We start from the raw sequence: 144,179 nt of genomic DNA on the forward strand, positions 1-144,179 counted from the left end.
CAGCTGGTTCCAATCAATTATAGTTCTATTTAAAAAAGAGTATTTTTTCTTATTTGTTTCTTGAGTCCTTATTTTAATTTTGAGGCTATGGTCGTTTTTTCCCTTAAAGCTAGGCTTTTCTATCCCTTGCCATAAATCTTCCCACGCTTCGTCCTTTTTAACAATTCTATACATCGCGCCTAACCTACTCCTTTTTCTTCTATTTTTCAAACTCTCCCATTTCAGTATATCTAACATTTCTGTGACACTATCTGTTCTTTTGTACCTTCCGAGTACATATCTTGCTGCCTTTCTTTGAACTTTTTCTATCTTTTTAATATGTCCCACCTCATATGGATCCCATACTATGGAGGAGTATTCTAGGATAGGGATAACCAGTGCCTTATATGCTTTTTCTTTTGTGGCTACGCTACTTCCTTTTAAATTTCTCATCACCCAATGCAATACTTTAAATGCCTTCCGTGTCAAATTATCTACTTGGACTCCCCACCCAAGATCCCTAGTTAAATAAATGCCTAAATATTTGCATTGACTAGTACATGGGATTCTTTCTCCAAAGAGGGTGTAAATTTCCTTTTCTGCATTCTTTTTATTTGAAAAATTTATATGCTTACTTTTACTTATATTAATGCCCATATTATTATTTGTAACCCAGTCACCAAGGCGATCGATGTCATTTTGTAGTATTACGTGGTCATTTACATGCTCTATCCGTCTGTATATAATGCAGTCATCAGCAAAGAGTCTTATTTGGGAATGTAAATTGTTTGGTAGATCGTTTACGTAAATTAGGAAGAGTAATGGCCCTAGAGCACTACCTTGTGGAACTCATGCTAATACGCTCGCCTCATTTGAAAATGTATCCCCTAATTTTACTTTTTGAGTTCTGCCTCTGAGAAAATTTGTTATCCATTGTTTTACCCTCAAGTCCAATGGTAACGAATCCAACTTTAACAATAATTTATCGTGAGGCACTCGGTCAAAAGCTGCCGAAAAATCAATAATTACTGCATCCACTTCCTTTCCTTCGTCTATTGCGTCGCCGATGTATTGACTTAATCCCAAAAGCTGCGTTTCACACGAGTATCCCGTTCTAAACCCATGTTGGTGTTTGAATAGCCATCTATCTCTTGCCCACCATTCCCGAATGTAGTCAGCAATTCTTTTTTCCATTATTTTGCAAACAACTGAGGTTATGCTTACCGGTCTATAATTGTTGGCTATTGTTTTATCCCCTTTCTTGAAAATTGGTGTAATATTTGCTTTTTTCCAATCATTGGGCCAGGCATCATTATTTAAGGTTACTTTGAATAGATGACTCAGGTACAAAGCTATTGCGGTATCACCCAGTTTTAGAATGTCAATTGAGATATTATCCGGTCCCACTGACTTATTTTTCCTCATCCTCCTTATTTTTTCACAAAATATGAGTCCTCCAAGATAATACCGTTTGTCGAGGGCAGTAAACTATTTGGTGCCGCTATGTCTCTTACATCTCTATTTTATTATTTGGTGCTGTTATGTCTCTTACATCTCTCTTTGTTGTCGTATTCCCAACATGAATATTGTTCTAAACTACGAAAGGGTTCTTACCGCACGAGATTTGAAACGCCCTTAATCGCAATCTTGTTAATCAATTTTGAATTGATGTGAAATTTAGAAATTATCTTCCAATAATCAACGATGAACAACACTAATAAACACCTTCGTTTGGTTTTATGTTAAGGATGGAGAAAGATACTGATGATTGGGAACTTCCTAGGGGACTAGACAAATTATCTTAAGCAGAATTTAACATATGGTTTTTAGCATGGGGTGTTCGATGGTGTTCTGTCAAACAAAGTTGAAAATGCAGCGGTCTATGCTGGGCTGGACTCTTGGGCAACAGACGAAATCTGTGAAAATAGGTCTAAAGTGAAAATGCTTTATATGTTGGTGGTGTTGACTCCACTGCCAATTCTAATTTTTTCCTAGGACTTCATGGTAACAGACTTTATTGTCGCCCTCAAAAATGTTCTTCTGATGAGTTAGAATGTTGCCGACAAATTTGATTGTGTGCAGTAACTTTATTGAATTCCACGAGATATTTTATATGACCTTTCACCTGCACAGCATTGTTAAATAATGTCATGCTGATCACAATCAATATCATTCCTCACTGGTATTGGGTTAGCATTTCATAACAGATCATGAATACAAATAGAGAAGTTGTTTATCATGGTATTAGCTCAAGCAGAAACAGTTGAGCTTATTTATATGATTGTTATTTTTTGTATTAGCAATCACTTTTTCCATACTTGCCCTCTCCCACATCTACATTTTCTGAGAATCAAATGAATTACTTTGAGCATAGATTGCCCATATTCTTCATTCTTTTAATTCGGATATTGCCCGGCTTGTCATATGCTCAATCCCACCTTCCCCACCATTCCGGTGTTCGCCTTTTCTGTGCTTTAATCCCTTTCCCTTATATCATTTTACATGAATGCGTGTACGCCATTCGGTGGGTTTTCCTGCTTGAATGTGTGTTTAGCGAATGTGGCTCGTTTCCTTCTTCTGTCTACCCGTGCGACAAAAACACATTTCTCGTAAGAGCATCGGCGGAGCAAGTCGAAGATCCGTGGTTCAACTCTCGGTCAAGGAAACTTTTTTGCGCTTGTGATCTGCTCAATTCCGTCTTTCCCACCATTCCGGTGTTCGTCTTTTCCTTGTATCTATTTTATGTATATAAATATATGTATATAAATATATTAATATATATATATAATATATATTATATATATATATATATATATATATATATATATATTGTATATTGTCTCATTCCAACCCCTCTTCCCTATAATTTCATTCTCTTCTATCCCCACCATGTTCTTTCTCCTATATTGTGATACCTATCTTGTTATCTCATGCTATTCTGTATAACAACAGATTGGCTTTAATTTCTTAATCCCATAAGGTACCGTTCTAACTCCAGCTCTCACCATTCTTTTTAAAAGCATCCATATTACATAGAATAACACGTGGATCAACAGAAAATACTTTAAATGTCATCCGTCATAATTGTTGGAATAACTCAAAGTTACCATCAAATTCCCCGTCGCGTTTCATATAAAAATTAATTCATGTCCCACGTATATTTATGTGAATTTTTTTAAATTTCAGGCTAACTTTATGAAACTCAGACATTTGCACATGAGGAAAGATATACTTTGAGAAATCTAAAAAGCTCTTTAATCCCCGAATCTGGATCACACCTTGATATACGTATAATCAATAAGCTTTCAAAACTTCGGTGGTTAGAGAAAATTTTTAGATATTTTCCGTTGAGTACTTTTTGCTCTCGGCAATTATAATATTCATCACGACTTTACGTCCATATTCAATAATAAAATGAGCGAAATTGCTCCTTCAAATTACAAGGTCTCGGCAATGATTGAATTACTTTTGCTTGGGTTTAATATAATACATGCAATGAGCCAGGAGAAATATAGTATCTTCGATAACTTGGTCACAAATGATAAATTAATTCATTCGATCCTGGTGAAAATTGTCTGTTGCACACTTTACATGTTTTAGGTAAAAAATCACAAATGAGCTCCATAAAAGTATTTGATTTTTCTTCCAGTCCTCACTTTCTTTGCTCCTAATCTGTTTCAAATACTTCCATCGGACTCTCAAGAACACTAATACGTGTCCCAAGGAGACAATCCGTTATCCAACGACAAAGAAATTATTCATGCTCCGAAAGAGATAAGAAGGCCACATTGATGGGCTTTAATGCTTATTTATAAGTTACAAAGACCATCAATCACTCGAGGAAATAATACATTCACGGTCCGTAGACGATCATATTGGTGACCCAAATAGCCCTTCTGATGAAATTCTAAAAATACATATTCTTTACGATTTAATGTTTCTTGGGTTTATCAAATTTGATCCGCAGAAGATCAGAATGGTGACCAAGAAGCCTTGCTGACAACGTTAGCTTTTCATTTAATTGTAGTGAATACAATATTTGATAAATTCACAACAGGCACCCTTCATCAATAATTGCGTTCTGGTACTCTCCTTTAGCCACATTTATTCCCAAAAACGTATTAAAAAATCAATTAAATTACTTACGTAATTTTTCACGACCTTATCTCCAATTTTTTCTTTGATATTAGTTCATAATATTTTTCTTGATTCCTTACCTTCGTCATCCTCTGAATTCTGTTTATTATGAAAAACAATTCTAAAAAATAAATCAACAGGCATGTAAAAATTTCATTTTCTCAAAACGAGTAAACAGCAAAGAATAAGACCCAAGTTGAAATGTGAGTGATAACAACGTGGCCGATATAAGTCATAAATAAATATTTGTGATTGAGATAGCGATAAAAATGTATGCCATCGCTCATTCAATCAGTTAATGGAAAAGCATTTATTGGCGTTTGTGCATTCACTGAGATAAAAAAATAAATTAAGCAACTATGGGAAAGGTGGTTTAATATACGATGGCGAAGCTTCGGGTACGTTGCCCTGAACTAATAACAACTGATCAAACTCCTGAGATAAATGTCAGGCTTTCACTCTGAAGATTTAATATCTGCTGCTGTATACAAATAAGATAAGATTCAATTCGCAGACTTCTTGGAGGGTCTTCATATGATTCTCACCTTCGCAAGGAGTAAAGGAAAACGGTGCCCTAGCTGAATTTCTAATGTCAAAGCAAGAGACACTAAATAAGATGGAAAACCTGAAAGTGAACATATAACATAATATTACTTTATGATCTGTTCCTGTGGTGCAACCTGCTTTTCTATTCATTCTAGTGCTCTAATATTTTATGTAATTGTAACAAGGTAATTACAAAAGTTGAGTAACATATGCAGTTATTATCATATCTCTAGAAACAATTATGGAAATTTCACAAGATAACTATGGCTTCCAATGAGGAATATTACTCGTAAAAGAGATGAATATTTGAAATGTTTAAATCTCTTTCACATTTTCGTTTTTTGGGAAAACTTTGAAGTATGTTGCTGTATTTGAATAATATAGGGTTTTCTATTGATTTAATTAAAATTAAAAAATAATGGCTGATAAGATCTTGAAATTCATATCCCCCATGGACACCGTTTTCATAATCATTCGAAAACGAAGATACATCGGATTAATAAGACAGTGAATAAACAATTATATATAAAATGGCAAGATTAGATTATGATGTGCGAAGCAAAGGTCAAATGAAATAGTAACACAAGAATAAAATCGGGAATTAGTTATTTTTTTAACAAATTTACTAGATACTTTTGAACTTTGTTAAGCAGAGGATATCAATAGGCATCTGAAAACCTTGAAAATATGTAGTAGTAGTAGTAGTAGTTTTTAGGGGAGGCGAACGACAGCCAAGGTCATTTGCGCCATAGGGGATGGACAGGAAAGGATGAAGGTTGGAGAGAAACCTGGCGTTGGCATTAGCCTACTCTTTACGAAAGGCGCAAAGGGGTCCGCAGTTTAGCGTCCCATCCGATGGACGGCGTACTCACTCAAAGTGCCCTCCACAAAGCACCTCAAGTAGCGTTCGAGATACCTCTGAAAAATATTCAACACCGCCCTCAGGGTGAACCCGCGCCCTCAGGGTGGGAAGCCGTTGAAAATATGTCCTATGAATATGCCCCCATCTTGTGTACGTTTATTATATAAAATTCACATCCTGTACTGAAAATTCATTTTTCTATTTATTTCGTATGTTTTATTATATTATTTTAATTAATATAGTTATCGACGACATTAATTTCAATGGAAAAATCCCCTGTATTTGTTTGATATAACAGAATTCTAATGAAAGTTATAATTTATATATATATTTTTTTTTTTCTGATAGTAGTTACACAGGGAAAGGAACTGGCCCCCCTACCCTGGTGTGTGAATTTCACACGCTGTCGGGCTTGCTACTGGGTGAACTCTACCATCATCTACCAAACCGACCTTCGGGTTAATTACTGTGTCTATGGTTTATATATGTATCATTATTATTATTAGGTAATCTACCGGTTAAGGTAGGTTTTTGGATGGACAAAGCTACTAAATAAAACATTTTGTGACTTCTAACAAAACACAAAATCCAGCATCCTACTCTATATCAGGTCCCTCTTCATCTCTGAGCACTTTCTGCCTCCCTTCATCCCGTCCAACATCCCTATCCTGTTCCTTCCCTTTCCTCGTTTGGCTAACATTCTACCCTCAATTACAGTCTTCAACATCCCACTGCCGGCAAATACCCCCTTGATCCACTTTTCCCGCCTCCAAAGGATTTTTCCCAACAAACCCCTCTCTTCGCCCACCATACCAAGTACTTCCTCATTTGTTTTCTTCTCTGTCCATTTCACTTATATATGTATATATATATATACATATATATTGTGCTACTCAACGTAGGAGGAGGAAAAGTTTTTGCAGTTAAGTTGATCGATTATATTGCGGGATGTGTATGAGGGAGCAATGTGGGATGGGAGAAAATTGTAAAGTTGAGAGGGGAGGCAAGGAGTGGGACATGTTTTACATTTTGGTCTATTGCAGGTTACTGGTGTGGGATTGTGGATGGCAAAGCATTTGGATAAAGGCTCGGTGGATAACGTCCGATAAATTGGCGGGTAGTTTAAATCTAAGTGATGAACATTTGCGCTATACGTTTTTCGTTGTTTTTTGGTTTTATCAAAATGAGGAAGAGGTTTTTGAGAATGTCTGAGGGGCTGAATTCCTGTGAAGTTTGTGGTACATATGGAGAGGGTGTCCGAGTAAGTCTTGGAGAGGTTTGAGCTAGTGAAAGCATTAAAAGTTTTTTTGTTATTAAGGGACCTGGGGGAACCGCGGCGGAGGAGAGCGTTATACATACTATAGAGGAATGTATCCAGGAGTTTGGGTTATTGCAGCGTCTTTAGTGTGCGATGGATGGCAACTGGTGCAGTGGAGGTATTGTTGTTTTTGAGGGAGTTAAATATGGACAGATGAGTGTAATTTTTAATTAATAAGAGAAATGTTTAAGTCAAGGAAAGTGATTTCTTAGTTAGAGAAGATGGCGGTGAAGGAGAGAGAAGAGAAGGCTTTGGAGGAAATGAATGCTTCAAGGGAATCCATGATATGTGGCCAGAGAAGGAATATATCATCTATATATCTGGCCCATACTCGTAAAAGAGGTTTCAGGGGGTAACCGGAAAGGAAGTTCCTTTCAAGGAGGCTAAGATGGAGGTTTCCGTGTGAGTGACTGAATCTGCTGCCCATCGCACAACATTTTATCTGAAGGTAATGTTTGCTGAGGAAGAAGAAGGAGTTGTGGGTTAGGATGAGGTGAGACAGCTAACAGCAAAAAGGAGCCCCAGAAAAATGGACAATTCAGAAATTAGGAAATGACTCTCTTAACTAAACTGTGTATTCTCTGATTGCATGGATAATTGAGAAATAATAATATAGTTAATTGCGAGAAAGGCACGAGTAGGATGGATATGTACCCATCATCTCTATATCAACCGAAACTAAAGGCGACAACCGAGATGCCCTTTCCTTCCTGGAGTGACCACTGGCGACCGCCTCACGTCACATGAGTAGGGATCGGAATGCCGTTGAATAAACTCGAGTTTGCGGAGCGAGAAATCAGTAAAATACTTACCCCCACGAATCGAGTGTCAATTCCTTCGGTAGGCATTTTGATGACTAATTACCTGGAAAAAACTGCCCATGATGTGAGAAATTTAGTATACCTATTACCCCTTTCATGAAGGAAGAACTTGCGAGGGAACAGGCTATTCAGCACCTCGAATATAGTTCAAGTAGTTTTTTTCCTTCTTCAATTATGAAATCGTCCAGTCATTCTGAACCATATGTATCGTTGAGTCCTACAATGGCGAATGTCGAATCGGGGAATGTTGATTGCTCTTCGATGCATGGGTAATTACTCGTCGAACCACTGATATGACTCCACACCAACGAATAATCTTCCATTATTGCTTAGTTTCACTTCGGAACATTGAATGTGACGAGATATAAGAAATGCGATAAGAAATTACAATGATTAATTATTATAATTATTTAAAGTTCTATGCATTTTAATTTACAAATAAAAATATTTTTTGAAACCAAACAATCACCGATTAAAGCAATATTAAATTATAATAGACACAGCACCTCCTGGGTAAACCATTGGGAAGTTAAAAACACAGTATTCTACCCGAAGGTTGGTTGGTAACTTCACAGCTCACTTCGTACTAAGGCCTAAGGCATGCAAAATCCTCAAATCAGGGCACGGAGAGAGGAGGGCATTCTATTTTCCTTTGTCGCCTGCAGTTTCCCAGGAAGATCTTCATCCCGAAATACGGTTGTAGCTCGGGTGAAGTTGGGGGTGTCCAGAGTCCCCGGGAATTTAGCCTGGACTATCCGGGGGGTGGCCGAGCTCTCTGCCCGCTTGAACAATACGCGACGGTTTAGAAGATATGAACAGAAACCGCTACTTTCCATTCAGGGCTGATCTTGTGCAGCGATCCTACATCGCGCCTGCAATAGAACCATATAAATAGTAGGAACCCGGAGTGCTAGTTCTAATTGTAGGCACAGTTTCGACAACAGAATAGTGATTTATGAAGAAATAATAATTAAGTACTTAAGATTTCACAAAAAAAGTCAGAATCAAAAGCTGAAGCCAAAGCAACAGCTTCAACTTTACAAACAAAACAATAGTGATAAAACGTTTTGAAGAAGAGGAAGATTAAAAAAAAAAACAAGAATACATTCCTTACAAAAAGAACTTCCCTAAGATAATATACATGGTATATCAGACGCTTGAAAAACTCGTTTTTCTGTACCTGCAATACTCACTATTTATACTGACAGACATCAATTTGGTTCAATATCTTTTCTGCGAAAGTACTCGAAACGCAACTGTAAAACTCACTAAAATATGAAGGTTGTAATTGAAAATTATCCAAATTAATAAATATGACCGATAAAAAATGCAGTTGCTTACATGAATAGAAAAATTTAGTTTATCACCCGAATGTTTTAAAACAGCGGTGACCTGGTGTGACCGCATCAATTTTCAGCAATGCACCTCTGGAGTGGATGACGGTTTGCCAAAAAAAAAATCGAAAGAAAAAGATATGAACAATAACTATCGATTCTCGATACATTGGTCGCTTAAACTAATTCATATCGGCCAGATAGATATGAAAACAATATTTACATGGTGTTGATGCATCGTCATACCACGCAGTCATGAGTAGATTGAGTGGGCTTACAGTCTCATCACCAATAAATGTAGAGCGCTGAGCTAATCGACGCCGTGTTTAGTAGATTTACGAAGGCAACTCAACCAACAGCGGGGCACGAATGCTTTCGAGTGGGTTTATTTAGGTTTAAGCGGGAGGAGGCGTCTATTTGCCAACACTGCCTCATAGTGTCTGAGGAGACAGCATACATTTGCTCTATGCCCTCGTTTCGACAACGCCGGCGGGATATTCTCTAGTGTATCTTGGATAGACGCCGACCGCGGAGCGACTGGCGTCTACTGCGACAATAGGGCTACTAATATAAAATGGAGGTCACACTGAAGTTGGTGTTGGATGCTAATTTGAATTGCTCACCGATATGACATAACAGTACAAGAAAGCACGTTGAGGGAGAGGGGGATGATAATAGTTCCATAGCAAAATGTTTGTCATTACCTATTAACTGTTATTTAATTCAATCAAACGTTTTCTCCATTAGCATTCCTAATGCTAGAAAAGTATAAAATTGAACTCTTCTTCAATGAACATTTTCACGTTTCGTAAAACCAAAGAAAAAGAGAAACCATTTTGATTAAGAACTCGCTGAGCGTGGTGAATTAAATTAGGATATTTAAAAATATAAATATATAATGAGATGATTATTTCCATATTATCACCCTGATTTTTTAACAGAGAGATCGATTACGAACATCGGTAGATATTCAGGTGACCAGAGATTTAAACCTCACGTTGAGCCTTTTTTTGGAAATCCTCAGCAAAGTTCAGAGTGGGCAGATTTTTTGCCTTAGTATTTACCAGGCAAATCAGACCACCAGTAGAATTAGTCGAAGAGAACTGCCCTCCTGTTCTGAATGTGCGTTTAGACATGAACTCGGAGGACGAGAATCGAGTTTCACTCCGTTCAAATCAGCAATGCGTGTCAATTGTTCCAGTTTAGTTAGTTGGATTTGTCCCAACATGCTAATGATTATGTTAGGTAAACATTGGATATTTCGATGTTATCGATAGTTCGGGCATGTTTGACGAGAAAAATACACTAAAACAGTTTTGCAGGGATTACAAGCATGTAAAGTTGTGAGGGTTTCCGACTTAGCGACGTTGCTTAAGGGCGCTGCCGTGATATTGGTCCACAGTTTTTGAGGGGCACTTATCGATCTTCCATCACTCCTTTGTCTGGCCTTTGTTTGAAGCCGAGGGCCCATCTGCCTGCTCCTTGAAGAAACGAAAACAACGACAAACAAACCTTTCCCTCCTCTCTCCCACCACCCATAGATTGCAAAACTTGATGAAATCAGATCTATACAAATAAATATTGAAATCAATTGGATTCTTTCTCCCCTTATTTGCGTTTCGTGAAAGCGTTGCTCGCCGCAGGTCAAAGTTAATAACGCGCCGCCCGTCAGGAGTGGTATCTCCGATATAAGGTAGAGGGTGGAGGGCGGAGTCGTACAGGAGTCTCAGGGTGCGCCTCTCGAAGGGTCGTTGACTTTGCTCGGCGGAGACTCACGATCAGGGTGGCTATGCCATGAGTGGGGGGGGATCTAAAGTCCCCTTTAGTTCCTTGAATATTTACCCTGCCCGTCAAAGTGAACGACGAAGGAACGCGTTATTTGTTTTGAATTAGCGCGAGTCGCGTTCTGCAGCAGGCGTTGCATTCTCCCCGGCCCGACCTTGAACGGCTCAGTTGTACGTGCCCTCTCGCCCGACCCTCCCTCCCCCTTTTATCCCCGGGAGGTCCCATAACCACCGAGGCTGTATGTCCGTCGCTGACTACGGTCCACCTCTTCCGCTGGGTCGTGATCTTCCGCGTACCCATGATCCCTCTCGAAAGGCCGATCCTCCACTCCCTCCCCGTCGTTCAATTGCATCCCACGACAACATTTGCGGAGGAAGTCATGTTTTTGTTTTGTCTCGAGATTTTTTTCCCTCCCGCCCGACCCACTGGCTATCTCCCTTCTCCGAAGATGTGCAGCGGATGCAAATACCTTGCGCTTCTTCTCTCTTCAAAGCAAAAAAAATATCTGTTGCCAGGGGTTAGGGAAAGGAAAAAAAAATGTCACCAATCGTCAGACACGCGATTTGAATCGTGTTTTTTTATCCACGCCGAGGTAAGTGTGAAAGTACATTCCTTCGAGCGACCTCGTCGTCTACTTCCTGAAGGTGCGCAATGCCGTCGGTTATTTTTTTCCGGGAAGGTTGTTAATCATATTCAAAGGTTAATAGAATTTAATTTTAGGGGAAAACTTGTTTGTGGCACGTGCATTTATAAATTATTGAGGATCTAACTCGCCAAATGTCATTCAGTTTTTCTTCCGTTTGCTCTCACGTTTACCAGTTTTCTAGTTATGGGTAATACAGCCTTTGCTAACTTAAATAGAGAACCCATGCCCCTATGGATTGCACTGACATGCTTCAATTATTTCATTTGTAATAGCTCAAAGTGTATAGCTTAAAATTTGACAGACATCCAAAAAACGACCAGGTATATTTCAATGGAATACCATAGTACGCAACCGGAGTCCAAAGTACTCAAATTATTTCATTAATAATTCTCAATTAACCTTGCTACATAAAATACAACATGACGATAATATTTCACATACATGTTTGCTCCATGGAATTAGTTTCTAAACTTCGCCATAGAATTAGGTGCTTAGAGAAAAATTTTGAAACTGTTATCGTGGGAATGACAACACGGTGCAAATTTCATTATACTATTAAAGAATTCAACGGAAATGAAAACACTCAGAGTTACTTTTAAAATGTGTGAAAACCGAGGAGATACGTGCTTAATCTACTGATTACATTTTATGATCGAAATAAACTTTGGCCTTTCCAGTATATCTCGAGGAATTTCTCAAGGAAGTCTTCTTTTAAGTGAGCCTCAAGTATATCCGTGACCTGAAGAATGTTTTGACGAAATTTATGTCGTCAGCTGTTTGCGAAAAACCTCCGTGACGAAGTGTTTAGTCCAGGCAGAATGCCCTTGAAGAGGTCACTTTAAGTTCTTTCCGACATGAGATCAAGATGAAGGGAATTAACAACGTGACTTTCGTTTCGCCATACACATGTCTAGACTCGACTAATCAGAAAAAAATCCACATAACATTGATCCCATTTGTCAATATTAATAAATTTAAATATATATATATATATATAAATCTAATAATTTAGTCCCCATTTTATCAATGACTTTCTGAAACGAGGATCACTAAAGATCACGGTCCTAGTGAAAGACTAATCTTCCAAAGTTGTTCTAATCATTTATAGCATCACTTGCGATAAATACATCAAATAAATAAATATTATGGAGAAATTATGTGGTCAGACAATGCAATAAATAAATAATAAATAAATAATAAATAAATAAATAAATAAATAAATAAATAAATATATATATATATATATATATATATATATATATATATATATATATATATATGTATAATATAATGATCTACGAATGAACCACATGAAAAGGATAAGAAGGAAATATATGCGATTCATTTTAAAGCATGAACCACGCTTTAAAGCACTGGAATCCCTGTTATGATTTGTACATATTTAAATATTTGCATTGAAAATAATAATAAAAATTAAAAATTAGTTATGGACAGTGGAATGAAAAGGTTGCAGTATTTCAATGATACACATAAACCGTGAAGACTCCGGGGGCAATGAACAATAAATTATTCAAATTAATAGCTGATAAAAGAGCAGAGAGGGAACATGTTACAACTGAAGATGGCGAGATGCAACGTACGGCATTTTTAATCTACATCAATACCCTGCGAGCCACCAAAAAGGTGTGGGGTAGGGGGTGCAGCACCATGAGGAAAGGGTAAGGGATGAGGGGGTTGGGGTTTTTCAAATGGGTGAGGAAAGGTGGGGGGAACATACAAAAAATACATACATATAACCACGCGCAGTCCCTACCTTGTAGGTTAATACTTATTTCGTCCAACGTACTCCTGGGGGATTTCGACTACAAGCATTCTGGTTTCTTACCACTCTTGGAAAAAATGACATTTTAAACCTGTCAGTCTTACATCCTCTCTCTCTAATCTTATAGTATTCGTGATCCCTCCGACCGTAATACGTTGTGATTCGGGTTAGGGTTAATGTCTTCTTCCACTTTATTGAAGAGGCGCCCGTTTAGAAATAGCGGCGTACGCGATCGTAAGTACAATTTTATGTCGTATCTCTCACACCTTTAAAATCTGTTTTATTATCCGTCCATGCCTTAATAACCATTTCCTAGACCACATTTTCCTCGAAACGAAATGGAACTTAATGAAATGTAAGGTGGCACTTTCAACTCCCAACTCCATCCCTTCAAGGAAATCCGGCGACTTTCCTTGAGCGATTTAATTGATTAAATGAGCTCCAAAACTAACAGAAGTTGAAATTTTTAATGACTTCGAAAGTTATTCGGAGCATAGTGCCCGATTTTTGGATCTTGAATATTTGTTGCTAAACTTCATTTCCAGTAAAGACGAGATAGGGTTTTGGAACACTTGTCGCAGTGATATTAAGAAGCCCAAATTTACTGGAATTGAAGCACTGCAGGGGATGAATTAAGAATTAATCTTCAATCAAAGAAAACCACCAAATATTGCTTTATATACGGACGAATTGCTTATAAACACTCTTGGCACGCAAGTTTTTTGAGTTTTTTCATCACTGTCTCATGAACTCTCCACGAAAACTAACGTATTTCCATCAAAGATTATTCTTGGACAAAAATAACTGAATGCCGGAAGGTTGGTCTTAAATCTCGTATTCCATAAGATACAGGCATGATATAAAAATAATTAACAAGTTAAAAAACAAAATAGAGATTCTCAAAGGGTAAATAAATGTATGTGAATTGTACAACTCTCGTCTTAAAGCCACTAGAACACTTCTCCAGGACCCATTATCATAGATATGTAACAATTAGTTTTTTTGTAAAAACTAGTATTTCAGTGGTATGTGTTTTATACTAAATATAAACTAGTAGCTCCATGGTCTTCTTAGAGCTATTCATTACGGACACGGTATTTTTTTCCAAAATCTTGGAAGTCTTTAGGAATGCCAACATGAGACGTATTATAACGAATATTCTATACTCCGTTCATTGGAAGTCATAGCGATTTGACTTTTAAAGTAAGGGCTAATAATTAATTAGCATGACACATATAGTACTTATGGAAAAACTTATCTCATTTATTACACCGGTATTCCGGATAACATTCCAGGCAAAACACCCGCTCACAAAGTACAGGTCCTGCTCAGTCATCTAATCCCTCGTGGATAAGGGCTTAAGAAAACGAGAATGGAACTTGAAATTACACCTAAAAATGAAAAGGGGGAATACTATTCAGGTGTAGATTACTTTTAAGAAATTATAAGTGCTAAACATGACATATTAATATTTTCTTTCGACCCTTTGAGGCGACTCATCCTGGTTTTATAAAAAGTTTTGCAAAAGTAATGATTAATGAAATAGGAAGTTTGTGATCCAATTCAATCTGCTAAAGCAACACTATTTAATTTTAAATAAATGGTTCTGTGTCATTGTATTAGTATTATAACAAGAATCCTACAATATCAATCGTAGAAAATATTTTCATTGGATATTCATTGAATCTAGCCCATTTAAAGAAAATTACGAAAAGTAATTTGTCAACAAAAATTAATTTGTACAAGATGCCCTCCAATGTCTTTTGTGGAATAATATTTTAGCATTCCCTTTCTTGAAGTGATTTACTTTACCGGTTTGTTTCAGATTTCAATCCAATTTTCTCAGACTCCAATATAAATTACAGCAATGAATGAGGATACTATGTCATCATGTGAAAGATTATTTGATTCACAAACTTTAAAGTTTTTCTTTGCCTTGAATACAGTAAATGCTAGGCAAATATTGAAGAAATAATTTTGAAATGTCCATAAGTACCTATCACCTGCCGGAACATAAAGGTGACTATGACGAAAAACGGTTTAAAAGGCTTTAAGGAAATAGGCTTCAGCGAAGTGTAGCTGGTATTCAAATAAAATTCAATTTCGTGTTTAAATTTTAATCAGCAGTGGAATAGAAGCCGCGGTGCTAGTTTAAAACGTGTGACATGTATTGCCAAAGAAACAAAAAGGGCAAAACCAACAAATATCTCAGTATCATTCCCAGACGGGCACGGGGGTGGACGGAGCGTAGATAGTTAGAAACATTTAACAGAGGATAGTACAAATTTCCTTTTAAGATGTAGTGATATATTTTAGCATATAAACAGTAATCCCTCAACGCCATTAACACACAACTTCACTAGGCTAACCACGGAACCGTACTATGCTTTATAAGGTGTGTGTAAAAATACAAAGTGCTTCCTTATCCATGATTATCCACAAGTCTTGCGTGCGTCCGGTTCCGCGTCGTCCGTAAGGAAAGGAAAAGATGAGGTTCCGCCGCCTAGCAACTCGACTTCGAACCCGGAGCTCCAGTCATTTCAGGTCTCATGCTCTTAGGCCAGTTTCGGAAAATATAGCGGTCGTGGAGGTGAACAGCAGGAGGAGGCGTGGTGGTGGGAGTAGAAGGAGACCGTCCATGAATGGGACCGGAGACAGGATGGCCGAGCAATCAGTGTCTTCGGCGAGAGAGGGAAGGGAGCGCGGAGGGAAGGAAAGCAATAGCATCGGCTAAGGTGGATGCTCGACTCGCGGCATCACGATGCTGGATAATGCTTGGTCGTTAAATCGCGAGCCTGTTCATTAACTCGAGGGATTCTGACGGTGTCCGCACTGTGGTGAGACGGCAAGTAGCCAGGACTTTATTCTGAGGGAGTCCAATTAGTGACTAGAGAAAATTTCGTCCCTGCATACGCTCATATTATAGTTTATGTGGCCTTTTTAAAAATAATTTTATGGTCTCCCGAGTGTGTGGGAACCAAAGATATCGAGGTTATCCATAATGCTTTCACCACGAACATATGTTAGATGGATACTAGACAAAACGTCATAGGAGAAATTAAAGTGCTTTAAGGAAGAACGTTTTCTGATGGAAGATGTAACTTACTAAATCATAAAGGCATAGTTATCAAGCTGGCATATATAATAAAATCTGCGAATTATGTAATGAAACTTCAACTTTTTAGGGAACATGAAGGTTCCCTGGTTTTGTCACGGAATTGCTAATGATGACAACCGGAAAAAAGGACTCAAAATACAATTTGAGGAAATTAATGAAGAAAAATAAGCCAATGATGCGCTATGTATTGTCATTGGCAATTTTAAAAATTCAAGATATCAAAAACTAATTAGGTCAGGTTTTATAATGTCTCGTTAATCTGAAGTTAAACTCTAATCTCCGGTTAAGGCCTAAGCTCAGTTTTATGACCGTTATTTAAGTTCAAATCCAACAGTTAAACCGCTCAATCAATGGCAAGAGGTTACATACGGTCACATTCACTAATAAGAGTTCTTATTTGTTTATAAAATCATATTTATCAGTAATCTCCACGTTAAGTTGACGTTCACATAAAATAAAGATTATATTTAACAAGACGTTATAACCTTTATTTATTTGAGTTATATTTTTAAACTTTCTTTGAAGTTATACACTCTCTACTTGTAGATACGGCTGTAATCATTCTGGAAAAAATAAATTGTCCATCCTTTATACAAAAAGTTACTGTTACGAAATCAAGAAACAATTCAGTGCAACGACTGAAAATGTAAGTAGTAAATATTTGGGCCTACCCAGAGAACAGCGGAATGCCGAAGAAAATAGTAGAAGAAAAAGCAGGCTAAGCACAGTAACCGTGAGTGGAACATGAATAAACGTGGGAATCGGGATGGTGCGGAAGCTAACATGCTAGCTTCCCACCCAGAGGACCCGGGTTCGTATCCTGGATGGGGTAGATATGTTTCAGTGGTATCCTGATCCCTACTTGAGGTTTTGTCGGGGGCACTTTGAGTGGGTACGCCGTCCGTCGGATGGGACGCTAAGCTGCGGAACCCTTGCCGCCTTTCGTTAAGAGCAGGTTAATACCAACGCCGGGTTTCTCTCCACCCTTCATCCTTACCTGTCCATCTCTAATGGCGCAAATTACCTTAGCTGTCGGTCGCCTCCCCTTAAACTACTACTAAGAATATACGTGCAATTAATTTTTTCTCCTTCTACGACGCTTACCCAACATTTTTCGCCTTCATCATAATCGTTCAGCATAAATGACGCATGGAAAATAAAATTGGAGCCGTATACATTCGAGCCGATATTTGACACTCTGAAATACTCTGTTTCTATGAATTATGTAAGTTAAGGTAAATAGATGAATGATGCACCAAACATGACAAATAGCATTCGTGCAATACTGAACAAAAATTCTACGCGATAGGTATGAGCAAAAGTGATACAATATGGATTATTTTATATTTTATTGGGACATAATTTAGCAGTCTGAAGAAGCTCATATAATTGTGAAGTATTCCGTCCAAACCTTCAAGGTGAATGTGCCCGTGGAAGAATGTGAAATAACCATAACCAGGCTTGCACTTCACAATGAATTATTTAGCCATATTTGCAAATGGACCACTCAAGTTCACCCTCGCGTTTTGATCTTTAAGTAGTCCAGATAATATCGCTTAAGCATATTTCCATAAAAGTAAATATTTACCGCTAAAATGTACTATACAACTGCCTAGTTATAATGAGAGTTTGCGGAGATCAGTTGAAAAAGAATGGTTACGCTACTAAATTGTAATCATTTTTAAAAAGTAAAATTTCAAGATTGCATTATTTACTCCTTTACTTTTAATAAGATTTCAAGTTTGATAATCACCATTTGACTTCAATTTCCTATAGAGATACACCTTACTCGCTGGAATTTCACTTTTACAAATCATCTTCCTGGAAATAAAAATATTTCACATGGTGTGAGAAGATTTAATTATTTTTGGCACGCTGAACTCGAAGCTGTTGCCAAATTTTATAGCTTCTTCCTGAATTTTGTTGCGAGCTTTGTTGCGGTAGCCTGCCACTTTTATTTAGAGGATTGTTTGCTGTATCATCAATCTCGCTAATATTATTAGAGTTACTGATTCTGAAAGTGGTTCGGTGATAGGAAATATGGCGCTTTGTTTATTCCGCATCGTATTTCTCTATGACTTCCTCAGTGCTTAAGGTGGTTAAATGTAATGCCATTCGCCGACTACCAGGTTATAGAAGATACAAAATGTATATTGAATGTAATTGTACACAAACTATAAAATATGAGTATCTAACATGAAAAGAGTTTACAGACTTACATTCATAGTAAACCAGCCGATAAGAACGAAAATTTTCATCGAAGATTACACGCTAGAAGATAATTGCCATTAAAAAGATTTATGGAACAACATAATCTACGAATAAGACAAATACATAAACAATAAAATCAATCTTTTCCAGTGTATGTATGGGACGGTAATAAGGTAATTAAAAGGCAAAACAAGAAGAGAAACTCAAATCAAGTTTTTAAAATAATGGAAATCCTCACTATTCTATAAGGATCAGAATGCTCGACAACACGAAAATAGGACCTAAAACAAATAACAATAACGTTGGAAAAGAAATTCCCACCATTAGTAAAAGGCTATATCAAAGCAGAGAGTCTGAGGGCATACATAAGAGATGAGTTTTCAATCTAATGCTTACGAAATAGAAGAATACAAAACAAAATGGAAAGAGCATGCAATACTTAGGGAGAGAATTCCAAAGAAAGGTATAGAATATAAGCCATCAGGAAAGAGTTGGAGCCGGAAGACCAAGGACCAAATGGTGAGTGTGAAGCCGGAGTAGGCATAGAGCCTAATCCTGAAAGGATAAAGAAGATATTTCGATAACTTATAATTGAATTGTTAAAAACTGTGATAGCAAGAGAATGCTGAGTAAGCGAAGTAGTGAAAAATATCATGTATGTTAGTGGAAAGAAAGGAAGGTAGTAAAATTTGTCGAGTTAAAAATGTATTTATCATAGTATAAAGTGTTAGAGTTTTGTAGTGCCTTGCACGGGCTGAGACGTATAGGAGAGGTTAGTCACTGGGTCTATCAAAAAAGTTACATTTTTGCTCAAATATTCATCCAGACCAACAAATCTCCGACCTGACGAAGTGAGAACAGGGACCACGTGGATTGATAAATAATTTCTGCTAATTCTTCATCATGACCCTGCGAAAAAGAGTAATTTTAATACATTTTGACCGAAAACAAAAAAGTGAAGAAATAATCGAATGTGATTAATTAAATTTAAGTGCCGGTGAGTTTTTATTCTTCTAAAAAATAAAATTCCTTGGCTTCGTATTGGGGGCACGCGTCCACTTCACGAAGGGAATGGAATATTTTCTCTTCTAAAGGGAAAGGGAGGGAGGGTAAAGGAGTGGAAAAGAGGGGATGGAGACGGAAACGGAGAGGAAAATTTTCGGAATCTGCTCCGCGTTTCTTGAAGTGACATGGGGTGGAAATGGAGTGGGGGAGAGGTGTTGTTTTGGTAGGTGGTGTGGTCGGAAACCCGAGGAGCGGGAGGTGTGAAAGGGGGCACGGCGAGAGAAGAGGCTTGAGGAGAGGCCGTTGCTCCCTAGACTGTGAAGGAGAAGGGTGAACCCTTCTTAGAATTTGGGAAGGGGTCCAAGTGCGTCACGCTTAGTGTGGGGTGGGCGGTCCGGGGAGGGAGGCTCGTGGATGGGCGACGGCGGTCTGCGTACGAGAGGGTGCGGGGAAGGGAGGGACTTAAGGGCCGTACCGAATTTCGCACTCAAGCTAAATTGGGGAAAAAAAAACTATAATTGGAGCTCTCAGAAAATGCTTGCGAAACGAGCCAAGCGCATCCAAGCGCTCCTGTCATTCAGAGAGAAAAAATATCCCATTATCACCCGCCATGTTTCCATGACGAGGGTCGTTCGTAAACACACAACCCCGGATGGAGCTCCGGCACTCTTTAAGGGGTGGATTTCAGTAAACTAGGACAACCTCTGGCCCATTTAACACAAATTTAAATCAGAGACATAATAGTCGATATAGATTTGAGTATATTCATTCCTGGGGGGAATCAAAGTACTCACTGCCGGAGAGGTGAGACTCATCGATATCCACTTCGTTAACAGGCTTATTGTTATCATAAAGCCATAAACACAGTAATCAACCCGAATGTCGGTTTGTTAAGTGACGGTAGAGTTCACCCAGTACTAAGCCAGTACCGCGACCCACTAGTTTTTACCATAATACTTAATAATAAATTTATCTAAATACTGATAGGAGACAGATTTAATTTTGTAGACCTTTTGGTTTATTTAAAAATAAAATGGCCACTTTTGCCGTTTGGCTTCTTTCCCAAGCTGTCCCATCATGAATTTCTCCGTGTGCTATAATTTCCCAACACGAATAAGCACACGGGTACTTCTCATCTTCTCAACTGAAGACGAGAGAGTATATGAAACGTTACGTAACCAAAGAATGTACAAGATAAATCTCGAGAGAATGACCATGTATTTATACACATATGTAATACTATCGTCTGGTGACATTGTAATAATTCTCCAGAAAAAGGCATGCATCGCACGGAAGCTTGTATCATGTAAACACAAAGGGTTTCCGTGCCACTAATGCTTTCCACTTTTCAAATTCATTTTTACCTTGGTCATTGTAAGAGCCAATGAAAACGTCTACATAAAGGTGATTTTATCTCAAGAATTCTCACTCTCCTGCCCCTCGTCATACAATATGATACACTGCTTCCAGTTGTCCAAGAGGCAAGTAAATCACCGCACCATTCTGGCGTTGGAAATAATATGAAATATCATATATGAGATTTGACTCTTTTAAAAGCGAGACATATGTTTTGACTCAGGGACCTTAACTTCCTTAAATTAATGGTCTACCATGGCAAGTGCGGGCCACAAGACTTTGATTCACGCCTTAGTCGTGGCGAACGAACAATAAAATTCGCTATGTTGTAAGTAAATTTTCTTACTATGATACTGGGACGGTACTTACGAGCGTCGTGTACCTAAGGCGTCGAGAGTCTCCGGGATATTGGTCAATATTTTACGGTGATACTTTTTGTTCAGAAGATTTATCATCTTTTTTCTAGACAAATTTAGATACTTTTTATCACACGAATCACCCGTTAAGTAAATTTCTACCATGTTTTCTAATTTTTCTAATAATTGCTTTGCTTAACTGTTAATTAGGAAACTAATAGGGTTTTTTCCGTTTTTTATTTAGATTTTTCGAGAAAACAACATTAACATTTGAAATAGCATCACAGTTCTAAAATCAGGCATAAACTTTTACTAGTTCAATTATCCATTTTTAGGAATAAAATCCTCATCGATCCGTTGTCAGTATAAACGTCTAGCTCAATCGTTAAACAAAAAATAACAGAAAAAAGTAAAACATTTTCCTTCCACGAAATATGAAAAATCAACCATCTGATTTGGAAGCCGATTTTATGCAACGGTTTCACAAAAATTATTTAAATTTATTTTAAAAACTTCAGCAAAGGCGAACGTTGCCATGCAACAGAAATTAAAACAATAACCTTATGCTCATTCAAGTAGAGGCATTCGGGGGAAGCTATGAGAAATTCACAGTAGGACATGCAGATATGCATCCTGACAGGAAACAGTTAAGTTTGGCCATTACTAAAGGCGCTTCTTCCACAGACATTGAACACGATGATCCTGAGGCTAACAATGGGGAAATCTGTAATCGCAGAAGCAAGTGGTAGACATGCTGAGAATCAACCGATTGGAAAAACCCGTTAGTGTACGCTGAAAATTTGAGAGGAATAGGAGGCTCTCGTAGGGAGGTCGAAGGTGAATCTGGAGTTAATATTAGCTTGCCGTTAACGACGCGTCGCATCGTGACGGGACCAAGAAGTCTATTGTCTTACATTCCATCCCTTCGACGATACACGTAGATCGCAGATGCAAATGTTTCCACGCGAGACCACGTATAAGATGGGGTCACCCATAATTCCACTCGCATATCTTTTCCATGGCCGAAAGTCGAGCGTTAACCTTGATTGATCTGTCGCATCAACCACGATGGTTTATCACATAATTATAAACGATGTCCCGTTCTAGTTCAGTAAAATACTTGATTCATATTTTATTCTAATATCACAAAAATTTCGGGTAATGATGAAATAATTTTATTTTAACTTTATCTTATGAGAGCAATTGAAGATAGATGAGCTCGCGTCAAGGGTTCTCAACATGGTAGTGTATAATAATTATGAATTACATTGAACTAGTCCACAATATTTATCATGTGTAAGCATGATGACATTTTCAAACGAAATTAATACTTTTCGACCTAAAATTCGTTCATTCAGAGTGTTAATCAGAATATTTAAATCGCAACGGAATATAAAAAGAAATTAAAATTACTTTAAATTAGATCGAGGTGCAGTTTTTTCAATGAATCGCATGAGACAAAAATTTTGGAAGTCAATTTTTAAATGTCAACCTTTTTTAATCCACGTCGCAGAGGTGCGGCCCAAATACAAACCGCAACTGAGAAGTTTTTCTGCGATCAAAACAAGTGCCCATTTATGAACGTATTTTTAAAACAAACCCTTTGGAAAATTCCTCCGGTGGCCATTACTCCGTTTCTGATTTAATAGATCCTTCGCCCTGCCTGAACCAACTATCGAGGGTGAGAGCCAATCGTGGTGAGGTAGCTCGGGGACTGAGAGAGGATTCCGAAACCGAGAGAATTTATTGCGCGAGGGGCACGAAGCACGACCCCTATCGGGGGACGGGGGCGTGCGAATCAAAACCCTTCTTAATAGAGCTGCCAACCAGGAACGGATGAATCGCTTTCAAGTGGTCGCACTTTATGCCTGGGCGGGGTGCAACGCTTGACCCGTTCGCATAAAAGACGGGATCGGGAGTCGGGACGAGGCAAAGGGGGGCGAGAGAAAGGGGTGGTGGGGGTGTGCGTCGATTGTCTGCCTCCGCGGGGATTCCAACCCGGAACCTCGGGGACTGAGGGAGGTGGGAAAGTGAAGGGAGCGAGAGAAAGGGGCGAAGATGTGAATGGCTCATTTATCTCGAGCGGGAGAGCGTCGTCGGAGTCGCAGAAAGCCCGATCGCCGTCGGGGCGACGGGAAGGAAAGAAAAACAAGAGGAGTCGAAAGGCGAGCTAACCGGGGAACAGCGAACTGGAAATGGCATTTGCGAAGGGCACGGAGAACGAAGTCAGGTAGGTGGTCGATCGCCTTTGACTTCTGTGAGAACGAGATGCAGATTCAATGGGCGAGGGTCTCTTATATATCTCAGTGCATGATCATTTCGACGCGGCAACACCTCCGCATCAAGTTGCTGGCACTTTTAGTATGAAATGATGGAGCAATTTTGGGCGACAGTAAAAATAAAAAAATGATTTTATGAGCACATAATAGAACTCACGGAAGGGAAGAATACATATATATATATATATATATATATATATATATATATAATATGTATATATATATATATATATATATATATATATATATATATATGATATAGAAACACTCACACCAGCAGTATAATATTTGGAAGGCACAATAGGCCACAAATAAAATAGTAACATTTACTTAAAAGGACACTCATAATGTAGATTGTTTGAGCTTTCGACCTTCTCAGAGGCCTTCTTCAAGTAAGACTGGATATATATATATATATATATATATATATATATATATATATATATATATATCCAGTCTTACTTGAATATATATAATTTACTTAGATATAGTATATGTATAATGAGATCGATCGAAACGATCTATAACGACTTTATCCTTTTCGGTATAACAGGAGAGACCGAAACAAAAAGTAGACCCGCTTGATCCTTGACATAAAAATGCTGGGACCATAATATCTCATAGCCCTCAACCTTGCATTTTCTAGGTTCCTTTGATCTCGCAATAGATGAGATTAGTGGAAGCGACGGATAACTGATGTAATCAATGCCATTAGGGTAATTTCGTATGGGTTGGGATGTTCTTGGAGAGGGGGGAAGAAAAAAAGAGAAACCCGATGTCGGCATTAGCCTACTCTTAACGAATGATCCACAATTTAACGTCCCATCGGACGAACAGCGTACTCCGTTTGAAGTAATCTCCTCTCTGCAGTCCAAATAAGAATCGAAATCATTTCCTCTCCATTTTGATTCGAATTTTTCGTTCAGTATTCACGATACTTTCATCCCTCTTAAAGTAATAATTTTGCTGAACAGTCGATATCTATGCGGTTATTGACTAATTGAATATTCACTCATAGGCAAATAAGAGGAGAATTTCATTCATAAAGGAAGTAGGGTAAATAGCAAATTTAGGTTAGTCTGGGGGCTGAAAAGTGCTCAGGATAATCTTGCTTGATTACGTGTCATGCAGTGAAAATTTGAAGAGACAAAAATTAACTCATTAAGTATTCGTAAAAAAACAACATGAGAGGAGGTTACGAATGAGAGAGCAGAAGAAAAACGATCAGTATATACCAATTACAATTAAGGTAAAGAAACACAGCCTCGAATGAAAGGGGTTAGTTGGGATGGAGAGAAATCTCAGCACGTTGATGGAAACGAAGGAAGTATGGCGGGAATGAAAATGTTAGGGGAAATTTAAAACAAAACCATTGCGATTAATGGTTGCCAAGCAAATCCGCAAGACTTCAAAGGAAAAGGAAGTCTTTGGTGAAAGGGGAAAATCCACGAGAAGGGTTAGGACAATGAGGAATGTCGAAGGGAGAAAGAAGGGCTATGGAAGTAATGCGTTTAATCGGTGCCTCACCTTCGGAGGTGAAATGATTTTGTTTGAGGGTAGTGTAATTTTTCTTAACCTGGAGACAATCCATTTCCATCTGAATGAAAACTTTTCAAGTAAAATTCGCGTTTTAAAATATACATAGTATATACATACACACGCATTCAAACACGAAAACCCGCCGCATGGCGAACATATACTCATTCACATATAGAAATAGATATAAGGAAAAGGGATGGGAACACATATGAAATACGAACACAAGAGAGGGTGGGGCAGGTGGAATCGAGTAGATCACGAGTACAAAAATATTTCCTTGACCGGGACTTGAACGACGGACCTTTCGACTTGCTGGGCCTCTGCTCCGACCATTAAAGCTATCGAGGAAACATAATTTACACTGAAATCTGCGAGGGAATTTATGCAACCAAGTGCCCCGATTCTTTGGTCAGGAGATGGCGTTAGGAAGCTGTTTCACCCACCAAAGGAAAAATGGACGACATAAGAGGAAAGGATAGTATAAAATATAAATTAATTCTTTAATCACATTTTGTTCCATTTGATCTTAACCCAATCATGCCATTAATTGAAAGCATTACCATGACTTGGAAAAGGATTGAGCCGCTCCGGACCCTTTAGTAAGTTCACATAATATTCCGAATAACCGACGCAGGATAATTAGGAAATTTATTCTAAGGAATCTTGGGTGTTTGATCTTCTTTCCTTCTTAAAACGGGCTGCTTTCTTTAAAAAAAATACTACGTTCGAGATAATACTCTGCAGTGTACACTTACATTGATAACTGTCCTATGGTAATAGTGATTTTTAAATGGTATTTCGAAATGAAATTTCAAAGTTCCTCCCAATTCTGATTTAAATGTTATACGTACGTAGTATTATAACATGCATTGATGTATGTAACATTTAAATGGCAAAAGAAACGTGAACCCGCCCCATAAAACGTTTAAAAATAAAACGATTCGCTTCAAACATATGTTATAGTTATTTAAAACTTTTGAACTGCACGGAATAGATTTTTTTGAAATAAATACCATTGTAGCGGAACGAAGGAAACAAAAAAATTGTTTCACACCGGGGACAAATGAACGATTAAAAACCTGAGCATTGGAGGCATAAAAAGGGGCCAAGAATGTTTGGGTGGGAGGTGTACAGATAAGGAGCAAGGCGATGGTGATGAGGAATGGAACGGGAAAGTTTTGAGGGACGAAGGGGGTGAGAGAGAGAGGATAGGGGAATGGAGGAGAGTGAGGGGAGGAGGAGGAGGAGGGAGGAGAGGAATGAGGATTCCTTCACCTGATTTATGCCTCCCGCACTTCACCTGGTAACTCTCCTCAAACCCCACGCCTCAGTCCCCCCAACGGAAACCTCTTCCCTGATTGGTCCAAGGAGCGCATCACCTGATTCCAAGCGCCACACCATTTGGATAAGAGTTGACTGCAAACTCGCCTTCTTTTTCCGCCCGCATCCACCCCCTCTCCTCCCCCCAACGCAACCCCCTTTCCTCTCCCGATGCGACGACGCTTTCAACTCCTTTGCCGGTCAATTCGTTTCATACTCTCGCGGAGCGTCGGGCGACCGCGCTCTCCTCGTTTCAGTCACGGGTTTCCGTGAGGCGATTCCCATTCGGGGGAAACGGCACGATACGCCGTTTGCGAGACCGAATTCCCCATGATTTCAGAAAATTAAGGGTAACTCCCGCGGGACGACGAGGAGCAATCTTTGAAACGATCTTCACCACCTTTGCCACCAACGATTCGAAGACTTCCATCTCGATTGGGTGTGGTGGAAGTCATGTCATGATCACCCACAGGCTTTTGGAAACATTCGGATACCGAACTGATTTTCAACATACTCTCTACCTTGAGTTTTCAATTTGAATCGGTTTTAATCCAAATCTATTGGTTCTGAACTGAAGCAATCCACAGCTATTTGAAAGTCCGTGAGAAATAATATCGAAACCATGACATTAGTCATTTAGAATTAATTTCTTAATATTATATCCTTTTTTATGATTCATACACTCACAATTAGTTTCCCTCCTAAGGCATTAAAGTATGGCCAAAAAAATATGGCTAATATTTTTTTTGGTCACAACTGGATAACACGTTCCTTCTTACTCTGGAATGATGATTATATGGATTAACATTTCATTGCTCGTAAGCATTCATTAGGTCGTGTTTTTGCAGTTAATGTTTTAAAGATCAATCCCCTCTATAGGGTACCTAATACCTGTCTTCAGTTAATTAAATATTATTCCCCAAATGTTTACTATTATTTATATTTAAAGTTGCATGGAGACTTCAATTTTACGCTTCTTCAGCCCGCCGAGTGATTCTTGAGAACATTAAATGTCACTGTTCCATGCATAGAACCAGCTGAAGGTTTCCATGGAATTCAACAAGTGAAACTATCACTACTGTCAGAAATTAGGTATAAATACATTGGAAAATATTTGATAGGTATAGCTATTGATCGTTCTCAGAATTATGAACTGCTGTAACTAGCTCTGTGACAAAAATAGCAATCAATAGCAGAGTAATTACTTATTTTACCTCCACTGTTGTTCTTAGTTTGTCAAAATATTGCTAGCTAAATAAATTTGCACCATATAGTTTTAAAACGGGATCTTTTACGTAGATACGTTTTTGGAACGGTTACGTTGTGTTGCAGTAATTTTCAGAACATAGTTCTGCTTTTGTTTGAATGCCACCACAAAAGAGAGACCATTGAAATTGAACAAATGTATGGCATTATATGATTTAAGTTTCGAGCCATCTACTTAGTCAGTTTAATTCTCATGTACCTGATTGACTAAGTGCTCTCATTCAACGGGAGTCTTCCTTAAAAAACATTAAATGTGTCAAATGAGATGAAATATGCAATCGCATACTTAAAATATTAAATTGATTGGAACTACCGAAATTCAAGTAATACCAGTAAATGTACGAAATAATCAACAATAGTAATCTGCGATTTCAGAAATAATCCTCTCAGGTTTTAAATAATGAGAATTTTGAGAAACAAGAATGGTAAAACAACTAGCTCAACAAAAGAGCCTTCGCGATCAGCAGTGAAATGAAGACGATTAATTTTCATGTTAAGAAACAGCTAGGTGCCCATTTGAAATCGCCTTCACGGCCGAGGAAATTTTGTAGGGCTAGCCATCATTGCTGTGGATAGAGGACGTTGAGAATGTGGGCCGATTAAGATGGAGCTACATCCTAAGCTCTCTATCCCAAAATTTCCTTTTACGTTTTCAGGCGTTTTTTGGAGACGGCCGGAGGAAATTAATAGTCTTAGTGGTCGCCGTGACTGGAATCAGAACCTATTCATCGAACTTTCGAATCTCGCAGAGTTCAACGGGCCACCAACCGGCCGCTTTAACTGGTGACGACCGTTGCCACTGAAAACGGCCGACCTCTTCCTTGCTAGAGATTTTTCCATCGCCCAGGAAGTCACTCCAGAACTAGAAGGCTTTATTCCTCGCGAAGAGAAGTTGCCGTTTCAACGGAAAAACATTCCTACTTCTCCACATTAAAGGCTTCATTGAAACGTGTTCCGATGTATTGCACACACGCTCATGCTTGGCTCATTTCTATCTCTTACGAGAGTTAGACGAATACCTATGAATAGTAACTGAGGCAATTCGAAATTCAGTTTTGCATCAGAATACTTTAGAGCTAATTATGCTTGACAAAAAGTGTAGAGTGATGAATTTGTTTGATAGATTGTTACCCTCCCGAACGCCTATTTCATCAGAAATACTGAAATAGGAAGTAAAACTAGATTAAATACTTAGGCGTTGCCCTTACAATCTCTCCTGTGTAAAAAATACATGTGGAATATTTGGATAAACTAACAAAAATTAGGATTTATTAGAGGAGTATTGGCGAAATGTAGCGAGAAGGTTAAAGAGTAGAACTTTCTTTCACTATTTGGGCCTCATTTTGATAAGATTTCAAGTATTATGGCATTCTCATGAATTCGGATTGAATGCCGAAAGATCGCGTGCAGCGTAGAGGAGGTAGAATGTTAAAACGTTGTCATGGCAAATTTAGTGTCATATCAAGATTATTAGAGGAACTAGATTGAGAATCACTAACGGGGTGAAACTTTAATCAAAATTTAAATCTCTTGCACAATTTGGAGCACGTCTCTTCATAAATGAAGTCGAAAATCCATAATAAATATCATCGTTCTGCGAGATCATGACAATGAGATTAATGATATCAAATTCAAAACTGTCAGATTTAAGATGTCATTTCGCCCACGAGCAATAAGAGATTAACAGCAATGTAAGCAACAGCTTACACTGACAACTGTAAGTGACAGCGTGGTGGAGGAAAAGTATTTTTCATTCTATGTAGCCTAGTACGTGTATGCACTAATTAAGTCACCTAACCACTGCTTGTTGTCCTTATTGTTAGTTATCTCTCCTTATGCGTAGCAAAGTATGTATCACTTAGCTTCCTTAACGCATGCGCCTGTGATTATCATGATCTGCACTATTTGAATAATTTTACATATATATGAAAACTAATTATTAAGAATAACTCAGTTTTCAAGGTTTGCAAGATACCATGTGGAAGTAGATCAAAGCTGCGGGATTTGTGCATTATTTGTAAGAGGAAAAGACTATGATTTCGTGGAATCTTCCACTAACATTAAAACTATTTTTAAATTAATATAAATATTATTTTTCATAATTTTTAAAATATTTCGTCTTATGAATAATTTTACACCGAAGGACTTTAAAAAAATAATTGTTTAATCATCTGCAAAACACAAAACTAAAGTTCTGATTTATTTCACGCACGAAGTGAGTCGAAAATAACTAAAAAAAGAATATGAGCAGAATTGAGGGAAATATTACGAATAGCCAAGTTTTTGTAGTTAGTTCTTCTTCTTCCATGCTCTGCTACAAACGACATAATCTGTGTCGTACTTTTGGTCTAAGTACACGTGCATTCAACGAATGCAACAATTCGGAATGCAGTCATTCTATTCAAGTGACATGAGCGAGTAAATGAATTATTTTGAAGACGGAAGACAAAGATACTTAAATAAAAAGTTTTTTTGAACACTGTAATTTCCGAAAAAAAATTTTGGAGAACACTATCGCTTTCGACAAACAACGTCATAACCAATGAAGACGCTGTTAAAATGGTAAGCATCATCCTCTCTCATCTCGGAGAAATATGTTCCACAGGAGGACATTTAGCCATGAATTGGGAAGTGGAGAGTGACTATATGGATGAGTCATTGTGTATGGTGTGAAGTTAGGTATATTCCAGTGGCCAATAATATGTCTCCATCAGGATTTCTAGGCACGTAATATTGAAAGACGCAATTTGATATAGTCGGTCATGAACTGTTTATCGACAACTGTGCATTCAGGGTTATAACGGAAGCTTCCAAAGTGTGCCAGGATATCAAATTTTAATCTCCCCAAATATTTTCTAGAGCTTAGCACATGTGCTTAGCTTCCAAACATATTTTTCAAAGATTATGACAGTATTCATCGAAACCAATCGTGTTATGAAACGATGGCTTTATTGTGTAGTAATCCAATGCATAGAAAAGTAAATTGTTTGATAAAAATACCGATACATAATTTGTGATGTCATTATACCATCAAGAGACGGTCTCCTCAGTACACACATTGAAACTAAAGAAACTTCGCGCATGCATCAATCCGCCTGAAAAGTGCAGTAAAGAACAGTACATAACTCAACATCCATTTGCCCATTTCATGACTTATCGCAGCCAGGACTTTTCTAAAATTACATCATTTTTTCAACGGCACTAGTGGGAGTGGACAGTATAAACCTACAAGAACCCCGTCAATAAACCTACCCTAACCCAATTATGAAACCTTCCCTAACCCTGTAGACTGCTGTATAAGTGGGAATGGAATAACTTATTTACGAGTATAGTGTAAACGATGGACCATTTCTAATTGGTGACCTGTATTCCGTTTCTTAATTTCCGACTTGATGGAACAGGAACATGGTGAGTGCATATAATAATTGAAATTATAGTAGTTTTTAAGGGAAGCGACCGACAGCTCAGGTCATTTGTGCCATTAGGTATGGGTAGGTTGATTAGTAGAGGTGGATTTATCAGATAATGGAATGCATACAATAATACTAAAAAGAAGTGAATGGGTTATCACTTGAAAGAGTGAAAATTGCATATTTTCTTCAAAATTAAACGATTTTAATTGGTTCAGCCATTCCTTCTTCCTGTAGGAGAATTTCAGTTAATACAGCGCTGGGTGGCCGATCGGAGGAACGGGGTTAGATTCTCGGTGACACTCTGTGAACCTACAGTTTCACCCAAGTTATGAGATTTTCCTTATCCCAGCAAAGAACAGACAGCATAGGGAAAGAAACTGCAGCCTCCCATCATTCCCTGATGCGTGAATTTGACAAATGTGACAAAATACTGGACTTAGTATTAGGTGAACTCTACTGTCACCTGTTAAACCAACCTTCTGGTTTATTTCTCTGATTTTATTCGTCCTCATATTGTCCAGGATGCCCTTATTACACGTACAATAGTGGACGAACGAATCCCTTTTTCCAATGCGATCGAGTAATTATTTCTATAGAATAAAATATAGAATCAATACAGACTTCTTCATGAAGAGAAACTATAAACTGCCGCAAGTTTGTAAGGATAGGTTCTGGTTTTAAAAAAGAGATGTGTGTTATTCGCTTTCACAAGTTTTTCCTCAATCTCCACGTAAATACACCTCCACTTACGGCGGAATTAAATACGTGTGCGGTTGTCCTTGCCCTTATTGAGGTAAAGGGGTGAGAGCAATCAAGAGAAATCGCATGGGCATTCGGATGTGTAAATTTATCTTTCCTCTTGGAAAAAGGTTACAAAGACTCATTTCACACGTTGGTGGATATTTAAAAATTCGTTAATCGAATTCGCCAATTAGATACTCCAAAAGGGTGTTCTTCCTCAAATACTACTTCCGAGAAGCGATCACAACACTTGGGAAACGCGATGGCACTCTCCGATTGGGAGGGGGGGGGAGAGGGGGATGGGAGCCAGGCGCGAGATCTCACGTAGAGTGACTTGTATAATATTTCATTCTTCTTCAACGTCCGTGGCGCCGGGTTCACTTCGAATTTCACGCTCGCGGGCTCGGGCATAAGCCGAAGTCCGAAATTTCTCCATCCCAACACCTCGCATTCCCCCTCCTCCTGACCCCCGGGCCCTGAGACGACCCCTTCCAACCCACCTCCTAAAACCTCCATCTCCACGAAAACTTTTCCTGGCGCCATCACCATCACCTCCCGATCGGGACGCCGCAATCGGCGACCTGAGTAAGCACCGGGGAATAAGGTGGTGCCTCGTGGCTCTGTTCCCTCCTTCTTCGTCTTTTTGGTTGACAGATTGACCGGGTAGGGGGGAGGGGAGATTGCTTGGGGGAAGGGGAGGAGAGGGAAAAGCAGAGAGAGAATGGAGAATGGAAGATGGTCGGGCGGGTGAGTGAGGCGAGCCGAAGATGAGGAAAGGTGGCTGGCTAAGGGGTTTGGGGGAGAAGGGTGAATTTTTTCGAGTGGAAGAGTAAGGAACAAGAAGGGAAGACGAGCGTTTGTCTATGGGGGAGGGGGGTGGTGTTCGGAATTCTGAAGGAGAGTTGGTGTACTTATGCGAATCGCTCCAGCGTGACTATAACGAACTAAAATATTTTTTCGAAGTCCCCCATTTCTCTTTCTTCAACCTTATATTTGTCTCTCCCGAGTGCATTCCCCATCCCGCTCGTCCCAAGCAAATTGAGTGCATAATTCACCCTCGAGACTTAGCGTAAAGTTCGAGCACCGCTTTCAAACATTACCAAGTTTCTTTATTTATATTGATTTTTTCGACTTTACTTAGAAGAGAAAATGACTCTACTGCATGAATTCATGAGGCATTAAAGAAAATCTACGTATATGAAGCGGTGATGTAAAAATAAAATGGGTTAGGAGGATGTCTAAAGAGGAATGACGACAGAGAATTCTATCACGCTAATGATGTCTCACTCTTGGAAGTATCAGCAATGTTATAGAATATCACAATGAAAGGATTAATTTTAATTTTTAATGAAATAAAAATTAATATTTTACAATTATAACTTTGTATATTTTAACTAGTCTTATTTGAAATAAAGACTTATAAACAATCAATTGCATCTTTAAAATAAAGTTTTAATGAACATTTAGCTTTTTATCAAATATATTTGCTCTTAAGAATTTTTGCGTAACATTCCCTCCATAAATTCATGTTAATGGTGAAAATAAAGCAAGAAATCACTTGGATGGGATAGGTATATTTAAAATTAAAGAAAATTATAGAAGTATTTTTCACAATATATCAACAACAAATGATAAATTTGTTTATTATTGTTTTTAATACCATTTTTCATAGTCGATGATTTAATATTTTTTTCTAAATGTGCAGTTATTCGAATCGCAGTGGAAATAATTAGAGCCGGCTTCTCTAAGTCAAGGAATGGTGAACCAAGTTCTTGCGTTTTCTTAAAATATGAGGAGTGAGTACGCTCGCAGCCGGCCATCGTTTCATCTTCTCATCCCAAAAAAAGTCTCTCTTGGCGGTTAAGGGTTGCAACAAACGCAGATTGGGTGAAGATCCTGAACCACCAACGGCGCGAGAAGCTCCTCAATTAAGTCTGAATGCCGACGTGCGCATCCATTCCACGGGATTACTTCGCCGTTGAGGAAAAAAGAGGTCTTTAACGTGGGGAACCTTTTTGAGACTTTATGTAGCGTTGGAAGCTGCGCAGCGGTTTTCTTGCGCGGAATTCCTCGGTTCAATCCCCCGGACCGTGAAAGGCTTGAAGTATATAGTGCTGGTTGGCTCGGCGTCGAGAAATAGGAGAGGAAGAGATTTAGCGGAGGAGTCTTTTATTTTCCGAGCGCGAGCTGCTTGAATATGACTCTCTCTCCCCCTCCTCCCCCACGGTCAGGTGAGTAGGGGCGAAACGGCGGCGGACAGGTAAGATGAAGGTGCGGGGGGGGGGGAGATGTAGGAACGGGCGAATGGAGTAGAACAGAGGGGTTGGAGAAAGGCGGAGAAAGGATAGGAAGCCAATAGAACAGAAAAGAATGAAGTTCGGTACCCCGCGGGAAAAACAAAGTCTAAAATATAAAAATATGCACATTTTTTTGCAGTACGAGCAGTCTCCCGGCTTAAGTTAGATTATTAATAGATGCGGACACCACATACCACTGTACTCGTACTAACATGGCGCAAAAACCTTGAACCCCATACTGCATATCACAATAACCATCTTTTAGCTCTGTATACTTTCCATCTACCTTGATTGCATCCAATATTTCCATTCTTTTCCTACCTCTACCTTGCTTTCCCAGCATTATCTCACCGTTTTCAGCAGCCCATATTCTGATACCGAAGTATCTCGTACGTCCACTTGTCCTGCCCCTTTCAAACTTCTCCGACAGCCTTCTCTTTTCCCCTACCATGCCCAAATCTTCATTATCTAGATAAGAATGGGCAGGAAAGACTGCAGTTCATAAATAATATTATATTAATTCTTGAATTATACAAGTGCTTCAAATAGTAAGGAGTATAAAAAAACGAATATTTCAAATACCAGAGCATATTGGTGTCAAACTCATAAATAATATTACATCGCCAGCTCATTAATATTTAATGGATACAGGTCTACACAGGTGATCACACCCGTTAAAAGGACGTTGACCGTTCGTTCAATATCCAAGGTATTTGTTCTCACCAACCCATTTTCGCGAATATCGGTCGAAGTCTATAATTGGTCTTTACAATAATCCTACTATGTCATAATAATAATCCATGCTTAAAATATTCATAGTTAAACGCCATAAAGTTTCTGAAATAAAATGATAATCTATAAAACTTATCACAAAACATGCATCAGAAAATTGAGGGTGTACATTATAATATTAATGATATGTCCCCACGAGTTATTAATTTCCTGTTGCCCTATCTGCTCGCGTACCCTCAGTCTACGCTTGCATTAAACCGTTCGCGTCGATAATTTAATTAGAGGTATCATCATTCGCGCGGAATTGTAGCCAGTCGCTCTTTGAATGCATTTAGTGCACAATTTTCTTCTGTTTGGAATGCCATTTCAGATTTTATAGGCTCGAATGAAAAAGGACTTCAGGTACAGGTATGAAGTGTGAAGTGGTTGACTCGGTTGAAGATGACGCCCAAAGTTGTGAGGCGTTCCACTTTTCATTAAAAGGGACAAGAAAAAGTAGAATGGGACAGACCCACGACTGCTGATTTAAAATCTGAGTGACTCCTGTGGGCCCCCTCAGATTCACTCAAGCCTGAAAAACATTTTATTTCGGATGCCAGATCTCCCTGGGAAAGCACACGTAGCAAAGGGAATATTTCTGAAACCAAAGGGCTCAGTAATAGGCAAGCTTTATCCCAACCAGCCTTCGGGATCTGTAATCTTACTTGTTAAAGGAAGAAGGTAACGTTAAGGATCTGTTTCGGAAGATAAATGGAAAAAAAGATGGAAAGAAAAACGAAGAGCGTCGGCGTAGGTTCGGCGGTGGAATGACGCGCACTGGAGAATATTCAAGCGTATGAGTGGTCGGTGAACTTAAGCATTATCGGGGCGAAGCTGAGGCAAAACGCCAATGGAATGCAACCCTGAGATTATTTTTCTGCAACTTACTGCTCTTTTATCTTCCCTGCTAGTCTCTTCTTCCTCTCATCTCTCGCATAACTTCGCTTGACTACTTTTGCTTGCACTTATTCCATCCTCGATTTTCCTCAAATTTCAACTCTTCCTCTTCATTGCAAGAAAAGTAGACTTTCCCAACTTGAGTGGTATGGTTCTCCATGCATGGAACTACAGTGGAGGATGCTACGTAAATACCGTTACTTATCGGTGCTCAGTCAAAAATGCAAATATTCCGTTTTGCGATAAGTTAAGCCAATATTTGCTTTTGGTAATCAATTACGCGGAAAATGCGTATATGAGGGTAGGTTGGATTTTTTTGCTGAAGATAAAGAGCCCGTATATTGAGAAAGGTTGGGAACTCCACTGATCAATTACGTCAGCTTTCGCTAAGCACTGTATGATAGTTATATACTCATCATTAGTCGATAAACAATTAGCAAAATTAATAAATACCTATATTGCTATACTGCACTGCGGAGGTGAAGAATGCAAGAGGAAGGGGTGGGAAATAAATATGATAAATAAGTGGTTCAAGTAATAAAGCAAACGAAATTTAATTATGTCAAATTTACTTTCTCACTATTTTAGAGCATAATGCAACAACTCAATGCTACAGGTATTACTGCAATGCTTAATGCTATGCAATGCAATTTAGCGAACAGTGTGGCGTTTAGTGGTACGAATTAGATGTGATTAATGTCACAATGCATATAAAATTAGTTCAAAATATTTACCTTCATGTTAGGATTTTTCCTGGAAAGACCTTAGTTAACTTTGTCAGTTCCAATGATTTTTATGTTAAATTCGACCGCTTTCGTCGAAAGGTCGACATCACTGGAGATGATGATGAGAAGGATAATGTCGACTATTCGACGAAAGCGGTCCATTTTAACATAAAAATCATTGGAACTTACAAAGTTACTATTATTCACTTTTCATAATGAAGCTCTATCAAGTTGCGACGAAAACGACAGGCCTTCATAGATTATAGGAAGAAACGCATTAAAACATGCCGATATATGTTCATATAATGAGTTCCATTAACGCTAACAAACACGACAAAAAGCAACACTCATAAGTGATTCAATTTTTAATTGCAATTAAGGCATGCTTTGGTATTACTTAACCCGTTCGGGAATTGCATTGTGACTACATAATCGCCTCTGCATTGAAAAATATGAGATAGAGGCTCTTCCATTCTACATACAATACCGAAGAACGCTGGGAAATCATTTGAAATCGTTTTCTGAAAACTATGATAACAATTTATAAAAGGCCTTTTCCAAAAATTTTCATGTAGCATCCATGAAAGTCTTTTGGAAAATGCAATTCCTTACTTGCTTGTGACACAGGTAAATACGTAAATACGTCACATGATACAAATGGAGCATGAATTTCATTTGCAGGGCAATATTTTCAGCCGCGCATTATTAACACTGTAACGGTCCTACAAAAACTTTTAATTTAATTGGAATCTATTTTGAGAACTTGGCAGTCCAGAAGCGTTCATAATGTCTCTTCTGTACTGACTTCAGAGATGAAGAAAATCAAAACACAGCCAAATCAATTTTTTACAATGAGTTGAAGAGCAACTTGTATTATATGAATAAATCATATTTTATAGGTATCCTGCAATGTACTTCAATTGGTCAAGCCAGGATAAAAGGAGTAAACGAATAATTAAATCAGCATTTACGTAGAAAATTAATTTTAAAAGGATATTTCAAAGTTCTCATCTGTTCCGCTATGCTGTGTTATAAAGGTTTATTTCATTACATCGTATTTCGTACATTATCGAGCTGGATCATTTCGAATAGAGTACGCTTGGAATCTGTTATCCGTTTTGATGCACATTCAGGTTTGTAATGCTACATTTTTTCAAAAACTACTGTCCAAATAAGTGCATAAAAATCTAATTATTTCATCCATTTCGATTTTAGTGCTCGTAAAATTTCTATTGATCATGTTTCCTTTACTACGATCCATTCTAACTGAAAAATCTATGCGTAGTCTAAAATATTATAATTAAATAGGGATAGAAGTGATAGTACGTGGGGGGGGGAGAAATAAGAGATTATGCGGACAAACGAATTCACTACCAAAGCACAGAAAAATCATCCGGCAAACATTAGGGTGTACCGCGTGCAGGGGCTTGCTTGAATATTGATGATTTCTAAATTCACGTGGAAAATAGTGATGAAAAATTTTGTATCTAACTCGAGAAAGGAAGTTTAAAGACCCAGAATAATAATGCAGGGATACTACATTTTCTTACTTGCGAACAAGAGCATGACAGGAATTTACCGAGGTGAGGTCGAAAGGATAGAGAATGGACTAGAAGGACGCGCAGGTGTAACAGTAGGGAGCGAACGGAACCTAATACATCTGTCCTGACTATAATATTGTACTCTGATATTCAGGATAATTGATTTGAAATCTCATTTTGGGGTTAGAACAAAAAACTTTGTATATTTCACGAAAAATGTTGTACAGTACGACATTTATGAAATGGAACCGGTCATGAAATCTAAAAAATATATTTTTTTCAATCCTATTAAAACGAGTTAGCCATGTTGTAAATTCTGTCGATAAAAGAAAGTGCGGTGAATGCCAAACCATCAGAAATGATGACCGAGACAGGGATACGTGTTGGCATGGGAATCAAACGAGGAGAAGTTGGTGCAAATAGATTTCGGTGACCCGAGGCGGAAGTTGGAAGGAACGAGGACGGAGTTGGGGTGGTAGATGAGGGAGGAGGAGAGAGCGAAGGAGGGAGGTCGCTTTCAAGTGAACCACGGAGCGGGAGGGGAACAGGGCAGAGGAACGTGTCCTGCGCCACCGAGGCCATGGACCTTTTAAAAGGTAGACAGAGCTTCACAACCTTTCCGATAGGCCCCTTGGGAAAATGAAACTCGTCGATCGAAGAGGATAAAATAAATGAGAATGTCGTCACAGTAATAAGACAGTTATCAGGTTGCTTTAATTGTTGAGGGGAAAGTACAACTCATATTGCGTAAATAAGGCTACTTCACACGATATTAAAAATCTAACCCTTAAACTAACCATTATGGCATGGGTATTTAAACATCAACTATTAGAATAATTAGTGATTATCAGCATTACGGATCATTTCTTTTCGGTCGTTCAAATCGTTATACGAGGTCTGTTTAAAAGTATCGCGAATTTTGAATTTCTCTCGGTTACGTATATTTGATTTTACGTTTTTTTGTGGCGTTATATTGGTACTTATGTCTCTCACTTATGCTGAAAAGTTCGGCCATTTTGAATGTTCAGTTGATTGTTGACAACTGTTTTGCTTGGACGTGTTTTAGCTTGTGAATGGGCATGGGCAATGATTTGAGCATGACACGGGTCGCCGCGAAATTCGTACCAAAATTGCTCAATTTCGACCAAAAACAGCAACGCATTAACTTTGCTAATGAGGTATTGGACTCTGTCCGCAACGACTCAAATTCGCTCCAGAGGGTCATAACTGGTAACGAATCATGGGTTTGTGGTTATGATGTGGAAACTAAAGCTCAATCATCCCAATGGAAGCTGCAGCACGAGCTAAGACCGAAAAAAGCGTGCCAAGTTCGGTCGAACGTGAAAGTTTTGCTCACAGTTTTCTTCGATTGCAGGGGCGTGGTGCATCATGAGTTCTTGCCACAGGGTAGAACGGTAAATAAGGAATATTAACTGCAAGTTATGCGCAATTTGCGCGAAGCAATCCGCCACAAACGCCCGTATTTGTGGAAGAATAAAAATTGGCTTTTGCACCATGACAACGCCCCTGCTTACACATCGTTACTTGTGCGCGAATTTGTGGCCAAAAACAACACACTAATGATGCCGCAGCAACCGTATTCCCCAGATCTGCCCCCCAGTGACTTTTTCTTGTTCCCGAAACTGAAGAGGCCCATGAAAGGACGACGCAACGCTACGCTTGACGAGATAAAGACTGCATCGTAGGAGGAGCTGAACAAGATCACAGAATATGATTTTTTGAAATGCTTCGAGGATTGGAAAAAACGTTGGCACAAGGGAATGACACCTAATGGAGATTACTTTGAAGGGGACAAAATAGATATTCATGAATAAATAAATAATTTTTGGAAACACACAAAAGTCGTGTTTTCCAAGATTATTCGGGTCTCCCACCGGGTCCATTGGGACATAGCGTCTACCGCAAACCGACGCACACAGACCTTTACCTCAACGGAAGAAGTCACCATCACCCCTCCCAGAGAATGGCGGTTCTATCAACGCTTATACACCGAGCAAGAGCAATATCTGACACAGAAAGTCTTCACAAGGAGCTGCTGCACCTTAAGAAGACTTTCAGGCAAAATGGCTACAGCGAGAGAGAAATCGCCTTGGCTCTAAAAAGGACCGTCAAGCCGCGGGCCTCCACACCGAAGGAAGCCGATCCAAAACCACTGGCAAGGGCGGGTCTACCCTTTGTCTCCACGGTCTCGGGGAAGGTCACGAGAATACTGAAGAGGTACAACATCGACACCTACTTCCGTCCCTGTAACAAACTCAGGGACGAATTAGTAAGGGCAAAGGACCCCTGTGGCCTCATGACCCCGGGAGTATACCGAATACCCTGCGAGTGCGGCCAAGTCTACGTGGGAGAGACCGGAAGGACCATCGCTACAAGGTTAAAAGAACACCGGAGACACCTCAGACTGTGCCAACCCGAGAAATCGGCCATTGCAGAGCACAGCATCATCTCCGACCACAGCATTCGGTGGGAGGAGACAAGGGTCCTTTGCCGAGAAGAAAAATTCTGGGAAAGATTGACTAAGGAAGCAATAGCGATCCGGCTCGAAAACAAATCCATTAACCGAGACAGCGGATACTCCCTCAGTAATGCGTGGAAACCCATTTTGAGGAACATAAGGCAAAACAAGAGGGGGAAAGCGTCCGACCAATCAGACGTGACCTGACCTCCCGACCAGACTATATAAGGCGGCCAAACCTGAGTACCGACATGCCCTGAAGACGATGGACGACTCGGCCATCGAAACGTCGGCAACCCTACGAACGTGGACCCGGTGGGAGACCCGAATAATCTTGGAAAACATTATTCGCCGGGAAAGTACCAGATCATTCTACACAAAAGTCGTGATACGTTTTGAACAAACCTCGCACTTGATTACCTGTACTACCGTATTCACAAATTATTAGCCCAAAAGCAAAAGAATTCCTCATATCGGTTGATTCGGCGATGAGTTACTCTAAACTTTGCGGTTAGCTCTCACTTGCAATTGCAATGAGAGGCTAGACGTATTCTGTTTCACTATTGAACCCGAACGGTATTTATGTATCGTTTTAAGTCATGCATGTGACCCCTGTGCTTTTATCGAATCCTAGTTGAGAATTTCCAATAATAATGTGACACTTTCTGTTTTTTCAGGGAGAGAGCTTTTCTCTCCGCCTTGAGAAATTTGTAAATTAGACCCTTGCGAGGAGGGTCGTATTTGAGGTCTAATCGACGCGAAATTTCACCATCTCCTTTTTCATTTATATATTTCCCGCTTTTCGTGTGATGAGGTCGGTTTCTTTTTGAAGGTCCGTAGATTTTCTGACATATTTTGCCCATTTTAGTTCCGATGCTGAGATATGGATGATATGTGTTAGACAAATTGGTCATATTAATTCCGATGCTCTGTAGCGAGAGAATTCTGATAATTAAGTTAGATGGAAAGCCTACCGATGCAGTGATAATGCAAGTGCACATACCGAGGTCCAGCTATTTAGAAGATGGAAGGGATGGAGTTCTACGAGCAACTGTAAGAAGTTATCATGCAGTGAAAGGAAAGGAGGACTTAATCGTAATGGGCGACTAGATGGAGGTGGTCGGAGAAAGTAAACATAGGATTAGCAGAGGGCAGTTTCAGTTGGGGAAAATAAATTACATAGAAGAAAGACTTATGTAGTTCTGCAATGAGAAGAATAAGGTAGTGGTGAATACACGTTATGCATACGGATAGAAATACATGCAGAGTTTATTGTAGCGTGGGGTATCTCTTGTAAGGCGAGGCTAAAAAAGTTTACAGCCTGTGTTCATCCACACCCTACCTTAATTTTGTAGGTTACCAAATATTAATATTAGAATGGAAGACGAGGTGAATTCCGCGAAATTTCAGAGTAAACATATGAATGCGCTAGTAAAGGTTGCAAAATACAACAAAGATCCTATCTGAAATGTATATAAAACACGGCTAGTTTCAATTTATAACACTTACCTTCCGAACATGTGCTGTATTACAATTTGTTTACCTTAGTCATCCTCAATTTTGACATTACTATTGCTGTAAAACAGCCACCTCCAAATTACATTTACTAGCAATTACCATTTCGACTATATGCGCATTGAAAAACACTATTTTGCAAATGGTGGATAGTATCATTAGGAAAATATGATAGACTCGTGATTTAGGCCTTGTTTTGAAAAAATTCCAAAAAGAGAGTATTTGAAAAATTCATTTTTCACCATTTCATCTGAAAATGTTTCATTTGAAGCATTATAAATTCATTTACGTAGACTAAAATTACTTAAGGATTCTAATTCCCTCACACTCGAGGTTTTTTTTTACCATTATCTCATTTTATTTCATGAAAGCTAACAGACATTAGATAGCATTGAACGTAAGAAAAGACCTGTCAATGTAGTACATCCTAAAGGAAGTCAGTTGACCATTTCATTCATGATTTTCCTTTGATGTGATATTTTCACTCACAAAATATCGAGAATCTTTAGGGTAATAGACAAATAAAAACATTTCATTTTCTTTTTTTAATATATTTTCCATTTCAATGAATAAAATGATATGAACAATGATGAAAGCTCCTTCTCGATGACACCAGTGTCCATTACGAAAAGAAAGCCGCGACACATTCTACATTTAAAAATAATTAAGGCAAGGCGTTAAAAAAATACAGATCTGCACTTTCGGCAGTGGAACAAAGAATCATTCTCCAAGTACACAATTAAGGGATTTGTTTTCTGTTTGGGAGGGATAGCCTTTGAACAATGTCACAAATATATATTATGTACAAATTTATCAAATATTTACAAAAGATTCTAATTATTTTCTTCTTTTTTATCGGCAAGAGTATGGACCACAAACTCGTAGTAAGAGGCACCCGATTCGGGGGGGGGAGGACGTGGGGACGGGGAGGGGTGGGAGAGAAGAATAAAAGCTTAGCAGCGTGTCGAGAACGGTTGTGGGGAGGGGTGGGGGGTCACCACCGAGCCCGCACTTCCATTTTTCGTGAATCCCTCACACCCTCCCCCTCCACCATTTCACTCATCAAAACCAATGACCCACTCCAGTGCGGTGAGGGGGAGGGAAGGGGGGGGGGGTTTGGACGTGCGAAAATTAGCTTGAATCGGCAAGCGTGCGGGCAAAGAAAAATGGAAGACTGTGATATTTTCGTGAAAATGAAGAAGTGTCGTGCGCGACGGATGGATTTGGTGGGAAACGTTGAGCAATGCGATTAAATACAAAGGGGGGGCAAAAAAATAACATTGGCCGACCGGGCGCCGGGAGGGATGAAACAGAGCGACGCCGAATATTCTTAAAAAGAGCACAGTGCGAAAAACGACATCGTGCTTCGGCACCGAGCCGGAACAGACAAACAAACCACACGAATAATAATAATAACATTACGAAAAAACAGTCGTTTTTTTACCATCGACACGAGGGCTTTTAACAATCATAGCACGACAAGAATGAACCAGCGGCCATCTAAGGGATACTTTTTTTTTCTCTGTCTCCTCCTAAAAAAATGTAAAAATGATTAACATACATTAAAAAGCTGTCTTATTTAGGAACCATTACTCCACGTGATCTCAGTCCTACTTCTTATTTAAAGCCGCGGACGTGCTAGCCCCCAAGTGGCGACGCATCTCACTATCACACATTTATATATATGTACATAAATAACCTCATATCCTCTTTAAAAAATTTAACAACCATTTCAAGGAATATGACTTGAGAATATCAAATGTAAAAATCAGCCTTCATTCTAGCTCTTAAAAAAACCCAATGCATATATTGTTATATCACCTATTTAAAAAAATTAACTACACAGTTTAATGTTCCTAATATGTATGTACACGTTTAGAGAAATTGGTTTTATTCGGAATAAAAACAAATGAAACCAATCGTATGTTTGTGCTGACTAGAGAAATCAAAAGAGCAAACTTAAAAAAAAAAAATATGATGAGCATTTACAAATGTTTTTTTTTAAGGCGACATTTTTTCCATGGTGACGGATTGTTTGGGATGGCTATAATCAGTTGCCGTAGGTGCAGGAAAGAAGCTATGTCTAAAACGACACGTAGCGTTCAGACGTTTGAGGCTGACGGCTCGATCTCCATAGGCGAATGCAACATTCGGAAGACTTCCCGGGGGAGGGGCGGATGGCAAATACACGCTCCCCTCCCCCCTCTCACTCCATTTCTTCTGTGGTGATCTTCAGGACGGGCGCCTTTAAAGAGGCGACACACTTATCACTTGTATTACTCCTCTCCCAGGTCACCGGTGGTGTCAACTGCTGAAAAGAAAAGGAAAAAAATATATGAGCATTGTTTGCAGAGAATTTGAAAAATTGGCGAATTGCGGAATAGTAAATTTTTATTTGGTAGCGAGTCAACACAAAAAAGGAAAATACTAACAAAACAAACCGGAGATTTAAAAAAAAACTCTATCCCCACTTTTAGAATATATCGAAGAGGCGCGAAAATCCTGTGACAGTAATCATTTTGTGAAGTTTGAAAAACAACCAACCTCACGCCAAAGTATACCAGCAATTGTGCGTCGACTTATTAACTCTTCAACGAGAACTACCGACCAAATGCTTCCAAGACCGTCCTGGGAGAATGATGCCCCACATGGCGTCAAAATCTTCGTTGTAATCACGGGGAAGCGACAATTTAGAACGGGGAAATGAAAATGTGGAAAAAATTACATTTTCGTTTTTTATGTTACGATCTCCTCCAGTGTCAACTAGCCATGAAGCTGGAAGAAGAGAGCGTGAACATTTAGTCCAGAAGAAAAAGATATTTTAATCATTAAATGTGACATCTGAGAGTATTGATACGTGAATGAATAAAAATCCCCGACGGATCAATTTCACCAATTTCAAATTCTTCATCATGAAAAAATACGTTATGTTATCATTTGAAATAGCAACCAGATCAATCAGAACGACACCTCAAAGAGTGGAATAAATCTCACTTTGGCAAGGCCTATAAGTTGTTGATAAGATCGGAAGACTAATGTACCTAACGCTACGTGAGTTAAGGAAATAAATTATCTCATATGTAAGTAGGGCGTGCTCACGCACCTTAATCTGTCACGACTGAGAAGTGCTGGATTCCCAAGGCCGATGAAGGCACCTACATTCGACCTATCTCGCGGGTGGGAAATTTAAATTTGAAATATCACACGAAAACACAGTCTATACCAAACACTAATAGATGAGCGGGATCGTCAGTAGAACGGGTCAGAGAGACGGAGAGGTGGCGAGCTCAAAAACTTCCCGACAGCCCCGCAAATAATTTCTCGCAGTTATCCTACGGGCGAAGAAGCCGTACCAACACCCACGTTGCATAAAATTCATTTTGATGACCTACGGCACCAAAAGCTTCATTCCTATATGTATTCGGGACAAGGTGACATATTTTTGGACTAAAAAAATATGAAACGCTAGCTTAGTAATGCGTTTATAAACGGATTGGTGGTTGGAATGGTGTCAAACGAAACACCCACGTACCGTGGACAATAAAAAGCACATTCGTGGATGGAAATTTCATTGGCCGACCGTCAAAATTAATTCTATTCTCGAAGAAAAAAAACGGAATTCAAGATGGGGAGTAACATACCAACCCCTTTAGTAATATATTTGGCTTGCAAGTCACCAATTGCAATAGTACGCGTAATTGAAAAATAAACCGATGAAACGAGGAAGGAATTCCGCTTTGATCCTGCAGAAATACCAGAATCAAATATTAAGAAGTCTTTACTACTCCTTTCCCGAGATCATTATCATAACTTGAATAAAATAGTGAGTAAAGACAATAGACTCGCGGTACCATGACGAACAGTCGAAAGCAAATCCTTTAGGGTATTGCCCAGGTGCAGATTAAATATTCTTAACAAATTTTAAACTAGAAATATCAAGACCCACTTATATGGTGCGATAAGACTGCGTAACAAAGGTGTGCTAATGCAACCTTTTCTTTCCTCTACTTCACATAATTTCACATACTTCGTGGTGACTCGAAAGTGTAGTAACATAGCGGATTAAGGGTTGCGTGCGGCGATACCATTTTTGACGGCGAGTGGGGGAAATTAAGCCAACAGAAGCGCCACATGACGTGTACGCTCCCCTCTTGCCGATTTCCGCGTATTGTATAGTCATCAGACTCGAATATTTCGGAGTGACTGAACGGCCGAAACTAATTTTTACAGCTCCCCCTTCATTCACCACACCCGACCTCTGGCTGAGAGACCAAACTTAGTGGGATCGCTGCTCTAGCTCATCCAAGACGAAGGACTGTTCGAATATTCAGCGGATGGGACGGGGGCGCAAGCTTACGACACCGCTTGGTGGATCAAATTGAGACGCGCCAGGGTGACCGTCATGCAAAACTCCTAATCCGTGAGAGCATTGTGTAACGGTCGACTCAGGTGTTCGTGATCCAAATTACGGGTTCGACTGAAGAGTATCACCGCCCTCACAAGAGCGGATCCAACGGTGAATGAAGGGCGGTAATACGAAATAAAACATTTTAAATCTCGTCCTTCACCCTTAAGGTGATGTCATTCATAATATAAAACAAATATTATAGTATTAAGCATTGATATTATGAAATAAAATACATAAATTGACATCTGATGAAAATAGAAGTGCCTTTTGGGATGAAATATGGCAAGGAGTCTGGAATACGACCATCTAAACAAAGAACATCCCCTTTCCGAAGAATCATTCGAGTTTCATTCGGAACTCTATTTAGTCACAATTGACAGGTGCTCTCGTACGCTGGGTGCTTTTGATTTTATCATCAGTATCGTTTGTATGGCTAAAATATTTCATTCATAGTTTCAATTATATTACTCGTCATTCATTTATCACCCACCCAACCCCCGCGGGATGTAGGCAGGGGCCCGCCCATGGGTCTGATGCAACAGCCGACTATGATTGCGCGCATGGAAAACTCGGAACCGAGGCCGTAACGCAATCTAAGTGCCTTTGGATCGCTTCGTCGCACTCACCGCAGTCCGTTCTGGGACTGTCTCTGCTTTCCGTAATAGCACACCCCTGCAAGATATACGAAGCGATTGGATTAAGAAGTTTCCAGCAAATCGCATTCAGCTTATTTCGGTCCCGTTCCTCACTCGCTCTTCCACTCCTCCTCCACGCGCCCACGCCTCTCGAGTGTAACGCCCACTCATATATAAATAGTGTGCGGAAGGGAATGAGGGTTGCAGGGAGGCGACCGGTGGCGAAATTCACAAACTCTCAACCCCCCCCCCCTCCCCGCTCCGGTCACAAGGCAGAATGGACGCACGGAGCTAAGCGAGCAAACATCCGCTGCCAAAACGACCGTGATCAATCTCCGCTGCGACCCGAGCGAAACGTCGCGAAATTCCCTCGGGATCCGATTGGGCCGGGGACCATGCGCCCAGGGTTGTCTTGGTACGACGGCCCGCCCAGCCATTTGATCGGGCAGCACCCCACGCTGGTGCGGCCATGGGTGTTTTCCAGCACCCGAAAAAGTGTTGATAGCGAAGACTTTGTGAACTAAGCTGCATTACCATACGACCCTCGGAAATTAAGCTTCGAAATGTTGAAACGATGAAAGAATGTGTATATTCTGCAATTCAGTAATTTTTTAAAAGTGTATTAAGGAGTCGAGGAATGTGATGTTTTTTTCTCAAGTGAAAATCATCCAGTTGAATTTAACCATACGGATATATACTTGGATCAGTTCATCTTCATGTTTCGCTCCAGAGAAACAGCTTACATACTTCGAGTGCCATTTTGTGTAATTCACATAATGCAAGGTAACCAGTTAAATTATCCCTTTGGAAGTTAGGCCTTCCAATAGCATCACTAAGATTCAATCGCTAGAGTAATCATTTGCAGAGACGGGCATGAAGAGAACCAGACAAGGAAATCACGATATGCCATTCGAATACTATGAATACCTAATCACCATTGCTGATCTCATTAGTGTAACCTAGTTCAGGAATCACAATGATATTATATATATATATATATAATAATATAAATATAAATATATATAAATATATATATATAACTATATATATATGTATATATATATATATATACACACACACCCTCTTTTATGAAACGAGGGATCATAGTAGTATATTAACTTGAATATACTCCATTTTATTCTAGGATTTTAAAGCCGCTTTTACGATTCCGCGAAAGTATACTAAAAAAATATGACCCACTTAATTAAAAAAAATAACTCTTCAAACGTTCTGGCTCTACATGCTATTTATTTCTCCTGAAAAAGTGGCATAATCGGACGTTAATGTGCTCTGCACAGCCATACTCCTCCGGTGGGCAGATGCCGTCTCCCGAGCAGTAAAGATGCCAGTCTGTCTTTCGCATCGAGGCCAATTGGCGAGAGAGGGCCCTCACCCTCCCCCACCTCACGACTCATCTGGGGCAAGGACCAAGCACTTCAACCGCTCTGTTCCACCCACCCCCTCCATCGGCGGAACCCCCTACCCACAGCCCAACGCGCCAACCTATCTTCCCACCACCCAATTCACCTTTTTACGACCCCCCCCCCCCGCCAACCATCACCCTTTCGATGGCAAGAGGAAAGAATGAATCAGTGGGAAAATACCGACAGGACACACTAATCAGGACGACGCCCGTAAAACTATCGAGATGCGGCTTTTGTGGTTCAATCTGCGACGAAAAGAAAAACTGGAAGGATGCGCATTTCAGTGTAGACCATGCCCTTTTAATTACCGTGGTCGCGATCAAGATGGATGGGTCGGTCACCGACACAATACGTGACGGATTCTGGGACACAATGAACTCTTTTTTCAAGGAACAATAATCCAATGAAATATCCAGTGGAGACTTGGATTAGGGAAGGGCAAGGGGGCTGAGACTCGGATCGGCCCTAATTCTGTTCGGATAATTTAATTGAATTCCATTTAAATGGGTCAATGGGACAGTCAATAATATCTTAATCCTCTGTTGAAAAGTCCGTTGATTCAATATTCCACAAGAACCATGATTCGTCTTTTGAGAGTATACGTATTGCAAGGTTGCTCGCCGAAAAGAGTGCGAAATACAACACCCAAGATAATATTATTGATTGAAATTTTAGTTTTAAATGATAATTACTTCTGGTAATGGCATGGAATATTCACGAAAAAAAAGAAGCAGGCGATTGATAAAATATACTCGTTTTGGGCGCCCTAAGTGTTATTAATGCGACGTAAATATTCTTCTAAATTAATAAAATACGGTGGATGCACATGGTGGTAGGTGGAAAATGGTGGTTGAACAATGAGTAACTGAAAGGGTAACCAACATTTTTCTAGACTTTCGTACCAAAAGAGGCCGATATCCCAATTTATTTTAATTCAGGCCAGAGTTCTACCGCGTGAGTTATTTTTGAAGTGAAAGTGATGTAAACATACTCCTCGCAAACTTCTCAGCGGATGGCAGTATATGAACAAAGAGAGAGTCTGACAATAAGCGTCGATTTACGACTTCGGGCCCATTGTTCCTACGTTCAAGGCCCATTGGAATTAACGAGGGTAAATCAGAGACCATGTTCACATAATGAAATTCTCCATCAAGCCACGAGCTAGCACGCAAGCGTCCGCTAACTGGCGTACGTTCGGAGATCGGGTGTTAATGCGCCATTTCCCATGAAAACAACCCCGAAATCGAGGCCACGTGCACCTCCTTAAGGATCGAAAGAGACCGGCTGTAGAGAGCAGGAGAGCGATGCGAGGGTGGAATAAAAGAAATTATATGGTGTGTCAACTGAGAGCATCTCTCATCATTCCAGTGCTTAATATGCACGGCATCATCCTTGCCTTGGTGAAAGAGCAGAGGGGAATACTGATGAGAACTTCTCTGAATCAGACCACCGCTGTATGCCATTAGAGAAATCTGAGTCAATTCCCATTTTGAGAATAAGTTAACGCTAAATCAAATTGTACGGAAACCATCTCTTAAGGACAACGACTTCAAGTGGGAGAAATGGGAGTAAAAAATATACCGACGGCAATTAGGAAAGTGGGAGAAATAAAGTTGAATGGTCCTCCCGCGGTGCGCTTGCGTTCTATGATAAACACTGCGGAAATTGCGTATTTACTACGCACAGCATGCAAGACTGAATTCAGAGGAAGCAAGTGATTACTCGAAAACAGACTTATGACAACTCACATCGAGTAATTAATAAAAAAGGTATAATAGACTCATAATTTTTCAATAAAATAATCTCATGAAGATTTACCGTCCTCAGATTAATAGTTCGACTTCAGAAGGCGAGCTTTTCATATTATTTGTATTTTTTCGAATTTGAAATACTTGCGCTTTGCTGTGTTTGATACGCGAGGAATGTTTTATTGTTCGAAAGGGAGGTTCGGTGTTTAGCGTCATCTAAGGCGATACTTAGAGTTCTATCTATATGGGATTCTGTAAGTCAGCCCTAAGGTGTGTGACAGAGGGTGATTCCACACCAGGTATGCATAATCAAAGTTAGGTGTGTCGTAAAGCAATGGTTCTCTGGGTCTCAGGTGTCTGGGTCATCAAGAACCTACTTACGACGGGAGATTACCAACCATAATCAAAGATGTTGAAATGATTAATGAATTGAATTAACAAAATATTTTGAATGAAAACTTGAAAGGTCACGAGTCTGACCCATGCGGATTTATTTGTGACCCTAAGGGTCGATTACCGATCCTTTAAAGGAATGGAACAGAACCCAATCCCAAGAACAGCATTAAAACAATTCGGATCTCACCTTTCGCGACTTCCGACCGGTAGCCCCTATCTTCTCCCTTGGTCCGCTTGTGCTGGCGGCGCCGCCTCCACCCTTCACCAGTAGGGGGCGTCGTTTACCAGGTGATTCCAACTGGCGAACTCCGACCACGACGACACCTTGGCGTGCACGGCGTCGTCAAATTTCCTCTGGGCGTGGCGGGCCAGCGACGAAGCGGCCGCCAGCGATGCCGCCGCCGCCACCGCGGACGCCGCCTCCGTGTCTGGAACCTTGCATGGCCTCGCTACCGTGTAGTTGTCTCCGTCGTTGTTGTCCCAGTGCTCAGAGCCCTCGCACGAGAACCGTACGCAGAACTGAAGCCGCTTGGCGGTCGCCGGGAGGCGGATGCTGAAGGAGAAGGTGTCATAGAGGGCGGGTGGCGCCAGGGGCGGTGAGGACGGGACGAAGGAGCACTCAGTGTCGATGTGGGATGCCCAGCCGTCGAACGAGTGCCGGAGGAACACCTCTTTCTGGAAGGCGAGGTTGCGAACCTTGACGGTGCCCACGAGGGCTGCCGATGAATCCTCCGAAGAGTTGCCAGACACCACGACGGCGTTCTCCAGGGAGACGCACGAGGTGTCAATGCGGCGGCGGAAAGCCAGGTAGTCGGCAGCTGGTTGCGGGAAGTTGAGCTCCCAGTTGTTGCTGTCGGATGATGCGGCGGCCGCGGCTGCGGCGACCCCACGGGTCACCTGGGCGAGGAACTCCAGCGTCCAAAGGGGAGGGCAGTCAGAAGGTTCCCTCATCACACGCACCTAAGCATGAAAGACCGATGTCATATTACCCTCAAGCTACCTCAAGCACACAGTGAATGAAATGCGAATGAGATTACGAACGGAGAGGTGACGACTTCAGTGCTATTAGAAGTGCTGATTGAGTGATAATATCGAGTGATGATCGCTTTTTATAGTCGCGATGGAGATAACTATAGTAATCAGTTTCCACCGCAATGGTTGTAATAAATTCTTCATAAGTATCGAGTAAGTTATCTATTATCATATTTAATGATTATCGAGGTCACATGGGCTCATGTTTCCTTGTCAAGGTAATCTTTTGCGAGTACATGAAGAGAAAACACTTAATTCTATAACAATTAAACATAACTATATAGCATGTTTATATTTATATGAATAGCAATATATTTCAACTTTGCTCATGAAAAAGAACGGTTTTTCAGTTAACTTTGAAGTTATTTTCATTACAAATGTATGATCGAAAATTTGAAATATTCTTCAGACTCAAAATGGTTTCATTGCAAATCACTCCAATTTTAAGCAGTCTGTAGTGATCACCAGAAAAAGTAACTCTTGCTACCAAAAGAGAGAGAGTATAATCTCTATATTATTTCCACCTAAGACATTTTCCACATTCTGAAGGATATGGAATCATACTTTGAGTACCCATTGTGGATTATGAGATTCCCATTTTTTTAAGCCTCTTTGTATGCTTCGCTCCAATTACTGATTTTTTTTCGTACACAATTATTGCACCCTAGGGTGCATTACAGTCATTCCTTAAAGCCAAGCTACAGCAATTAATCCGGAGGTTAATTTGTTTGGTGAGGGCAGAGATTACCATTTACGAAGTCCAATGGAGTGATAAGGTAGTGCCCAGTTCCTTTAGCTGTCCATCGACGGTTCCCCAGGAAAATTTGGGGGGGGACGATCAAGCAGCTTGTGAATAATATTTGGTCTGAGTTATCTCAATATACTCTGGGTACCACGAGCACCACCTCGGCCAAGGTCAACTCAAGGGTCAATGGTAGGCCAACTCAAATCACCTGCGTGAGAGCGAGTCCGCGATCATCTGCGAACACGACCTTCTTCTTGAGCCGGGTGGGACTCGTTGGTTCTTCAGGGCTCTCCGGCGACGTGGCGTCTTCTGGCCGCACCACCAGGCATGGCCTCCGCGGACTCCGCTTTTCGGACACGGGGATGTTGAGGGGCAGGGATGGCGGCGGCGGGAGGCGACGCTGGGGTTGCTGCTGATATTCCGGCTGTTGCCGCCTCGGCGCTGGAGCCCATGGATTGAAGTGGCGATGGTTGTTCGTGCCACTGTTGTAGTGGTGCTGCCAAGGGTCCGCCCCGAAGCGGAAGTGGCCATAGTTGGCGAGGAAGCCCCCAGGCCCCCCTCCGGGAGTCGGCGGACTATGGGAGAAGACGGGAGGGCTCGCGGCCACCACGCTGTCGTATTCCGCGGGCATGGCTAGGGAGACCATCGGCCACCTGAAGAGGAGAAATACGAACTTAAGTGACGATGTCAAGTGAGGGCAGGTTGACACTAGAGAGCCCGAATAATTGTAAACGCTCAACTGTATATTGAATTACTCATCAGAGGACAGATGACGACTGTAAGAATTACTGCTGTACTTTTATTTGGAATTCGGTTTGTTGGAATGGCCGAATTGGCCCACTGTTCTAATTCGAATATCCAAATAACTTGATATTACGATCCGTAATTTTTTACCTTGATTCTTTACGAATAAAATGCATAGCACGATATATCAAGCCTTTCCCCTGATATGCATTGCAAAAATATTGAAAATCACTCATGCAAATGAAATAATATTTAAAAAAAGAATAAATTTCGTAAAGAGAAGCTGTTTCTTTTGTTTGAAAAATTCTCCAACTTGATAATTTTACTTCCACAAAATGTTGGCACCTAAAATAACTGGTACAACTTACGACAGAAATAAGGAGTTTGTGACATTATGATTAAGTATCTAGTGCTTGATCCTCTCATATATATCTCATATCATATTCATGAATTTTAATCATGCCGAGGTCATTTTGTAATAAAACCCTGATAATTATCCAATTATTCGCCATCCAACTATCATGAAAACAATATTGTCAACAGCCAATTGTATAATTTTCAGAATCGTTCAATAGCAACGGCACAGTTCAATGCGAATTCCCCAGTCACATGTACGACCGTCGTTCAAGAAGTGGTAACATTATAGATAACACTTAATAAAACTTATCTTCCTTTAAAGATTCGCGCGGAAATAGGACAGAAAAGTATGCTATCGCATATTACTCAATCAAGCTCATTAAACAATAATTGACTCTTAAGATTAAAGCCAACAGAATCGAGCCTTCGAGAATTAGGCTTTAAGTAATTGAGGACGCACAAAGAAAGCTAACGAATGCATGACTGTCTATCCTCAGTACCTAATGTTAATGGTTTTCACTTCAACAATGTAATTCTGATTTAAGCCCCTATTTTTTTAATCGCAAATCCGATCCATACTCAACTATAATGACAGAAATGATACGACGTCATTCACTAAGCACTTCTTATGATAACGTTACAAATCACCGCTGATTTTCTTCGGCGACTAGTTCACGTATCGGAGGACGGGGTACGAAACAAAACAATGATGTTTTGATGAGACCTATCCACTTTGTCTTGATACATATTTATAAATACTTTGTTTCTTCAAATGCATTAAACATTTAAGAATAGAATGGAATTGATAACAGTATGCACCTAGAAAATGCCATGAAATTCATTAGTTACCCAAACATTGATAATCAGGTTTTGTTTACTGCGAACTCCTCTACCATGATCCATCTCACACGATCGACTAATTGATTTAAGTTGTTAACTAATGTGCATGTTTTACTATAGACCAAAATGAAACTCTCACTCTGTTAACGATCGGATTATCATCGAAAAATAAAGAATTTTATTCGAGATGTTGAGCTTGGATTCAACTTGCGTATGCTTAGCTCAACAGTTCTTAACAAGCAACGACAGTGCATTCGATCGTTGCCAAGGTATACCACCCTCACTCGCTTCGACTCCAGAAGTGGATCAAGGAAACAAAAGGGGGAAGGGAAATGTCATTTTTTTTCCTCTTCCCTCTAAGACTTGGCGTGAGACCGGCTCCCTTCCAAGCCTCACAACCGCGGAAGTGACCTCTTGCGACCCCCTCCGCGACTTGCTCGCGCTCGGCCCCCACGACGTGTACACGTGCCCATGGGGCAATGTTGATGCGCCGGCCAATCGCACAGACGCAAAAAAATAAATGAAAACAAAATATGTAGGCGACGTGACGAAAAATTGCGTGAAATCGTTACGCACTCTCAAGCGTAGTCCACCATCCTCAACCCCGCGACACGTCGAATCGTCGGGGGTGATGAAATGTGGGTTGGAGATCGATCATCGATCGCTCCGATCCCAAATCGGGCCATGGTGCCCTGGATTTTTACGCGCATTTGCCCCTTATCCGGTCATGCACAGTGCAAACACCCAAGAAACACCAAAGACTTCTATATGTTTACTCGAGGGGGTGTGAAATAGCACCACTGAATAAGTACGCCTTTGTAACATTCCACATGCATTGATTACATGTATAATTACGTTGCAACGTGATTATACATGTAATCACACTTCTAGTTCCTCCATCCAAAATCTCCGCCTTTGACGTTGGAAACTACTTTTGCTCCCAATTATTTCAACGACTAAGTTATCCCTCTCTTCCTCAATTAAAAAAAATTCCTCAATAATGTGTCTACAGAACGACCAAAGAAAGCCTACTCAAACAATTACTTATTTAAGAATCAAACAATCTGATATGGTCTAAGAAAATGCATCATGGACCTGCCTTTCAGTGGACAAAATATTTTAGGCATTGTAGCAGTAGTAGTAGTATTTAGGGGAGGCGACCGACAGCTAACGACATTTGCGCCATAGGGGATGGACTGGAAAGGATGAAGGGTGGAGAGAAACCCGGCGTCGGCATTGGCATACTCTTTACGAAAGGCGCCAAGGGGTCCGCAGTTTAACGTCCCATCCGACGGACAGCGTACTCACTCAAAGTGCCCTCCACAAAGATCCTAAAATAGAGATCGAGATACCACTGAAAAATATTCAACACCGCCGGGATTTGAACCCACGCCCTCAGGGTGGGAAGCCAGTACGTTAGCCCCCGCACCATCTCGATCCCCCCCTTTAGGCATTGTAGGATAACTCACTTATTTAAATACAAAAATAGTAATAAAAGTCACGCTGGATAAGCAGAGCCATTATGACACAACACCATTACCGATTAGATAAGCCGAAGTTTACAATTTCATCAGACAAGGCGTAAATTTAAGACGGACAATTAGGTTAAAAACGGAGAAATCCATTCGAACCCTATCACTCCACCTTCGATAGCTTGACGGGTTGAGGCACGGGTATCTGCTGAGCATGCATAGTTTATGTCCGACCAACTCCCTCTAAACGCCCTTGCGGCGGCTTGCAGGACATTGAATAAATGTAGATGTAGTTGTGATTACTATATCCGTAAACATTCGATGAAAATAATTAAGTTAAAAAGGGGCATACAGGGTCTTATGGTAGCCTCTCATAAAAAATCATCCCCCCGATAAAAACTTGTTAACTATTACAACACGATATTTAGAGGATTAGAATATTAAGAGAGGAAGAAGAGTAAAAGGAAGCACTCGTAAAAGTTTCCTGAGTAAGTACCGGATTGCTAATAGTGCAATTCGGCACCCTACGCGAAATGCAAATGAAGAAAGGCCTTAAGGTCTTCGAAGGCCAGGCGGCCGAACACTTTAGGAGTCATCTGATTTGCTTAAATGATATTACAAAGTATATCGTTCCATTTTCTCTTCTTTATGTATCATATAGGATCGATTGCCATTTACTCACGACCATCTCTGCACGAGAAGGGAAAATTATTGAAAATACCCAAAGTTCATAGTATTCCTAACCAAACAAGATTATTTCCTACAGCTCTCTTCCTACCTTACCTATTGAGAATAACCATGAACGTTGGGAAAATACGTGACATTGTCGAGCTTCTCTTGCGCAATGAAATGGTAGAGTGTAAAGGAATGCTCGCAACGTCCGCCAAAAAAATGGCGCGTGTGTCCCAAGTCCACACGTAATAGATGGAGTACCTGTTGAAGGGATGATTTCAAAATTCTATCGGGAACCCATACCGAGAACTCCCTCACTGTTAGGAATTAACATTGCAATTTTTTGATACTTCCATGAAAGGGAACATTACATGCAAAAAAAACAACATACCCGCAGTCGCCGATTCCGCCAGTATCCATTTGGAACCAACAAGTTTCTTTAACCACAGTTCACACAGTATAGAGAGAACGCTCAAATAAAAAAAATCCATGAACGACTCATGCAACACAAATTTTGGAGTAGCATTGAGAACCGTCGTCAAAAGCGAGACCACGAAAAACCCATGGACATGGGGAAGATCGATGCGAGGCACCAACGATCAAGCCCAAGGGAATAATATTTTAATCCCTTCCCTTGATCCGCGACCAAGAGACACATCCCAACGCTCAAATCTCCGATAAACGGGGAACGGCTCCAGTAACCAAATTATCCTCCGTTCCGTCACCTGGTGTCTAGGCCGATCCTGGTAAACATGGCCCCACTGCGCAACAGGCTTTTCCATCGAGCGACCCCTGCCGCCCTCCTCGACGATTCGGCACCGGCTGGTGGGGAGGGGAGAGGTACTGTCCTCGCGGGAGCAGATGAGCACCCGAAAGCAGTCGGCGGTGCACACTCGCCGAGTTGCAGAGAAAGACTGAGGCGCGGCCGGGGGCCAGAGAGGCACACCCGTCGGGTCCTCACCCCACAGAGACCCCTCAGGGGGAGGAAGATAGAAGACAAGTTCCAGGGGGTGGCGGGGGAGTGCCGGGGTGGGAGGGTACGAGGGGCGTTTCTTAGGGATCTACCCTCCGATGAGCAGCCAAGAGTCATCAGGTTACGGCGTCAAATGGGTGCACTTGGCGCACACGATGAATAGAGTAAGGACGAGGGAAGTGCAAGATTTCAACTCATTCCACGAACCCCGCGATCCTCTTATTCAACCACCCCCACTAATCTCCTCCCCCCCTGCCCCGTCGACCTCCGCGCACCACTCGGTACATGGCCATTTCCCCCCCAATGGAAAATAGAGGGCGAAGGTGTCTCGCATTTCTGCAAAAATCAACACCCGCTCCTGGAGACTACTTCCTTTTACCCATTCAGTCCCCTAAAGGTCTTCAGCGCGGGTGTCTCCTCGCATTTGGGAGGAAGAGGGTGGGGGGGGGTGAGAGGGCACGCTCCTAACCCTCGGAAAGAGATGGGGGAATGTGGGCCCATTGTAACCAGGTAACTGCTGGGTGTGGAGTGGGGGGGTCATGAGGGACTTAATGAGCATTGCCGAGTTTTAAGAAAATTACCGCGTTTACCCCCGTAACCTGCGAAATTTCAGGTGAGAGGAGTGAACGTGAATCGGGTGAGGTGTAAAAATTTAAGGTGAGAGGAGTCATCGGTGGCGGCGGGGTAACGTCCTCGCCTACCAACCCAGAGGTCGTGGGTTCGATTCCCACCTAGGTGGATTTCCCTCCATCTATGGCTTGGTTGTATGTGATTGTCGTCAAATGTCAAATGTAAAGTACGGTTAGGTGGAAGAAGGGACTATTAGTCCCAACCTCGCCCAATTAAGTCGATAAATAAATAAAGTCGATAAGCGTGAATCGGGTGAGGTGTAAAAATCAACCCCCTCCACGGGCCGACGAGATTTCATCCTTCGCCTCATTCTGAAGTTGGGAAGGAACCTTTGATTCATTCCATTTTTACGGTGAGGGGATATACATTTTAAGAATGAATCCTCTTTCTTTCAAGGATGAAAAATCGTGGCCTCATGTTTCCGATCGTGGTCTACTTAAGGATATCAAATAGAAATATCGCAAATTTAGAGACCTAACCGCTAACTGCAGGTGACATTACGAAAACCAAGGACTATATGAACTCATTATATCATCCAAATACTCTATGATTAAGCCTAAAATACATTCTTGGTTAAGGATTTAAACTCTGAATGCCTCATTACCATATAAGAAAGTCCTCAATATTAAAATTAAATTAATAACTTACGTACAATCACACTCATTATGATTTAAACAAAATAAATTACGTTTTTTTGCCTTTTATAAATTTGCTACATCCTAATTTTATTTTCCTAAATATTAACTGATTTTACTTCAATTTTGAACTTTCTGGAAATTCACAGACTTCGGCAATTATTAACAAATTCTGCCAGCCTGAATGTGTGAATTTTTTTTTACTGTGCACTGTAAAGAGCTTTCGAACAGCCGGATAATCTTTTATATGGATCCCCTGATTACTGCATGGGAGGTGTAGTGCAGCCCTAGCCATTTTGGAAATACTTCGTTCAACCACATCGCACGTAGATTTTTCCAGCCAGGGCATGATTTCTTGCCGTCTATGCAACCAATTTCATCAACGAAAATTGATTAAAAAGATCAAAGGGGCCTAAATATGAGTAATAAATAAATTATCATAATAGCTTAATCCATTTTGGCAATAAGGTGAATTTGGTTCTAAATAAAAAACCGGCAACTAATCGCAGTTGACTGGTAGAACTGAATTCCATGAAGTTTTGTTGCGGCCTTTCCGTCTGAAGTCTGCTCTTCCAAAGGGGGGCGTAGGGAAGACATCATACGTTCCCCTCACACCCTCTGCATACCAAGGGGGCCCGCGCCGCGTGCTGCACACCAAGCACCCCCCTAACCCACAACCAGGAGCCGGTTCCGACGCGCCCCGGTGGGCGTCGGGCCTGAGGGAGGAATGGCGCGCTGGGGTGACCTGGCGCCGGCGACGGCAGACGCCACCCTCCCTTCCAAGGATGGGACGCGCAACAGTGCTTGTAATGGGGGTATCGAATGGCGAACCATCGGGTAGCTGGGAGCGGGTCTTCAAAGTTGACTCTCCATTTCTCGAACACCCGCCCTGAGCAACACGCGCGCCCTCCAAGAGGAGACAAGTACTCAAGGTAAAAGATAAAAGTGATACTCGCCGTTCCCTTTCGTACCCCATTCCCACCTACGTCTACGTAAGTCTCCTATCTAAGCCTGTCTCGGTAAAGCTCATCCATTCCAAGGGGGGGCGGGGAGGATGGAGCGATTACTCATTCGATTCGTCCAGTTCCATTGTGAAAGTTCACGCTAAGGCTGGAATGGCAAGGTAAAACTTCTTAAAACTGTTAAATGATCAAGTTTGAAAGAAAACAGCAGAATGGTTCTTTTGATTGATTTCATAAATACTCAAAACGTTATCATTATGTCCCTATTAGTTAGTGCAAGTAACAAAAATTATAATAAAATATAAAAAATGGGAATCCGGTGCTTATCCATGGCTGACAATAAAATGCAAGACATTTTTTCGGTGTATGCCTTTCCTCAAGCTGTGATTCTAGTTTTATTATTATTTTAGAAAAAAACGAAGTCCATTTTTTCAGGAAACTTTTGACTATTATCAATAAACAAAAGATTTTTTAAGTCAAAGCTTTCCGTAACGGTTCATTGATTTTTTCCTTCATGTCACTTGAAATCTGAAGAGATCGCGAAGCCTTGGATATCATTTTTCAAGTAAAGAGCATCGCTAGATAATAAATATGAACTATCGATGTATGCGTCAATGCCGAAGTCATAAGCATGAGGCATGGCTACTCATCAACTGATAATTCGAACATCGATTAAAATGAACATATTATCTGGTGTAGGCGATTATCAGGAGTCTTGTGAAGCTATTTATACTAGGCGCTGTAAAATCACTCTTCATCCAGGCAAAAATTGAAAGAGAACAATTGCTATATTTTAAGCCCACACAAGCGAGTGCGAGACGCTGAAAATTAAAATCTAAAGTGCGATGTAGAGTTTGATCCGAATGAAATAACATCGTTGTGTATCCCACAATACCATTGAATGCCCTAAAATTTATATTATGTGCCATATCAGCAAAACTGCTTAGTACAGAGTAAAGAATAGAAAGCAGAGCACAGGCACTCGACGAACAATCGTCTGAATAGTTTATGTGGAAAATAAGATAAGAGCCGTCTACGTAAAACAGAGCCTTCGTAAGAGTAAGTGTATCAATGAGACTGTACAGCAACAACTCGGAAGTAGCTGCATTTTCCTGAGGTTAACCTCACAAGACTACTTCCAGGTATTCGACGGCGATATTGTTGCGTAAGAATGGGATTTTGTATTCCCACAGGGATTCGCTCCTCCTTTCCGTTCGAAGAATCGATCTAATGCAAATCCTCCCCATGCGGTCGACTATTCTGTCGCGAAATTGAATCACCACCGTCATACGATGCCCGATTTTAATTCTTTCCTCCAATCGCAAACGCATTTCAAAGGAAGAGACACCAATGCAATTCGAGGTACGAATGAGTACTCACACGAATATCCTAGACTTCTGGATTTGTAGTCCTATATCTAAATCTCTAGCTAAATGATCTAAACCGTCGGTCGGTCATGTTTAAGACTAATATCGAAAAAATTGGCGATGATTCCAACCATCATTCTTTGACCTTGAGTCACATTCAAGATAAACGTGAGTTTCGGAGTCGCTGCTAACGTCAATATCGAAGATGCAGCCCCTTTCTAACGGTCTTATCTCCCCGATTACTCGTAAATGTAAAGAAATGATCACCACATCGACTCTTCCGTCGCTGAAATATATGATGTGCGGAAAAAATGCACTGTACCGTGCAGGAATTCTCTCGTTATATATTTGTTCAAGTAAGAAAAGTATAGCAAAGCAAACGGATTACATAGGGGTAAAAATATTCAGCAGGTAAGCACAACCGAATTTTCGATAATTTAGCCTATTATTATAAACCATTTACAAATTAAAATATCATATTTCCGTAAGGTAACACTCGGGCCACAAAATTTTACCGCAAGAAATGGAATTAAAAATATTGAAATTTTTTTTTACATATGGCAAGCTGTCGTGGTTGCTATAACGGTTTATAACATTAGGAAATATAGGGAGCTCACCACATTTTAGCCACCGTTAAACCAAGTGAAACGGTATGGAATATACTTATGCCTCATTTCATTTCAGCCATCCATCGGCCCCCAATACAAATCATACGTTACATTAATATTTTAAAAATCATTCTTGATTTGTCTGACGACCAGAGATTAAGTACAAGTATACCATAACTCACACTATTTTATGCAGAGCCCGATTGCTGGACACTAGACATTAATCATACCCATATAGGAGGAGCATATGTACTGAACATACAAAAATTCATTTGAATGACGTCCAGTCTTCTCTCCAGTACTCACGTTTTTGAATATTTGACAGATTTTCTTCTCACACGAGTACACTCCTTCTTTCCTAACCCTTCCAAATCTTGACTATCCACCTCTTTCTTCTTCTCGGTGTAGGACGAATCGGCATGGAATAGCGAAGTGGTGAAAGCTAGCTCGGGCGAGAACTTTCTAAATGAACCTCATACGGAGGCGATCGAACGCTCACCCCATCCACGGGTGGTATCCACGGCACACATGACCACTCACTCTTTCAAACTCCTCCAATCCATTCTTCGACGAGTTTTCACCGCATAGGATTTCCGTCTGAGCTCAGTGTTTTCGTAATTGCCTCCGCAAAGGAAATTCCGGCGGCACATGTTCTTACGTGCGAATGAACCCGCGGTCCTGTTGTCCAAGATAACGCGTAGTTATGACGACATCAGGAGTTAAGGTTTAAAAATTTACTTTTGTTAAACCTGCGGGTCGTAAAGAACTAGCAATCATTTCCGGCAATGAAAAGACAGTCCCTTTGAAACGATCTTAGAAACACAAGTGCTGCAAGCAGGAAGTTATCGATCCAGAAATGTCGCATTGAGGAATTCAGTGAAGCCCGAATGAGGTCCAATTAACACATCGCCAGGGATTCAAGATTTCCAACCACGTTTAATTATGAAGAAATTAAAATGCCTTCACTCGCACATTACCATAGAGTAAAAAGATATCTACAAATGCTGGCGATCTTCAGCTCTGAGGAAATCAAGGTATAGGATTGAAGGTTATAAGTTAAACGTAGTGTGATGAAACCTTTTTATCAAGTAATTATTTCAAACAAAGTTTTTCTTCATTTAAACAACCAAGTAGAGATTGTTACACGAAAATAGTATCATTCAAGTATTTGCTACTCCTAATTGTCGCGTCTGATTATTTCTACACGCTGATACGTGACGCAATTAATTCAGGTGAAACGATCACCGTCACAGTTGCTAAGTATCAATATCAGTTTAAAAGGTCTTCTTAATAATTACGAATATGTATGTACGAATACCATAAGTCCTCATTGACTTGTTTATCACAATAAGCAGTTCACTTGAGTGAGCCTGTTTAACTAGAATTTAATTTGTGGTTTCGTGGATGTATAATCTTATAACATTTGAAGGAAAAGGGTATATTTACCTCGGGTCAACTCAAGATATTGCTGCAGATGAGCAATTGGACCGCAAATGAAATAATAATAAATCAAAGCTCTCTTGAAAGGGAGGTTAAAATAATTGTTTTCATCGCTATATTTTTCTATTATTCTAATTTTATACATTTCTAATGAGACTGCTGGATTAAAAGGGAGAAAAAAAGGAACATAATATAAGGTGGGTATGCAAGTGGATAAGCATAACTTTTGAAAGATTAGAGCGAACATCAGAATCATATTTCGGACAAATTCGAACATCCTGTTCTACGAGGAAGGATCAATCACAATTACTAACGCGCGAGCGCCACCAAGCAATGTCGATAAAAATAGAAAATAAAAAAGATGCAACACACGAAATCGGAATATTTTCAGTTTAAAATAAATGAAATGAACGTGCTATCCCTCTTGAGGTGATCAAGTTATACAAATCCATACCCATGTGCCCCGTCTTCACCACCCAATACTGTCTTGTTACCACTTGTGATCGTGAAAATCGTTCGAAAAATTCTTGGCAGGAATAACGTACAATTAGTAACGCTATAAAAATCAAACTCCGCTCAAATTGTGCAACCATTATTTAGACCAAGATATTTATTAAGCAATTTGCGCCTTTTTAAAGACGATTTAATGAACCTTACGAAACTCAAAACGCTCAGGCCTATTTTTTTATCAGCTCGTTAATATTAATTATTTTATCAGTACTTACTCAACGTTTCATCCAATGATATGCTAGCGATTTTTTTACGGAATGTCAGTCCTCCGGGTTAATTTTATGAAATGGGTTGTGATAGCAACCGCGACAGTGCCACTATAAATATAGATTAGACAGCTGGATGATGGTCCTCCTATATCAGCGAATTCCACATTTCCATTTGCTCTTGGTTTCCTATTTGACATAGACAGTGACGAAGGATCGGCAATCAGATTGGATCTTGACCGAGAGGTCTCGTTCAGAAACTTTGGAGCCGTGACTTTGGAGTCCCGTCCACAGAGGACATCTGCAATTAGGTATTGCGTATTTAAATGGCGTGATATGAAATGCAATGCGCAAGCTATTTCTTCAGATAAATCTCCATTAATTGATTACGTAAATGTTGAAATTTACATAATCTGAAGATGATACGACAAACCTCTCTCATTCTATTGCTTTCGAACGCTTTAAATGTGACCGCAGAGACACATTGCCCCGGTACTCAAATGCCGGATAAAATTGCGTTGTCCGAAAATGGCCGAAATATTAAAAGCTAGTGTAAGACGTATTTATAGGTCCCATTCTGAATGACCTCAACTGCGTGGGCAAAAAAGTGTTGGGTAGGAGAATGTAAGCGTACGGGGGCAAAAAAATGCGAACAAGAGCGCTTGCCGAATGAGAATTATCGGTTTCCTCTTTGATCAATGCATCATTCACATCATTTCACTTCCCAGAATGTAATTATCCGAAATATTCTCTCTCGAAAGTCAAAAAGGTCGCAGCCAGAGAGATCCACCGAGATATGAGGGTTGGATGTCAACTCGGTCAATCGATTGAGTGAGTTCATCCTAAAGCTGGTGTTGCTAAGAGTCTTCGTTGTGATGGAAGCGAATACCACGGTGGACCAAATTTGACTATGAAACAGTCAAATTCTCTATGAAACTATCAGTACTGCACTGGGGGAATTAACGGATTGAACAGAAGACTAACAAACCCTAAAATGAAATGAAATCACCAACGGGCGATGTACTTGCATGACTAATATCCTCTCGCTGCCACAATGACACTACGAACTCGAGTTTTCTCCCAGTTACATATTTTCTATGACAGCCGAAACCTAACAACGCGTGGTGATAACACCCTGCGGCAACCAGATAAGTTTACGCATTTGCCCACTAAGCTATTCCAGTCAAATAAATTATAATAATTTATCTTATTTTTGTACACCATTTCCTATCATCCCACATTTCGGATTCAATGCTAATCTGTTCAAAAATCAAATTTTCTTTAGCCGTATTTTCAAAATTTACGCAGAAACTCCGAAAACTCACGGAGGGCACAAAAAATTCCCAAGGTGCTTAATATTTAGCGTTAAGAATCCATGGAGTGCCAACCGTGGCAGTATCATCTTCAGGCGTGGTAAACGCCTGAAGATGATACTGATACCAAAAATGACATTAAAAAAGGCTTGAATTCCGGGGAAGAAGAAGGAAATTATATATGAAGCTTTGGGAAATGCATATTTCTTTTTCAGTAAATACCTAGGATTTTTTGCGAAAATGTTGGCGCCGTACTGATTCCGGGGAGACGACAATTTACTGCGGGGAGCGATTAGACTAGTCGAGGGAGGAGAAATTAATAAAAAAAATCCGCAACGGTATAGAAGAGTTCAAATCATATCGCTCGCATATTGAGGCCGTCCGACCTCATGAGGCCCCAAACACCAATATCTCTGGACTTTTGCTTCCTTAGATAAGTCCCCGCCCATTGACTTCTGACTTCCAATTTTTTTCAAGCTGACTTCTGCGAGATCAACTAAATTATTAAGGAAATAAATCTACTTTTATAAATTCAATATTTCGTGCTCAATTTTAAAAATAAAATTCGACCAAGCCATGGACGTTTCCGGATGAATGATAAATTTTCTAAAGCATAACATTTCAGACGTTAGCACGAATGTTACTCCATAATTATTTCGTAATTTTCTTCAGTTTAAAAAAAAAATTGGACTAATAAAATATCCAAAAGTTGTCCCGCGACATAAATTAATGAATAAAAAAAATAATGTTTTGAAAACTTCGAATAAGCAATTCTGGGGCGCTGTTTTTATGGTCTGATACGACCGATCTCGTATTTTTCTTCATCTTAAAGCTGTTTGACTTTTTTTTAGTTGTGAACGGTATCCATTCATGAACTTAATCTCATTTCAACCATTAAAGAGCTCCCTTACGATTTAATGGCAATGAAATTACCAGACCGTTTAAATATACACCCATTTGCCGTTACCTACACGCTTCCCCCCCCCCTTCTATACTGGGGACTACGAATATATGCATTTCCTCGGGGAAACACGCCCACGGGAAAATGTTCCAAGACAGTAATCACCTTGGGAATACAAGTGTACAGTAGTGTGCTTATCCTGAAGGTGGAATTGCCTTTCACTAAACATGGGCATTTACCACAAATTACGAAAAATGGCGCTAAGGCGGTGGAACAAGTCACCGGATCATATGCGGGGCTCATGATCAGTCAAGGGCGTGGTTTCAATGTGCGCTACGAGTTAAATCTCTTATGACAGTGACTCTTTGCTCGCTCTCTCTCTCTCTTTCCCTCTACCCATCCAGACATTATTCCCAACGCCTAATTGTGAGGGAAAGATGGGGAAGGGGGACGCAACTTTCCATCGAGCGAAGAGGGAAGAGGTTGAGGGGAAAGACTTGGCTCCGCGAAGGACGGGCAGAATCCGCCGGGAACAGTATCCTTGGGAAAGTGGCCGCTAAAGCTCTCCCATTAAGTTACGCCAGCCCCGCCCGGTCTCACTTACCGACGCGAATCGAAAAGCACAGTTGTCCAGATCACGCATCAGACGCATGCCGGGGACACTCTGGCCCACCGCTCCAATCCTCTGGGCTCATTGCGGCCGCGAGGTTTTTAATTAAGATAGCGATCGCTGAATGTAGGCAAATGCGGACATTTCATAGGCTTTGTTCTTGCTCGGGTCAAGCTCCTTTTTTTCTCATTTTCTCATTTGGATTACTATTTTTCCCAATTCTATGAGACCGACGCGAAGAAACTGGAGTGTTCACGAATTACCACAAAGGAAATGTACGTGCGTACGTCAAAATCTCTCTGCAAGTGACCCTCACTCACGCCCCCGTGGCTGGGGATTATGATTCTATCATAATTAAATTATCAGAGTATCTAAATTTACTTACGCCAAAATGCCTTTACCTACTCGTCTCATTCCTGGATGTACCCGACACTACGGGTATCTTTGCAGTTCGTCGTGGAGGCACGCAGTAAGTCGCATAAAACAAGTCAATTTAGCTGATCGTTTTGAAGAAACGCTGTGCATTGGTTCATGAATCGTAACGACACCATTTCAGGAAATAAAGGTACTGAATGAAATTCTTATGATGGGGCATATCCAGAAAAGTGTTCAATAGATTTAACGAATAAGTATACCGTGAAATGAGTAAGCAAACCTTAACCCAACTCTCTCACAGAAAATTTTGTAATTCAATGGACACGGACATTTCTGCATTATCAGAGTGTATGCAAAAATCGTATTTCGCGCTAACTAAATGATTCAGAAATTAGATTTCGCAGGCTCGCAAGACATAAGAATCTCTCTAAAACGACGAGTGAAACCCCAAGAAAATGTGCCATAAGTGATCACCGTAGAGTACATACATGCGATACTTTCGTTTTCGTATTGAAGATTTTAATATTTTTACTCCTCCTATAAATAAACTATTGAGCATTTACACATTCGTTTGGAATACGTACCTATCTAAAATATGAAATTGGGAACCAGGAGATTGTTCGAAATTTACTTTAACTTTACCGAAACAAAAAAAAACCATTAATAGGGAATAAACGCAAAGAAAATCTCCACGAAGTTAAATGAAGGGCAATGCTACAAGACATTCGTATTCAGGTCGAATTCCGAATTTTTACAAAAGTAACATTCTTTAATATTCCTCCGTCTCACTTACTCACGAAAATCACTTACCCGATGCATGAGATGAATGGTATATCGGGAAAACGACGAATTGGAAAGAAAGGCAACAATAAAAAAAATAATATTAAGAATAAGTGGAACGACCTTCAAATGCTTAGCAAAATATTGGCCAAGAAGATTACGCAAGTGTGCAAAACCATAAGGTGATATTTGGAGGACGTTAAGGGGTTGGTGGAACCCGTTAGGCTAGAGGGTGAGACAAAAGAGAAGCGCAGAGCGATTCGAAGAGAGAGCCAAGGACAATGACGCACACTCGTTTGATCCGCGTTCGGAAGGTGGGCGCTGGGGAGTGTTCCCCTGCCGATATACCCAAAAATAACACTAAGTAATAAGCCCAGCACGCCAGGAACAACTTGGACATTCACTGATCAGGTGAATGAACCCTATTTTTCTCTCTTTCTGTCACTTCTTATGGATTCGGTTTATGGAACTGTGATTTTTTTGGCGTTCGTTGGGGTATCGTCCCACTGCAAAACTACGATTTCATTGAAAATGTCAATTCGAGAGAGTCGTCGAAAGACGGCTTAGCCGGGAAAGGAACCATGTCGTTAAAAAAAAGCAAACTGCTTCTTGAGTGATACGATGCGATACTCGTTTGTTTCCATTGTGAAAATTTTATATGCTTCACGCTACATATGCTTAAGGTCATGAGGTGAGCCTACTACCCAGCTAAGCCTGCTGCAACCAAGGACGCCTTCCTTTCGATATATTTACTTTGAATTTTTCTCAATTGGCAAACTTCTCTCATTTGCATGATCTAGTTAATCTAGTTGGCAAAGGGAATGGAATTCTGATTAATTTAAGGGATTTATAACGTGTTTCGTCTAACCTAGTTACCAATTTTTTATTCTCCTTTGTCATATTATACAATTAACGATTTATTCACTGAAAACATATATTTTAATTACTTTTACGAAGACCTATTTACATAAGAAGACGTAAAATATTTCAATTTTTCATGACTGATTGATTATTCTTTGTCAAAATAGTTGGTCACTATAGGATTATTTACATTTCGAATACATCACCGATTGCACTCCACCAATTACTGATTTAAAAAAAAATTATCGATAAATAGATGCTTCCCTAAATTTATCCTGATATTTTATTTCTTCTCCCTCTACTTTCTCCTTCATCTGATCTTTTTGTCTTTCAATGCTCATAAATATATTTAAAAGATGGCCGTATTTTGTAACAAAGACACATGAGAAATTTACAACATGCTATGAAACAACTCAGGCTTGACCTTCCGATTTTTCGTTGAATTCTATACATTTGTGTGCAAATCGATGAATGAAAAAATAGATTCTTCAGAAAAGATTATCAAAATTCTGACGGAGTGAGAAAAATATTAGCTCCTGTGTACCTATAATTAATCTTCTGGACAAAATATTTCCTCAATATTGAACTAGGATTCATGCACCTACGGTTCGAGACTTATTCTTCTACGTAACCAGCAACAAATTATGAGTTTATGATATGCGAGCTCCAGATGGAAATTGAATCTCAAAGTTGTTAACGTTTCGCCGTGATTATATTATCTGACAAATAACGAAAAAATACCCTTACAATCGGTAACCAGCCACTGAATGTCAATGGATAAAAAAAAACAAATTATCAATAATTAATCATGGGAGTCAAATGAGTGAGAAGGCATCGACGTATGGTTGACGCGTCCATACCCGAAACTGTTAGGAGAATCCCGTCCGGGGTCAGTCCTCGGGTACAGTAGGAGCTGGGGAGAGCTTATACTCCCGTTAGCCGGCAAACAAAACTTTCGGCCGTACGCGGTCAAGCTTTGGTGGCGATCGCAAGTCCAATGGCAAGGCGCCCCACCGCTTGCGAACACGGTCCCCACCGAGGTGCCAGGGGAGAACGATAGTGAGGAATGTTCGTTGACGACGGAGACACCGACACGGTGCTCCGCCGAGTCGCCGATTCTACGAAATACGTACCGCCCACATTCTCGCGACAGAGGAGTTATACGCGCCCTCTAACATACGTAGAGATAGTGTGCAATGCCTGGTGGATGTTTTATTTCCCGTTGCGAGGAAAAAAATGCAGCGAGAAAGTTTGAAGAAAAAAAGTCACTACTGCATACGGAATGCTAATCTCCAAGAGTGACTGGCGACTACGCACAGAAAGCAACCAAGCTTTAACACAAATCCAAGAGATCTTGTTACTTTCCCTCGGCCATACCTTTTGCCCTTTTACACTGTATAAAAGAAATAACTCAAAAATAATATCAACCCAATTGCATTATACGTGAGATAGGAGTTATTACTTTTGATATACACACAAACTCACACAGCAGCTTTCCATTATCCTTTCAGATAAAAGGCAAAATTTACTCCTGATTAATCCAAACATATTTTTCCATCAATATTGTTTAATTGTTCACCGCGGCAATTTTTTCGGTGAATATTCACAATCTGTTGTTTTTTTGCTGTTCTCATCACGTTTTTAATCTACGAAGACACCTCCATTATTCGTTATCTTGCGCCAGATTTGAAATTATGATGCTTACCCACATTTGTTCATGGGACGATGATCCATGCGCATCGTAACTCTTGATTTATTTCACAAATGCGAATACTCGGATTCCTTGTCGAACTGAAAGCGACCGAAGGAAAATTGTCCTCTCATTGATTCGCAAAAATCTTCGCCGGTCACACCTCGGAGAAGCACCGGTAAGATAAACTCGCGCGAGGTCATCCGCCAAAGAACGAAATCGTTCGCTCGTACAGCAACTGCGGATCCTGAGCCATATCTAATAGCGTAATAAAATACCAAGGGGTATTGAATGATCAAGAAACTAGGGTCCACCCGGAATTCAAGATATCAGGAGTGAACGAGCCAAATCGTACGGATGACGCTCGTGGTTCCCTCTTGGCCTCCCCCTTCCCCTCCTCGCCATTAGTGCGCCTAAGATTCGGAAAACCCTAAAAATTCGCGAGAACAGAGGCCCAGCTCAGCTGTTGCTAAGAGAGAGATAGGAGATAGCATTGAGAGGGATGGGAGGTGAGGAAAGGGGCGAGGGGAGTGGGAAAAGCGGTAGGGGGCGACGGGGAGAGAGGGGCGAAGCCTCCGGAGTGGAAACTATTAATAGCACGCGCCGCCAGCCATCTCTTAACTCCCTCCCTCTCTCTCCCCTCCCCTCTTTCCCATCGCCCATTTCTTCCACCGATCTCTCTTCATCCCTCCCTCATTCCTTCTCCACCATCCCGTCTCCCTCACCTCCAGAGGAGGCTGTCAAGAGGAACTGGTCCGAGCTCCGTTGGTGACGGCGGCTCCGCCACCTTCGCCTATCGAAGCGGCGGCCCGGGTTGTACAGCGAGTGGAGTGGCGAAAGGAGCTTCCGGACGAGGGGGGCAGGAAGATGCGGGGGGTCTGCTGAAACATTTCCTTCCCCGGGGAGAGACGAAAGAAGGAAGGAAAAAAAGGAACGCAGCGAAACGATGATTCGAAGGGGGAAGCGGATGGAGAAGGAGACGAGAGACCAATGGTGGCGCAACGGGGTCCTATGATTGTCTTTGGTTCTGCCTTCACCCCTTCCAACCGATCCTCTCACTTAATCACGCGGGTACGGAGTCGTCTACCCGTGAGAGCGATGCCAGAGCCCCCGAACACCTAATCCCTCCCCTCGCAACTCACAAGAAAAATCCGCAATGGTTAAAATCTTCCCGATTCTTTGAAACATTCGCTTACCGCTGGCTTCGTTTAGTGTTCCTTAGTTAATAGAGTTGGAGAATATAGGGAAAAAAACATCCAGAGGGGAAAAATTTATAGACGAACTGGATGTAGAACAAATCTTCACTCACTCACCCGAATTGGTCTAAACCCCGCAAACCAACCCCTTTCCATTATAAAAAGTTGACTGCTCTTTGTAACATAGCGAAAATATCAATCCCGGGGGGGTCAGATATTGGAACGGGAGAGCGGAGGAGATTTGTTTGATTCACTCACGCGACGCCAAGGATGGCCACAATGACGTCCTTAGCACTCTCCCCTTTTCCCTCTAATCTTGCAGGGCCAAGCCACCGTTCAACTCCCCCCAAAGTATGCGGCGTCATTTACGGACGGTCTCTTTTCATGTCCCGGAAAGAATGTCAACAATGCATCCGCCAGCCTCCCCCATTCAGACGCATGCGCCGACGGATGTGGGTCCCTCGGCGAGGGGTCTGACGAAGGGGGAGTTTTCCGCTTCCGATAACGCAGTTCCTGTGTTAACAAAATTTTGGGGACAAGCCATGCAGTATGCAGTAGGAAAGTTACATTTCTCAGACTTTTCTTCCGACAAAACCGATTCCTACCACGCTTCCTGATAGTTTTACAATGAAACAAAGATTGCGAAACAAATGAAGCATTCAGTGAATTAACTGCAATCTCTATTTAGCTCACGGATTAGAATTTATATTGACGCCATTTAAACTCTACCAGTAAGTATTTTGCCAGCGTATAAGTTGGAGTTTCATGGCTTACTTTTAATGTTGCATCAAACCTAACATATTTTGGGAAAAATATTAACTGTTAATTCCATTTATACTTAACTCCGCGGTACAATTCATGCTCAAGAATTACCTCAACATCAATTTCATCACACTTCGTGGGACCTGGTGGTAGTAAAAATAATCATGTAAACCAATGACAAGGGAATCGGCGAGTAAAAACAGATTATAAGTTCAAAGCGTGGAGGTCAACTAGGTTTAACGAAACGGGTGCTGGAAATAGAGAAGCTCTAGCGGGAAGTGAGACGATGCGACCGCGGCAATGGAAGCGTCGCCGCCGGAGGATAAAAAGGAGTCGCGGCCGAGTTTCCAGCCGCGGGAATGGAGCCACAAAGCAAGCGCCGAACTAAATACTCTACATATCGAACGGGGCTCGGTCATCCTCGTCCGCGCTCTTTGCCGAAAGAGGATAGTCGCCCTTCGTCCGAAACGAGCCACTTCGCCGGTCGACCGCAAGGGACGATCCTATCCTGGCTTCCACTCAGTCGTTCCCTACCCCCATTCGGAAATGGCGATTTGAGCGAAATGATAACGACTGAAAATTATATTCAGCTGTCCTGCATATGCGTGGATTTGGCACAAAGTAGCAATGGCCGCCGGTCACGAGCGTGAAGAGAGTGAGATGAACACGTGAACGGACCGTGCTTTATTAATATAGTATATTAAGTTCTTAGGGACAGTCAGCCAACGAACGTCCAAAAGGTATAAGATCGAGAAAAAAAGGGTTCCAAAGAAACATTTGGCAGCGATTCAGACTTCGACGCAATTCTCGCAATAATTTCCACATTTCCACGCGAAGATGGTCTCTGTTTATCACTCCTCCGAGACTATTTCAGATTCGCTAAGTTGTGCCAGTGGCCAAGAATCCTTTTACGTTAAAGGTTAAAACTCTCAGTTTAAATTTTGGTCTTAGACAATTTTTCTTTTAACTTTAAGAGGTATTGACAAATAACAAATGAAAAGTTAAAAGATTCATTCCGAAAGGGGACTTCAAATGAAATATATTGAGTCACCACGGGAATCGTTCACTGTGCTATATTGCGTACCTTTCTATTCATAGTTCATTTAACAGACAGTAAATAAATCACTTACTATGAAAGTATGCATTATTAAACATTTTCATGAAGTTTCAAGCAAATCAGCCATTGATTTAAGTTTCATAATTCACAAGTTCATACATTTTTATGCGTATTTTTTATGCGCTGAAAATAATAAAGAAATGATGGCAATGCAGCGGGTTGTGGGAGGGGAGGAAAGGTGGTTACATAGTGGTTGGTATTTTAAAAATTCATTACAATTAACATTTAATAGCGTAAACAAATCCATATTTCCAACAAAAGCTTACTTCCTCTAGCCTGAACCTATTTTATTAGTTACTATTCCATTTTGGGAGACTAAAAAAGGTCAGGGAAAACAAAATGAAGAATGAGGAAGTGGCCCAAAACACAATGATAAACTTAACAGATCGAATTATTCTCCAATTGAGTCGCCCAAAAGTTTTGTCATTCCCTCCATTAGCTCGTTATTTCAATCTCTAAAGAATCCTATTTTGAGAAATAATATTGGTCAAAATTTTGGCAAATTTTGCAACACTTTCAGGTTACAAATGAAATCAAATTAGGTAATTCCAAGGAAGATTATTTGAAGGCAAGTTTTTTAAGGCCAAAAAATTGGAGATAAAATCAATTTGCGAAAATAAGACCTACGGCGGTTTATCTCTTATTCTTCTTATAAGTTATTTGTAAATAAAATAAAACAATTTCAAAGATTAAAAATAATTCGCCTAGAGCTGGATGAATGATTTTTACACTTTGAAATTTTTGCAATTCAATGCATATTAGAGGATGACTCCGTCAAAGTTACTGTCGCGGCATCTCTCGCATTCCTTGAATTTTTTTCGTAACTATTTCTTCGAGAATGTAAGCACCCGTTTACCAGTCCAAAACACATGTCAAAATCATAACAGTTGGTGGGGAACTGCGTTGGATGAGCGGGGTAGGTCTAGGATTAGCCGATTAGCCAACAGCGAGGGAAATCTGAAAGATCAAGGAGGAGGCAAGGTGGGATAAAGGTGAAAGCAGAGAACGGCGGGGGATGAGAGAGTTTTAGACGAAAAGGAAGCCAGGGGAGAAAGAAACGTCTGGAGGGAAGGGAAAATGGCAGAGGATGCGGGAGGATTGATATTCAAGGGTTGGTGATGGGGGAGGTGTGGCCTAAGGACGAGTGGGGTAGAATATATTTGGACGGAGAAGTGGAGGGAGGGAGGGTGAGTTGGAAATAGGAATGGATGAGTTTAAAGGGTGAGGGGGGGAACAAGGTGGGAAAAGAGAAGAGGATGAATGAACTCATAATACTAGTGAGGAGCGCAGAAATTTGCGCGGAATTTCTGCAGCGGATGGAGAGGGGGGATTATTGCACAATTTTGTTTTCCGTCCCATGGGAGTTTTTCTTTAGATAGGAGAGAACAAAACTGAACAGTTATACTTTTAAACGCAACCTTTCGGAAAATTATTTTTTTAAACCATCTGATTCAAATGAAGAGAGCACAAAAAAACATAGACCATAACTTATTGCTGTCACCAAAATTTGTTTACGTCAAGCATAGGTACTCCCAATGATTTAGCATTCAAAAGCAACGAATTCGCTTTGGAATGTTAAATCCTGCTTAGGAATGCCAGAACTTCGAACAATTACACATGTCAGCTTAAATGAGACCATGGATGGACTCTTCCTTCACATTTTAATCTTTGAGCAATCTTATCCTTAAAAGGAAACAATCAAGTTGGAGATTTGAAGAAGTGTACAAAAAAACCCGTGAGAAGATTATCGAAAGACGTGTCGCACACGATTTGACAGAGGAGAATTTTTTCAAGTCTCGCCGATCAAGTGCTTCATTGGAGAATAAGAAAATCTAGATTATGAATCCAACCGAAGATAAACAGGTGATTTTAAAACGATGGTAATGTCAAAGAGTGGTAACAGAAAGCATGGTGTCCGTAAGATGTTCAAAAAATGGAGGAATTAACGCCTATTAAAGTGATAAAATACCATATGGCCTCATTGAACCGACTTAAGCATGCATACTCGAGCTAAACTTCCTTGATAATTATGCATTTCTGGTTTGTATCCTGAAGGGTAGAAGGTCTATGGAAGTGAACAACCTTCACAATAAAGCGTAAGCATACCAAGTTTTGCAGCGTGCAATTCAAAATACAGGAAATCTAACCAGCATAAAGAAAATTATCGAAGCAATATATGGGGGCAGTTTTCAATAAAAAGTTATTCGGAGTCAATAATTTCATCAAACCTTCAGTTCTTAGTTCCCGTACTGAAGTAAGGCATACATTTTAACTAAAGAATTTTCTTCAAAACGACACAGTTGATTATAATTATTGCTAGCAATACTCGAAAGTACATGTTCCTATTCGAGCTCTCAACACACTTACAAGGTTACCCTTTCGTTCATTGGATACGTATAAGAAACGAAATTCCTCGATACTGACCAAGTCTTTCTATCCGTCAACTCGCCCTTGATAGAATCTCTGACGGGTCGTTCAAGTCTCTAGCACAATGGCAAACGCCCGCCACGCAAGCACTGCAACGAAATGTATCTCGGATACCCAAAGTAATTAGATTCGATTTAGGTAAAAAATCTCCTTGGGCAGCAAATCCCAGCGCTGCAGCTACATGTAAACCATGATGAAATCTTCGACATGAACTCGAAAATATTCCCACTCAACGATAGCGTTCAATTACGTGTTCTTTCCGGATCACCGCTACATAAAATAATACTTTGACATACCAGACATTTTAAACAATATGCTTACATTTTATACGCACACATTAAGTTCATTAACTGAAATCTATAGTGAAAAACACTCGATATTGATGACAAACTACTTTCAAGTTTAAATCCTTGAGGGATGACGGCACTTTTCACTATTAGCATGCTTGTTTAAAACTTACGGAATTAAATTTAAGCCACTGTCGATAAGCTAAAAACTTGATCAATTGGTGATAATGAGAAAAGAAGAGGATATAGAGAATATAACTTGATGGAATATAGTAATTTCTCACTTGAAAGTAACGAATTAGCTCGGCTTATTTGGAAACCATGAAATAAAAATATTGTTCAAAGGGTTATTCAAAGGAATTTCTGCCGGTTGAAGCCACTAAAAAGAATTTTCATGAACTGGCGACCATACTTAAATCATACTGGCGAGCATGTATCAAAATTCGTAATGTTCTAACTCCGTAATTCTCAAAGCGGGAAGAACTACATGTTGATGAGATACTATTTTTGCATTAGAATCGTATATTAAAAAAGATCATTGGTGTACCAGAAAACTGCTTGTATTTTTATTTCAGACAGGAAACATAAACTTACGGGGGTAAAAGAGAGGCATCTTTATTTGGAAAATTCAGGCGCCATAAGCTTTAAATATATTAGGAACCAGCTTCTTAAACTTCACCGTGTACTTAACCCAATTCCGTTTTCAAACTCGAAAAAAAGTGAAGTGAATCGGAGGGAGATGAGAGAAGCAAGTCTGTGGTGGGAAAGAGAGTGACGAGGAAATGAAGTTAAACATAGGGGGTGGCACTGGGATGAGGGAGATCAGACGCTGAGAGAAGGACGGGGTGCGATCGGCCCCGTCCCCTTGCCCCATTGGCGGTTGACTTCAAGAGCAACCGCCAAATTTGCGCACCCACCGCCCACTCCTCGAAGACACTGGTCAATTCGCAACTGGTTCCTGATTGAGCATACGAAGCCTTCTGATCGAAACAGATCTGTTACTATTGAGTCCCTCATCAATGCGGTTTGGAAAGCTTCATATTACATTTACGTCTGTTTTCCGAGGGATTTAAAATTAATTGTTCGATATTCAGGCACGCCTAGGAGGGTGAAACGATCGGTAAAATTTCTGAGAGGTGAACGAAAATGCACGCGGGATGATCATGAAGCTTTTGGTTTCTTAACTATTCGCAATCTGCTAAAGTCTTCCTAACGGCCTGTGTCTTTTTCCTATTCATCTAGTAAAAATGGATATTCAAACACCTCTCCTCCCGTCCTTAGGGGAGGTCCCTCTCAATTCCCTTCCATGGGCCGTTCAAGGGATAATGAAAAAAAACACCGTAGGCAATAAGTTACCAAGAGAAATAAGCCGCAGTTACGCACGCGTACATGAAATACGAACAAATTTCGTTCACTACCGGAGACAGTCAGGGCATTGGGATTCCTAAACGAAATTAAAAGTTAACCACCGTTTTATCTTAAGGTACTGGTATTTAAGTCGATTTATTCGATGTCACACAAGTGTGTACCCCAGTTTATGTTGCACTGCATTACAATAATCATCTGGTCTTATCAAAGAAGGGTATGATGTTTAAAAAAAACAAAATAGCGGTCGTATTATCGGATGTTTACTTATATTTAAGAGACCCTAAGAGGGCAATTTTCCAGAACGATACACGAACGAATTAAGAGGTCTTTTGAGAAACTTAAAACTGGGGCGGTAATCATGTATGCGTGGTAGGAAATCCGAGGCTTTCATCGTAAACGGGAGCCGGTTTTTCGGTGACCACGCGGAAAAAAGCTCAACTTCTCTCCCCGTAGCAACCGACTGGAGTATCCATCCGTTCTCATCCCAGCATCCATCCACGCCCCCTATCTCTCCTCCTCGCGGCTGACGCCCGATGGCGCTGGCGGCGAGCCAAAATCCCCAGAGAAAGACGTGCACGGCCTCTCCAATCGGCTGGGCAATTGCATTCGAAACCACCACCGTGACATTCAAAAGGCCGAGAGGTCAAACACTCCCCCGCGTCGACAACATTGCTCTCAGGGAATCCCGGAGAACCCGACCGAAAGAATAAATCGTCTTAGAATAGATTCCCTCGAAATTTCACGAGCCGACGACCGTTACATCACAGACCCAAGGCTCCGAGATCGGGAGGATTCATCAGCCCCCAATTCGAACTGATGCATGGCCGAGTCCGATCGTCAACGCGCCGCCGAAGACATTGTGGTGGGGGGGAGGGCAAAGAGAAGCGGCATTCGGTTTCAAAAGTGCAAAAGGATCGCCCATCCCCCCGGATTCGCCCCGCTAAGTGAACACAAAGAGAGAAATTTAAAGCATTAACCCCACTCAAAATTGCACTCGTTTGGAACGATTACCCGAATTAATTTACAAGCATTGAAAGAGGAGGAGGGTGATTGGAAGAGGAACAACGAGAGACAATGTATAACGCGAATGACCCAAAGGCGAAACGCCTAATAAATTTGAAGTATCTAAGGAATATACTTGAAAGTTTATTTTAGAAACGTTCGACCTGTATCACCAAATTCGTTCGTTAACCTAATGAAGAAAAGCCCATTGATGGGGTTAGTTCTTTATAGCAACCCTTTGGTGTCTCAACTAACACGGCACAAAAATACTGTATCATAATCCTTTAAAGTAATTATTTAGTTTCGTTTATGTAGGGGGTTAGAAATAGTATGTACATCACTTAGGTAGCGCATCCATAAAAAATCTGTTCTAATCGGTACACTACTCTTTATAATAATCGTAAATACGATGATCATTCATTGGATTACTTATTAAATCCTGTATTTGGCCGAGGAAATTAAAGTATAATATTCAGAGCGCAGGCGTTTCTAATTTTCAGAGCGCAGGGCTTCCTCAGCTCAAACGAGCGGACGAAAGCTGGGAGTTATTTTTTTCAAGTAGCCTTGCAGAAAACGGGCAGAATGTGTATTTCCATCGGCCGGAAAGGATGGAAAAGCACGGAAAGGGTAAAGAAGGTGAACCCCTTCCTCTTATATTTAGCCATGGATTCGCCCTCGCAAGGTCGAACGAATTTCTCCCTCGGATAACTCCCGCGGGGGGAGGGGGGGGCAATTAAAGACACAGGATCAAAATTGGGGAAGGGATGCGAGGGGAGTATATGGCCGTGCAGTCGCACAGATTCTAGCTATTTGCAAACCCATTCCAATTCCTCACAGCCTATGCCTTCTGGTTTTATTTCTTTCAAAGCAATTCTTTAAATTTCCTCTTCTTACTCAACATACATATATGGGCCTGGTGATGGATTCTATGCAGATAAAATATCAAATATTTGCGTATTATTTTTCAAAAACCAGCCATTAAGTACTCTAGAAACACATTTATGAGCTATGAGTAGTTGACATATTGATTGACAAAACACCCTATTGAGTCAAACTGTCAACGAGCAACTTCATCGTATAACATTTCCAAATATCCCACTGTTTAAATCGTTCACAAACACGAAATATTACGTAAAACATTATTTTCTACAAAACCATGAAACATGATTCTCCTAGTATGAGTGAACTTGAGAGTGTTCCATTTTTTAGGACAAAACTATCCATCAAAGTCGACCCAAAATCCAGCCACTATAGTGTCACACCTGTCAGCCTTGGTGCTTTGAAAAAAGCATTAATCCAATCTAAAATAATTTTCTCCTTGGAATTAATTCATCATTTACCCAAGATGAAGTTACCTTTTCTTAAAAATTAAGAGACCAAACGCACAAAGAAATTTTATTTGACACAGGAGAAAAGTATTGAATGCACTGATCGAGACTTCTAACGGCGGCTAAATGTATTTTCGCTCAGACACGATTAAGAATACGAATTTGAGACAATTGACATAATTGCAGCTCATATATATATATATATATATATATATATATATGTATATTTATTTATATATATATGTATAAAAACACAGATGTAGATTTTTAGAATATAGAGACACAAAGAAAGGACACTCACAATTTGTTATTTGACGTTTCGACAGCTTGGCTGTCGTCTTCTGAAGACGACACGGTCTTCTGAAGACGACAGCCAAGCTGTCGAAACGTCAAATAACAAATTGTGAGTGTCCTTTCTTTGTGTCTCTATATTCTAAAAATCTACATCTGTGTTTTTATATATTCGTGCGTCGCCGAAGAACGTTCCATTTCGAATATATATATATATATATATATATATATATATATATATATATATATATATATATATATATATATATATACACATATACACATACACATATAATTGATAATAAACCTTATACAATTAATATATTATATACGTATATATAATCGAAAAAATAAACTAAAGGTTTAAACGTCCAATTTAATAGACATTATCATAAGTTGGTGCTGTGTGCGAATATTCATTTTAGACAAAAACTGAAAATCTTACGCGTAACCATTAATGTTGAGGTCGACGCTCAATCATTCTCTTCGGTAGCTCCGATGAACGTGATCGAGACGGGCATTACTAAATCAAGGACCAGCGCAATACCTTGAAGACGCGGGAGATGAATGATTCAGTCGATGAGCAAGCTTCATATCAATCTCTTAGGCCGAAAAGTCAATAGGGCTACACATTATTCCAGCGTGACGTCGACGTCATTGCAGCTTGAGCAACAAGAAAGTGCTACGAATAATTCACCAACCTTAACTATTATAACGCAATACGTGCCATCATACTTATATCCAAGGGCGATATTACTGCGATACACCAGAGCATGCTTATGAGCGAAAATGCGCGTGAATCACCACGATTTGGGGATCTTCCAGACATCCGATGGCCATGGAATGTAAGGAAATGCGATAACAGCATGACATTCGGATATTTCAATCTTATAAAATCCCATTGTCTTCCTAGCATGCGAGATTCGTGCATCTCGTATATTACCGTGGACTTTGAGCTTTAAGTGGAATCCCACGTACGAGTACTTTCATAACGGCAGCAATAAAACATCTTATCACAGATATTCGCTTGATTCGCTCATAAAAGGCGAATATGCGTAATTGAAAAAAATTACAAATGCTATGAAGATGTTCCTAAAACCATGAATAGCTCTTAAGCTTATTATTGAAACAAAAAATCTTAATTTTGAACATTATTGAAAAGTCATCGTTGCAACGGATTTGCGCAACTTGCAACGGACACAAGAGGTACGGAAGAAGACTACCATAAATGCCTGTATCTCCGTGTATTCTACTAGAATGGTACAAGGTGCAACATAAACATTTGTTAAAGCCCCAAGAGTTAAAAAAAGTTAAGCCAATAATCCTTCAGACAGCATATCAACAACTACTGAATCAATCACAGGAAACGATAGCATAGACTTCTCGTGAATTGATGCAAAAGGACGCTATTGACATTTCAAAAATAAACGAGACACTTAGTATTTTCTCTGTTGATGTCAACATGTCTCCAAGCAAATAAGCAAATTCAGGCTTAACAGGACGTGGAGAGAGGTCAGCTCACTCGAGAACAGGAAAAAAATACATCGGTCGTTGACACACAGGTCGACCACTTCCCGACAAACGTTCGATTACTGCGTCAATCAGGTATTGAGCCCTTTGTGCAACGGCAACGGCGACCGGTGACGGGCCACCGCACGTCAATTTTCATTCAGGGAGTCACAAGCCCGCGCTTGGCCGAGAACCATCGCAATGCACTCACCATTCCCGGGGCGCACGCAAATCGGGGACGAGACCTCGGCCGCGTGCAATCGCACGCGCCGAGCACGAGTGCCGACGATTGCGTCGACGCAACATTCCCTCGCGAAAGGAACTGGAATTTATTATTTCGCGTACGGTGGGCTTGTTTTGATGGATTTTCAAGATTCTCACGTCGAGTTTAAAAATTACTGGAACTGTTTACCTCTATATTTATTGAAAGTCCTTGTTTTCTCTCAATCAGCAACATGAATGGAGGATGGTGGAGTAATGCGTCAAAAGGTGGTGGGCGATATTTCTTCCTGGGATTCGCGAACGTCGTTGGAACAATAGGGCGTGTGGATTTCCTTTTCGGAAAGTTAAATGAATAGCGGTCCTTGATCGATTCGGGTGACTTTCGTGAAAAATACTTTAAATTTTCAACCAGTTGAGATTATTAGGGAGAGGCTTAGGGAATTTATTGAGGCGTTTTCATATTTAATTACTACCGATGAATTTTTATGGCGGGTGTTAGTTTTCTGGGAACGCAGAATTTCCTATGTAAAATGGATTTAGTATAATGAGTGTGTCATTGGAGGCAGATAAAGCCAAAAAGACAAGCCATCCGTGCATTTTCACCGAAAAGGATTCGCGACACCATTTATGCGAGGTGTCAGATGGCCGAAGACGATGGAGCCGGCCACTGCCGTGCCTCTTTGTCCTGACGGCAAGTGAAAGTTTCGTGGATCCACCGCTAGATGTTAAACAATTCCGAGATCTCCCAGTCGAAAATGAAACCACGCCTGACGTTTTGTATCTGGAGAATCATACCATCCTACCTGGAACTTTACACATAGAGAACTTGACACCTAATTGTAGAGAGAGCGAATTGTTGCATTAAAAACGAATTAGCGAAGGCAAAATTGAACTTTGCGAGTACGAAATAAAATTACGTTCTCATTATCCATCAATAAATTTGAAACTCTGACTGCTGTCTATTGCAGACGACCTTTTCTTTAATAAAAAACGTGACCGACTGGAAGTGCAAAAATAGCAGTCCTATGCACAAATGTTAATTACGCCACGGATTTATGATCATGTGTTAGCCCATCACTCCTCAAGCGACTGCAAAGCAAAACGCTGGAAACACGCGGCCTCTCTTATGTAACAGGCGACGTGAAAAATTTAAATACGCAAAATCCCTCTCTCTGTGGCCAGCAATGACGAGACAAGTGCACTACGTTATGGGCAATGGGTATTTTAAGTGAAAAGGCTCTTCAACCAATCTCCCCATGCCTCGTAAAAAAACAACCGTAACGAGCGAAACAAGTCGTACCCTTTCCGAGTTTCCCAACCAAAGCAGGACGCAACGCAGATCCCCGACTTAAACACATTCTAGACCTAAATGCCTGAAATGTCGGTATGCCGAGAAACACTGTAGCTGGTGTCCCTCTAAGATACATTAACTATTAGCTTAAATCAACTGATGGATTACGGTTCTGCTGGCTACGGCACTGATTAGTCCATTACAAAAAGGAAAATATTTCGTAGAAGTTGCCCCAACGGTTACCTTTACCATTCTTCCCAAGCCCAACTTAACGAAACCCGCCAACCTTCGACTTATCCCGAAATGAACCTATGACCAGCTACAAAATGGAAGAGCAATCAATCATTTTGTTTTTACATTATTATTCCCATTAGTTCGCTCATTCTGAATTTATGTTTTAGATACTGGACCAAGGGGTCTGCCAAAATGCAACCCACTGCAATGGCTTAAAAATATCGCTCAGTTCGGAGCACAAGGTCCCTCAGCACCGCCGTCTGCTAAATCCTACGCAATATGAAGCTGCCGACCTTGCGATCACCAACTGAGGAGATTCCGTGGCCGGATGCCTTTACCTGTCCGCTCTGCCAGCTTGGGCGAAATAAAGAGCATGCGAGTGCCGCCAACTTGGTCCGCCGAAGACCGGTCAGGTAGGCTCCAATGGCTCTTACAACGTTATTTTCTGAATCCACCTTGGACTTCGGCTACACTTTCAGTCCATGATTGCATTTGTTTTACAAATACACCGATTTGCATTCATATTTTGATCGGAACAGAGGGAATGACGAACGACACAACATTTTATTACCCAGGAAACTAATTTAATGGAATTGAAAAATAAAACTGACGTCGATCGAGCATAATATGCAACACTATTTTGGGATAAACTATGATTTCCAATAGGCTTTTTTTTTCCAGACTCATAATTGGAACCCTTTAAGGCCGTCATTCTACCTAAAAATTGTAACAACAGCGGCCATGGTTATAAGAAACCGTCGCGAGTTGGAGGAGATAATTTGTTTCTTGTAGAGAAACGTTTAATTAATCCGACAAAACACTTGTTTTGTCGATGGTCACTGGTAAGGGAAACAATTACAGGCTATCAGAGGAGCAATTATAATTATCAAATATTATCGGATTATATATATATAATCGGATTGATAAATCCGATTATCAGTTTCAAGGATCTTTACCCTCTGCTTTATTCCCATCTAGTCCTTTCCTTTCGATTTCTTAATTTTACATTTTACATTACATGCCCAATTGATGCAATCCAATCATGACCCTGATCAATTTTTCTTTCGATGCATTCTCCCTTCGGTATTTTTTGCAGGATGCTTATGTGCCCCATAAGTTTGCTTTTTTTCTCTTTTCCGCCATTTGAAATTTCTTGCTTCCTCTCCTAAAGAGTCCTTCAGTTTTGATCGTGCAGTCCATTTTTCATATCTTTATCTTTCTTTTGTAAAAGCTGATTTTTATTGTTTCCGACTCCCATTTCTTCAGCCTTTTTCCATCTCCGCTGCAGGATTGATATTATGTTATTATCCCTCAGTTCATCAAAAAAATTTGATGAAACAAAATATTACCACGCACAATACTTTGATTCCACTGACTGGGTTTCGACTCGCGGCGTTATCATCAGGTGAGATATACGGTAAATAGTCTTAACTTACAATTTACAGTGGAGATCGAGGTCATTTGAAAGGGACGCCATTCCAATATTACGGCCAATGCCCTCAACCCCACACTCTGCCCAATGCAAATTGTGTATAAGTGCAAAAATATTCAATGCACCTCACCTGATGACGCCGCTCGTCGAAACTCAGTCGAGTGAAATTTAGTGTTTTGTGGAAATATTATGCGTTTCATGAGTCATGAATCACTTCCAATTCCACCGTAGACCTCCTCTAACAGTCTGCTCCTTACAGGTTTCCTTACTCTCCAAATTGTTGGTGGGCTATTCTCCTAGATGAAGGTGGGCTATTCTCCTTATCATATGATAAAATGATTTCAATCATTCTTCGGTCTATGACATACTTGCGTTTTCCTTGTCTTTCTTTACAAAAAATTATTTACGGTTACACTTGCATTAACATTTGGTATTTTACTTCTTAGTTATCAATCACACAAGAGTTAAAAATCTTTCTACCCTGTCAGAAGCTCTAACGAGTCGTCAGCAAAGCGTAACATTTCGAAAGAGTTGCTGTACCTACAAATTTAAATAAATTCTTCCTTCCATATGGCCAAGTTAGGAAGTATGGGTTACGATAACCAATGTACCAACAAAGTTAATCAAAGTTTGAAAGACGGCTTTGTTGAGATTAGAATTCTGATTACGAACCGCGTGCCGTTAAAACGCGGAGTGAAAAAAAAATGTTTCCGGGCCCACAATTTCATCAACCACGCACTAACCATTCTCACAGTCGAAAAAAAAACAATCAGAATTTGCGGTCACCTCTTCTGGACTCCTGCCACTGTTATGTTGAGTTGAAAGAGGAGAAAAATTGCATAAGCTCAAAGTGTAGAAATGTAAACCGTCAAAACTAGAAACATTTTTGGGGTTCCGACGCTATACTCTCCGAATTTTCTGTTATTAATTAACAACTTTTACAGCCATTTTTAGAGTAAGTACAAAGCCCTATTGAGAATAAAATGCCTATGCAAAATGAAAGAGCGCCAAAAAAATGTAATGATTAGTTAACAACTAGGAGTGATGACACACTTTTACAAAAATGGAATATTAACATTTAACAATAACCCCTTCGAAAAGCAATAGTTCTAAATGTTAAAATATATTTTTTAAACATATGCAGAAGTCATCTATACGGAATTTCAGCCAATAAAAATTTCCTTTGTCACTCATTTTCCGATTTCAAGTTACAACCATAAAATCGTGATTCAAATCATCGAGATGCCGAAATTCCCTTAGGTGACTGCTTTCGCAACTCCTTGTTTTTGGAGCGAGCGAAAAAAGCACAGTCATGTGTGTACACACGTCAAGGCGCCAATGAATGTATACACCTACCTAGTGTGGACAAAAACATCTGTTGGCCTACGATTGCGAAACAAATTCATGCGAAATTTTATCCGAGAGCTAGGTATGTCAGATACTGACGGCTGAACGCAATAATCGAGTGATTTTTACCGCGGAGGAACGCTGGATATTTATTCCTACGCGTTGCGAGCAAATAGCGACGTGTTCCACTGCGTAGAGCGAGGATCGCAAAGCAGGATGTTGTAAATAGGTAAACAGGGAAAGAGGCAGAGGGCAGATAATCTAGATTCAACGACGAATAAGGGGAAACTGTTCGGTGGAGCGAATCCACAAAAAGAACCGAACCACCCAGCTGATTGAAAAATATTTAGACCCAATAGAAATTTACGGGAAGAATTTTATGAAGAACTGAGATTGAAAAAAAAATGTCTTCCCGCTCACGTTTCCGTATTTTCGCGATACAATGTTTTTCCGCGATCACAATTCTTCGGGGAGGGGTGTCCGAGGGTTGCGAGAAGGGAGAACCGATCGCTTAATGATTGGTAGGCCAGAAAACGTGAATTACCGGCGTCCCCGACCTCGTGTGGGAATGTAGGGACCTTGGAGCGGCTCACCGCTCCCCCCGTAATTGGGTCATGGGCCCCGTGCCCCCAGGTGAGGAGATTGCGAGGGCCGACACCGCACCTCCCTCCCCCACCCCCCTTGGATGCGATTACCTCAGCCTCTACGCCATTCAACCATTCAAATAGTCCTCCTCCTCCCGTTCCACTACACCTGAAAACGAAACCACCCCTCACACCTTAATCGCCTCCAGCATCCTCCTCCTTGGCCCTACCCAACTCACTCTAGGTCTTATGTCGAGCGACAACGGCCGAGCGAAGGGTAAAATGCGAGAAAGAGAGAGGAAAGAAGAGAATGAAAGGAATCGAAACAGCAAGAGTGATTGAAAAAAATTGTCTGGCATCGCAATTAGAGCAGCAGCCCTTGGATGACTCTCTTAGCCTTCGCGGAGAAACCTCTGCAGAGAGGAGGAAGGGCAATAACGTGTTCGTAATTTATTCTGGGAACTTCACCTTGCGCATTGCCCCGGACATGCAAATCCCGCGAAGAACCTTTTGATTTCATCAACACGCACTCCCATCATTTCCAATTTTTTGTGCCGTTTAATACGCAATTTAATGCATGCAAATAAAGCCTAAATGAATGCATGACACCATTGCTTCGTCAGATAGGATAACTGCCATCAGTTGACCACACCGACGACGCAACAGTTAATTAAGGGCTCATCATACGTTTTTAGTCTTACGAAGTTCTAAGGGGAAGTCATCAAAACAACTTTGTACGACATTTACGATTGCGCGATTCAAATGCAACGGAAGTACAAATTAATAATCAAGCCGAACTTCATTATTCTTTATGACATGCCATATCACGATGAAATATAAAGGAAAAAATTGCATTATATTACTTTTGCAAGAAAGCTGAGAAAATTAACACTCTTTTAAGCTTCACCGTGCCCCATTCTCTTTATAGCCGAATTTCGATCCAGGAGACTTTTGTTAGCGCGAACTATCACAAAGAGTAGCAAGCTGATGGTCAGAACAATCAAAAATCTAAAAATTGATCATAAAATCATTGAGAAACATAAAAGGGATATTAGAATAAATTTATAAGCGCATTTCTTGTAAACGATGTTAGCCATTTATGTAATTTTCTTATTTTAAATTTCACTCAATATCAAATATCTTGTTTCCTTAAAAATTATTCCCTTCAGAAAAATCCGACTTCTTCCCAAAATAAAGGGAGCCCGAGAGCGCGTTCATTATATAATTGCTCTTTGAAATACGCCGACTGTAGTAAGTAATGGGATACCAACACAATTTTGAGTCCCAATAATTCGTTAAAAGTAAACCTGGAAAATTGTCACACATCTGGAACGTGAGTTATGTGCGGCATAATTTTCCTTGCCTGCCAATTCAGAGCGTCCCTCTTGGAAGAAAACAAATACATTTTCAGGAACCACAACTTAAAATATTCTGAAAAATACCCTGAACATCAAAAATGAAAGAATTAAAGACCCTATCTTCGACAAAAAAGTTTCGAACCTTAGCTGAGCGGTCAGGAACAAATTCACACGGCTCGTGCCACCCTCAAGGGTGAAATTCATTCCACCTTCCGGCTCCTCGGCGAACAGGTACAAATGACGGAAGCCAACCTCTCGAAAGGCCGCGGAAGACTCTCCTCCAATAGGTGGGAGCCAAACCTCCGACCCTCCCGGCACAGGTCCTTCTCTCTCCTATGGAGAGGGAGTCAGAGCGGGGTCTCCAGCCTGCGGCCTCCTCACCAACGCGGTCGGCGCTTGTTCGGTGGGGATCGTGGCGGAGAATGCGCCGGGAGTCGGTGGCTCATGGACCGAGGGGAGGCGCCGCCCTGGTTGATAATGGGTCCCTTCGACGGAGGGCTCTGGCTGGACGCCGGGGGCTTTTGAGACGCGAGTACGGGAATGTCTCGGGTGCGTCTCCCTAAAGGCGGAGACGATCGCTCGGCGGCGGAAAGAGTGGGAGGAAAGAGATCTAAAAAATCAGCCAATGACTGACGGCGGGAAAAGACCTATCCCAACGTCGGGGTGGGGGAGAATGGGGGTGGAGGTCAAGACCTCTTGGCGCCCCATCCCGGGTGAAAGGTTCGTCCGCATCTTCACCCTCCCTCTGATCAACCCCCCACCTCCCGCCCCCGGTGCAATCGCTGCCCTTTCCCCCGATCGGGTAGAGCCATCGCGCGCTTAACTTATGAGACGAGATTGCGGGAAAAGAAAGAGGGAGGCGGGAAGATGAGGAAAGTTCAAAGGGAATGGGAGGCGTGGGATTTGTGGTCCCATCGTCACGCGGGTTAAACCCTTGGCCCAAGGGCATGGGTGCATGGTGCATGCGGGTAGTGAAACGACGTGTTGGAAATAATTCTTCTTTACTTTGTTATTCTCTCATGCAACCGTTGAAACGAGAATCAATTTCCAGCAGGAACACACACACTAACACACGCTCGCCCGCGCACTCCCCTCGGGGATGAAATCCCACTTCGTTTCACCCTCCGCCTCCGAGAGTGCGCTGGTGTGCAGGCGGTCGAGGATGCTTAAAGAGGCGCGGGGTTTAACCGAGTCCGCCTCCTTGAACTCCCGTGCAGATCGCGCCGATTGGACGTAGATGTTAGGGTGAGTGAATTGTGTTAACGCAGTACGAAAGCACCGATTCAAGGCTTTGAAAGAAGGGGATGAATATTTCATTTCGATCGAAATGGAAATGGCGCATCCATGTCTTTGGTTGAACGGTTTCAATCCCTGAAGTCGCCGAGTCTGTAACTGCGCAAGTCAGTCGGAGTATAAGGGAAGAGACGAAAAGGAAAGAGTTATGGTGCCCTTTGGTTGTTTTCAGTGAGGAGCTATATATTCTGATATCTCTTCAAATCATCATTCCGTAACGTTTTTGGCTCCCTTCCCCAGGAAAAACTATGAATAGAGCCGATCCCCTTGACCTTTAAAAGTATGTACTTGGGAGTTCAGCTCTGGCCAGAAAAGCAAAATGGATGGAAAATTGTTTCGGGAGAAGGGCCATCAAACGATTGATGAAATCTAACTAACCGAACTCATGTTTCAAAGTACAATTTCTATATATATATATTTATATATATATGTGTGTGTATATATATGTATGCATATTTGTATATATAAATATTGTACATGTATATATATATATATATATATATATATATATATATGTACATGCATATATGCATGCATATTATCATTGGGTGAACTCTGCCATCACATACCAAACAAATATATATATATATATATATATATATATATATATATATAATTATATATATATATATATACACATACATACATGTATGTAAACTGGGTGCGTGTGCACGGTGCAAATTTGAGCGTTAATGTCTCAACAAATCCCTTTCATGCAAGTTCAACGGAAATCGGTCGTACTTAGCTATTCCGCAAAGGTTGACTGAGTGCGATCTTATAGAATTCCTCCAATAATGACATAATAAGAAATCCAAACTGGTTTGAAGTAACTTTTTTTGCTGTCAGTCGTTCAGAAGATCCATTTCTCGAGTATAGCGATCCGCTCGGCTGATTGACTTGTCAGACAATTGACCAGCAATTCTAATTAACATTTAGTGCATCACAAAATAACCCAACTCCATACATTTTAATGTTGACCACGGAATTCTTCAGTTACAAAGGATTAAATGATTTTTTTGTGAAAACACATTCAATAGAATCTCATTAGAATAACGCCTATGATGTTTCATGTAATTTCATCGAAGAAAGAATGATCACGACACACATTCTACTCAATTCACGGACTTCCCCAGCCGCTGAGGATTGGAGACATTGGGAAGAAAGATTAGAAGGACAACTACACAACTCCGAATGAAATTTGCATCTTTACCCGTTCAAATTACACCGGTTGGGATTCATTCCATAATTTTTCATAGGACAGCGCGCGATCGTGGTTCGGAATTGACCAATAACCCTATCTCAGACCATAATCAAAACCTTCTTCGAAAGCTTGAAAACTGCAAATAATTTTTAGATGACCCAAAAATTAAAATGTGTTCCAAAATCTTTCGCACTAAAATTTAAAGGGGCATTAATTTGGCGCCCTAGTTTCGAGTTATTTTTGGAATAATTATCTTGAGCTCATTGTTTGGAAAAAATTAATCACTCAAAGACGTGGAGACGGTTTTTTTTACATCTACAGGTCCACGAGTTGGATAGAAAGGTTGAATTTGCCGGGAAAACTCTCATTGTTCAAGTTACGAAAGAGAAACTTTTTTTCACGAGAAGAGAGGTCTTTTAACCCGCCGACTAAGCCTCTACTTCCTAGGAAATAATGTATCACTAAGTCGATCTAATATAACTTTATACATAACGCTGCCGTGACCAACAAACAATAATTAAATCGCTGACTAATTATTTACGACCAATTTGCCAACCTTTATCCCCATTAGAATTTGAATGGAGGGCGAATTTCAGGCTCCGACCCAATATGGACCGCCGGTGTAATCAGCAGATTAGCTCTGTAAACAATGCATGGATCAAATAATCTCGGGGCTTACAAACATGAGTTGTGTATGCCAAGTTGACTGGTTAGCGAGATTAGTATATTGAGTGCAACGGAAGTCGAATCGAGGCGCCTTCACGCTCCATCCACGGTCTCGCTCTCAAAAAAAAAATACACGGCGGTTAGATAAGGAGACACCACACGCGGATCACGTGATGTGGCCAACCCTCCGGGCGACCGGACCACCTTGACTGACACACGAAGGGACACCAAACCCACGTGAGGTGTCATTGCACCAACTGAAGGAGATCCGGCTCTTGTGCTCTTTTCTCCCAACCAATAAGGCTCCATCGATCGACAGAAACGATCAAAGGCTGAGAGCAACAGATATTTGGTTGCGATGCTGAACTCTCAGTCTGTTGAGCGACAATACCAAGGCAATGAATTTTGCCGTCTTAGTTTCGTAGATAGTTTCGTCTTAGTTTCAGGATAGTCAGAATTGCCTTCCTCCCACGACACCTTTACCTTCGATCGACACGACCTAAGTAGACGTCTAGAGTGAATGGCGTAGACCAACCATAACGTAACCCCGATCTTTAGGTTACTTTGCGAACTCCCACCTTCAATTTAGATGGAAATCAATTAAGATGCATTTGATTTATACCTTTTTTATCAAAAGATTTATCATCACATCATTCGGAAGAAAAGATTAAAGGGGTCCTCGTTGGGAACAAGGCCCCAAAGTCTTTAGACAAATAACGCTCCTCCATCGATAACCATCAATTTAGATTTGGTCAAAGTAATTTGAGATCTCGCGAAAGAGAAAAAACTCCCAATTGTTTTCATCCTAATTATTATTAATGGAATAAAAAAATATTTCCATATTAAATTCCGATATCTGATGCGTACAAATTCCCTAGATGTTTATTTTCTAATGTTTACAAAGTTTGAAGCAGTTGATCATTAAAATGTGCAATTCCACATCTATATGCTACCCTGAAAGTCACCACGATCGTGTGTTGATTGATTTATTCAACGTTATTAATGCTGAAAATGGGTTAATCTTTACTTAGTACAATTTATGAAGCAATAGATTGAGAATGGTTAGGAAATGTCATCTCAAAATCAGTATAGAGAGGGCACCCACTATCTTCCCTTTAAGAGATAAGACGAAGTGAATAAACTACCCCACTCCACTTTCTAATTCTATCCATTCATCCTCGATAGAATTTAAAACTTATATGAGGACTGGGTCAACGGCCTCTCCTGACATTCCAACACCAAATCTAGCCAATCCAATGCCCACGCCAAATTGCGACCAAAAAAAAGGAGCCTTAAGATGGATGAGGACGTGCATATTTTAAGAGTACGTTTAATACTTGTCATAAAAGGATTATTTCGATCGACACGCTTTCGCTGTACCCACCCCATATCTTCCTTAAAGGTCTTGCAATATCGAAAGACCTAAAAAGGTTATAGAGGTCATTTTTCCAACATATGACCCCAGCGACTCAATGGTAGCACCCTGTTGCTTAAAAATCATTTTTGTCGATGACCTCTCTAGTAAACATGTCTCTTAAATCATGGTATGACAAGGGAAAAACAAAACCATTAACCTGACCAAAGTTTAATAATATACAGACTCCCTCTATTTCAGGTCACGGAAGTTAAGGCATGAGATTTAAATACGTTAATGGGACCAAGGATGTATCAGCACAAAACGTTGTGCCAATGAAGATGGTAGCCGATTCCCTAGTAATTGCGATACGCGCAATTTTAATTTTCGCTATTTACACTTAATTAGAAATTCACTTTTTACTGTTACTAACGAAATGATACGATACGGATTAATTTTTTATCTCGCTTTTCAAGTGGGTATTACTCAATAGTATTCCAATCGCATATAAACCAATCATCCAGTTCAATAAATAGTGTGAGACTATTAAATAGGGCGACAAAATGCGACAGCTTCTTCCAGCCATATGTTTAGCGCGATAGAAAGAAGGTAAACTTGAAGACTTTCGAGTATGACGACGACTGAAACGCTTCGCCAGACGTCTGGTCTCGGGATCAGGGATTGGTGGGACGGGAAGTCCTTGAGATTGACACAATGTTTACGGGTTGGCCGTGAAAAAGGAAAAGAATGTCGAGGCCCTTAGTGGAGGTCAGCGCAAAGGGAACAAAGCCCCTGGGGCACCCCGTGGGTCCATTCTTCCCAACCGTCCCCTTCCCTAAACGGCCGAGCGCGAAAAACCACTCGACGGCCTTTCGCGATTTTAAATTCACCTTCAAATGAAATCGTGATATATTGAGTTTTCAAAGATTCATGATGATATGATGTAAAATGGAAAGTATAGTATAAATGAAGTTTCGATTCGTACCCGACACGCTCTTTAAATAAACGTTTATATTTTCCCCAGACATCAATTGACTTTAAGTATCATTAAGAATTTTCTTTCCAAATTTGGAATATTCGAAGGTGGAAATGATAGTTTCAGGAGGTAGGCATCATGAGGTGTCTATTTATCGACTCTGGGAAAACGTAGTAATAAATCGGGACTCAATGTAGAACACTTAATATCCAAAAAGAACAAACTTTTACGGAAAGAAGCCAAAGAAATTATTTTGCGTACATAAATTTCTCTCAGCATACTCTCCGAGACGGTCGCAGCAACTAATTACGATATAATTTAGCTGACATGCTCTCCTCAGGTTGGCCGCGAGATGGGAAGAATTCAAACATATTATTTAATCATATAAAACTGAAGAAAAAATAGCCATCGCAATGAGTTTCGGTGTTGGCAAACTCTAGTACTTGAGGTGTTAACGTTTTTTTCGCAAAAATTAGAGGCAGTTTTTAGTAATACAATGAATCGAATGAATATAGCAAACATAAACGCCCTTAAAATCTTTCCGAATACCTGAATAACAAATGAATTATCGTATTTTTTAAAAATAGGATCGTGTTCGAACAAAGTTCGAACTGACAACTCTAAGCCTACATTATAGCTTCACTATGAAATCCTTATGAAGAAAGTTGAGTTCAGATTTGGGGCCGAAGAAATAAAACTTGAAAATCATTCGAGGAAGATTATTATGATTAACTCGAATACGGGTCGCCGAATTATTACGGCAAACAGAGATAGAACAGAGAAAGAATGAAGCTATAATTTTCTCCACTAGTCCAAATTGCAGCTAAACATCTCCACGTGTCGACCCCTTAAAATAGTATTCTAAAAATACCTGAAATGAAAAAATGCCTAGACCTAAACCTGTTTTGTGGGCGTAGCCGGGGTCACCTCCTGCACGCCCGCCTCTCCTTGGCGAGCATTTCCTGCCGCACCCTCGCGTCCACCTGCGCCCGGAGGAGGGAAATTAAAGCCCCCGCTGCACTTCCCAGATGGGATGAATGGGCGTAGAAGAGCGGAGCGACGGGAGGGAAAGGGGACGGGAAGGCGGGGGGGAGGAAGGGAGAGGGAAGGCTCCAGGGTGCGTGGGCGGCGACAATAGGAAAGAATGGAGTCCAACAGCCGATCCGTCGTGGAAGCCGCCCAAAGAGGCAGAGGGGAGTCGTTCCGCCGGGGCGTGCTGCGATGTTGAGGGGTGGAGATTAAAAGATTCGACCAGGGACTAGGGGGTTGAGTTTGGTGCACGGGGCGGTGATGGGAGGGCGTCTGTTGCTCTGGGAGACGACCACGGAGGAAACGATTGAACGGTCACGCGCGGCCTAACGTATTCATTCCCTTTCGAACGAAACCGCCACCGAGGGAGAAGGTGGGTCATGTCTTTGTTGGATGGTCGGGAAATACTACAGTGAATGAAATTTTCGGACTAATCGCCACCGTTCCTCTGACCATCTACGTTCAATTTTCGTCGATAGAAGAGAACGAACGGAATAAAAAATAAATTGTCAAATAAAATCCAAGAATAAATTTATTCGAGCACAGAAGGCCTACAGTTTTAAGAGAAATAATAAGTGCCTCTTCAATGGTTTCACGACTGCATTTACGACATTTTATTGCTGAACCACCTCGTTGCTTCGTCCGAGCGGCTTGTTTACACACCAGATGATTCTATCTCTCTCAATCGGTCGTCTGCTATCAGTTTCCCAATTTGATGAATCGCGCTCCCTCAGAAAAACATGCGAACGCCACACTAATATTTGATCAGATATAGCAAGAGGACTTCCTTTTTCACTCGATAAAAGGGCTCACTCCGAGAGTGGTCCGTTGATGTAAATGCCATGCATGCCCAAGCCTGGAGAGGCTATTGAGCGATCGGCAGGGTGACAAATTTCATCCCGTAGAATAACCCTAGAAATATGAAATGATTTCCTTGGAACTGCATATAAGAGTTTCTAGGGAAATGCCATAAGAAATACTCGACAACCTAATGTACATATTGTCATCCTTCATTCTGAGAACCTGATATTTATTGCATTATGAAAATATGTATTGATTCGAAGACAATGGCGAAGTGTAGCAATCCATTCTGGCAAATGTAAACAAACACACTAAAAGGTTAAAAAATTGCTCAGTTCCCAAAATGATGCGCTTCATGAATCTGTCCCAGCAATCAACGTCAACAGAAAACCAAAAAAAGTCACTCTTCCATAGTTGAAAATTACGTTTTTTTTCCAGCATACACCCAAACTTAAACTCTAAAGCAGTAAACGAATACAAGATCAAACAAGACAACTAAACAGCATTAAACGAAAACTAATGACTAAAAACGAACACACAGGGCACCGTTATGGAGTCCAAAGACCACGGAAATGCCCTGTCACCTCGACTCGTGCGGAAGATGGGCCATCAACGTAGCATAAGAGACGAATTATCTAATATAGCAAGCGGAGGAGGATTTGAATTAAGTGGCGAGGAGAACTAGATGGGAACATCGGAGCCTTAAAGGGCAAGTAAATGGTAGGGAGAGGACTCGAGGACGATGGAGTGAGCATAGAGAATGAGCAAAGTGTTAAAAAGGAAAGTGAGTTAGTCAAAGGGAGGAGAGGAGCGAACGAGGGGGTTTGAAAAAATACGAAAGTGGAGTGACGACGAAGGGGGGAGGGCAGGAGGGGGCGAGAGCAGCGGCGGCAGAGGAAAGAGGCTTCTATAGAGGGAGGGTGATCGGAGCAATGAGAATCCACCCAATGCCGGTGAACACGCGCACGAGTCGTGTATACATACTTCAAAGGGACCCGAGAAACACATCCAAAAATACGCTGCACTGACTTCTAGGCAGGAAATGAACGTTGGTTCTCATGCGCAAGTAAACAAATACACAGCATATTAATGCAACATTGCAATTGAACAGTTTTTAAATCCTGCAATGCCGAGGGTTGAACTAATAACTGGAGCTTTTGTTTTCTCGACGGAAAAACCATCAGAAATCTCAGTTGCATCCCAAGACATTAACTGTGCATCGCTACCATTCCCTTAATGGATGAACAATGCCTTTAAAGTTAAAAGCTACCTGAATTACAGTGGTGAATTCGTAGTTTTTTTCAGATCAAAACGCCGAGTTCATGTTTTCTTTCCGAGAACGCAGATCACCCAATTATATGCTAAGAATTTCAATTTGATGCAACGCTAGATTAAAAGAAATTCCAAATTATGGCGATGTACTCCGCGGACGAAAGAACTTTTTCACCTCACTCACGAATCGGAAATAGCCGACGCGTGTCGTTCCACGCGAGAGTAATGTCGGAGGGGACGTCAAGCCTCCCGGCGACATATTCTACTTTTAAATCTGTGCCCGCACGACTGACTTTCTCCCCCAGATTTTGACAGTTCCCCAAGCCCTCGGCCGTCGCCTGTCACCCACGCACGCACTATGGGGAAGGTCTTCGAATGAAGCTCCAAGCACCACCCATGCTCTCTTTGAGTCGGATGACTCTCAAAACGTCGGCCAATTTGAGAAACGAGGAATAAGCAAGTGGAGTTGGCATATTTCCAGCGCTGATTACCCGGGAGGGATGAGCAAATCAAATCAATAAATGCACAAACCAGTAAATGCGTGCAAAGGGGTAGTTATTACTCGAGGCCCGTGTTCGGTAAAACCGGCATTCCGACCCGACCGGCAAAATTGACGAATGAGCACCACGCACCCATTTTTCCCCCGAGACGATTTTAAACTCATGCCGCACTAACAGAAAAACGTTCACGATTCCAATAAGCGACGAAGACACGAAATTCACCTAAGTAGGCGAACGTGTGCACTGTATAAAATCACGGTGATGGACCAATCGAGACGCCCACCCGTCAAACTCGCTTGGAAAAGGTGGACTTCGCATTCGGAAACGGTTGCCCGAGTATCAACGAACCGAATCACCCAACGAGGGTATTCATTCACGGACTCATTTTTCACAGGCACGGAAACGTGTAAACCGGGACACGCGCACACAGACACTCACCTTATCCACTTTTCGTAGATTCACTCGGGTCGCGGCGATCAGGTCGAGCTGTCAGCTCTCTAGGGAGGTCGACCAGGCTTCTAGGAAGATAGCTTTCTCCTATCCCTCTCTCTCCCTTCAGAAATATCCTCCTCGTTTTCGGCAGCGGCGACGTTCAAGTCCGAATTGCCATCGAAGTACCGCGAGCCAAGGATGAACTCGGTGTATATTTCGGGCACAGTGGTGATCGTTCAGAAAAATAGTGCATATGCGGTTCGGGGTTCAACTGTGGTTAATGCGTTTCAGAGCGTCGTAATCCCACGCTCCTCCGTTTCACTCACGGCGAAGGCTTGCCGGTTACTGAGGTACGGAGGGGAGGAGCTGCCTGCCCGTTCACCAGCCTTCCGACGCTCACGGCCCGAACACCGCCCCCTACTCCCTCTCTCCCCGCTCCCCTTCAGCTTTCCCTCCCTCCCTCCCGCTCCCTCTCCTAACCCCCGCCGCTGCCGCCTGGCCCGAAGATACCCAGGGCGACCTTCCCCCTCCTCCCCACTTTCCGACGACCGCCACGGACAGGAGATTCGTCTTCCTTAGGATTCCAACCCCCCCCCCCCAACTTCCCGTTGCATTGGTAATCGGAGGGCGATGCGCCAGGAGCCAATCGCCGAATCGAACGGCTGAGATGAACGATGCACTGAGAGGCTAACTCCGCGTGACTCTGGAGTTTTCCTCACGTCTCGGTCTGTTCCAGCGCAAACAATCCATGGACGGCTAAAAGGAGTTCTTCCCCGTTTTGTTTCGACATTAGACCGGCGGAGATCACGCGATTCCAATTACCTGATGTCCACACGGTGAACGAATGCAGCCGTGTCCTGTGACTTCAAGCGAACTAATTCGGATGCGATTTCATGCGGATGTCGATTACGTGGCAAGAAATCGAATCGTAAAAATATTTATTTTCTTTTTCAAGAGAAACTTTTCGTGATTTTTCTTGTTGAATTATGCAGTTATTTTGGCGGCGTGATAGTTCAGTGGTTTGGTTGCTGGGGAACTGACCGGAAGGCATGGGTTCACATCCTGGAGACACCTCAGGAATCTCACGGCTCCTCGAAAGCTATGCGGTTTATCGGATACCACATTTTCCAGGGAAACCTCATGTAGGATATGGGAACGATCTGGAACTCTCACCCTAATGTATGGATTTCAAAAACATTGTAGGGCATAGTACTCGAGCAAGCGAATTATCGATAATTAAAAATGGGGGGACTTAATTCGTATACCAGAAAATACAAAGGATATGTTGTCCGGTCCTCAGGGCGACCTATTTTCTCGAAGGGAAAAAATGGGTGTATAGTATCTCCGGAAAACTGCTCATACAGCATTGCGATGCATTTCCTCTCACATATATATCTGCCATATTTAATTCCTGTAATCGCCGATAAATCAATATTTTTTTATACATTCTCATCCGGTCCCTTTATCTCATGTATAACGCAATCATATCCTTCAGCAAATCGCAAAAAGCTTCCATATCTCCATTATCTCATCAGCCTATTTATCCTACCGACTCAGTATTTCACTGGAAACTTTACTCAATGGCCAAACTATCCTTAAAAACTTGTCACCCTAGTATTACCAGCTCATAAAGAGTTTCAGGTGAGTGTATTTCAAAATAAATGATAATGAAAAACCGAAAGAAATGGTGTGACTTAAATGATTGTTTATCATCAGAAAACAACCAAAAATCTTGGGAAAATATAATATTACTTTATGAAATAAAATGCACACTACGAATGCATACTCATAAGTCATTTAAATTTGTTTTGGCGAAAAAAAGTACATCCATAAAAATTAATTCTTCTTGAAACGGAATATCCGGTACGTTCATCGAAACCTAAAACATCCCATTTTTGACTCATTTTTTTTGGATCAAGACAACTGATTGATTTTAGCGATACCAATTAATTAATAAACATGAAGAACCTAAAATACATGCGTCTACATGCATGATGTATGTGGAAGATGAAATTACGGAGCGACCGCGAAATGAAAATCGCAGGATTCACATGTCCCTGAAAACTGAGTTGTTTGAGAATGGATTACTGCAGTTTAGAGCCCTGTAAAACACCACTTATGTTTGGTAATGAAATCACCGTGAAGTCACCCTCTAAAGGTCTCAATCCAAATCAACCGAAATAGCAATTGCGAAAATTCATGTAGAACTGCAGTAAAAACCTCATATTTAACAAACCTCATACGTAAAAACCACTATAGGTTCATGGCTGCTTGTAATTAAGGAGGAATAAGGATTTGGCTTAATGTTTCTAATAGGCTCGAATTTAAAATTGTCTTCCAACTTTCAGACTCCCTTTGAGTTCACTCTGCGTACAGAATCGCACAGGAACCTTCGGCTGAGAAGAATCGTAAGGGACTCCGAAAGCTGAAAGAAGACTATAATTACGGATCCCTGGAATTAACGATCAAAAAGAAGGATAAAGGCAAGAAAAGTTATCGAGGAAGCCTAGGAGTAGCCGGACTGCTTGTATGGAAACAAAGGGGACCTAAACGTATACTGGCAACACAATGGAGCATTTTACTCAGAATTTTGAACGGACAGAGAACGGCCAGAGAAACTATAGGCAGAAGAATTGCCTGTATCTGGAGTTTTCATTATTGAAATTTGGTCAGAATCGGTTAGATACCGTTTTAAATTACAAAAATCACGCAACTGCTGCATTTCAGTAATAGAGGGAAAGAAAGTATTCCATGTTTCTTTTTTATTTAAGACCCGTCTGAAATTGCAGCGATGCATTCCTTTACTTGGGATGCTCGATTAGATAAAAGGTGGCGTGAACTCGTCTTATCGCGTGGTGGTCCTACCACGGTGTGAAGTTTTGAGGCTAAAAAAGGCATCCATAGATTGCTCACGTTTCCCTTTTTTATTTTTGCTCCTCGAACCGTGTATCACCAGCGACCCAGATAATCCAAATTCGGCTTGACTTCATGACTTTCAGTGGTCGGGTCATCGGAGTTTACCCAGCAGTCAATTTCTGAGGCGGGACTGGAACCAAGGACATTTATGAGCAGGCGAGAGGATTACCCATCTAATCCGGATCGTCTTCCTTAAAAATATGTAGAGGATCAAGGCTTGCATGTTCTACAATTACAGGGAGTCTCATGCTAATGTTTACAAATTAAACTGGTAGGATATCTGTACTCTTTAAAGGGTTGCAATTCATATTATTCTCGCCGCACATAGGGCAAAAAAAGCGAACAAATGAGTGAGATTCTGGGCTGGGAATTTGGGGCTTATTTTATTTATTTCTCGTTGAATTTCAATCTATTTTAACCACAACATTATATGTCTTGTTTTAGTGAACATAATCCTTGTCTTCAATGTTATTTTACCACATTTGAACATTAACATTTAGTTGGCACCATTTTCCATGATCCAATATATAGATAAACCTTTCATCTGGTAAAATTCTTATAGAAAGTATAATATCGAAACCAATGGTCTGTATGGTTATCCCGATCACTTATTTATTATAAGATTGGGAGGGAAGGAACTGGAAGCAACCATGTAGCTGATGAGCTTTGAGTTTATGAGTCTTTTTCATGGCCCAACAACTGCGACAGTAGTGAGAGAAGATGATAAAAGTCATGATGCAAATTCTCACAAGCAAACAAATGGACGAGGACCAAGATGTACCTATTTTAAATCATTTGACCTAAATTTCAGTCGCATAAACGTTGGAGCTTTGACAGGCGGAAGGAAGGGACCAGCTGGGGGCCCTATGAAGGGAGTGTCGCTGAGTGGTGAACGAAATGCCAATGTGAGGGGTTGTAATCCAAACAAATGCCAGTCAACCGGTCTGAAACTCAGTATAACTTCGAGGGAAAGCTGGAGAGGGGGGGAGGGAAGAGTAGAATTGCTTGCCAACTCTATGCACTTAATTGTGCCGAATCAATCAACGAGCCATTTTTTTGCTGAGCGAGTTAATTGCTTGCGGGCAGCGTTACAACAACATTAAAATATCTTCATTGGAACTCCAACAGAAAACATCGTACTCAACTTCACCTTGAGTAGATGTATAATTTCAACAAGTACTGTACATATTTTAATTGATGGTGTTAGTAAGAAAACAAACACAATTAAATACATATTCCACTATACCTATGAGCTATCGTGTCTCGTGGATTTTTTGATTATTTTTATTCTATCGTTAATGCATATGAGGAAATTATACGAGAAACATAGTCATTGAATGATAGAAGTAATATTTTTATTCCCAAAACTATTTATTTTACAGTTCAAACACCTTGGTGAGTGTCCATACATTCTGATTATTGTAAAAGGGTGTTGCTAATCGAGCAATTTCAATAAAAAATAATTATAAGAGCGGTCTTCGATAGCGATTTGTTTTCCATTTGAAAATAAATATTTAACAATGTCGTGTCTTAGTTGAAACTTGTATGATTTCTCATTTCATTGTAATTTCGCGGTGAGTGTTTACCAAGAAATTGACACCAATGAAAGCTGGATAGGTAGGCCAAAGAAAATAGAGAAGGTTGAATGGGAATTTTTAGCGAATGCTTTTTATTTAGGTTGTATTTTTTAACTTATTCACCCATGAGAGAACAAAGGCTTTAGATTAGATGGAGTGAAACATGACATTAACTTTCCAAAGCATTCAGTGGATGCGTTGTGACATAAACGTTTTGAGGACCAGCTTCTCAACCGCCTCACCTACAACCCCCTCTGCCCCAGACATCGGATCGAGATCTATGCGGTTTCCCGACCTCTGCCGTCTACCCCGGGTCACCAACCCCGGACCCCACATTACGTCACAGGGTGCTGTAATTACATCTGGCGCCGTTCGGCGTCTCCCCTCGCGTCCAATGCGACTGGTCGAAACTCACCCCCGCTCTCAAACTCCCAAACTCAGGCCGGCGATGCTCAAAATCTCTGAGAATACGTTGAATCTGAAACCTTCAAAGCATTGCATCTTCTTCACTTCGACTCTTCGAAATTTATGGGAAATTACCCATCCCATTGGACTAATGTTTTGTTATGGTAAGAGAATCTGTTTACTACTTTTCTACTCACGTTCATGAAAATTACATTCAATGAAAAAAGAAAATTTGTAAATATTGTACATTATGTGTTGTCGTCATGTATCCCATGCCCATAAAGGGGGAAAATTAAGAAAAATTGTCCTGGAAAAATTTTTCTCCTCCGATTATGATTTAATGATTGAAAAGGAGATGCCAATTACTTTTGTTTCATTAAATGAATATAACCACCAAAATATCACTTAGAATTAACGGTATAATAATAACCAGGGCTGTGCCTCGAATGGTGACATGTCACGAAAAAAGGGATGAATATTGAAACGAAAAGATAAACCTAGGTTAAATATATGTACACTGTGACGATATTGCTTAAGAAAAAATATTTCTAGAAGAGTCTTTCCCTATTACCATCTAAATATCACTTTGAGTGATAAATAAGTAAACAATACACGATTAAATGAATGGATTTGAAGGTTCGTAGCGAATGCAGCGATACAGCCTTTAGAGTTCAGAGTGCCCTATTCCTGTTCAAAAATGTAAGCTCTATCTGACTTCACAAAGGGTTATATAATGGTACGAGAACTAATAATTTCAATCACCATCTCCCCTTTACTAATAAAGTTAATCCAACCAATAAAAGTATTTTTTCCTGTTGCGTTCGTCGGTAAAGAATGTTGATCATAACGTTTACCATGTCATTATACTGTTCGTAGCTACAGCAAGTGAAAGCTCCAGTATAAAATAAGTTGCATTATTCATTTCATGTAACGTTTCCGAAATCTTCAGTCACATTTTAATTTGCTTATTCGTTTTTTCCTACTGAATGCAACACATATTTTTAATTAGTTTCCCCGAAGAAAAAATGCGCATATAATGAGCAAAAAATGCCAAGGCTTAAAGAAATGTTTCCCTAATTGCTTCACATCATAATTGATAATTATGCAGTTATATCTCACTGTTTTTCTCTGAGTTCTTACGAGCCCTTTTGATGCGAAGAGAACAGGAAATTAGGTTTACAATTTTTTCCAAACCGTTTTACGATTGGCATTTGTTGGACAAATAAAAATATATGGCTTAAACCAGTCGCTGCAGAAATATCTACCTGCTGTGCCTTTAAAGAGATAAGTAAGAAAAAATGGCATGTTAATATCATTAAATTTCTTTAATATATTCAACTATTCTGTGACTTTACTTTAAAGATCAAGTGGGGGGGTTATGTCTAATTTAATATCATTCACCTTTGATCATACTACCTTGATCAAAAATTTCCCGGAATTTATTCAGAAAATTAAAAATACAAGTTTATTCATCTAAATCTATATTGTCCCCTTCAAAGTAATCCCCATCGACTGCAACACACTTATGCCAGCGCTTGATCCAATCCTCGAAACATTTTTTATATTCGGTTTTCGGTATGTCCATCAGTGCTTCCTGCGATTTTTCCATTACTTCCTCTCGGCTGCTAAAACGCGTTCCCCGTAATGGTTTTTTAACTCGATTGAACAGAAAGAAGTCACAGGGAGCCAAATCAGGTGAATTCGGTGGCTGTTGGATGGTATTTGTTGCATTTTTCGTCAAAAAATTACGAATAATGATAGCACTGTGCGACGGTGCGTTATCATGGTGCAAAATCCACGAGTTTTCTGCCCACATTTCTGGTCTCTTTCGGCGAATTGCTTCACGCAAACGTCTCATAACGCCCAAATAATACTCTTTGTTTACTGTCTGGCCTTCTGGCAAAAATTCATGATGCACTACACCGTTGTAATCCATGAAAACCGTCAGCATTGCCTTCTTTTTTGACTGAAAACGACGTGGTTTTTTTGGTCTCGGCTCATTTGGTGAACGCCATTCACTTGCCTGATGTCTGGATTGCGTGTCGTACTCATAAACCCACGTCTCGTCTCCAGTAATGATCCTTTTGATGAATGTGGGATCGGATTCAGCTTCGCAAATCATGTCTTTTGCGACGTCAACACGGTCTCTTTTTTGCATGAAATTGAGGTCTTTTGGAAACAACTTTGCTGCTACACGACGGAAACCCAAATCATTAACCACAATGTCTTGGGCGGATCCATAGGCAATGTTCAAGTCCTCCGCTATTTCTCTGATGGTTAATTTGCGGTTATTGACCAACATTTCTTTTACTTTATCAATTTTTTCACCGACTTTCGATGTCGATGGTCTGCCACTGCGTTCATCATCTTCGATTGACTCACGACCACTTCTGAACCGCTCGTGCCACTGGTAAACGACCGTTTTTTTTAGAGAATCGTTGCCGAAACACTTTTCCAACATTTCCAACGTCCGTGCGCCACTAAATCCGTTTTTTACGCAAAATTTAATACAAGTTCGTTGTTGCAAATTTAAATCCATTTCTGCAATTGTAAAAAATCCCCAACACACACAGAGATAGATGTACTCTTGGCTACGTAACTTTTGCAAATGTCAAGTTATGACACTAAGATTTAAAGGGAATATCAACAACAGATGTACCAATTTAACAAAAAAAGCAGAACTCAAATCGGAACGATGGGAGCGCCACACGGTGGTTATTCCGGGAACTTTTTGATCAAGGTAGTACACCAAGGCCCCTTAAAGACATAATGTTGAAGTAAATATTTAATGATACGTAGGTCGTGTTTTTTTCGAATATTATGTATTCAACCCAAACAAATGGGAAGCCCTGATCAGTTTGGTGATGGAGTAAAAAGTGATTGCGTGAGCCAGAGTGGCGACGGAGCCAGCGAATGCCGATCAAGGGCGCAGACGCCCAATCACACTTTTCCCAGCTAACTTCCTTCTCTGCGTCTCCTCCCGACCTCCGCACTTCCCCAGAGAGACTATCGATTTGATTTTGTTTACCCGTGTCGGCATTTCCACAGCTATTTCCTCCTCGAAATCACTCCCCAATCCCGACCGATTGTCCCGATCTCTCTCTCTCTCTCTCGAGACCTCCCCCGGTCTGATCCGCCGGCGGTGCATTGTTGCATCACTTCCAGTCACACCGAAAGTTTCCTCTCCCTGCTTTCTCCTCGGCGGTTCAAAAATGGCAAAAGATTTGTGGGCCCTCGCGGCCAATGAGCAAAAAGTCCTCACGCACTAAGAAAAGACACATTCACCGAAATTCAGTTCGTCCGTCAATTTTTCCACATCACTTTCTCAACATATATACATCTACAGCTAAAATTTACCACGTAATTCATCACGCGGGCATATGGCAGAGGGTTGTTAGGTAACCAGCCGCTTGAGCAATTGTCGATTTATTTGTCGTAAACTGTCTCCTACTGATTGTGGTCTCGAATTGGGCGAAAGAAAATTATTCGTCCTTATATCTATCGGTTTTACAGCAAATTTCCCTTAACTTCTCACTGTGATCTGACCTACAAGTGGGTCGCTAGAGTTATTCCTGTTCCTCCAATTATTTTGTGTTAACGCTACACTAGAACGATTTGTTCTTTTGAAAAATTTGAGTCAAGCTTGTTTTCATCGTGATTCCTGGGCCACCCGTCAAAGGCATTCCAATTGCAACGCGACGCTTTCTGTTCTTTCTTAAAGATTCTCCGCCAGCTTTTCTATGTATTCTGCATGAATTCGCAATGGGAAAAAAATGCGAAGGTTTCCAAACACTCGTCACGCATTCTTGGTGAGGTCACTGGCCGTCGTCCTTTCTGGATAATGTCACTTGTCATCGAATTGGTCGTTCGCGGTCATTCATTCCCTCGGTGTATAACGTACTACGATATACGCTACTGTTTTGCAATAGTAGAATTCATCCCGAGGCCATAAATTATGATGTTTGCCAACAAATTCTCAGGGGACACTGCTGGAGTAACGACAAAGGGTGGCAAGTGATCGTCGAGAAGTTAATGCTCATTCAATCTCGTCATTAAAATCGTCACCCAATTCGTGTAAATACTAATATTTATTCAATATGTGTAGTGATGATTACCAGCGCCTAAAATGTTTCATTATATATTTTGAATGCGCTGCATCGTAAATATAAAATTCAAGCTGCTCAAAGTTTGCACTTGATCGCGTGAGACTGGAGCGCCTCTCATGATTGGAGAATTACATGTGACGTTTTCTCATAGTCATTCGCTCCATTAATGCAGCGAGGCAACAAATGCTTTGTTTGTGCAAGACATTTCATTGAAATCTGAAATCGAGAGGTCGATTGAGAGGGCAGCTATACTTTTATAGGTAATTGGACTTTCAAGGTTCAACTATTTATAATGTACTATTTCCACTTCGCTTACCAGAATAAATAATTTCTCTTTGGTTTTTAATAAACCTAAATATTAAGAGATATGAAATATTTAAGAGCCCAACCATTAGGTTACCACTTAACAACATGGAACTCAAAGAAAGCCAACGGAAAATGACGCCTGCGAAAATCTAAGGAAAATGTCGTAACTTAATAGTGCATTTCGGAATGGCCTTCGCTATCTTCGCCGCTCTACTTTAGGAAGTTATCTCATCAATACAATCGGCGAGAAATAAGCTCAATAAGCTTTATGGACACTTGTTTCTCAAGAGTGATAGCAAAGTGTTATTGAAAGAGGCTGCTTATACCACTAGGATCAATTCACTTCCAGTCGAGTGAGGAGACGACGCGAACTCATTGCTACCATTCGTATTTCGACTATTTCGTCGATTCGAGAATAATTTCGATCAAGTCACTTCCCACGACATCGAAAAGTCCATATATTTATTTCAACATGGCCAGGTTTGGAATTACTCTTCCCACCTCTCTTGGTTAAACATACTGTGGATAATGTGGACAAGAAAACTAAAAATTAGGATATGTAAAAAGAATATTGAAGAAATGTGACGAGAGTGTTCGAGATCAATGCTATTTTTCTCTAGTTGGGCCTCATTTAGAATATGCTGCTAGTATATGGGATCCTTACGTATTCGATTTGATTGCCAGATATATACTGTAGAAAGAATAGGGGCTAAAATTGTAAAACTTTGTTGTAACACACGTAGTAGCATACGCAGATTACTAGAGGGACTACGTTGGGAATCACTCTCAGAGCGAAGGTGTACTTACAGAATAAATCTCTTGTATTAATCGGAAGCGGGTTTCTTCAGCGTTGATATTGAAAATGTAGCATTGATCCTATCATATTACAGTATCAGGTATCATAATGATAATATGGTAAATATCAAGTGTAAAGCCGACTGATTCAATACTTTAATTCTCTCACGAACAATAAGGGATCAGAACAATTGCAAACAATCGCGCTAAATGGAAAATCATTTTAAAATGGCCTAGAATATTGTCATTGCTTTATCTAATCCTTATTTTATTTTTCAGATTATTACTGGCAGTTCATTTCAAACACAAAGAAGTACTTTACACTTAGATACCGTAGTGCATGTAGCTGTAATTAGCATTCCCTCCATTATCCGAAATAATTTTCATTTTTATTGGTAGATAACTATTAAACAATACTTAATTTTGGTAAAGCATGCTTGGTGTGGAATCACACAACCTAAGGGTGACTCGCAGCGTACCATGTAGGTGAATCTTATAAATTGTTGGTGCTTAGTGTTTGAAGTCAGCAAATAACATGTTGCACAACATCTCTTTCTGTGGCTTTGTTACCATGACTTCTATTCTTAGTTGAGAAGTCACGCAAAGTTCGGACCTTGCGATTCAAAATTTCCCTATTTCTAATCAAAACATTTGATATCAAGTTCTTTCCCTCCACCATTGCTAGAAGGGTAGCAAAATTCTCTGATTTCTCCCCGGATATCGGGAGAGATATTGTGAGCTGATGCATAAAATTATATGAAATTAGTCGATACCGTTTTCGTGCATCAATTCCACCGTTTCATTCACCTCCATCTACTAAATAGTATATTTACATGTAAAATCAGCGAGTGTTCCACTGTTTTACCTTCTGGTGAGATAGGGAAGAATAGAGCTATCAAACTCCTGGAAATAAGCATGAAATACGTGCGTAAACACGCATGAGCAATTCCGTAAGTGAAATAAATAACTCGTCCCTACTGATACCGATTTTTCAATTCCAGTGACACTCCCTGATAACCAAGTGAAAATTCCAACTATTTAACGAAGAAATTAAACTTGGTGCTAAATTTTCTTTGCGAGAGAATATGATGAAGTTATTGCGGCGATAGATTCCGATCGTTTAGTGTAAAATGGGCCGTTGATGGTCCGTCTTATTGCTAACGGTCCGCTATATTCCGCAAGTAATAAGGGACCATCACAATAATGAAGAGTTTAACATTTTTATGAACAATTTTAAACGACAATTTCACACAATTCCGACGACGATAGAATAAGGCAACTATTTGCACATACTTACGATAACTCATCAAGAAAACGTATTAAGTTACTACTTCTGGATGTTCGTAGCGTAGCGATATGATACGTAACGGCCAAGACCACAGATTATGTGATTACGGATCATATCCCACATATTTGCTCGCTGTTTACTCGGTGTCTCCGTCTCGTAGTAGTAGTTTTTAGGGGAGGCGACCGGCTGCTGAGGTCATTTGCGCTATAGGGGATGGACAGGAAAGTATGAAGGGTGGAGATATAACCAGCGTCGGCATTAGCCTACCTTTACGAAAGGCGCCAAGGGGTCCGCAGCTTAACGTCCCATCCGACGGACGGCGTACTCACTCAAAGTGCCCTCCACAAAGCACCTCAAATAGGGATCGAGATACCTCTGAAAAATATTCAACACCGCCGGGATTTGAACCTGCGCCCTCTGGGTGGGAAGCCAATACATTAGCCCCCGCACCATCTCGATCCCCGTCTCCGTCTCAAACCCAGTCATAACTCTCCATAGACCAACTATCCATCTACATGGTACCCTACCAGCCACCGCTAGTGTGTGTGGCAGGAGGTAATTACACACCAGGAATGCGTCAAAAATTAAGTTTTTCTTAATTTTTGGTTACATACGTGTAAAATAATTCATATAATAGATATGATGACACATAAGCACATGCTAGTCTCGTGTAATTCAATTGTTTTTTTTCCAAATTTGCACAATCACCATCAGCAATAAATGAAGAGACGTCCACTACCTTACAGTAATCTCTCGAACTTCACCTTTCCAGAATGTCCGATCCTGTTTCCACCTTCCCTATTCAAAATTTACATCAACATGTATCCACTACTCCGCTTGCCGTCGGTAGGGCGTATGGCAGAGGGTGTTAGGTCACCAGCCATACTATACCTACTCCAACAGTTCTACAAACACAAGGCACCCCGTGATCTACCGAAAAGTCACGCGGATGGGGGGGGGGCGACCGGAAAGCATTCATGCAACATCCGTTATAAACATTACGAATAATACGAGTACGTTTATACTGTTAGGAACTACTCCACTGATTACACTAAGAAGACATATGAGGACATGAAACAGACCAGCTCACATGTAGCACCGTCACTAAATCCCCTGAAGTAATCACGTCGAAGCAGCAAAAGCGAAATGAATTCACGGAGATTTTTCCATCTTCCCCAGAACGAGATTCGCCGAGGACTGAAAAAGGTGCGGGAAGTTCGTTGGGGAAGCCCAAAATCAGTGCCTTCAAATCTTCAGGCACTATCGGAAAGACGGGTGGATGACACAACATGAGGAATTCCCCCACGGCGCGTGGCGACTATGCGTGAGCGGGGGAGGCACTCGACGTGTCCACGTAAAAACATTGCGAACGACCAGCGGGGGTGGGGGCGTGAGAAATCACGGGGTTCGGCACGACGGCGAGGGGTGGGGCGGGCCGCCGTCGCATTCGCATAGTACGCACGCACGCACGCACGTCGGCGAGTGAAAGTGTGCGCGCGTCGCGAGCGTGCGCACCACGTGGGCCTCGCGTGGGACCACTTGTCCACAGCCACTCCTCAAAGCCGTGACTCCCGTGGATGGCCGGTGGCGCGATCAGGTCTGTTGGTCACTTGGACAAAAACCCTTTAAGACTCCTTTCCCTTTAAGGGAATAGACCCGAGGACAAATCCCTAGACTTTCACGGTCACTTTCGCCGGAGATCGATAGGCCCTCTTTCCCCAGTGCTAACCCCTTTTGTGTGTTTCTCGTACCAAGGTTGGCTATTCTGCCGTACTTTTTTAAACGATGAACGAAAGGGCGAGTTGCAGACCCGTGAAGCGTGTCCGTTGTGCGGAAAGATGCGGAGTCCCCATTGTCGTACGTAATGGGTGTAACTAGAGTCATTTCACAAATACGGGATAGACCCATAGGAGATATGTTGATTGATTCCCTTCAAGTAATTGTCGGTGACGAGGTCCGTAAAATTACGAGTTTTTCGCGCTCTCAATTAAATTGAAGGTCGTAGAAGAATTTAAGTTATCATTTATCAAAATTGTAATGTGGTCACTTCGCCATTACTATGTTTTTTTTCCAAAAACACTTAGGTGTTCGTATTACTTTTATGACGAAACATCTACATCTACACAATACCCCACAAGTCGTCGCAAAGACGTGTGGCGTGGGGTAGTAGGTCGCCATGTATTCCTTCTATTCTCTCATGCACCTGGCACCCCGCGATCCAAAAAATAACCGCGTGGAAAGGGGGCGACCGAACACTAATCATCTAGCATGCCTACATATATTACGAGTATTACATGGTTAGCAGCTATTCCTATGCCTACACCAAGAGGGCAAGAAATACGTTAAAAGAGGGCAGGCACACATAAAATTCAGACTCTTATTACCGGTTAGTATAGTACCATAATCCTCCCATCATCATCTGCAGCTCTACAGCCTGGTGTGGGCCTTGGCTTCCTCTATGACACGCCTCCATTTAGTTCTTGTTCTTGATTTTTCCTTCCATCTTGTAACTCCCATTGCCTTCAAATCATCCTCCACATCCTGTAGCCATCTCTTCCTTGGTCTACCTCTTCTTCTGACCCCTTCCATCTTGCTATTAAGTATCAGTTTGGGCATTCTGTCGTTTTCCATCCTTTCTAAATGGCCCAACCATGCCAGCCGCAGTGACTTGGCAAATCTATGTCCTTCCCTTCTAGTAGTCGCCATAATCATCTCATATAACACAATTATTCTCCATCTGAATGAGAAGGGAATGCGAAATACCAAAAAATTGTCTAGTAGCTGCATTTTAATAGCTGCATCAGCCCCGCATACTGACTGATTCTTGAGGAGGTAAAATATTTTCATATCCAGATATCTCAGAGAGATTTCAACCATACTATTGTACTTATCAAATTGGCCACCTGGGAATACTGGGGGCTCAAGTGGATGTTCCTAGAGTCTTATCAGGATAGATAGCTGATTCGGACGTTGGTAAGTTCCCGAAGGAAATTCCTAATGAACCGCCCGAGGTTATTCAGCTGCGCTCTTGAACAATTCGGAGCGAGGATGAGGGAACTCTAGAGACATTACAGGTTCCTCTCAACCTGGTACAAGCCTAAGTTACCATTGCATCCATTCGTGTTCCATGCCTATATAACCTTTCAATCATACGTATCATGCGTAAATATTTTCATTAATCGTAAGTTTAAGTGCAAAGGCGATACTGATCCTCGGAATTTGAATTGCTGTAACCGTTACATCAATCATAAGTGAAATATTCATGAAAAATGAAAGGCTTTCTCGGCTTTTTTAGATTTTTGATTTTTTGGAAAACAAATTCCGGTGTGCCCACTGTCACGGCCCGGAAAAAGTAAAGTAATGAAGAATGACATATGTAGCACGTGCGCTGAGAGACTTTACTGCCAGTAAATAAAAAAACCTTTTTTAAATTTAAACATTTAAAAAACATTTATCATTCATTAATGCACAAGTATGAAAGCCGGGCTTGGCCACTTCTGCCATTCACGTTAGTTAATAAAACGTCTTGATGATTACGGTTATCATATTGTAGGTCATATCTGGGGCTCAAAAATATGACGTCGACTCGTGTAGTAGATAGCAAAATGCGTGTTATTGAGATAACAGCTTTAGATGAATGGATGTCGAGAGGCTTATCTAGGCAAAGGCTAAAGGAACCTCTTTGCAATTAAGCAGACCGGGAGGACATCGTATTCACCCCTGCCACACACCCTAGCGGTGGCATTCAGGGTACTGAAGATAATTTAGCTTTAAGACGTACGTTTGGTTGAGGAAAACGATTTTGGTCGAATAAATGCAAGCATGGTGAACAAGGCAAACCACTACGAGCTCCTTGCCTTTCTGATTCTCAGGTTGTAGATTCATTCATGTATACTTCTATTTCTATTGTAAAGCTAAGTACACAGCAGTAAAATGCATATATTATTGGAAATTAATGCAACATTGTATTAAAACATTTGGACCTGAAAAAGGATAAGCCTCATCCTTGAGGGGAGCCTGCACTTGGGAGAGCTGTGTATAAATAAAGTAGAACTTTGTATGCACTATCTTTCTTTCCAATTGATAAAGAAAACAATTAAGAGAACAATATGAAACAATAGATATTATTTCATGTGGGAATATATTTATATATTATTACATGTGGGAACCAGATTAAACGCTGGGTACACATCAAGTGCATATACTTGCATGTATTAGTTTCTAATGTATATATTTGCATGTACTCACGTTAAAATAATTTTTGCATGAATATATTCTTCTGTATGAGTTTGCATTTGCATTTTTTATTATTACTATTGCATGTGTTTGCATTTTATTTTACAGGTGGTGTCCTTGCTCTCCCGTCACACGCCTTTGCGTTGGTTTGCAGCGGTAGTGTGTAGATGTAGACATATTTTAAACTCTCAAATTTAAGATTATTATGAAATTGAAAACACTTCATTTTTTTATTTTAAACTCTATTATTTTATCTTCTCTTTCTTTCTTTACCACAGCTATATATATCTACAAAATATTCCGCAACCCTACGAAAGGGTGTGTGGCGGGGGTTGTAGGGCACTAGCCATACACGCAGTAATAAGCTAGTTCCGACAGCGTTCGAGTCACGTCGTGGGTACCTCAGGGAAGTGTGATCGGGCCGTTACTTTTCTTGATTTTTGTTAACGATTTGAACCGCGAAGTGAAAAGTAACATTAGGATGTTTGCGGATGACACGGTGATCTATCGGGAGATATCTGGGGATGAGGATCGTTTTATTCTGGCGCAGGATTTAGATTGCATTACTAAATGGTGTTCTAACTGGGGATTGACTCTAAATTATAATAAATGTTCAGTGGTAAATTTCTTTAAAAGATCAACGGGATTTGCTTACAAATTAGCTGGAGGTGACCTAGCAGTAGTTGATACGGTAAAATACCTAGGTGTCACATTCACTAAAGACTTAACTTGAGGGACTCACATACGTAAAGTCTGCGGTCAAGCAAATAAAAAATTGGGATTCATTAGACGCATTGTCGGCAAAAGTGACTCAAAGGTCAAGGAACGTTGTTACCACGCTCTTGTAAGGCCTCATTTAGAATACGCATGCAGCGTGTGGGACCCGAGTGAAAAAGGTCTCATTCGGGAAATTGAGAAGGTTCAACGCCGGGCAGCCCGTTTTGTAAAAAATTCCTACGATAAAACGCAAAGCGTTACCGAAATGCTCATGGATTTGGGGTGGGAATCATTAGAAGAGAGACGATTCAATGCAAGACTGAAATTATTAAATAAATTCAGATCCGCATGTTTCAGCACCGAGGTCTCGCAGATTATTCGTACTCCTACATACATTGGTCGCTTGGATCATGCATATAAAATTCGGGAAATAGATGCCAGGACTAGCCGACTCAAGGACTCCTTCTTCCCACGGACAATACGGGATAGCAACTGTAGGATTATAGATAGTAAAAATTCCACTTGCCACCCTCAGTGTCTAAAAAATAATTAGTTCTACTTAAATGCATGCTCCTCCACTAACCTTATGTGTTTTGTTATAATAACCCATTCTTTCCGCATGACATCATTCGTGTTCTGTTCATCTGTTTTTAAGTTTCCCTTTCAGTCCCTCTTCCCTCCCGGCGGGGGGAAATTCCTGCTACCTGCAACGTTGGGTCGAATTCCCTTCCTTTTACTGTCTCTTTGGGGGGTTGAGTGTTTTGTGGTGCATTTTCATGTGGTAGTGATGTTTCACATTCTTGCTTGTTGTGTCCTGGCTTGCGTGTTTTAGGATGGCTTTCGTGCTGTATCCTGGGGTGCAGTTTTTTGTTGTTTTGCGGTGTATGTGTTTGCATGAGTATTGGATGGAGGGAGTTTTGCATGAGTGTGTGCGCTGCTGGGGTGTAATTTTCCGTGTTGTTTTTTGCATGTGGTATTTTTCGTTTTTACGGTTGGTGACCTAACACCCCCCGCCACACGCCCTTGCGGCGGCTTGCGGGGTATTATGTAGATGTAGATGTAGATGTAATAACTATTACAGTTGAGATTTCATTCTTCTCTCTTTTACATCCATCGTGAAATAATACTTTAGCGCACGCCAGTGTCAAAAGGAACTTATCTTACTTGAACACGATTGTTACTTCACCTCCTCCCCTTCATTTTTACCCAAAAACAAGTTAAGCGCAATGCAAAAATATATTCGATTCTCCTCTGAAATGAATGGCCGGCTTACTGTGACTTGAACGCATGGCAAAAGAGGCTACACCGAGAGTAAATTGTGCTGACACCTTAGGAGGCCACAGTTAACCCGCGATGTCAGGGTTACGTAGGGGAGGTCACTGAGAAGAACTCAAGAGAGTTCACCGGTAGCGCGTCGCTTCACCGATGACTGACTGCGGATAATGGCTCGAAAGCAACGAGCCCGCGGCATGTTAAGTAACGTCGAGGACATGAACGTGTAGCTACGTGCGTCACTGGAGTAACGGTCGCGGGCACGAAAACCTCAACGTCTGTCTGCACACGGATGACGAAACGTTTCGTAATTCAAGGAACGGGCTCTTCCCTTCACGGAAACTCAATTTCAGTGTATCTATTTTTAGAAACGCACTGTCTGGGTTGGGTTTATGCATCGACCAAACCTGTTTCCTCCCTTCGCCCCCTCCCACAGATTCCGAAGATTCTCTATTCCACAAAAGGTCTCATCGCTGAGAGAATTCTGTGGCCCATCCAGGTGGTCGTCTTCCCACTAGATAAGTTGCTCATCGGGTAATTGCTAGTCGATAACTTCAGATTTTGAATAATTGCTCCTGTCCTCCCTCCCCCCCGTCATCCCCACCACTCTTAGTTACTCATCCGCTCAGAACAAATGAGCCCGTACCCATCTACACTCTTGTCATAAAGTTAACATTGCACTCATTGCTCCAATAATTGTACGTCGAAAGCAATAGAAGCACAAAGGAGTGTTATTGAAGGAGTAGGTAACGAGATGCAAATATTTTGTTTTCCCTATCTAATGCTACAAGTATCTTCAACTTCAACTACAGAGGGTAGTCCTTGATGGCGCTAGTTCCGACAGCGTTCGAGTCACGTCGGGGGTACCTCAGGGAAGTGTGATCGGGCCGTTACTTTTCTTGATTTTTGTTAACGATTTGAACCGCGAAGTGAAAAGTAACATTAGGATGTTTGCGGATGACACGGTGATCTATCGGGAGATATCTGGGGATGAGGATCGTTTTATTCTAGCGCAGGATTTAGATTGCATTACTAAATGGTGTTCTAACTGGGGATTGACTCTAAATTATAATAAATGTTCAGTGGTAAATTTCTTTAAAAGATCAACGGGATTTGCTTACAAATTAGCTGGAGGTGACCTAGCAGTAGTTGATACGGTAAAATACCTAGGTGTCACATTCACTAAAGACTTAACTTGGGGGACTCACATACGTAAAGTCTGCGGTCAAGCAAATAAAAAATTGGGATTCATTAGACGCATTGTCGGCAAAAGTGACTCAAAGGTCAAGGAACGTTGTTACCACGCTCTTGTAAGGCCTCATTTAGAATACGCATGCAGCGTGTGGGACCCGAGTGAAAAAGGTCTCATTCGGGAAATTGAGAAGGTTCAACGCCGGGCAGCCCGTTTTGTAAAAAATTCCTACGATAAAACGCAAAGCGTTACCGAAATGCTCATGGATTTGGGGTGGGAATCATTAGAAGAGAGACGATTCAATGCAAGACTGAAATTATTAAATAAATTCAGATCCGCATGTTTCAGCACCGAGGTCTCGCAGATTATTCGTACTCCTACATACATTGGTCGCTTGGATCATGCATATAAAATTCGGGAAATAGATGCCAGGACTAGCCGACTCAAGGACTCCTTCTTCCCACGGACAATACGGGATAGCAACTGTAGGATTATAGATAGTAAAAATTCCACTTGCCACCCTCAGTGTCTAAAAAATAATTAGTTCTACTTAAATGCATGCTCCTCCACTAACCTTATGTGTTTTGTTATAATAACCCATTCTTTCCGCATGACATCATTCGTGTTCTGTTCATCTGTTTTTAAGTTTCCCTTTCAGTCCCTCTTCCCTCCCGGCGGGGGGAAATTCCTGCTACCTGCAACGTTGGGTCGAATTCCCTTCCTTTTACTGTCTCTTTGGGGGGTTGAGTGTTTTGTGGTGCATTTTCATGTGGTAGTGATGTTTCACATTCTTGCTTGTTGTGTCCTGGCTTGCGTGTTTTAGGATGGCTTTCGTGCTGTATCCTGGGGTGCAGTTTTTTGTTGTTTTGCGGTGTATGTGTTTGCATGAGTATTGGATGGAGGGAGTTTTGCATGAGTGTGTGCGCTGCTGGGGTGTAATTTTCCGTGTTGTTTTTTGCATGTGGTATTTTTCGTTTTTACGGTTGGTGACCTAACACCCCCCGCCACACGCCCTTGCGGCGGCTTGCGGGGTATTATGTAGATGTAGATGTAGATGTAGATGTATCACAGTAATGTCATCAGAAGGGAAGTACTGCAAAAGAGCGATTGGGAAGGGAACTAAGGCCATATGAAGAAGTAACAATTAATTATACATTTAGTTTACTCAAGACATTTTTTAAACCCTCAACAGATAAAATTGTTGAAAAACCCTGCATTCCAATTGATCACCTAGTTTCATGCATGTAAAAGCCAACGAGCCGGTATGGATATATAACCATAAACATAGTAATCAACCCGAAGGTCGGTTTAGTAGGTGATGGTAGAGTTCACCTAGTACTAAGCCCTATACGGCGTGTGAAAATTCACACATCAGGGTAGGGGGGCCAGTTCCTTTCCCTGTGCCGGTTACGGTTTCCCAGGAAGACCTGGTACCCGAAAAATCACTTTAGCTTGGGTGGAGCTGCAGGTGCCCAGAGTGCCCTGCCCGGGAATCGAACCAGGGACCCTCCGGTCAGCAGTCCAATGCTCCACCCACTGGACTACCGCGATATATATATATATATATATATATATATATGTGTGTGTGTGTGTGTGTGTATATATATATATATACATACAGATATATATATATATATATATAGTATATATATATATATATGTATTCCAAAAAGTATTTTAAATATGGCATGAGTAATTTGTAAATAAACTTTCAAGTTAATTTATTAAGTTTTGCCTATCAATTTTCCACTTAGCAAATTACAAAAAAACTTATAATGATTTCAACACAGTTCGCAAATATTTTTAAACCATCATTTACTTCAAATGTGGATGTTATTGATAAGAAAAACCCCTGCACATTATTTCATCTGGTTACTTCTATTCTACTTTTATTACTTAATGCTTCCATTCGACTGCCATGAGTATGACACTGATCAGGGAGGATACAAATATTTTATTAATAAGTATTAATTATATTTATCTGTGTCCTGACTTTCGCAATAAGTTAATTTTTAGTCTTAGAACAATAAAAACTCCTTTTAAATTTAGATTGCCTCTAGTTCTATATTAATTCGCGGTTGACACATATAACGAATGTTATACGTGTATTTGGGGCATACATTATTAGTGGATTATGGAATTCAATCAAGAAAAACCATAAAGGAGATCCAGATGAATTTCGATGAAATGAAGCTATGGAGTGAAAATTACATATTTGTCCCCATTGGATTGTTAGAAATGACAAAATAATAAAATTGGGGCATACAAGAGTCATAGTAAAAAATTCCATCCCCGTAAAATTCACCAGTAGTTCTTGTAAAACTGGTTGGGAAAGAAATGCATGGAAATATAACCTTGGAGAGAAAAACATTTTAGGTTTAACGGATGAGTGAATCTTAACATACAGACAAAAAACTGAGCAAAAAGCTACCCGGAAAAACAGTCGGCAATTTGAAGTGATAAAAATAGAAAGGTAATGATGGGAATGGAGAACAATGGAAGGCAAGAATATATAGACGCGCCAAGAATTGGCGACTTTGTATATATAAAAATACATGCCTATTGAATGTACGAGAGATGCCCAATCGAAAAAATTGATGAGTGAATGTGTGTGTGAGAGAGAGCTAAGAAGGAGACGTGCTTCCTTAAACTGGCGCCTACTCCCCGGGCCCTCCCCCCACCCAAAGCCTTTCATCTGCCCCTCCCTTCGCAGCCCCTTTTCGAGATGCCACCGTCCGACGATGGGGAGGCGAGTGGCTTTCACGTGACGGTTGAGCTGAGGCCAATCAGCGACGGGGGTGTGCGCCGTGATCTCCACGTGGTGTCGGGGAATGGGAGAGGAGGGCACGCGGACGGGGGAGGGGCCGCGGTGGAAAGAGAGAGAGAGAGGGGGGGGAAAGGGGACAAGAAGACGACGACTTGACTCAGTGAGTTGAATAAACACAAAAATGTATGCGTGGACAAGTCGAGGGAGAGCATATGAGGGGAACGATAAGAGGGCGGGTAAACGGAGGAAGGGCTGGCAGGTAAGAGGTAATGTTAGGATATGTCTACGTAGATGGATAGGCGAAAAAGACCGTAGGTGGGCAGCGACAGACCTAGACTCGCTTCGGTGTCTCGCACCTAAACCTGATCACTAGAACACGTGGAAACCATTTAGTCGGGACGAGAAGTTAAATAAATTAAGAAGCGTTAGTGTGTGCGAGTGCTTGTGCCGTTTTGTGTCTTTGAGATAGCACGTCAGGATGAACTTCGAAATATTTCATCGAGCTGGTGACAATCGAACCTTGTGGGAATGCGTGTGAGTGTACTGCATACGCATCTCATCGGATGACATCAAAATGAGGATTTTAGATGGGTTTCGCAGATCCATTTTCACTAATGTAATTTTAGCATTTGAGTCGCACCCAGCCCATCGAAGTCTCCCAGAGTTAGCTTGTGTTTATCCGCTACTCAAGGACAGTATACCTGTAAATGTGGTTCTTTTGACCGGAGGTGATGTGTTAAATGCTCAGTAATTGGGGGAGAGATGATTAAACAGAAATTGAACATCTTCAACTTTTTCAATTTAATTGTTCAAAGAGGGTATAAAAAATGATTTCACCTCTCGAGGTTCTTAGATCTACAGAATATCCCGCAAACCGCCGCGTGTAGTCGGGTGTGGCTTCGGGCATCACCATTCATGAACAAATATGAATTCAAATATGCATATTTATATACATTTACTTATGTATACAAACACATACGCACGTCTATGTACATGATGCAATAACAGGAGTGTTTGACTAAATCATTGAATGCTTCCATTTAAATTAAAGAATTATAGTGCTTGGGTTGGATTTGGTTGTGACGGTAACTACGATACAAGTATTGTCCGAGGGCAGAACGAATACTTCAACCTGTCAGTGATGGTATCTATATCTCATACATATATTTTATGCTGGTGTTCGACTCTGAAATATAATTTGGTGCCCTATACCTTCCTTAAAGTCTTAACTCTCTACCTGAATCAATGGACTACCAACCTAATTTTTCCAATCCATCATCCACACTTGCCCTCATTTCGTTTCATTTTTTTCTATAAATCTAGCGGATTTTCCCTGAAATTTTTCCAATTCCTTAATCAACATTTCCCCCATAGATGAGGTGGGTTGCAAATTTCCATGTATATATAAATTTATATGGGGACCTATTTTGGGAATCACTCAAGGAGTGAAGGATAAAATACAGATCTTTCGCAAAAATTTGAAGCATGCCCATTTAGCGATGATGCTGACAACTTATTGTTAGTCTCGTCGAAATACAGTGGACGATAATGATAATAAGATTAAAGGGAACAAATGAAGAATAGGAAGATGTAAGATGTAATTTTTCCCCGCAAACGGTAATGGTCAGATGAACTGTAAGCGATCATGAAAAAAGAAAAATAATGTTTCCTTTTTCACTCATAGTAGCATTTCATTAATTCATCTAGCCATAGCTCATTGTCCTTGTTACTATCTGGTCATCTCGCACGTGTGAAGAAGTATATCTCACCTATATATCATAGTGTGTAACTGTAGTTATCATGATCTACATTACTTGGATTATTTAACGAATTGTCGTCACTTACATGTAAGAAAACTTCTTATGTTACATGACTCTTTCGGAATCATCCCATGCCAAACATCCTAGCGGTGGTTTGCAGGTTACCATAAATAGAAGTAAATAAAACAATTGAGCATTTGAGAATTAACATGCTTGCTTTGGTGCTGTCAGGATCCATTTGGTTTCGTTTAGGTCAAGATTTCTTTGTGCTCTCTTCTATCATGGATAGGTTAGTGATCTGTCAATGGAACAAATTATTCCGTGATCAAGAACACCGTGCACGCAGAGATAAAATGCCCATGTCAGGTGTGTTCGAAAGATCGACCATGCTTTCAATGACATAGGAACAGGCACGAAGCTCAGGTTCCCTCTCTGTGGCACTTATGTTCTCCCAAGTAATCTCAAAAAACGCTTGAGGATAACGGTACATCACGACGGCAAGCCTCTTTCCCGTGACTTCCGTGCTTTCATTTAGACGATGAAGATGCAAAGAGCGGTTCTCTCCCAAAAAAATGAGTCGTTCCCTTAAAGACCTAATGCATCAAAAATATCGAAAAATGCTAGACTCCAATATACTTACCATACAATAACGCAAACTCTCTAGGTTGAAAAATATTCAGGGAGGACATACTAGGAATACGTGTATGTGGACAAGCTAACAAAAAATTAGAATTTATTAGTAGATTATTGTGAAAATTTGAAAAGAAGGTCCAAGAGGGATGATACCTCTCGCTAGCTACGTCTCGTTTAGAATATGCTGCCAGTGTATGAGAACCTAACGAATTCGGCTGGTGGACTAGATTAGAGCCTGCACCGAAAGAAAAGCTAGGCTTGTTAAACGTTGTTATGATGAAGGTAGTGGCGTATCTATCTGTATAAAACACCGCAAACCGCCGTTGTGGCGGGGGATGTTAGGATACCCCGCCACACGCCCTTGCGGCGGCTTGCGGGGTATTGTGTAGATAGTAGTTATACGGGTATACATGAAGATAAATATATATATATATATGTATATATATAACATAACTGTATATATGAAGAAATATTAATATATATATATATATATATATATATATATTTCTACACACATTCATACACGGGGGTAGTTTTCGACCTGACAAATAAACGCGATATTTTTTCTTAAAATAAATTTACATTATTTAAGCAAGAAAATAGGATACGGGTGATTGGCAGGCCGGGCATAAGAAGGACGGGTGAAGGAGATTGGGAAGGGATAGGGAGGGGTTTGGGGATAATCAGAAGGGGTAGGGGTCGACGGGAAGGAGAAGGGTGTGGTGTACTCCCTAGTGGGCAAGGTTCAGACCGACGCCGGGGTAGGCTCCAAGGAGCCAGATGCATGCCGACTCAAGAGTTTTGAGTTTTGGCGGTGTGTCTGGAGGAGGAAGAGAGACAATAATAGACACATTAAAACAACTGTTGAATGAAATATTACGGAGGAAGGCATGTTTAGGCACTGGTAGAAAAGCTGATGCGGAAGAAGGCTTGCATGAGGTGTGGTGATTTTTGATGCATATGTTGGGGGGTATGTTGCACTGCCCAACGTAGGAGGGACAGAGTTTGCCATTGAACTCATGTATTATATTGTGGGTTGTGCATGAGGGAATCCCGTGGAATGGGAGGGAATTCAATTTTCAGGAATTCAGCGTCTCCAATATACATATACTCGTATATTACGTAAAGTGGCACTGTTGAGTTGATGACTTTATTTTAGTGCTTTATAAGTATAAAATCAGTTAATTCGAATGTTATACTGAGATATAAAACAGTATAAATCGACATGTTTTGAAAACGAAACGACATGTTTTGAAAACGAAAAAACGATATGTTGAAATTGAGTATGAACCGTAGGTATTCTTAGTTGATTATGAATGCCGTTGTAATTCTGTCAGGTTCCTAAATCATTACTTAAGCTATATGTGAAGGGTGAGCTCTTTGAGTTTGGACATTGAAACAATTTAAGTCGAATAAATTAGATACGACAGCTGTCATTAATGAATGGTTTGCTTGGGGAAAATTTAATTTAATCTCACTAGAACGCACCCTGGCGGTGGATTGCTGGGAACCATGTAGATGTAGGTAGAGATATTTTATTTTTCTGTATACGATAAAACGTAAAATTTCTTACGTTGACACGTAAGAAATCCAGGATATAATGATGTAGCCTAGGTATAATTAATTATGTAGCCTAGTATGAATCAACTTTTTTGATGCTTCTTTTTCATTTATAATATCTTTTTTAACCTCGCAATGGATGAGCAGAGAGCTAATTAAATATTTCAACCCACAGTTCATGCGGCGTATTACATCTCTTGCATTATGTAACTTCTGCCCTAGTTCCTAACAACTTAAAGGATTGAAATGCATCTTGTCATGCCACACGTGGAATGACTCCGTGACACACATCCAAACGATGGCTTTAAGAATAGCTTTTAGTAATAGATGCAGCTGTTACCTAAGCAACAACGGTGGAAGTAAGTACATAAAGCCCAAATGATTGTCATTCTCCTTTCGTTACGTTGTCATTGTCGTTTTTCCTTTGTTCTGTCCACATATGGACTGAAACATCTCATTCCATGTGAGGATACTACTAAATCCCTTTATTAATTGGACGCATACTACGCTAGGCAGTGCCTTAAACTTGTATATTTCACCAAACATAATCAGAAAGGGATGAATAAACGAATTCGGAGCCAGCAACTTGAATGTGTTAACAAGGCACGCTAAAATTCTTTCTGCGAACTCCTTCCTTTCAAACCAAGTCACGGCCATAAAGTTGCCGCGTGATAAGTGGTGAAGATTGCCTTGTGAAAGGAAACCTAGTAATGAAGGTGGCGATTAATCAAGAACTCCTCCCTCTCGTTTACAGACTCCCGGGTCGTTTTCCGCATGAGTGCCCTCGATACGGGTATAGCAGCTCTGACAATGCGCACCGACGTTGCGGCTTCCTGCATGTGTGCTCAGACTGATGAATAGAACCATTTTGCACGCTCTTTTTTAGCGAAATATCGAGCCGAACTATTTCGAGACTACCTTCTATTGACATTCGGCACGTAAGAGAAATGTGTACAACAGGGTTTGGCGAACACAAACTAGCCTATAAAGTTAAATTTAATTTTGAGCTGCGTGGCGGCCGACTGGAAAGGTAAAATCACGGATGCCTTTCAATAGACAAACTATAGTATGACGTTTTTATGCAGACTCATGCTTAAGTATGCGATGTAAGGTTTATACTCCATGGGCGGGTACAAATTATATCCAGTGGGTGGTAATGCATGATTAGAAGATTCTTCTTCTTTCATTATAAAATTAACTGCAGAAATGAATGGCAAAATTTGGTTTAAGGAATCGAATACGCCTCAAGTTACGTTCTTTGTGTTAACTTGGAAAGTCAAAACAATCCCTGATCCTGTGGTTATCGGTTTACTCTGTGTATGATGCTGACGATAAGGCGACTCCAAAGAATTATATATGTATATATATATATATATATATATATATATATATATATATATATATATATATATATATGTGTGTGTGTGTGTGTGTGTGTGTGTTTGTGTGTGTGTGTGTGTGGTGAATTACATCTATTGTACTTCGTAGATTCCTTATCAGAAGCTAGGTCCCACCAATTAGTTTTCAAGGGAGTATGTGATACCGAAAGGCCCTAAGTGTCGCAAATTGAATGTTTTTTTCATACACAATACTCAAATAATAAGTTTCAGCTACTGTTCCTTAACACTTCCAGAATCAGTTAACTATTTTCCTTGTCTTTTAGATGCAACTTTGATCTTGGAGTCTGCTAAGCATCAGCAATGAAATACAATCGGGAAGCACTTTTTAAGACTGCATTAGATTTGCGGCATTAGACCTATTTGTGGATTATATATAATATAATTATAAATCATAATTGTATAATAGGATTTTACAACAGAAAAAATTGATACTTTCTCCAAATTATTTCATTGATATAATACCCGTGATCCCATACTTGTAATTGATACCATACCTGTGATCAGTCAATAAATAAAATCCCGTCAAATCTTGATATCTTTTGTTCAGTGTATAGGTTTCTTTAATTAGCCAATGTGGAAAATACCGAAAAAGCATTTACAGTAAAAAGTCGCATCATCATTTCAGTAATTTGACAAATCGTATTTGCGCTCATGGAAAGAAGTTGAATTTTAATCTAGTTCGGTCTCCTGAATTAAAATACCATTTTTTCCTCATGGATAGTACAAGTTTTATTGATTGTTCTATGTTATTTTGCTCTTTTTTCATGCCTAACTAGGTGCGGAATAATTGACGGGAAATGTTCATATTTCATGGAGGTCACAAATGCAAAATTAAAAAAGATTTCAATGAATTAATATTGGACATGCATGATGCACGCCCGAAGAAATGCGTGCACGTACACTTCACCATTGACTGTCCTTTGCCTCCGTGATTAGCCATTATGTTTAAGGCCATCCCCGGCGGAACACGCATCTCCCTTTTGGGAAAGGTTACAAAAATGTATGAACCGAAGGCGACGAAAATGGTGGTTAACAAAATTAGACAAAGGGGGACGTGGCACGACTACATCTTATCTTCCCAGAATGCAACGTCTGTCACCGCTGGCCTACTCATAGATGGAATTGTGCCAGTCCGGTCGCGGAAAAAAATGTTCCACAAACTCTCATGAGTCGGCAGTTGCAAAAGGCCTAGAAATAACTCGGAAGCGAAGCGGAGATGGCAAGAAGACTGCCCATCCGTGCCATGATACCTAATGTCCTTTAGCGACTCTCGGCGCATAAGTCTGCATTTACTGAACCGTAATGACTATGTGTTAACACACTTTCCAGGATTGATTGGTGGAGAAAAATGTAAAAAATATATGATTGATGTTTCCAGAAAAAGAAAATATTACATATATATATATATATGCATAAATTTATGTTATGTATATGTACACATATATACATACACACACGTATATACGAGGGTCATCCGGAAAGTAGTACCCGTTCGTGAAATAAAGACACAAAAGTAAATATTAACAAACATAAAAAATTTTATTTGAAAGAGGATACTTTAAACTACTTCTCAACATAATCTCCAAGCAAATTAAGGCATTTGTCATAACGTGTGACAAGTTTCTGTATTCCTGCTGCATAGTCCTTCGCCGCCAGCTCATTGAGATACGCGAGGGACCCATCTTGCACAAATTTTTGCATAATGCAGATGGTGTTTAACAATTTCATGAACAATTGTTCGACAAACATTGGGAAAATGCTCACAGATGTCATCAATTGTGACGCGCCGATCGTTCCTCACGAATTCGTCAACTGAGCTCACCAGTTGGTCTGTAATGACAGACGGTCTCCCCGAACGCTCATCGTCGTGTGTGTTCCCCCTCCCCATGTTGAAGTTGCGACACCACCGCCGAACAGACGACTCGTCCATTACATTGTCTCCATACACCTCCTTTAATTGGCGATGAATATCACATGGGCGAACGTTTCTTGCATTGAGGAATTTAATCACTGCCCTCACTTCACAACTGGCGGCGTTCTCAATTTTTTTAAACATTGTAAACAATCACAGAAACAACACAGGCAATGCTAGCGTCACGCAACTTGGCTCAGAGAAGGCAGACAAGCCACTGAAGCTATCTGACCTCGTCCAGCGGCTACTCGCGTCGTCAGCACTTCATGCGGCACGAACGGGTACTACTTTCCGGATGACCCTCGTATATATTATATAAAGAATTATTTATATATTTTATTTATTTATATACATGCATATATATATATATATATATATATATATATATATATATATACCATAAATGTATACACACACCCACATATATATATATATATATATATATATATATATATATATATATATATATGTGTGTGTGTGTGTGTATATGTATATTTTTATATATGTATGTGTGTATATATATATATATATATATTTATTTATATATGTATGCATTGTTCAACATATAGTAATTTATCAATCAACAACCAATAGTCCGTAATAATTTATCATTCTATTGGCGTTATTTCATTTTTGTACGATTGACGGTTGATATTAGCATTCCCCAACCAGTGTAGATGATTCAAGGTGAGATACAAAATACTGTTCCTCGAAAGTATAGACTAAGGTTCACGTATGGATGCATGTGTTCACATAACATGCATACGTATTTAATTTCAAAACTCATGTTATATTTGCGATAGCGGATACATTTTCTGAGAAAGATCAGTCAAACATACGTTTTTAAACACGGCGAAAAACTCTAACAATTGCTAGCCATTTAAAATAAATTACATAATCAACGGCAATTTTCGAAGTAGACTCAGCTTAATGGTGATGCAATTTAATAAAGAAACGATGGAATGAATCGGTCACCAAAATCGAGCAAAATCAACCAATAAACACAATACGCCGATGGGAGTTGACCTCAAAGGACAATTGAGCGTGGTGCTACGTCTCTATGGTGTCAACTGGAGAGGGTGTAACGTTATGCCCCAGCCGGCGGCATCTAAGGCGGGTTATTTAAAATCTCTCGGCTCAATCAGCGAGCACGTAGGTGAACACGGCGACCCATCAGAGTCAGGGCCAGACACTCACAAATGACACCTGCTTCAGGCTAATAAATTCTAATTTCAGGTTAGAGGCGATGTGCCATTCTTTTTCGCTGGTTCAAAGGCATCAGTAAATAATCCAATCTCAAAATTAAATTCCTTTTCACAAACACTCATGAAGGGTAACTGAAACTTCTACCCAATATTTTTACATCTACAAAATACCCCGCAAGCTCCCGCGCCGCAAGGACCTGTGGCAGGGGGTATTAGGACGCCAGATATTTATTAATAGATATTCTCTTCAAATACACATATAAATATATACTTTACATACATAAACCCATGCACGCTTCCACATTTATTTGCCAATTACTTCCTGTGTGCCTCTTAATCTTTTGGACAGAAGGTGAGCAGCCTAGTTTCTATTGTGAAAACGGAGATAGCGAATTAAGAGTGGTATTCGCCACACCACAGAACAACCATTCAACATTGTCCTTTTATTGGTTTGGAATTATAATAGAACAAATTCAAAATTACTATATTTTCAAGGCCATTTCATATATAGTTCCTCGTGAGAAGTATCGCAAGAATTTGCTATTTCTTTCTTCATTTCTTTGTAGTTTCTGCTTACCTTCGTGCTTTCTAAAGAGCCCACTCCCTTCCTTCCTCTCCGCCGCTTTCCCAACTTTCTCCCCTCCTAGATATAAAAATAAATCGCCTCAATGAAGACGTGTTATTATTATTATTATTCCTAAACTGCCTTCAACATACTCATGCCTTTCAATATTTACTCCATCCAATTATCTGCCTTTTTGGATTTACTCCATTACGATAACTTCCCGTCTTCGCTGAATGTAAGTATTTGAAACCTCACTGCTGGTCTTCCTCTTTGTCCGACTTATTTTCCTCATTCTCCATCTCCCCCACGCCTCGAAAGCCTCCAACCAACGCTCATCCTATCGCCTCAAACACCGGGCCTCCATTCATAGAGCGCCAAGCTCTAAATGAAAGAACTGACTAATCTTTCCTTCACATCCTTACTCAGTGTACCTGCCATTGACTCCCTTCTCCTTGCTAATGGTTCTTTTGCTTATGCAATTCTTCTCCTAATGCCTTCATCATAATGATCAATTTTTCTAAAATACCTCCCTAATACATAAACTTCTACGCGTTCTCAAGTTTATTCCCTACTACTTTAATACGTGTACATAAAGTAGCTATCCTAATACTGGATAATCTCATTACTTATGTTCTCTTATGGTTTATTTTCATCCCATACCTCTCATATTGTGCATATAAAGCACGCAGTAATAAAAAGACAATACCTTAGCTGCCTGACTCATCATTGCTTTATAATCTACAAACCAGATTGACTTAATCATCTGGCCGCCCACTGCTATTCCCAGCCCCGACCCTTCTCATGCTACTTAGCATATGTACATATTATAAGGTACCGGCGATAACGGGTTACCATGTCACATCTTCCTGCCAATTATTTCCCATCCTGATCTTCCTTCAGACTCTCGTACCTCTGCCGTAAGATTCAGGTACAAGTTTTGGGTAAGCCTTCGATCCTTCCAGTCCACTCCCAAATTCCACAAAATCTCCCTCAAATTAGCTCACTCCTTAGAGTAAACCGTCTCCTCAAAATCCACGATGTACACTAACTGTGTCATTTGTCCAATGTTTCTTTCTACTCAGGTTTGAAATCACTGCAGTTGCATCACGCACTCTTCTCCCCTACCTGAGGCCAAAATTATCTTCGCCTAGGTAGTCTGATATTAATTATTCTTAGAACTATCTTAGCTGCATGTGAAATTCAACTCACCTTTCTATATTCCTCAAATACAGCTGCTTAACAAATTTACGGAGTTGTAGTCAAAATCGACCCTAGTAAGTCTTCTGGCCACATATCTTGCTCAAAAATAAATACTGCCGAAGATTCCTTCTTCCATTTTTCCCTAATTTTTTAGCAACTCTGCGCGGAATATTGGAACTTAGCTATCCAGTGGGTGGAGCGCTATGGTATTGACCGGAAGGTGCGTGTTCAATTATGAGTGGCAGGTCTCAGCTCTTCAAGTTGCGTGATTTTTCGGGTACATGATATTCTTGGGAAACCATAGGTGACACTGGGGAAGAAACTGGGCCTCCCTATCCTGAAGCGTGAATTTCACGGGCCTTAGGGTGTATTACCAGGTGAGCTATACAAGTACCTGTACCTTCCCCTATCAAGTTAACCTTCGTATATATATACACACACATATATGTATAATATATAGCAGATGTTCGAATAAACGAAAGAAGACATTCGGAGCGGTTTTGGTAACAAATTGAAATTATTACTTAGAGGCACTAAATAAAAATGTTTCTATGATTCATGTAGCTAGAAAAATTCTTCTTCAAATAATTTTATATGCATCGTTGTACACTCAGTCAACTTCGAAAGAGTACTTCATGACAAAACAGCTACACCTAAGTATCTTCAAGTCAATGGATCTTAATCTATGTCCGAGACGCTACATCTTCAGTTCATTGACCTTATCGCTGATAAAAACTCATAGCTGTGCGAACCGATCAAATAATCAGATCCGTAAACTAGTCGTGTTACTTGGAGAGAGAGAAAACGGACAATATTTACACACTTATACATTTATGTAATCTCCCTGGTTCGCGATACTAAACGTCCCACGACCTATAGATGAATGATAAACGACATCTATTTGCGAAAGCAAAAATCTTCCAGTAGTAGACATTCTCTTTAAATAACAACGGGTATTTCATGATTTATTGAGAGAGATTAAGAGGAGTGTTCAATACATCACTTAGATTTTAGAACGTTGAAATCAGATTTATAGGCACAGCAGCTTGTATCCTTCTAAAGGAGCCACTTAGCCTTAAAGCAAAAAGTGGAATCGTGGCAGAATAATACGAAAAACAGACAAAAGAGGGGTAGAAAGTAATTTTATTGTATATTGTGAATGTATTAAAACCATTAATCGATTAGTTATTTAAATATTCATTAAAATTTATCGAATTTTTGCGCATGCACTGTTTATTAATAGCAGTTTACACACTAATGTGTGGTTATGTTCTTGTACTTGAAATAAAGTAGTAGAAAAGTGGGAGATTGCATTCGCAAAATTAATTTAGAGTGAATATATGTAAGCCATCAAATAATCAATTACATTCCACTCAGGTGGTAATTGTAAATAATAACATTTGAAAATATCTATATTGCTGCAGCATCATTTTCGTCTGAGCGCTTCTTGCGAATTCGCTGGAAGACAATTTATGCCAAAATGTTTTACCTTATTTTAATCCCAGGAATATAAAACCAATTTTAATTTATTTTTTAGTTGCATAAAATGCAAAAGTCATTTGCAGTAAATGCAAAGAAATTAGACAGTCTGCGGAGATGTTTATGAGTTTGACCTCTCAGAAGTCACAAAAGGCAAATGTTGTCACCAAAACGTTATCCAATTGGGTAAGCGATTACTTTCCAATGGCATGGTTGAATTTTCATCACTAAGTAAGTCCCGTAAAGATTTCATTTTGTCCCTCTTACTTTATCTCATTTTATCTAACCGAACACTGTTCTAAAAAAATAATTGTAGTCAAAATAAAAGAAGAGTTCATTAAGAGAAATGTTAAAAAAGCAATGCTTTAAATCCACACTGGTAGTGCTTTTAAGTGCCACAAAGTAAGTTTAATAAAAACTGAACGCTCAAATTAATTTCAGCTGTTATATTTTAGATGAAGAGAACATACAATTGGAATCACAAAAAATAAAAGTTTGAATGTTTCAATTTACTAATTATTCGCACTGGATCACGTCCATTGCTGTACCAGAAAAACTGAAATGACGAAAATATTACAAAACCTTCCTCTTTTTTTTAGCTTTTGGTTTCGTTGCTCTAAATAATCTAATGCTGATAATTTCAAACTCCACCGACTATATCTATATTACATTTTGCCAAACCCTACGGTGGTGTGTAGCAGGTCATTACCCCGCCTTTCTTAATATGCTATGCTATAAAATTAGAAATAAGTACAGAAATAATAGAATCTAAAAGAGGAAGGTAACTAAAGTTTTTTGAATTCTTTTATATTAAGTACAACGTTTAAGTTTTAAGTTATAATTGAAACATTCCAAATTACCCTTGACTTTGGTTGGAAATACAATGATCGTCTCACGCTGAAATCGGCAAAATCTTGATAACTTAATACTACTACTTACTTTTATAAGTTTAAAAAATTATCCGTGGGATCTTATCGACGACTATCGATGAATGGTCTCCTATCGTGCGCGGTAATAATTGATTTTCCATCATGTCATTACTTAAACTCATTATATGTTAATGCTATGTACATGCACAAAGCTATCGTAATATAATGGTTTTAAACTATAGTTTTGATTTATTCTGATAAGAGATGTTTAAAAAAAATATGCTTTATATTTTACCAATTCAACTGCGATTGACTCACTATTTCTTCTCGCAATCAATTCACCCCAATAAGAGTACCATATTACATTTTTACATTTAGATTTTCTATCTTGTGGGTCGCGGTAGTCCAGGGCGTAGAGCGATGGACTACTGACCGGAGGATCCCGGGTTCGATTCCCGGGCAAGTCTCTGGGCACTTGCAGCACCACCCAAGCTATGTAATTTTTCGGGTACCACATCTTCCTGGGAAACTATAACCGGCTCATGGAAAGGAACTGGCCCCGCTACCCTGATGCGTGAGTTTCACACGCCGTCGGGCGTAATACTGGGTGAACTATATCATCACCGACCAAACCGACCCGGGGGTTAATCACTGTGTTTATGGTTTAGATGTTCTATCATGCCCCCTATCGAATAGAAAAATAAAACCTACCATGTAGGGATCCCAAAAACTACATCTTATTTTGAGGAAAACAAAACAAGATAAAAGTAACATTGTTGACTAATAAAATCCTTGACATCCCATTCACAAGCTACCTTTTAAAGAATCATAATTTTTAGGTTAGTTCTTCCAAATGCTATCCGTTTCTACCAATAAATGTCTTCAATCAAGGTAATATCTATGCATTTAATACATTTCACCATTTTTGATACTTTTGTTGCATAAAATACATGGAATTAAAATCGTCTTCTTCCGATATTTAATTTCAATCCATTCTGTCTACTTTTACTTCTAACTGCCCAATTTCAAATCTATCCAACCATCGTATCAGATCTTTCCCTCTCTCTACCTCGCATTCGGAGCATTTTCCTCCCGATCACTACCTTTAACATTCAAATGCCACTCAATGATTCTTGCATCCACTTTTTCTGCCTTCTTTGAATTTATTCTAGCAACCACTTCTCTTACCCTACCATGCTAGCATGTCTTCATTTGATTTTTCTCCATTTATTTTTTTCATTATTTTCGGCAGTCACATTTATGTGTCCACAATCTATGCTTATTCTCTCTTACCTCAACGACAAATTTTTGCAGCTATATAGCTATGCTCCAAACTGCAGTTAATATTAGAGTGTATAAATGTAAATGAAGAAACTCAATTAACATTCCACATTAAGAAGCAAAAATGACGAAGTTCTAATACACATTTAAAAACTGTGAATTATTTTTATTACTTACATCTATGATTTCTCAACGGTTCATATCCAGTGTCCATCACTTCCAGGGTATTACTAAGAATAAAAGAAATACATTTATGACGCGTCCTCTCATTAGTCTTTTCGAGTGAACGAGTGGCGAAATTTAAGATCTCTGCCCATTTTGAAAAGAGTTGACAAAGTGAGTTTCAACTCCCATTCAGCATACATTATTTGATGACCAAACTACGTATAAAATGTCTTTTTATTTATTCCCGGCCGTGTATAAATATTCCCGAGACCTATATTATTGACTTCACTCATGAAAAAAATTTTGAAAATACATTTACCTTAATACTAAGTGTTCTACTAAAATCTGAAACTAAAACTACTGAACTGACACCAAAATCTGCATCAACTAGTTCAGAGTATCTAGAAAAATTTGTAGGTATAAATAGTTTAATGAGATGAAAGATGATGTTTGTAAGTACCACTTACACTTCTGATCTTAAACTTAGCAATGACCATTAGTAATCGACTTGAAATAAACATATTAGCAACGTTTCCTTGTCTCTGTTGTGAAACATAATAACTCCAGAGGCTAAATCCCTCATTTAATCAATTAAGTTTTATAAGGATGTGGACGGAAATAACATTGTCCTGATAGGTTGAATGAATACATTATTTATCTCTCGTTTTCCAGGGAGCATAGCTAACTAAGAAAGATATCCAGTCACTAGAATCCTCCGTACTATTATATATAATTTAAACCTCAGCAGCCGGGGATCCACCAAGCTTTGCAGTGAGTAAGCAGTTTATGAAGATTGTTTCATCCCTGAGATAGGGGAGATCTGTGATAATGCTACCATAGAATATTGCCGCTTAAATTTCACCATTGACACGAAGCAGAGGTCTGCCTGGCTGGCGAAATAGTGCCCGGCTAAATTTTCTCCTTCTTCGCTACTACACTGCTGTCACGTATCACGCAGTCTCCCTGATCCCTTCCCCCCGAGCTCCCCATTGTGTGTCCCCGAGATAAGCGCGCGTATTATTTCAGTGTGGTGTCGAGCCTCCCAGCGACCACGACTGCACTCCCGCGTCACGCTGCAGCAACGTGAGCTTTTGCTTCTGTGCTAGCCTCTGGGGCCATCACCACGAGAGGGCAAACGGTTGAGTTGAGTTATAAACGCCTTCGCCGGCGCCACGGAGGGAAATAAAGTACACTTTGGACGATCGTAAACATCTTTCGATCCGTCATTATAATTCAGATCTAATCTGACGGAATTGAGAAATAAACAGAGGAATTACGAGAGCATGTGAATGGCACCGGCGATGAATGCTGGGATGTGAATACAAGAATGCTGGTGTAGCTCAACTTACACAAATCATTATCGATAAAAAAAAAATTACGACGTTTTTACACTTTCTCTTCACGGTGCGTTCAGAGTGGACTACAAAAGAGACATACCTCCAGAGATAAGAGTCTCAGGTTGAGAAACCAGGGACTATGCAATGATTAAACATAACTAATTTCTACTTTCTTAATTACTGGGGAGCCTATTTCCTTTAACGATCAATTTGAACTATAAATATTCTCAGACACCCAAGAATTCCAGGATTCTTAATCTCATGGCTATATTTTGTGGCTATAAAGGAATTAAGTGCTAAAGACTATGATCAATCAAAGATGGATTGCACACACGATATCTGACTGCACTGCAGCCTGACTGCAGTTCTGGAGGTTAAATCCTTTCTACTACAATCCGTGACAAGGCACATGAAATTCTTTGTAATAACTATGTATGTTACTGAATGCAAAAATATGGTCATTGAAAGTATTCACGTGTGCCCAGATAGATACACGGACGGAAAGCGTATGGTATCTGAGAAAATTACAGAAATGTCCTTTTTTCAATGAAAATCACATGCTTAGTTATTAGTAATTGCCATTAACAATAGATAATGTTTTATATTCCCTCTGAGTTTAACTATAAGAAACACCAAACCAAATTTTAAGTGTTCACTCATCTGTACCGACTTTCAACTGTACCGTTGACAACCTCAGAGGGATCACTGAAAAGATAAACTTAAAATATTTTCAAACAAAAAACTTAATTATACTATTACTAGTTTCGAAGCATAGATGATGTCACCTATGCGTCGAAATCTGTAGTAGTATAATACAGTTTTTTGTGTGAAAAAATACTAAGTTTATTTAGTCACTGATCATAAATTTTCACGAAGTAGGGCCTCAAAACATCGAACCTCACAGTGGTTTTTCACACAAAAGTTAGCCTTCGCGAAGTTTCTCTAAATTGGAAAATTTCCCTCTTTTACTCTATGTAAGATTATGCACACCAAATATTAACCTGGGATACTAAATATTGATGGCATTTTCAGTATCCGAATACTCTCCAAAAATGTTTCCTAATGACTTACAGGATCTGTATCTCCTCTATCTCTGTATCCTGTATCTCCTTATTATTCATGTTAGCGTTCTGTTTAGGATATGACATTTTAATTTATATCTGGGATACTCATATGTGCCTCTCTAAGTCACTCCATCACTACCTTCATGAGAGACATTTTTCAATTGGCTAAATCAAGATTAAAATACGAAATCAAGACTCAACTAACGTCAACAATTGATTCTCAGGATCACGAGCCATTTAATAATATGAACAAGTTATGTTAATGCGGACATGAGTCAAAATAAAGACTGTTGTCTTCGTTTTTATATCAGTGTGAAATATTATGACGAAAACTAATCAATTTTTTTTTTCATTCATAAATCTTATTTGCGATTTGTTGCTATGGATGTATTACCTTTTACGACCGCATTCAACCACTTCTCTCAGCGAATAGTCAACTTTGTACACAATATATGGTCTTTAGTGTTTTATATTCTCCTATTACTTCCCTTTGCATGTTTGATATTAAAATCGAGAATCCCAATAAGTTGCGCTCAGAATTCGTCAACATTCGCCATATTTTGCATTTGGATATATTTAAATATCGTGAATGCGCTCTCAAGTTATTTTTTTATCATAGAATACCTCAATATTCAAATCGTCATTTCATTTGCGCAATATTTTTTAATTGAACAAATCATAAAAACGTCTGACAACGAAATAAAGGTAACTCCTAAAGATAAAGCTATATCGGGCCATAAACTACTCTCCTGAAAATAGTTGCATGTAACCTCTAACGGAATATTAGACCGGCATCAGCTAAAACAATCAGAACGAGAAAATGCAAATCTGCTTCAATTAATGTCTTTCTAATGATTCTTTTCTCATACTCTACACCATTAATCATCAAAAAGGTATGTTAAGGGAAATGAAAATTACCTTTTACATTGACGTATTTTTCGTTATTCTAACTTTATTGCGAACGTGTCCTATAATTATGATCATCTCATTAAAAATTCACTTATGGCTCAAAGGGAAAGGTCGAATAGAACAGAGGACTCAACGATTGAAATATGCAGATGTATCCATGCTGATTGCATCAACTGCCCGTCTTGCATTAGCACCCCCGCGTGTCGCCATATTTATCAGGAACTTGATACGCTAGGAAAATCAGCATAATGCAAGCGAGTTGGAATTAACATACCGAGAAGATTTCTTAAAAGTCAGTGGTGATGAAATAAATACGCTTGAAGTATATCGGGTGTCATCATGCAACGAAAAGGATGAGGGACACTTAATAAGATGAGAATTTCTGTACGAAAGTGAAAATGAAAACTACATAGGCCGTATTCAAATTGTAACCGTCCCAATATATGAGTCTAACGAAATAATCTGTTTTGACAATTACCTCACCTTTGGAAGTGCTTTTACTTCGTGTGAGTGCTTCAAATCACATCACTTACGCCCCGATTTCTTTTTCAGCCCAATCATCAATCAGCTGAAAAAGTCAAGGGGCACTATTAATAAAATTTTCAATCATTGGACCTACATGTTTTTAAGGCGTAAAATCAAGTTATAATGAGAGTTATTATTTGACAGTAACAATCAATATGAAAATAATAAGCGAATAATAACAATAAGTGCATAACATTAATAATTTTATGACATAAAGCTTACCATTCCTTCATAAATTGTAATAAGAAAAAACTAGGCATGGAAACCACGCTGTTTCATCAATATTTAAAAAAGTATAAGCCATTCATGAAGCATTTTCGGCATGATCAGGTCCCAGATATAAATTCAAACTGCGTTAGTGATTTAGTAACCATAGTGATCTTAATCACTCTGGCAACGTCTATAAATAATCAAAGGTCATAGTCTACCTAAATAAGAGTTTGACCGACAAATCATTCGATAATGCTTCCTTCACAATGCTGGTAATTCGGGATTTAGTAAAGGACATAATATCAACGTCTACACAATAGCAATTGCACAACGCAAGCTGCCGCAAGAGCGTGTGGAGAGAGGGTTCCAAAGCAGCTCCCATGAATGCAGGATTATTAGTTCTTACATTCATCATAAAACCTATTAGCCAATATATTAAAACTCTCGTGAAAATATGCACATACATGCCTATGTACATTATGAAATAATTGTTGCCTGACTGAATCATTTAATTTTAGCATTTAAATTAACACATCCTTGCGCTTGGACTCGATTGTGTTGTGATTATTTATTGTGCGAAGAAAAAACGAGCTCTTACCCACCATAGACAGTATTTATCCCCTTATTTGATTCCAGTGGTCGAGCCTGCCAATATAACTTAGCGCCATAATAATGTCCTTGGCGTAATCAGAAAACTCAGCTACCCTTTATATTTTTACAATTCCAAGTTTTGCCTGCTCTCTTCAAGAATCAAAACACTCAGCCCAATTCCTTCCTACGAGTCAATTCATCTCATATTGAAAAAAATGTACGTTATTTGTAAAAATGTAACTATCTTTTTTTACAATTCTTTAATCTTTTCAAAACTATTGATATTAACCACAAATTAAGGGTTTACAAAAATTAATTGTGCCGTAAATGACTTTAACTAAGCGTTAAAATCTGCCTGGAACTGGAGCTCAAAATGATGTGGGACTAGAATGGATAAAATAAAAGGGACCAAAAGAGTAACAAATATAGAAGTACCTCGAAGAGCGGGAGTAGACAGAATCCTATTGAAAACACAAGAAGATAATTAGTGAAATGCATACTGAGACAAGGCAGATCATTGAAGACCAGAGGTAATGGAAGGAATTAAGGGGGGAGAAGAATTAAAAAGGATGGACAAGGAGGAATTAGGATCGACAGGCGATGGAAGACATTAATGCCAAGGAGTATGAAGAAATGATTAAATTAGCAGGTAATTTCTTGTTGGTGAGGTCTTAAATACCAGTCAAACACAAAATAGGTTGGCATCCATGATGGTGACGATCCAAAATCGCATCATGCGACTCCATCCGCTCTACGCTCTTATGTTAACCGAACATTTCTTCTCACTATGAGAATATCATTTTCGCCAAATCAGATTATACATTATGTGGAGAACATCACACTTTGCTGAATATTAGTCACAATTCCCATTTATAACCCTAATATTCCCACAAGGGTGAATTTCCCCTTTGTTGGGGACCTCTGCCCTATCCCCAAGGTTATCACTACACCGGTGGTACATCATCGAGTACATGAAATTCATTGTTTCTACAAAGGGCAAACGAAGCATTTGTCTCGCACGAGGAAGGAGCGTCAACCTCTCGAGTGTACTCAATTGCTAGTTACCAGCTCTTAAATACGGTAACCTTGGTGCACTGAAGCATCGGCTCTTTTGAAAGCAGTTCCAAGAAAAAGCTAGCCTTGACCATTGGCGTTCGTTTCGGACTCATGGTATGTAGAATTCGCAATGTTCTCGATTATTTCAAGGGAATAAATTCAGTTGAAAGTTTGTCACTCAAACCAGCACTTCAGTTACTTGCACAATATGAACTTGTAGTTATGTGGGAAAACAAACGCAAAAACTTGTATCCTGAAGTCATGAGGAAAATATCATTCATGGAATATCAACTTAAATTTTCACTTCCTATCGCGTCTATAGAATTAAATGCATACGTTGCTGATTATAAATCAACGTATTTCATCTCAGTATACCTGAATATACTTTATAACCTAGCTATCAAAATTTCAAAAAAATCTCACCTCCTCCTATTGTAGAAGAAAATACTGAGTCAAACCAATATTTTGCATTCGTGATGCAAGGGTCTGGATATTACGTGTAAAATTTTGAATGAAGGAAGACATATGTGTAAGATACTCCCGCAAATTTCATACTGACAAATAATGAAAAAATAAATGGCGTACTGACACTGAAAATTACTATTTCAGTTCACCTTGCAAACAATTGCAGTCTACAACGCCACCGACAACGCGCAACTCAAGGATGCCCACGCATAAGAAATTAAGTGTGCATCCAGCCGAGAAATCTCTTTCGTAACATCAATAACGTGTGACGAGGAGTGAAATTCCAATTCGTTCATTAAAATGTTTTAGATAAATACTGCTGAAAAAAAAATTTCAGATATGGGATAATATGATTATAGAAAACAAATATAAATCGACATTTTTACAACACTTATGGCGATTGACCTCGCTGGCATAATTCAACCTCTAGCCACTATTGTTTCGCGAATCAGATGGAAGCTGTAAAATGACAGAGATACGAGACGGTAAAAAAATAAGATCAAAGCACCATTTTTACCTTCCACAATAACAATTGAAATTTTCTAATCCAAGGTCTTGCTAAAAATTGCGAGTCTATGAAAAACGTAGGCATTAACCGTACATTAGTTTACCCCAAACTCCTATTGGCATCTCCAAATCCTCGAGTCCCCACGCCTAATCCCGTCTCCCTTTCCCACTGTCTATTCATTTTCAAAATGGTGTCCGCTTCCCATGGCAAGCACCGTTAGGAAGCTGGAAGTTCACGTGTGTACTGGAGATGCAGATTTAGGAGAAGGGAAGGGCCGATTTATTTTTATTAGTGGAGACGGGTGAGGAGCGCGTGTGGATGGATGGGATCAACATCAGCAAGCCCGTACGTGGCCTGAATTTAACTTGCCTGGTGATCACGTGTTCAGCAGAGGCCCGCTTTCAAAGGAAACGTCTCCTCCCCGTCCCACCTCACCCCCACACCCCGCGAGATGTGGCGCCCAATCTGCCCCTCTCTCCCACCTCCCCCCAACCGTGGCCGCCCCTCGCGGCAAACCCGATGGTCGACGCGGACCTCACCCGACGATTGGCAACGGGTTCGCCGGCCCCCGTGAAAAAGTTTCCCCTTGGCGGTGGGACACGGCGACGGCCGCGGTGGAACGCTTGATGGAACCAGAGAGTGAGTCTGCGGCTTCATTATCACTACGGGCGATCAGAGGCGCCGCCGTCCCCCACCGACCTGAAGAGGGAATGAGAGAGAGGCTATAAGAGGTGGAGGAGGGAGGAGAAATCATCCGGATCGGGTTTTTGTCTTCCTAATAGTTCAACTTTATCGTCGGGAAACATATGGCGAAGGTGATGGGGAATTTCTTAAGGATGCAAGTTTTGTCCATCATGAATGGATCACGTGTAACTTTCGAGGTTCCTCGAAACACTTGCAATTTGCTACACATTACTAAAACACAATACATAATGTCATGGCTCGCGTGTTCTGAAGACAAGTAATTCTTAAAATACAGTGGAGCAATAATTTTCCTGACACTAATAGACATAATCGAAGATTCACAGGAAAAATGTTACATATGAAAACCTACCTCATCATACCAAATTATGTTGGCAATAGTTCCTAGTTATTAAGCACTTATTTTGAAATCAGCTGAAATATAATACATTTCCATTTGAGGACTAATATTTTCAGTTTAGATAATACCATTTTACTTATCGCAGTTTTGTATAGTTTTGTATAATTTTGCATGTGGTTTTGTTCCTTTTTACCGGTGATGACCAAACACCCCCCGCCACTTACCCCGCAAGCCGCCCTTTCGGCGGCTTGCGGGGTATTATGTAGATGTAGATATAGACGAGGGTAAATGGAATGAAATTCGTCCCCTGCGGATTTCAATGAAACGGCTGTCAGTTGTCTTTCATATAAATGATCTAGTAGCATTTATAGTGGACCCTTATGGAGTCGTTAACGACATAATAGACGGGGAGCTATGAGCGCTAAATTCCAATGTCGTGCATTTCCCATTGGGTTCAGCCAGTTATGCAAATTCCGAAACGTCAGTCCCCTCGGCCAACTTGTGAATTAATAATAGCGTCATTACAATATGTTTTTTACCATTACCTTTCCCAAAGGCGACGAATGCTTGACGGATGGAATCTCGTGGAATCGTGATGAGTTTTTACTAGTTAAATATTTGACATCCTTTCACAAAAAATAATTATGGAATATTTAATTTCCTAGTGGCTCTAAGCGATCTATGATTGGGTAGGGATAAAATTTATTCACATGGAAAGCATTGCATGATCGATATGGCACGCTTCTTTGGGGAATATATTGAAATCGTTAACTCCGTGATGTTGTGAAAAGATCAACTACTATAAGATTTGGAAAAATCAATTCCGAGCGTAAATTCTATCCTGACGCCCATTTCAGATTTATCCATATTTTTAGCGACATAAAACTCACTTTGGCAGCATGTTTTGTGCTCCTAACAAATAAAACCCAGCAGACAAATAGTGCTGTCTGGGAAACTTAGCATTAAGCCGTAGCATGTTATAGATTAGGTAACTATGATAAAAGTTATGAATAACTGAGCAGAGAGAAAAAAATGATTTTTTCCACCCAAACGAAAACCTAAATAGAAGTGCTCAAAAAGTAAGCGCGATTCTTCTGAGGAAAACTTACAATACTTAAGGTATAAACTTAATTTAAAAAACTTTATTCCCGGCTTTGATTCACCAAACCCGTGGAAATATGGAACTATTATCATATTTTAAAAGTTACACGCATCATTGTAGACTGAAGCCCGAAAGATTTCCAACAAGATTTCAAACTTTACTAAAACATGCCTCGGGAATTCTGGCGCCATTTAGATAGTTATGTATATTCTCATGTATGGCCAAATTTACATTAATTTATAAGAGAATATGTATGCAATAAATACTTGTGTTCGAACATACTGAACCACTTGCTCTTTCGGCGGTTTGCAAGGCATTGATTAGATAGAGATATGCAGAAATTTTGGATAAGGAGAAGAAATGACGCGTTTCCCCAAATCGCCTCCGCATGATGTCCGGTTAAACTCATCGAAGCCGCATCTCGTAGAAAACGTGGAGGGAAAACCATTATATCAAATGGGCCCCCATTTATTTTTCTCCGAAATTTCACCACGATGCAGAAAAGAGAGAGGCGCATTGGGAACAATCCAAACTATCGCTGTAGGACAACGACATTTCGTGCTCGACCAGCCCGGCCAGTACCCTTCCTCACACTCCGGCTGGCCCACCTACTTGCATTGCAGTCGCCCGAGGTGGCAAGCGAGGGAACACAGCGGGAGGCGGGCACTCGTGTGCTATCACGGGGCAGCCTCGTGATTGTACGATATCTCGGACCGCAATCGCGTTCAGGGCCTCCTCTCCGCTGTGAGTGGCGCTAATTATAATGTGCATCGGCACATCCGCGGGTTTAATCGAAGGAGGAGAATAGCGAGATCAGATTCATCCAGCGCTAATTTTCAATCATAGGAGAAAAATCGATGAGGAAACCGCTTCGTGGGACAGGCCGTCAAACAAGAGCCAATGCAGCAGAAAGAGTGGGAAAATATTCTAAGCAAACACCTACGAGCTGTTTGCTAAAACAAGCGTCATCCTTTTCGAAACGACATCTGAATTCAAGCAATAATAGTCTCGCCGGACAATTATCGTGCGTGAAAGATATGTGCGGATTTTTTCATCACCTTCATCATTAGCGTGAATCAATGGTAACTCGACCAAGAGTCATCTCACCAGCTGTCGCCCTAACATATATAATATACTCCAATCTTATCGTACTAATTAAACACCATAGCACTGATTATTAAAAAAAGCACTTAAAATCTACGGAGAGAATTGGTTATTTAAACTAAAAAGGATGGAGTTTTCCCCTAGGACTACTCTATTTCCTAATTAATCCCAATATCACCAGAGGATTACAGCTTATTTCACGTTAATTCTCAGCGTTGAAATGTAATCAAATTGCTCTCTAAATAATTGGCCAAAAAATGTTTTCAACTCTGAGCCCTCAACTTACCTTGTAATTTATTAAAATGAGACACCGCATACTCAGACCTGTATGCTGTCCTCGAAACACTTGCCATTTGCTACGCATTACTAAAACACAATACATTATGTCATGGCTCGCGTGTTCTGATGACAAGTAATTCTTAAAATAGAGCAAAGCAATATTTTTCCTGACATTAATAGACATAATCAAGCATTCACAGAAAAAAAGTTTGATATGAAAACTTGCCTCATCATACAAAATCATGTTGACAATTGTTGCCAGTTATTAAGCCCTTATTTTAAAATCAGCTGAAATATATGAATAATATAATACATTTCCAGTGACGAATGGATATTTTCTGTTTAGATAATACCATTTTAGCTATCGGAGTTCAACTTAATCCTATGAGAAGATATACTATTCAATATATTTATTCGTTATCATAATTTTTATTGATTTCTGATGACACGGTTGAGCCGTCGAAACGTCAAAACAACAAATGTGAGTGTTTCTATGTTTGTTTCTTTGTGTTTCTATGTTTTAAAAATCTGCATCTTTGTTTTTATATATTTATGTGTATATATATATATGTGTAAATATATTCACATATATATATAATATCAATAAAAAGGTTTTATATATATATATAACCTCTTAAGGTTTATATATAAATATATATATATATATATTTATATAATCTGATTATATGTATTCTATTACTTGAGACAGACGAATTTGATGGAAAATA

At 40.3% G+C, this 144,179-nt stretch overlaps 1 protein-coding gene across 5 annotated transcripts; it reads right to left on the reverse strand.

Annotated features, from left to right (window-relative positions):
* Positions 1-42,584: 42,584 nt before the first annotated feature.
* On the reverse strand, positions 42,585-98,056 carry Gbs-70E (Glycogen binding subunit 70E). 5 transcript variants are annotated; one of them, XM_071591886.1, is made up of 4 exons: positions 97,660-98,056; positions 52,637-53,081; positions 50,839-51,611; positions 42,585-44,348 (listed from the first exon to the last, which is right to left on the reverse strand). In XM_071591886.1, the coding sequence occupies exons 2-3, from the start codon at positions 53,072-53,074 to the stop codon at positions 50,913-50,915; spliced, it is 1,137 nt and encodes a 378-aa protein (XP_071447987.1). In that variant the 5' UTR covers positions 53,075-53,081; positions 97,660-98,056; the 3' UTR covers positions 42,585-44,348; positions 50,839-50,912. The 5 variants fall into 5 exon arrangements, with proteins under 5 accessions (XP_071447987.1, XP_071447983.1, XP_071447984.1 ...); XM_071591882.1 differs by lacking the exon at positions 97,660-98,056 and adding an exon at positions 88,272-88,643; XM_071591883.1 differs by lacking the exon at positions 97,660-98,056 and adding an exon at positions 88,272-88,643 and having other exon boundaries at positions 42,585-44,351.
* Positions 98,057-144,179: the final 46,123 nt, after the last annotated feature.

Source organism: Hetaerina americana, unplaced genomic scaffold (assembly GCF_022747635.1).
Source record: "Hetaerina americana unplaced genomic scaffold, ioHetAmer1.1.p SCAF_5, whole genome shotgun sequence".
In the NCBI taxonomy this organism is placed as follows: domain Eukaryota; kingdom Metazoa; phylum Arthropoda; class Insecta; order Odonata; family Calopterygidae; genus Hetaerina; species Hetaerina americana.

What these genes read in the sequence shown, in the direction of transcription:
- Gbs-70E (XM_071591882.1), bottom strand. Translation starts at nt 88,333, where the DNA reads ATGAATTTCACCCTTGAGGGTGGCACGAGCCGTGTGAATTTGTTCCTG. An exon ending in TTCCTGACCGCTCAGCTAAG is followed by an intron (nt 53,082 to 88,271) that starts GTTCGAAACTTT and finishes TCTCCTCTTCAG; the next exon opens with GTGGCCGATGGTCTCCCTAG. An exon ending in GCGGACTCGCTCTCACGCAG is followed by an intron (nt 51,612 to 52,636) that starts GTGATTTGAGTT and finishes TTTCATGCTTAG; the next exon opens with GTGCGTGTGATGAGGGAACC.